This window comes from Ammospiza nelsoni, chromosome 3 (assembly GCF_027579445.1).
Source record: "Ammospiza nelsoni isolate bAmmNel1 chromosome 3, bAmmNel1.pri, whole genome shotgun sequence".
Lineage (NCBI taxonomy): Eukaryota > Metazoa > Chordata > Aves > Passeriformes > Passerellidae > Ammospiza > Ammospiza nelsoni.
Genome location: NC_080635.1, coordinates 2,613,475 through 2,757,653, shown reverse-complemented (window position 1 = coordinate 2,757,653; position 144,179 = coordinate 2,613,475). Strand labels below are relative to the sequence as shown.

General features: G+C 48.5%; 1 protein-coding gene across 4 annotated transcripts; it reads right to left on the bottom strand.

The window, feature by feature from the left end:
• Positions 1-35,052: 35,052 nt before the first annotated feature.
• Positions 35,053-105,148, bottom strand: BCL11A (BCL11 transcription factor A). 4 transcript variants are annotated; one of them, XM_059468487.1, is made up of 4 exons: positions 104,730-105,148; positions 98,793-99,122; positions 42,972-44,851; positions 35,053-35,680 (listed from the first exon to the last, which is right to left on the bottom strand). In XM_059468487.1, exons 1-4 carry the CDS (start codon positions 104,782-104,784, stop codon positions 35,579-35,581), a joined length of 2,367 nt encoding a protein of 788 aa, XP_059324470.1. In that variant the 5' UTR covers positions 104,785-105,148; the 3' UTR covers positions 35,053-35,578. The 4 variants fall into 4 exon arrangements, with proteins under 4 accessions (XP_059324470.1, XP_059324468.1, XP_059324469.1 ...); XM_059468485.1 differs by having other exon boundaries at positions 43,124-44,851; XM_059468486.1 differs by lacking the exon at positions 35,053-35,680 and adding an exon at positions 39,649-42,742 and having other exon boundaries at positions 42,856-44,851.
• Between the last annotated feature and the right edge of the window lie 39,031 nt (positions 105,149-144,179).

The window sequence follows — 144,179 nt, the reverse complement described above, 5'->3', positions numbered from 1 at the left end:
AGAGGTTATCTGCATTATTCTGGCCAAAGGAGGGAGGGAGCCAGGCAGGTTGTGTCCACTGGGATCAAGGATGAGAAAGCTACACACACTGTTAAATCAGAGAACTGCTCCCCATGCCTAAACTTTGACTTTTTCCGCTGTCCTGACCCAGCACACAGGAGCTTTCCATCTCCTGGCCCGCTGAAGAAAGAGGGAGGGGGGGGGTAAAGAAAAAAAAGAGGAGGGAAAAAGCCATTTTTTTAACTGAAGGAAAAGCCATGCCAAGCCCCACAAGCACCGCCTGGCCAGGCGCCAGGAAATGTGTAAATTTTCGTGAGCCTGGGCTATTTTGCCAGAAGTCTGCAATGTGTCTGGACACGAATGGTTCCCCTTTGTCAGCCCTGGCCTGACCGACCAGGAAGTTTAAGAGAGAGAGAAAAAACACACAAAAAAGGAGAGAGGCAGGCAGAGCCATTTCCCCAGCCCGGTAACACAATGACTCTCCTGTAATACCTTTCATTTCTGCACCAACAACCCCAGCAGTCCCACACTTGGGGCTGCCAGGGAAGGGGGACCAGAGCTCTTTAATTCTCCAAAACCCAACTTTTTTTTCAGCCCCGTGTTTGCTGATAACCTCCCCAGCACCCTCCCAGCCCCGCAGTGGTTATTAGCTGGGCTTGCTGCTATAAATACCAGCGTTAACTCCTTGTGTTCCCCCAGGACTGAGCTGGGAAGAAAAGGGGCATTTAGGCAACTTTTTCTTTTAAAGGAAAAAAGCAGACTGAGTTTCACACAGCACACATTTAATAGATTTACCCAGAGTTTGAAGTGAGGTGTCCAACCTCTCCTCCTGGCTTTGGGCTTGGGGGGGAAATATGATTTAAAAGCATTTAGGAAACAGAGATTTCACTGGGCTCAGAGAGGCAGGAGACCTGACTGGGCTTGCAGAGAGATCTGCTGCCATGGCAAGGAGGAGGAGGAGGAGGGGGAAAGGTCGCTGAGGGGACAGGGGAGGAAGGGCAGGGTCACTCAGCCCCTTTGCTCTGCCCCACTGCCCACGCCGCGCTCACCCAGCCTGGGGAGCATTCGAGGCCATTTCACAGCTGGGGGACACACCTGCAGAGGCAGCCAAGTGTGCACAGGGGAAGTTTCAGGGTGCAAATGCTGCTGTTTCTCACCCCTGTGGCCCTGGGGGGACACTCAGGTCCATGGGGCCCGAGCAGAGAGCGCGAGGGGCTCCGAGCATCCCCAGCCAGGCGAAAACACAGAGAGTTTCCATCCCCAGCACCCATCACTAACATGATGAGAACCATTAAAACTCCCCTTCCTGAGGGTAAATTCAACTAATTTTTCAGCAGATACCCTGAAGTACCAACCCAAGAATCCTAGGATGGGTTTGGTTGAAAGACACCTTAAAAGATCTTCTAGTTCCACTTCCCCTGCCACCTTCATCTAAGCAAAGTTGCTTCAAATCCTCCCAGAACTAAAAAAAAATATATATAATGCTCTTTTTGAGGGTGCTCAAAATTATCCTAGAAGTTTAGTTCTAACGATTTTTGATGCTTATAAAAAGGAACTGTAATTATTTAGATAAACATGTAGCCTCCCCACCCATCCACAGCTGACTTAATCTAAATTAAAAGGGGAAAAAAAAGCAGACTCTGGAAAAATACTGTGCGGCTTATATTGAACCATGTAAATTGATATACCCAGGAACTTTTGTGTTTGCCTACACATACAAAGAGGGGGGGCTTTCCAGAAATGTCAGGAAGCCAAGAAACCTGTTCAAGACAGGTAAAAGGATGAAGAAAAAGGAAGATGTCCAGGTGAACATATGAAAAGAATGGTACTGTTACAGACTAGTTTGAAATTTTTTTTAAAGTGTCCTACCCTAAGAACAAGGCAAAGCTTTCAAGGGATCTCAGTGGCACTGAAGGTTATGTCCAAATATTCACAGGGATGAGATGCTCTTGAGCAAGTTCTCAAAAGAAAAGGGCACAACTTTCTTATTTTTGACCATCACGTGTTCTCATCACCACTTTCCACCAGCTTTCTCTGATACATTCAGTTTAGCCAGAGAAATTAGACCTTCTAGCTATTAAAAGCATTTTTCCTCAGACACCTGTCCCAGCTCAGCAGCCAGACCAGAGACCCTTCCCTGCCTCCAAAGCTTTTCCAGCTCCTCCAAACCCCCTCTGCCAGAAAGCCACCTTTATTCCACTAACCCAAATAAAGCTTCATTTACTGAAGCTGGAAAAAATAATTGTGATTACACCAAAACTATCCCTGGTTGAGAGAGTGCAGGAGATGCAGAAGCCTGGGAGCAGCAGCTCCCCAGTGCCTGCAGTGAGGGCATCTCCTGGCATCACCACCCCAGCCTCTTCCATCCACATTCCTGCCAGGCCTGGGGGTGAGGGCACAGAAGCTGCTCTTCAGTGGCCAGAAAGAAGTCCAGGTAGACACAAAGGCTTGGTTTTAAACAAGAATTAAAGCGTTTGCTCACGTGCAGGTGAGATTGGAGAGGTTTGTGAGCATATCTGGGTGTTCCACCAGTGCTGATTCATGTTACTCACACAGGTAAAGAGAATTAGAGTGTTTGGTAAAGAGAATTAGAGTGCTTCACAGGAGAAGCAAGTCCCTCACACAAGAGAGAGAAGGGAAGGTTGAAGACAAAAAAAACTCTCAGCTTTGCTCTCAGGTTTTTCATTTAACCCCAAAAGCCAGTGGTTTACACATAAAATTTTAACAAATTAATTTCTTCCCTCACTCATGGAAACATTTTTCACTGCAAAAAGGACAAAAAAAAATTAATCCCAACTCTAGCAAGGCACTGTGTGCCCAGAGGCAGAGTTTGTGGTGGCTCCCTAGACTGGCCTGGATCAAAGCTGCCATTCATGCATGGCCCACTCCCACACGAGACCTGGGCACGCTGATCCACCCTGCTCCCTTTGGGAAGGACACCAAAATAAAGCAGCTGCCATTAGCATTCTGAGCACACAGCCCCTCGCTCAGCCCCCTTTCACAGCCCTGTGTATGCCTTGAATCACAGGCCTAACGAGACAGAGGGCTATGAATAAACTCACTATGAATAAAGTATGAATTCTCACTATGAATAAGGCCTTGGAGCAGGAGCTCAGAAGCCCAGAGCCACCCCAAAGGCTCCCAGCACAGGCAGGATAAAGGGACAGCAGGAGAGGCCTGGCAGAGCCTCAGCCACAGCCAAGGCGGCCCAGGAGCAGGGATGGCCCTGCCCAGCAAACACACACCAGGGAGGTGTTGGGGGCTCACTGCCGCCCACCTCCTGCTCACCTGCTAAAAACTTCATAGTAGACACTTTATATAGCCTAGATGAAGTATCAAACTCTGTCCATCTCAGTAATTCCTCCTGGGACACACCCAGTCCTCCACAGGCCATTACACTGCTTGTAAACTGCCTCCACCTCATTACTGCAGCAAAATGGCCTTTCCCTCCACCTGTATTATTGATAATTACTGAAAAGAAACATAAAATGTCCCATGCCAACACCCTGTTGGGTGTTCTCCTTGACTCCACCCTTCTCACAAGGCCTGGAACCTTGGAGCCATCCTTGGCACTCCAGCTTTCTTTCCCTCCTGCCTCCCATAAATCCACCTGTCACCACCTCTGGTTCTCTGACAGAGCCCATCCTCACCTCGACCCCACTGCTGCCAAAATCTCTATCCAGACCATAATAACTTCCCATCCTGACTCCAGTAAATTCTTTCCTCCTCTTTTGTGTTTGTGGCCTCTCTAAATGTAAGTAATCCAGGTCCCTGCTCCTCTCCCCTCTCCAGGAAGGGCCTTCACAGCCCTGCCAGAGCTCCATGAGGGTGGGATGGGTTCTCCCCACTGCATAAGGATGGAGCTGCTCCACCTTCCAGAGAATAGGAGCTCCTGTAGGAGCTGGAATTGTGGGGGAATGCTGTGGCTCCATTCCCCACACACTCATGGCCTTGGACCCTTGGCTGTAGCAGTCAGCTCCCTCACCACTCCCCAAATGCTAAGGGAAATAAGAATGACAATAAAATTAGAATAAAATAAAATATTCCAAATCAACTAATAAATAAATAAAGAAACCAAAGCCTGATTTCAAAACCCAGACTGAGCAAGGATGACTCTTGGCTGCCTGGCTGTGACTCCACATGGAGTCCAACAAGGCAAACCAGGACCAAAAATCATCCAGGGAGGACCAAAACACAGAGCTTGAGAAGATAAAACTTTTGGGAGCACACCTGACACCTTGGAGCTGCTCTCACAAAACACACACAGAAACAAAGCGCAAAGCGAATTAGAGGACCAATAGAGAAGCCAAAGGAGCCTAACTATCAATGTCACTGGTTGGCTCTGCAAGACAAGGACAGAAGGGAGGAGAGGCCTGGTGACATCCCCGTGGGTCCTGGTGACATCCCCAAGGAGGGACCCCTGTCCTTTGCTCCCACCTCTGGGGGCTGTGCAGTGATGAATGGCTCGTGCAGGAATCGATCCAGCTACACAAAAACCACGGGGCTGCCATTTCTTTGGGAGGGGCCACCTGGAGAAGCTGAAATCCAGAGGACCTGAAGAATTGCGCTTCTCTGTCTTTTCCTGGCATTTTTAGGTACTGATTAATGCAGAGCCCAGGGAAATCAATAACATTAACCCTTAGGAACTGTTTGCATTTATGCAGAGGACTCTGCATGCGTGATGGGCTGGGATTCACCCTCTCCAAGCAGGATGGAAAGTTGGAGAGGTCTCCTAACACCATCCCTGCGCTTTTGGGGGATGTCTTGGGAGAGAAACCACATTTTTTTCCCCCCTCTAGGATTTCAGGGGGAGAAAATAAATTTTAAAAATATAAATAAAGTAAGAAATAGAGAGGCACATGATTTTTTTTTGGGGAGGGTGTTTGGGGGTGTCTCTCAGGGAGTGCCCCAAGCGCCGGTGGCACAAAGCGCCGCAGTCTAGGGAGAGCAACCCACATTTTTTTTCCCCCTAGGATTTCAGGGGGAGAAAATAAGTTTAAAAAATATAAACAAGATAAGAAATAAAAACAGAGGCACGTGATTTGTTGTTTTTTTGGGGAGGGGGTGTTTGGGGGTGTCTCTCGGGGAGTGCCCCAAGCGCCGGTGGCACAAAGCGCCGCAGTCTGTCCCCGCCACAGCAGCAGCATCTTTCACTCGGGTGCAGACAAATTGATTTGCAAAGGGTGAGGCTGGCAGCTCAGCCTGCTTTGCATAGGCAGCGCTCCCCGGCCACACAATAAAAAGTAGCCTGGCAAACAGAGGCACGCAGCGGGAACTGGCCGGTTCAAAGTCCAGAGCCCACACCCCCTCACCCCAGTCTGGTTTGAAAGGTCACTGTGTGTCTGGGAAAATAGTCTCAGGATACGATCCTTTATTAAAGGTCACTATTTTTCAACGGCACTTAACACACACTTGCACACAAATTGAGGCTGGAGAAGAAAAAAAAAAAAAAAAAAAAAAAAGGAGGGAGAGAGAGGAAAAAAAAAACCTGGGGGCTGCCTCGCATTGTACATTGTGCTCGCAAGATTTATGTCTTGTGGTCACCAGCAGTAAACACACAGTGCTTCAGTATTAAAGTTCACATTAATCCACCTTTTTTCTCTCCCCCCTCCCCTCCCTCCTTTAAATCAGCCTCCCTCTTTGCAAGGCAAACAGTGGCGAGGCAGGACTTTAACTAATCACTTTTGTTTTTCCTCCCTGCCATAGGGTTTACCTTCCCATGTGGTTTTTTCCCCTCTGATTTTGTTTGGATGCTGGCTCTGCTTTGGTGCCTTGCTCAGAGGTTTTGGGCTGCTGATGGGAGCTTTTTGTTTTAACTCATCTCTATGCAATGCATTATTACAAACATACAATTAAAGCTATAGAAAAAATAAAAAATGATACTATTAAACAGTTTTTGTTGGGGTTTTTTTTAACCAAGTTCTGCAATCATATATCACAATGAGACATACAGTGATTAAAACCAGAAAGCTTTTTTTCCCTCCCAGACATATCTGTATTATATTTCCTTATGCAAATGCATTGAAAGTAAAATAATTCCTATTTCACACATACACCCCTCATGATAAATATTTTTACTCATAAAAAGAAAAATTTTGAAACTCTGTGTTAATAGGTGAGCTGGTTTTAATGAAGATGCCAAATTAATTTCCACAAGAACGGGAAAAATAAAAAATAAAAGCCCATCCAGTGAATTTCACCTAGGAAGCAAAGCACACAGTGCTTTGGATTTCCATTTTGCTCCATAATAATATTTTTTCAACCTATCCAAAACACAATGCTTTTTTTTTTTGCTTAAAAAGTCCATAAAATATAAATGCACAACAGTGAAAACATCCCAGGCTCATCACAACACCCCAAAACAAACAACAAAATATTTCTTTCAAGTATGGCAAGTAAAATCTAAATTATTTTGCATGGCCAGCACCAATATTTGTATAAATACTTTGATCCCTTTGTCTGTTGGGTTTCACTTTACCAAGGGGAGAATTGTAAAGGGTGAGGAGCTGCTCTGCATTGCCCTCAGAAGTGACAACTTCCAAAATTCCATCAGGCTGGCATCAGCCCAGCCAGACCCTCACTGGGGTGCCCAGGAACAGCACCAAGGGGGGAGGTAAAGGGGAAATGAGACAGAGGAGGTAGAAGTGAAACTCTGACACAGATGAACCCAGGGGCTGGGTTTCAACTAAAAAAAAAAATTAAAAAAAAGTTATTTTCAAAGGTCACTAAGCACACAGGGTTTGGTCATCTTATAAATAGGTGTTTTTTAAAAGGGTTTATAGAGTGTTTTTTTTGGTGTATATATAAATAAAAATGGATCCCACCTCTCATCTCACTGACATCAAGATGCTGCTGAGGGTCAGGAATAATAATGAGTTATCTGCTCCTGCTTCCCAATTCTCCTCCCAGGAGTGGAGAGGGGAGACTCAGGACCACCATTCCTGCAGGACTTGCCCTGGCACAGGATTTTGGAGGGTGCCTTAAACCCAAATTCTCTGCCACCCTACACACACCTTTGGAAGGGGTTAATGCAGCAGTAAAATTCAGAGCAAAATACAAGGGGTGCCCAAATGTGCAGGAAAAACAACAGAAGCTTTGTGGCAGCATCCCCAAAATTGGCTTTTCAGCCTCAAAATGGACCTCAAAAAATTGTAGGTGAGAGAAAGAGCAATGAGGACCTATTTGCCAGCAAGGTAGAAGGGTTTTTGGTAGGTTTTTCAGCTGTTCTGTTTGGTTTTGTCTGAGGGGGTTTGTGGGTTATTGTTGTTGTTTTGGTTTGGTTTTTAATTTAGCTTCACTTGGTTTGCCACAAGAATTAGGGCATCATTCCACCTCCTGAAAAGCCTGTTCCTGATTCCCAGGATGTTTCCAAGCTCAGGAAAGGTCCATAAGAATGCTGTTTCACCTATTGAGGAGACCTTTTAGCACCTGGTGGCCTCAGACAAGGATTGTCCCAAAGCAGGAGTGGAAGTTTTCTCTCCTGGGATGTCTCAGAACCACCCAAACCTCGCAGAGAGCATCACTCAGGGTGCCTGAGCATCCCAGAGCTCCTGAGGACAAACCAATGTCCAGAGCCAGCCCAAAGCCCCAGAAAGAGCAAAGTGGAGCTATTTGGAACAGCAAAGGTGCTAAAGGTGCTTCCTGACACAAAACCTCCCCACATTTCCCACCCCCCTAAATCTGCCCACAATGGCTGCAGGGGAAAGGATTAAACCAACTTCATCCCATAAAATGCACCCAACTGCACAAATTACAGAAGGGGCATCAGGTTAAAAGGGTTTTTCCTTTAAAATCCCCAAAATTCAGTCAGCATGCCCGAGTGGGAATCTCCTGGAAGAAGAGCCACGCCAGTTCCCATGGTTGTGAGCCCAGAACTTCACAGTTTCAGTAGCATTTGATTCAGAATGAAACAGCACCTGAAAGTCCCCTCTGCACAGGTCAATACTGCTTTTAACAACAAGCCAGCTCCCTGCACCCTCACCAGCGACCCACATGACCCAGCTTTCCCTTTCTTGGGCAAACAACTCCAAGGAAATCCATAAACCCCCATAATAATTATTTGCCTGATATCCCTTTCTGTTGCAAAATAAAAAAAAAAAATTTAGAAATTCCCACGTGACTCCAACCTGAATTTAGAAAGAAAATTTGGGAAGGGAGAGTGCCTGCCTCATCTCGGTTGTGGCCCCATGCTAAGAAACAGGAACTGCTGGGTCCTGCTCTCTCGTGCTGCCATCCCACAGCCCCAGGAGCCTTGTCAGGGCTGCAGCTGCTCTGGGGCTCCCCAGCACGGAAGGGATGCTCTGCTTGGGCCTCCATGCACATCAGCCCCACCCCGACTGCATTTCACAGAAATGCAGGTTTTGCTGGCACAGGTTGGTCTTCACGTGCAGTTCCCGCCTGGGTTGGTTTCCCAGACTGGGCCAGTTACCAAAACAACTCAGCCTTAGCTTTAGGCAGCAGCTCAAGGTTTTGGATTCATCACCTCACTGCTCTGTTCCTCAGTTTCCCTTCTCCCCAGCAGGGCCAGTAACAGCTCCTCACCCTCATAACATAACAAAAATTAACACACATAACAAAAATTAACATTTGCAAGTTGCCTTTGTTCCAAATCCACCCTTTTGTCCAGAGATCCCGCCTAAAGATTTTCACACTCTTTCATGCTGTTGTTTTTGTCCAGCACAACAATAATGTAAAGTATCATGTGCTGCAGTAATTTAATTTTTTTTTTTAAGTGCTTTTTGAAACAAACCTTCAAGGACATCTTTCCACATGCCAAGAAAGGGATGTCCCTTTGGAGACCCTGAGCATCCTGGGATCTGCTTGCACTGGGTGATTCATGCAAGGGGATGTGTCCACCTGCCTAAACATGAGTGCAGGGAGAGGAGATCAGCTCATTGCTCAGGCCACAGAAATGCCAGGTGGAACAGCAAGTCTTGGGAAAAAAGGGGGGAAAAAAAGGAAAAAAAAAAATGGAAAAAAAAAACGGGGAAAAAAAAACCACGGGGAAAAAAAGAAAAGCTGATGTAGGGTCTCACTCTGAATCCAGCCTCCCAAAACACATCACAGGCAGCTGCTAAATTGGCTTGAAGTTATAACAAGTCCTGTTATAAATTACTGAAACTTAAGGTTTTCCTTGCAAATTGAGCTGCTCCTGGTTCACAAGTCTCCACACACAAACTTACAATATTCACTGGCAAAGATCTGCAAGAACATCTACAATGCTCCGTTGCTCTGCTGGATGGGGGAGAATTCTTGTCTGGGGGATCTTTTGGGGTCTTTTTTTGTTTCCCATCTTTTCCATCCTTTTCAGCAATACATTTCCTCATGCCCTACTTGACTGAACACCAGATCTTGATGTGAAGCATCAGAAGCCAATCTCTGCCAGAAAGACAGATACTATAAATGGCCAAAGGTCTGATTTGGCACCGAGCAAGCCCTGAAATATTATTTTTAAATTGGCATCTATTTTCAGACACGCTTCTTACGCTGCTGAAAGAGAATTAATGTCACACTGTTGGTGCATTTTGTGAGCTCGGTGCCAGAGCCATCAAACTCCAAAGTTAATGCAAGTCTGAAGCAAATGAGCCCAGAGCCAGGAGTTCTGGTTTCTGGCAGGAGAACAAATCTGCAGTGCAAATCTGTTCAATCCCAAGGTCCACATCCCTGACCCAGCTCAGCCCCTGGCACTCACAGCAGCTCTGTGCCCTGGCTTTGCTGAGGAAACACAGGGAGAAGAGCCCTGAGAAACAGGGTGAGAACTGTGGCTGCATCAGGGACAATGCCACCCTCACCCTGCCATCCTGGCTTTGCTGTGTTAGCTGTGATCCGCCCGTGCACACCCCAGTTTGCAGCTCCAAACCCACATTTTTTAAAGGCAGAACAACCTTCCCTGAGAGCTGGCTTCTAGGGCTAGGACAAACCTCTTACCACCCCCGGCAGAGCCATTAAACCCTTCATTAATCTGCCAAAAGGGACCACTTGTGGCAAAAAGTTTTATTGCCCGTGATCAGGCCCGGGGGAGAGGCACAGCAGAGGGATGCTCAGCGGGGACAGAGAGAACTTCATCCATTAATTACAGTTTTTGGTCACTACTTCCACAAGCTGGGATTGACCTGGTGCCCTCCAGCCAGAGCATCATTCCCCTGAGCCCCCAGCTCCTGTTTGAAGCAGGGTCCCCACACAGGTCTCAGCCCTTCCTCTGGCTGTCTCTGCTCTGACACATGGCTGAACCGATATCCTTCCTGCGCTTCCTCTCCCATTGCTAAATGTCCACTAGGATTGCACAAAAGCTCCCCACAGGAAAGGTCAAGCTGAGTTTCATGCCTGAGGTCTAGGATTACATCAAATGCTCAACGTTCATCTGTCCTGAGCATCAGGCAAGCACTTCCCACTTGCAGCATTTCCACGTGGGATTGCCCAACTCCTGCCTTGAAACACCCATCTGATCATTCCCACATCCCTGTGGGGAGGAGGCTGGATCTGACCCCACCAGGAGCTCTGACAGGCAGAATTAAGATTTGCTAAAACTCTCTACAGCTCAAGCTTCCAATTCACTGCAATATTACTGACTAAAGAAATAAGGCTGGAAAAGCTTTGAACATTTCCAAGCAGCTCCAGGACTGCCTCAGATTCTCCAAACTTGGAATTGAAATCAACATTCAATAAACAAAACAAATTTAAAAAAATAAACTCTTTTTAAAAAGCACAGGCTTTTGATGAAAATGTTTAGGAGATCTGACACCAAGGGATTTAATCAAAGTCCACGCAGCAATAACACTCTAAACTTATTGATATGCTTAAGTGGCTCCTAAGTATTCTGCAAACATTAATGAGTTTATCTGCACAATCCTCTCATGGATGGAGCTCTATCTGTGGGTTAAAACTCCAGATTAAAACTTCCAGATGTCACAAAGAGGCAGGAATTAAGCCCAAGTCTCCAACCAAAGCCTCACCCATGTAAGGTGGGCTGAGCTGAGCCGGAGACAAGGTTTGAACTGCCTGACTTTCCCCCAGTGAGACCTCAGCATGTCCACATTTATCTCACTGGCTGAGGTCTCCACAAATGAGATTCCAAAGCAGAAATATTGAGTAATATTGCACCAGCAGCACCCATTTAATTTCATTCCCACACCTGCCTCCTCAGCCATCCCCAAGGAGGAGTTTCCTCCCTGGCTCCCGAGGGCTCTGCACACACAGCCCCAGGTTTGGGTTAACCTGGGCTGACTTCGCACAGCAGCAGTTAAAGTCTCTAAGGTCTTTTACAGGTAAGACCTCCAAAAAACATCTCACCAAAAATCTTTTCCTTAAAATAGTCACTGAGATGCTCCTGGGCCCAAAAGCACTGAGATGCAAAGGAAAAACTGACTGCCTCATTTCGTGCTTCCATGACAAATCAGGTTTTGACCACAGCTAAAGCTACTGTCAAGGCTGCTCCTGATGGAAAGGGAATATAATCTAAGCAAGACTATCAGGGTTTGCAATAAATAATTCCATCTCCAATGCTGTGATCAAGCCACATGGTTCACCATGTTCAACACTGAGCCCAAATCCCACCTCTCCTGCCACGGGCAGAAGTTGTCCAAGCAAAGCAAATACAACCAAATTCTGGAGAGAATAAAATTCAGCTTGGTAAGGAAAATGTGGCTGTCACCCCACTTCCCCCTCAGCCAGAAAGGGGCACCTCCAGGAGCTGCAGTTTTGGGCAGAATTCACACACAGCTGAGAGAGAAAAGGTCTCCCACAGTAGGAAAGAAGCAGCAGCGCATGGAAAAGTTCCTTTCCACAGCAGGTTGACTTGCTAGGAACAGAGGGCATAGGGCACCAAATCAGACAATTATGGGAGTAGGGGCTGATCCAGAAACACAAAACCAGTGTTGGTGTAGCATTAAAGCACCAGTGGAACCTGGAACAGCTTGCCAGATGGAGCAGGGATATCCAAGCACCAAGGCAGATGTACAGAGTCTGTCAGAGCAGGGAAGGATCTCCCAAAACAGGGGCCCAGCCCCTCAGAGTGTATCAGAGCAGAGACAGACTTCCCAAAACAGGGGCCCAGCCCCTCAGAGTCTGTCAGAGCAGGGAAGGATCTCCCAAAACAGGGGCCCAGCCCCTCTGAGATCCAGACTGTCCCCAGGGCAGTGTGCAGCCCAGCCCCTGGCAGGGACACCACAAGTCTCAGTTCCAACCCCATCTCCTCAGTATCAAAGCTGCTTCAATATCATCACAGGAAGATTCAACAGCTCTACCTACAGACACCTTCACAATTAAGGCTGGGAAAAGGAAATGAGCAACTATTGTTATCTTTTAAAATTAAATCCCACAGCTTTTAGAGCTGGCAAAGTCAAGCTGAAATGTGCAATATCTAAGAGGTGACCAGCCCTCAAAAAGAGATGTTGTTGTCAATAAACAGGAAGATTGAACTGGATGATCTTTAAAATCCCGTCCAACCCAAACCATTCTGCAGTTCTCTGAAGTCTGTGATCCACGGCACGAAAAGCTGTGGCTGCAGAGAAGTGCTGGGGCTGTTCTCCCCATGGCCAGGCATTTCAAACCTGCCTTTGCACACATGAGCAGGTGGAGCTGTTAGAAATGGTCAGCAGAGCATCACTGGTGGAGTGGCAGCAGATGCTTGTGTTGCTCAGGCACTGGAAGCAGGGATGGATGGATGCATTGACAAGGGCTGAGCATCCCACAGGTGGCTGCTGAGGAACCAGGTATGCATCACTTCAGCTAAATAAACATGAAGTCATTAAGATGCAGTTTTTTGGGGATTTTTTTAGTAGTTTGCTACTACCCTTGGCCAAATTCTGCTCTCCGAGAGCTCAGGGATGGCAGCCACACAACCCTGCACAGGGGGTGTTGTGAAAGCACCAGGAATGCAAGGACAGGGGAAAGCTGAGGGAAAAAGAAATCCCCTACACCTTTCATGTGGGAAGAGTGCATGGAAAATAGAAATGAAGATGGGCTTGTGAGATTGAGTGTCATTACTCAAACAATGGGTCTAATCCTGGAATGCACTGAGTACATCTTGTGCCTTTCCCAGCTCTGCAGCTGCTGTTGGAGCTGTGGGTTTGAGGAGGATGCACTCCACACAAAGAGGAGACACAGTTCAGGCTTGTCCAAGACTCTCCAATTCAAGCTCCCATCCCCTCAACCAATAATTTGGGTTTTGATTGAAAAATATGAGACTGAGGGAAAGCTCAGCCTCCCTCAAAAATAAAGGGAGAAGGGATTCACATAGGGGCTGCCCAGATGGGTAAGCTTTGGCTTTTCTGTAAAAATCATGCAAAAAAAATATTGTTTAAGAAGTTGTGTAAGAGCAACACCCTTGCAGCCAGCTCTGGAGGCAACAAACCCACATGGGATCTGTTCTCTCAGACAGCTAACACACACTGAGCTTCCATTAAACCACTGGAAAGGGCCACACATGACTCATATCCTACGGACACGTGTGGAAACTCAAGGCAGTGCCTTCCAGGGTTCTAGAAGATGAATCTAGGAAACAAATAACATTCCAGCCCAGGATATTCTACGATTCCATTGCTTTATTCACTCACCAAGAGAAAAGCAGCACTGAGAAGGGGAGGTTGCAATGGCTTTAACCCTCTACAGACTGCAGGATACCCAAAGCACAGCCTTGACCCACAGCACAGCTGAGGCCAGGCAGATTCCCAGACCAGCTGGGAAAAGTTCAATGTTTTGCCTTTAGTTTGGACAATATTTGCCAAGACAATCTCCCAGAAACCTTTGAAATGAGAAACAGGCATTTAAAATATTAAGGTATCTCTCCCTTCCAGCCAAAGCCCACAAGAAAACCCCACAACATTTCATTCACATCCTCCTTCCTGAGACTGCAACAGCTGCTAAAATTAGGAGAGTGGTAGCTACAAAATCCACAAAGGAGTTAAGATCTCGGTTATGAGCTTCCCAACCCATTATCACCCATTGTGTGATAAACATCTTCCTAAGTAGGCACTCTCCTTTACCCTCAAGCACCTCCTTTAATTGTATCTTCGGCTAAAAGCAAATCATCCTTCCTCTTAATACCAGGTTTGATTAAGTTAATCTCGATGTGATATCATGAAATAATATTTACTGCTCTCCAATAATTTATGTAAATAGCTTCCCCTTTCACCCCAGCCGTGGGGATGGCAGGTGATGCAGTGCTGCTGCTCCACACTCACATCTGTGCCCAAGGCTCCTGATGGATGGAGCCAGGGTGCCAGCAGAGCATGTGGTCCATCATGAGCAGGGAGCCCACCTTCCTTTTGGCCTCTAAACTCCCCAACCTGCTGCACAACTGAACAAAAGAATGCCTTCAATCTTCCCCCCCTCAGCAAGTCTTTACTCAGGTATAATTGTATTTCAGGTAGCAATGGAAGCACACATCAATATCCAGCTACCAACAGGCTGAGACATTGCTCCTTGCTGACTTGAGCCCAAACCAAGCTCCCACCACAGCTCCTCACAGATTTCAGGGCAGCCTGAAGCCAGGCAGAGGGCTGAGATAAGGAGGGTGATAGGGGAACCACACTCTCAGTGAGAAACCACCTGCAATCACCACAGGGCACTGCCATTGGGGAAACCCAAGCCAGGCTGCTCCAGCCTCAGGCAGGGCACAGCAAAAGGGGCTGACCCCAAACCACTCTAAGCTGAGGTCTCCAGGGATGCTCAAACAAGCTTTGGTAACCTCTGCACTCAGAATGTGCTTTGGCTTTCAGAAAACAAGTCCTTTGGACACCTCCAAACGAGTAGGAGGCATCTCCACTAAAACTGAGGGCTTGTGAATAGGTGACGCTGTGACAGGGACAGGGACCAGAAAGGAAAAGCAGGACAAGGGGTATCAGAGCAGCACTGAAAGGTCACTTCTGAGGCAGAGGACCATGACACTTGTCAGGCTCTGAGCTGCATTTACTATCCCACATAACTTCCAGCCCCCCCCTTCCCTGGGAACATCCCCTGCAGCACCAATCTCCACCTCCACGGCTCCCAGTGCAGAGCCCAGCTTTGCATGATTTTGAATAACATTTCAAATATCATCAAACCAGTGAGAACCACAAATGCTTCCAACCTGATCCCAACTCTAAATATGCACTAGATTTATTTTTTTTTTTTAGCTGCATTTTCTGGGCATGCATTTACAAGACAGGGCACTTTGGAGCAGGCACCTATTGCCTGGTGGGAGGGTTAGGAAATCATGCAAAGGGATAACAGTGTGTTTTTATTCCTCTTACTTCACCTACTGTAGCTCATATCCTTTGATTCCCCCTTGAGAGAGTGTTTAAGGCTTGTACAGCATGGCCAAACACCCCAAATCCTTTCTGCACAGAAAACATCACCCAGCTGCTGGAAAGGCATTTTTCCCTCCTATTGCCCCGTTTCTTGTGCAAAGTGCATCCACAGCCACTTGTAACTGAGAATTCCAGTTAGTGCCCAACACAGTGATGATGACTGTGATTGTGAGGAAGAAAGTGAGAGGGCACAGCCATCCCCTAGGAACCTGAATGAGATCATTAGTGCCAGACCATGGAAACAGCCAGCAGATGGTAACAACTTCCAGTCAACAACGTGGCACGTTTTGCAATCCCAAATCCCTTTGGAAAGCAGGGCAGGAGGAACCTTATCTCCTGAGCACTGGGGCAGAGCGGTGGGAAGAGCTGGAGAAGCTTGGCAGCAGCTCCAGGCTGGGTTTGTCCACACTTGCTCAGCCCTGCAGCCATGGGAGGGAGCAGGGAGACAGTGTCAGTTCTGCTGGATTTGGGATGCTCAGGCTCCAGGGAGGACCATGGAGCAATTCCCAATTCCCATTCCTACCCTCTCGTGCTCTGCTCTCCCCCACAGCAGCAGGACAACAATTGTCTACAATCTCTCTGTCCTGAGGAACCTTCTCAGGCCTATGGCTGGATTTTGGTAATTTCACAATAAACCCAGAGCATCTCTCTCAACTTCAGCAGCTTCCACTGCACACCAACCTAGTTCTAGCCAAGAAACTGTGTTAGGAATTCCAGCTGCTGGACTGGGAAAGGCAACACCCAGCTTGTGCAGAGGTTTGCAGTAAAGCACAGTGATCTGTCTTGGTCTCAGCTCCAGAGTATCTCTCATCATTGTTGTGAATTTCTCTCAGGACAGCTGCTTCAAAGTGGATATGCTCCATTCCTGGTGAGCACAAACAAATTAAAGTGGATCAGCTGGAAATTGACTGTTCAGAGCAAGTGTTGCCTCTATGAGAAGCCCAGTAATACTGAAACACCATTCAAACAGTACTTTGAAATGAACAGAAGAGAAAGTTTCAGAAAGGCACCTGTGTCACATTTTATTGTGTTTGGGGCTGTTATTTTCTCCCCTCCTTTCTTTTAGAGCTAATTTAAGACTCTCTGCATCTCACTTGCACATTTTTGCAGGTTCTGACTTCTGATTTCATTGCAGAGGTGGAGCAACAGCCAATAAAGCCAACAGAAAGGTTTTCCTCAGCATCGTGGGGGTTTTGACCTCAGTGCACAATCTTTATACAAATACAAACAGAGAGCTACTGCCACAAGGCACAGCCATGAGAAGGCTCCCACCAGACCTACAAGTCCCCCCAAAAAGACCTGGAGAAAGGCAAACATCCACTCCAAAAGGGGCTGTCCCAAACTGAGCTGCGGGGACACCAGGCTCAGATCACCCCTGGGGTGAATGCCAGATGTCCTCCCAGTTCCAGCTGTGGAACTCAGGGTCTTCTGCCATGCACAGAGCAATCTCTGATAATTTCTGCCTGCTGACACACAGGGAGAGGCTCCTTGCACTGCCCAGGAAAAAGGGGAGTTGCCCTTGAGAGACAACCCAAGGACAGCAGATAAAACTGTGCGCACTGAGACTTGAAACCAAATCCGATCAAATCCACGGAGCTGCTGCAAAGAACATGGACCTAGCAGGGAGTAGAGTCTCACCTGATCCCCTCCCACCTGTACCTGGCTTTCAGCTTCACCCTTCAGAGCCAAAGCTTTGGACCACTGAAGCTCAGGCTGCATTTTGGGTGGCACAGCCAGCTCAGGGAAGGTCTAACCCCAGCTCCTCCCTTGCAACACAAGCAGAGTTGCAACACTCGGGACCCCTGACATAGCCAAACCTTCTCACCCCAAGAAGGCTTGAAGCAACACCCCAAGGTGAGCAAGAAGTCTCAGGAGCTCATCCTGGACACAGAGGGTGTGTGATTTAGCACAAAGCCGGGGTGCACACATCTAACATGGTGCTGAGAGCGCAAGTCCAGGTGCAGGAGGTGTAGAAAGGCAAAGGAGATATAGACCCAGGGCAGAGGCAGGGTTTGGGTCAGAGCAGCCCTGGGGAAGGCCAGGCATGCAGGCAGGGCTGGGATCTCTCTCCACAGCCCCAAATGTGGGTGCCTCTGCATGCATCTCTGTGTGCATTGCGACACGGCCGCGCTGCCAACGCGGCCCCGCAGCCTCACGCCTTTCACACAGCACCCAATTGCTGGGCAAGCCATAAACTTCCCAAAAAAGCCATGGAGCTGCACAAAAGCCTTCTCCCAACGCGTGATTTGCACCAGCCCTGCAGTCTCAGCAAGTGATACACTGCCATAAAACCCATTCTCATGCTATTACACAACTCCCCACCAACACCCAGCGCGGCCCTGCTCGAGTTTTATTTGCCACCTTAGCCCAGCAAGGAGGGTTCATTCTGGTTGCACAAAATGCAAACGGGGAGCCCTGGGCCATTCTGCCACCCACACAGGTAATTACAGCCCTGCCAGCCAGCTCAGGGCTGGGTGCAGAGGATCCAGGCCCTCCTGTGGCCCGCAGAGACACGAAGGAAGGCCGGGTGGCACCGGCCTCACCAGTGCCTGCATCACAGGCTGGGCGAGACACGAGTTAAATTTTACAGACTGGGTGTTCACAAGCCTTAAAGGAATTCCCTGGGTTTTTTCCCCCATCTCCAGAGCTCTCTCACACACACAGATTGTGCGCTTTTTTTGCATAGATTACTTTGAAGCAAACTTGGCACAGGAGGCTTTCAAGCTTGTGTTGTCAAAGAGCTGAATGTCAGGGGGGCTGGGACTGGATGGTCTTTAAGGTCCTTTCCAATCCAAACCACTCCACAAGTCTGAGAAAGTTGCTTCAATGAGAACCATTCAGATAGCTGTAACCAGGTTTTGTGATCTGAACATTCACCAAATTCCTCTTCCCTTCCCAAGATTCTTCCAGATGGACTTTTTTCTTTTGCAACCCTACTCGGTCTAAAGGCAAAAGCAGTGCTTGGCATAGAGAAAGAAAAATAAGCATTGGCCTGCTACAAACCTAAATTTATGGCATTTCTAGGGTCTGGTTTCACGAGCAGTTTCCTTTCACTCAAGTCCTCCTTCTCCAAGTCATTGCTCTCCCAATCATTAACCCAATCTCTGAAAAAATTAGGCTTTGTTTTTTTCTGTACAGAAATCTCATTCTAAAGAAAGGCCAGCATGCCTGCACAATTTTCTTATACTGTGAATGTGGTGGGCACAGAAGAATTAAGAAAAATATAAACCTTCTAAATAAAGAAGGGCCTACTTGATTAGATACTAATTGAGAAGTACATGGCTCCTACTAATGAAAATTTATTTCTGATAGCATGGGGGATACAGACATACAGAAGCCCTTGTCAGCTTTTTTTTTTTTTTAATAGTAGCACAGTTGCATTCCACATACATTAATATTATACCCAAGAAAAGACAAGATGAAGCTATGCAGAACTTTTGTCTTGGCTCCCTGCCATGGCATCCCGAGGCTGATGTGTGCTTGCTGCCACTGGGCTTGTCCTCTCTGGCAGAGGCTTGGGGAGTGGTGGGAAGGGATGATAGCAGAAGAGGCTGTTGGCCACCCTGAGTCTATAATTGACTGACACAGCCTCCCAGGGAGTGTTCACAGCAAACTGGGTTACTTGGAGTAACCCCAAGCACAGCTTTGGGCTCCCAATGAACATTTCCCCACCCTCGTGGCTCCCTGAAGCTCCAACACAAGGGGCTGTCCCATGCCACAAACACCAAATCCACGAGGTTTGGTGCAGCAGGAAGATTTGCCAGACAGACCTGCTGGAACCCAGCATCGCCCTAAACCATCAGGAGGGGCTGCTGCTGTGGATCCCAACCCCAAAACCCCAGGCTTTGCCCTCTGACACACCCGAACCACCCCACAACTCCAGATTGTGTTGCTAATTCCAGACATGATGGCTGAGGGCTCTCTGTTGACCACATGGTTATTTCCTAGAGTTGTAGGTCCTGATTTCTAGGAAAAATCCTAAGAAACAGAGAGGAGGAAGAAGGCCATGGTCTTACAGGCCTCAGTGGGACATTCCCAGAATATTTCTACTCCTGGAGTTGGTGCCCCACAACGAGGAGGCAGGCCAACTACCTGAAGGTCCTCAAGCTTTATCCTTGATATATTTCTCTTCCCACTGCACCAGGAAAAGTGGCTTTTCCTGGGCTGGAAGTAAGCACCACAGCCTTTGCCAAAACCATTTCCATGGATTTGTACAAGCAGGCTCCCAGCACTGAGGGCAGCAGGCCCGCATTACCAGTTGCCTCCATTGCTACTGAAATCAAAGTTTTACTATTATCAAGCAATTTTTAGGCTTCTCTTCATGAGTTACAACTCAAATAACGTGGGCCTATATGGGGCAAAATTTAGGGTTTTTATGGGCTGTCTAAACAGGCATTCATGTACTAAGTTTCACCATCTAACATCCAGCTTCTCTTCAAATTTAGAATTTACCTCAAGTGAGATCAACACTCAAAATATTATTTCAGCTCCTGCACACAGGTGAGCGTGATCCAGTTTCAGCAGAGGGTGGGAAAAGCCTGACCTGCCCTTTTTTTGGATGTGCTAAAAATAATCTACAGTAAGCATAAATCCGATGGAATTAATCTGGATTTCAGTGTGAGGCTTTATGAGGTTGTTGTTAAAAGACAAAATAAAAATAAAACAAAATTAAACAAAAAACTGAAGAAAACTTCCCTCTTAGGGTAATTCCCCCAGCTCAGCAGAGCACCAAGTAATTAATCCCAATTGGAGTTAGGATCCAGCCACAACAAACAGATCCAGATTTGTTCCCCCTTTGTTGGGGGTGAAGAATTTGGGGTTTTGCTCTGACCCAGCAGAGAAGAGGGGCAGAGGTGGCTCAGATGTGGGGCTGCACCTCAGTGCCCATGAGGAGGACGAGGTGTTTGTGCAGGGAGTTTGTGCTGGTCCTCAGCCACCCCTGAGCTGCCTCGTGCACCTCTGTGTGCACACTCACACCGGGCATCAAAACACGAAAGTAACACTTTCTCAGGCCTCTGGATGTTTTACTTCATCTCAGCATCACTTACAGCCACCATAAATCAGGCAGTCCGCCCCCTCTCCTTCCCCAATGTTTTATAAACTGCAGAAAGTTGGAGTATTTTTTGGCCCAACAGCCCACATACACCATAATAAATGCCTCTCCTAATGTTGCTTTATTTTATCAATATTGCCAGACTTCTTAATGGCACTCTAAGCTCCTGACTAGCAAAATATATTGTCTGTCATATTCTGTATTTACTTTTCCTGCAAGGAACAATGATGCTCTATCAGCACCAGCCCAGTGTAACGGAGGTCAGAGCCTGTTAATTGGAAAAACACATGGTCTGACCAGCCAGCCCCAGAGCACGAGGGATAACCTGCACCCCACTCACAGCCACCCTTTTTTGGGCTGGAAATAGGCTCCACAGCCTTTGCCAAAACCATTTCCAGGGATTCATACAAGCACTGAGGGCAACAGGTCCCCATTACCAGCTGCCTCCATTGGTACTGAAATCAAAGTTTTACTACTATCAAGCAATTTTTAGGCTTCTCTTCATGAGTTACAACTCAAATAACACCGAGTGGTAACACGCCCCTGCAAGAGGGGCTCAGGTGATGCTCTGCTGCTGCCAGGTGGGGAGCAACACCTTAAGGATATTTTAGAACGTGCTATGGATGAGTTTTGGGGGAAGGCAGCAAGAAAAACCCTCCAGCCAGGGTAGCACAAGGTTGGCTTGCCTTCAGGAAACGCCTGGTTGTATGCAGCAGCTGTGGTGCGAGTAGTACAACAAATTCACTTACTGAATGACAACAGCTTTATTGGCAAGCCAATTCAATTAAAGCCACTGCAACCAACACAGCGCTCGCATAACGAACATGGAATCATGCCTGTGTTTCCCCAAGTGCCCTCGGCCCTCCCTGTCCCTCTGCATGAGAGGGAAAGGCATGAATGAATTAGGCTCAGATGATGGTAATTAATGGCTTGGCTGTCACTGAGGCATTTTGTCGGCCCCGTGGTTGAAAGCTCCACATCAGAGATGAAGCACCAGCCCTGCTCAGACAGGGCAGCCCTCCTGCCAGCACGCTGGGGCAGTGCTGCCTGGCATTGATCAGCCTGGCCTGCTATTGATAGGGAAATAATATGTTCATTTTTCATCCCCACCAAACACGGCCTCTGGGCTGCGGTGACGGGAGCGCCGGCGTGAGCTTATTAGGGAAAAAAGTGTCCCTAATGCTGGGCTAAACACAAAACAAATATTCTTATAAAATATACATAAGAATTCATTCTAGCCTTCAGTAAAATAGATAAAAACTGGAATTTTTTTCTTTTTCTGAGCACTAAAACTTTGCTTCCTAAAGCAACATCTGAGACCTCTCCCTGCACATGGCACATGCGACACTGATTTTCCAGCATCACTGAAATCACCCAGGTTTCACTGAAATCACCCAGGTTTCACTGCTTTCTGCACCATGATGAATATTTAGGTGGTGCTGCCCAGCTAAAATGACAAGGGTACAGTTTTCCCCAAAATTTCATTCAGGGAAGAAAATGAGTCTTAAGTCTCAAAATATTTCGTACAACTTCTCTCATTAACTCACTTATGAAAAAGCTTTAAAAAAAAAAAAAGAAGAAAAAAAAAGGGTACTGAAAGCTCCTGGGCAAACCCCTTGAAGCCACAGAGAGTTTTGGTGATGCTGCAGTGGGGTGAGAGCAGACCAGCACCCAGCCCTGCACATCCATGGGCACATGGCAAGCACATGTCCCACCCAGAGCAGCCACCACCACCCCTTGCTACGAGGGGTAACCAGGACTAATTAATTCTCATTTGCCTTTCTATGGAAAGAAGAAACCCTTTAGAGATGACTTCCTGCTCTCCTTCCCAGCTCCTCCCTTCCAAAAACCCAAAACTAGCTTGACAGCCCCAAAACCCACATCCCTTTTTAACCTGGAGCAGAGGCAAATTGAATTAAAGCAGTGACCAGGAAGCACAGAGTGTTCTGGGCCTTTGCTCAAGTTTCTTGTTATGAAATGGTTATGAAATAAAATCCCCTCTTTTCAGAGCACACCAGTGTAATTGCCTGACTGCTTCCTGTGTCAAAGTGACCAATACTTTCAACTCCTCGGGGAATGCAAAACTGAGGAAAACATCACTCATTTGGACATTCATTATGTGACTCGTTATTGTACATTAAACATTTTTATCCTTAAAACAATGGCCTGGCTATTACCAGCTACAAGATTCCCACTTCTCCCTTCAGCTCCAAGACCAGGGCATCACTGCAGCTCCAGGGGGGTGACACCAACACTTAGGGACCACCCCTTTTGAGTGGGAAACACCCCTGCTCTGCTTGTGCTGCAGAAAAGGAGATGCCTTTTCATTTCCAGGCAGCATTATTTCAATATTCATTAAGCAGCAGACTAATGGCACAGCCCTTAATTGCTCCAACGAGGACTGTCCAGGTCCGCAGGAGTCAGGGATGATGTTTTAATGGATAAACCTTCATCTTCCCACCCTGGCTGCTGCTGTGGCTCAGAAGCCAAAGACTGGTGCCTCAAATGGATGGGCAGAGGAAGGAGTGGCCAAAATAATTTCTGTATTATCTATTATTATCAAGGAATCTATTCTGGATTCCCTCAAATTCCTGCGAGGTAACACCACCAAGTTCACCTGGAGTCTCTGCAGGATGAGCATTCCCTCCCTCAGCACTTACAACAGGCACTGATGTCTCCAACCGATATGGTTTGGTGATTTCTTTTTCAGTTTATCAACACTTAACAACCAGCAATAAACTTCAAACTTAACAAAGCTTTAAAATATTCTGCCCACTGCAACATTGAAGTACAGCCTTTCCCAAAAACAGGAATTTCAGGTACAAGAAAGAAAGAAAAAAAATGTATTTCTGCCCAGAAAAAGAGAGCAACACAAGTTCTCACAATGAGCAGGCCAGCACAGAGCATTCCTGCAGCTCCAGAGCTGCCTTCAGAGCAGCCCCACACATTCACAACACCCAAAATATTTCTCTTGCCCAGCTGAAGGGCTCAGCTGAGCTCTCAGAACAGAGGGAGGCTTTCCAAAAAGCTCCTGCCCAGCCCACAGGGAGCTCTCCCCTCTGGCAGAGGTGGGAGAGGAGCTGTGATAGAGCAGGTGCCACTGCATGGGTGCAGGGAGAGCCTCCAGAGATACAGAACAGCCATCTGCAGAGACTGGAACCCAAGGACAGGAGTGACAATGCATAAACCTTCTTTAAAGAGCAGCAAGTACAGGAGCCACTCACCTGCCTCGTGGAGAGCAGCTCCCTGTCCTTCCCAGCAGGAAAAACCCAAGTGGTCACAAAGATGAACTCTCAGCACAGTGCATGAGCAAAATCCAGCTGGAAACACCTCACAAAAGTCTCTGTCCTCTGTGAGCACATCCTCCTCTCCTTTCTCCCATAGCAGTGCAGCTTTCCTTCGCCACAGCCAGAGCCTGCTGGACACTGACAGTAGCTAGCAATTCTAAGCACCAACCTCACACAATCCCAGAGGGAGTTTGAGCCCAAAAATGTCCTTTTGTGAGGCCCAAAAATGTCCTTTTGTGAGGCTGACAAATTGCAAAGGAGGAGCACAGGCCTCCCAGGCCCAGTCCATGAAGCAAAGGCAGTTGGGGTGCAAGCAGGGCAGAGCAGAGGGGGTGACAGAGCTCACCCCACACAGGACATTCAGACAGCACCAAAAAAACCCAAACTCGCTGTTAGCCATGCCTTTGTGAGCTGCAGGGATCCCTCAGGACAGCCAGGCAGCACCAAAATGGAGCCCAAACTCGGCTGTTGGCCCTGCTTTTGTGAGGGGCTGCAATCAGGGTAACGAGGAACACCTGGAGAGGGGCAGGGCCCACCTGAGGGCAATCAGTGATGGGCAGACACAGCTGGGAGTCATTAACACATGAACATGAACACATGGACATCCCTGGCCAGGCAGGGCAGCCCCAGGACTCTCTGAGCACACAATGGTTGGTGGGACAGGGTCTGCAAGATGTGACCTTGTCTCTCCCATCCTCTCTGTGCCCGTTCCTCAGCTGCTCCTCTCCAGCTCCCTGGGTGGCTCCTGGAGCTGTCAGAGGAGCCCATGGCCTACAGCCAGCCCTGCCCTCCCAGCTCAGCCCCCATGGGACAGTGCAGTCCCATGGTGTCACCCTTGGCTTGTCCCCATCACAGCTCCAGGACCCCTGATGTGCTCCTGATGGGGACAGCCTGCTGCAGTGCCCCTTCCCCACAGGTTTCCCAGTTAATGTCACCCAGGAGTGGTTGTGATTTGGGGACATGAGCTCTCTTTTCCTGCTGAAGGTCACTGCATTATCAGCACACCGTTCCTTGTCTTCATACCCAGCAGAGACTCCTGCAGAAAAGCTTTGCTTGAGTTAAACAGTAGGAAGGTCAGACTCCTTCAATCCAGAATTTACAGAGATCTCCAACAATTAATATTTTTGAACCATCAGCACTGTTTTTCCCTAATGAATGGGGGCTGTGGTGTGTCAGGAGCTCACAGGAGTCCGTCCCGAGGTTCATCACTGCCCACCTCCTGTGCAGCCACCAGCTCCCAACAGCACAGAATTCCAGTGCAAGGTCACCAGGATGCCCTCAGTGCTCACCTGTAATTGAACAAGACCTGTCCTGACCCCAGATAAGGGACAGGGGACATCCCACATTGGTATGGGAGGCTTTTCCTTCATCTTCCTGCCCATGCATTTCCCTCCATGCTCTGTGCAGCCCACAGACCCAGCACCTAATTATACATTAACTAAACATCCTCTCTTCTTCTAAAAGAGAAAATACACAATATATATATATATATATATGATTTAGTCAGAGTTTAAATTTGGCACTCTGGAATTGTAGAAGTTATTGACAAGGCATTGCCAAACTAAAACTCCAGGGTCTTTTAGCAGCCCTGGAAAGAGATGGGGAGAAAAAGGTAGCTTTTTCCCACCAAATTATCCCTTCAGACAAAACCTCCTTGGCCAGGAGGGAGCAGCTCACCCCTCTGGCTGCTCCACTCCCTGATTTGGCAGGAGCTGCTTTCCCAGAGCCCAGTGGTTCTCCACATCCACAGGCTGAGCATCCACAGGGCACAGCCAAAATCCCTCAGCACTGACTGCAGGTTAATCATATTTACTGCAGCCCTCTGTTCCAAGCTTCTCAGACAAAGGATAAATTCAGGAAAACTTAAAAAGAAACAGACTTTGGAGCTGCCTTGTTGTTAATGCAATTAGGATGAGGGAGAGAATCTAATTACCAAGGACTCTCACTTCTTCCCCTGCCCCAAGCTGGTTTAAAGAGGAAGCTCTCAGTGTAGTAACCTAAACTTTCTGGTTTGCTTTACTTCTGAGCACAGCAGTTGTTGAAGCAGCTTCAGTGTTTTCTCAGCTGCATTTTTGTGTCAGCGCTGAGGAGGGGATGAGATGATTTGGACATGTCAGAGGAAAGGAAAGAGGTGTAAAACAAAAAGACCCCCAAAATGGAGGAGTTAGAGATGCACCTGAGGCTGCAGAGTGGTGGAGGAAAGGTGTCAGGGAGCTGTGGAGAGAATCACCTCTGGAAAGACTTCTGGCACCAAGCAGCACCTCTGCCACAGCCTTAAAAACAGCCCAAACCAAGAAACCAGACAAAAACCATACCTGGGGGGATTCTGGCTGTGGCTGGGTGTACCAGGAGCCCCCAGACCCACTGCAGGGACTGCAGGCAGCCCCTGCACCCAGGTACAGGCAGCACCTGTGCTGCTGCAAATCAGCAATTCCTGTTTCCCTGCTCCCCATCCCCTGCCACCCATCACACACAGCGTTCCAGCTGCATCCAGCCCCATGGAACATCCAGTCCAGCCACACAGGAGCCTTCCTGAGGGATACTGGGCATCACTCCATCCTGGATGAACCTCCTGCAGCTCTGCAGAGCATTCCCAGAGCATTCCCAGCTCCTGGGAGAATTCAGCTTTCCACGGGTCCCTGGGCCTTGAAAGGTGGTGCAAACCTCAGTGAGACACAAACACATCATCTGCTCCCAAAAGCCAGAGGCTTTCCTAAAGGGACGAAACACAAGCACAAAGGGACACTAAAGGAGTTTTTTGTTGTTTTTATTTTTTTTTAATAAACCAAGGTGCTGTGTGGTGTGGAATGCTCTTCCCAAGGGCCACACACGGGCACAGAGCTGCCTTTAACCCCCCAGGGAGGTTTCCCAATCCCTTCCCAGCGCATCCCCAGCTCTGCTCTCGGCATCCCGGCCCTTACCTGTGTATTGAACATTATTTTAATATTCGAGTGACAAGGCAGCGGCTCGGGGGTGCAGGAACGCGGCTGTTCCCTGCCCTGAGTCAGTGCCAGCCCCAGGCAGGGACATCCTTCCCCATTTCTCAGCCCGGGCTGCAGAACCGCAGCCGCGGGCGGGACGGGGAGGATTTCCCTCCCTGCAGATGTTGGGCCCGCCGCGGTCCGCGGGGACAGCCGGGGACTCCCGATAAAGCACCGCGGGCCCAGGATTTATGGGGCTGCTGCTCCCAAAGACAGGAAAGGGGGGTTCAGGGGGTGCAACGCGAGCTGGAAATGGTTGTGGCAAGTTATCACCCTTGGGGTTTGTCCACGGGCTTTGTATTGTTGGATATTTATTGTTGATATATTGAGATATGTTTATTTTATATTATATATATAATATATGTATTATATATAATAATATATATTATATATTGATATAATTTAGAATATTGATATACTATATTGATATATATTTATTTTATATAATATATGTATTATACATAATAAATATATATTATATATTGATAAAATTTAGTATATTGATATATATTTATTATTTATATAATATATAATATATTCATTATATATAATATATAATATGTTGATATAATTTATTATATTGATATAGTATATTGATATATTTATTTTATATCATATATAATATATTTATTATATATAGTAAATATATAGAAGATATTGCTATATTTTAGTGTATTGATATAGCATATTGATATATTTATTTTATATAATATATATAACATATTTATTATATATAATAAATATATAGAATATATTGCTATATTTTAGTATATTGATATAGCATATCGAGTTATAGAATAAATAATAAATAATAAATAATAAATAATAAATAATAAATAACATTTTATATATTATATATTATATATTATATATTATATATTATATATTATAGATATATTTATTACATATAATGAATATGTTTTATATGTTTATATAATTTATTATATTGATATAATATATTAATTAATATTTATTTTATATAACATATATACTATATTCTATATATAATAAATATATGCTATGTATTGATATAATATATCTATATATATTTATTATATTGTTGGGATATTTATCCTTTGACTTCCCACAAAGTTCGCTTTGGAAGCCACAAGTGAAAGTCTGGTCCAGGTGATTTTTTGGCTACACGGTGCTCCAGGTGCTCCTGTGCAGATTCAGGAGGAGGTGGGGGGAAAGCACCCCTGAAACAGCTCTTTCTGTAGGTCTGTGGATCGTGCTATGCCCTGCTCCATCAGGAAAGGTTGGTGTGGTGTTGTTTTTAGGGGGTTTTTAATGGGTGTTTAATACCTGAGCCCCCTCAGCGTGCCTGGCCAGCAAAGCCCCATAAATATTCCCAGGCTAACTAACCTATGGCCCCATGCTGCTGCCCACATGGACCACTAGCCCTGTTAGCTGCTGAATTTATGATTCTTAAACAAAAGAAAAGGTACACAGGATTTATTTTCTTTCTTAAAAAAAAAAATCCCTCAAAGCAAGGAGCCTTTTACTCGGGGCCCAGTGCCTGCCACAGGCATTGCCCAGCACTGCTTTATGGTCCTTGCTGGCTGGGGGCACCAGTGCTGCTTTAAAAAGCAGCAATACTCCTTGCAAACAGGGCTTTGGAGAGAGGTATTTGATTGTCGGAAGGAGGGACAAGGAGGCAGCCTTGGGATGAGAAGTTTCCGAGCACAGCAGAGACCCTGTGCAGGCTCAGCTGCTGGGGACCAGCTGCAGACCAGGGCTTTCCCCAGCACATTGAGAACCCGGTTATTCCATGGCCTGAGCCCCAGGCAGCAGCTGAGGTGGGGGAGCAGAGCCTGACCCAAAGTCAAGCTGCAGAGCCCCCATCCCATCCCAGTTTCACATCCAGAACTGGAGAGATGCTCTACAGTGCCACAAAATATATAAAATCCCCAGGTTTCAAATGAATGCATTTACCTGGTCTCTCTGTTTTGCTCAGCCTGTGACCTCTGCACGTTATATAGGAGAGCAGTCAATGCCCCTCTGAAAAGCAATCCTCCAGGGCAGGGCTCCTTGTTTTATTTTCTACATTTGGAAGGACAATTCCAGGCTCCGGATGGCTCTGGGGGCTGAACCAGCTCTTTTGTCTTGGAGGGTGTGAAGTGAGGGTACCACATTTTCTGTGCTTTTCCTGACATTCCAACTCTAAAGCTGGATGGAGTACTTGGTGTATCTCTTTTTTATTTGTCCCAGCTGTCCCCACCTTGCACGAGGCTTTAACCTCCAGCATGTGACAAACAGCAAGGACAGGGCCAAGGGCAGCAATTGCACCATCTTCCAACCTCAGAGGGGAGGGAAAAAAATAAAATAACTTTTAAAAGCTCCAGGAAGCAAGAAATAGCTAGGAAAACCCAGCTAGGCAGATAGGGTTAAGCCTCAAATCACTCCCATTGTGAAAAGTGCCGCAAGCAAAGCACCCGAAGCCTCGAGGTCCCTCTGGCACCGAGAGTTTTCTGTGACAGCAGCGCTGGTGGCAGCGTCCTGGCAGCCCAGGAGGAGGTGCCAGGCCCAGAGCAGGCAGAGAAACCCCAGAACACAGAAAAAGGGTCAGAGCTGCGCAGAGAGCCAGCCCGCTGCTCTGGAGATGGAGCCCTGAAACACACCCAGGGCAGGCCCTGACCCTTTTTACCCCACTGAAACCCCACTGCAGTGCTGCAGGCCTGCACCAGGAGCTCCCCATCCAACCCAGAGTGAGCAGACCCTGTTTTACCCCACTGAAACCCCACTGCAGTGCTGCAGGCCTGCACCAGGAGCTCCCCATCCAACCCAGAGTGAACACATCTCCTGCTGCCCCCCTCAGCACCAGCTCCTTCCTCCCACACCCTCAGCATCCTCAGCACCCTCAGCTCTCCTTCATGACCTCGCTGACTTTCTCCTTTTTTATTTTAAGTACACAGCACAAAAAAACACACACAGGCCAACTTCAGAGATTCCCACTAGAAAAATTAAATACTCATAATGCTTTTTTAAAGTGAATTGGGCCCCTTAATTTGCATCTTATAATAAGGATGTTATCGTACTGGTTTATGGCTCAGCTCTTTAGTTTCTATCTCTCAGGGGCTAGATTTCCCCTCATGAGTTCAATAGATGGCTGTGAACTAATGTAATTTTTTAAAAGGCTTTTCTTCTGTATTAACATTACAACCTTTATGAGTGAAAGGTTTTCCTTGCCCAGGCAAGGGGTGTGTTGGGGTTCCAGAGGGGATGCTGCAGCCTGGGTTAATCCTGGGCAGGGGCTGGGAGCCTTCCTCACCTCCCCACACCCAGCCCAGCTCTCCAGCGTGCTCCAGCTCTTACACTTGGCTTAATTATGAAACATTGTCACTCGAATATTAAAATAATGTTTAATACACAGAAGGGAATAAGCCAGTCTGGAAAAATGCATAATTTCCCTGCACCTGCCCTCGCTCCTCGCATGCAATGAGCTCTGCTCTTTTCCTCCCTCTCTGCTGACTGCAGTGATGGGAATGCATTTCCAAAAAGCATTTGGAAGCCAGGGAGGCTTTCCCCACCCCTGCACCTTGCAGGGGTGCCCATCCATCCATCCATCCATCCATCCATCCATCCATCCATCCATCCATCATCCATCCATCCATCCATCCATCCATCCATCCATCCATCCATCCATCCATCCATCCTCTGCTCCGTTGCCCCAGGAGCCGGAGCAGGGCCAGGGGGATCTATCCTTCTGTCCTTCTGTCCTTCCGTGGCCTCCCAGCCCCGCCTCTGAGCAGCAGCACCCAGGTCTGGGGGAGAGGGAAAGCAGCCAGGACCTGCCCGAATCCCAGGGGACGTTTTTGAACTTGCCCGAATCCTGCCCCGGGGCGGATGCTCGGCATTCCCAAACAGCTCCGGGAGCGCTGGAACGCGAAAGTGCCAGCCCCTGCTTTAATGTACCCCGGGATCATTCATCACCTCCACACCTTGTTTTATATTGCCAGGCTCTGCTTTAAATAAGCTTTTAATTTTTTTCCTTTTTCCCCTCCCCTTTAATCACTACAGCTGCAGAAGGTGCAGGGTAGAGAGGGAAAAAAGTGAGGAAAACAGCTAAAGGGGGATTTCAGGCAACAAAAAACAACAACAAAAAAAAAAAAGCCAACTGGAGCAGCCAGGTGCAGAGCAGCTCCCAAAGGGATGTTCCTCCCCAAAGCCTCCACATGGAAAAGCCAAAGCCCAGGGGAGCGTGCCAGGCAGGGAGCAAGGAGAAGGTCTGTTGGAAGGAGAACATGAAAAATAAGTTTTATCCATAGTGGAATTAGGGGCACAGGGGGGTTTTGGGGATGCCCACCAGTGGGGGATTTCATGGACACAAGCCATGGAGCAAGGGCTGCCAGAGGCCACCCTGTGCCAAGGGGACCCTGCACCCCTGGGGTCACCCCCATCAGCTCCGTGGGCATGGGCTGCTCCATCCAAACCTCCTCACTGAGGAAAAGCTCCTGCCCAAGCCTTTGGGGGTTCAGGTGAGGCACAGAGTGCTGGGGGAGGAGGAGAGGCCCAAAGGTGCCACCTTCTCCGTGCCATTTAAACCAGGATGCTGCAAAACATGCAAATAACTTGAAAGGCAGTAGCCCCGTTTTATCAATAGCAAGTATTTATTAGCCTCCTTGATTTACAGTACGTTTCTGAAAGCCATCAGTCCATCACATTCTTCAGCACAGGGGCTGAGGTGTTATTCTTGGTCAACACAATATGGAATATAGACCCGAGTATGAGAAGCCAAACACAACCTTCATTTTGCATGCACAAATCCCGCCCACGGGGGCCCGCCAGGGAGTCCTGAATAGCCCTTAGACACATGCAGACATTGGAGGGAGCTTCTGTACATCACCACTGGGAGCCCAGAGGGTCATGGAAAGGGCCAGGGAAGAGCCACCAGGGATGGACCGAGCTCGGGAAGCGGCGCACACACCCCGAGCACAGGAAAGGTGGGAATGCACCAAAGGTGGGAATGCACCAAATGGGTTTTGTCAGGAGAAACCACCTGCCCATCGTCCCCTCCGTGCAGAATGTGGTGCTCACCCAGCACAGGCACCTCCACCCACCTGCTGCCATGCCCAGGGCCAGGATTTCCCCTGCTCCCGCCCTCGGAGCCGGCGCTCGCGGGATTGCACCACACTCACTGCGGGAGGCCAGCAGGAGAAATGGAACTGGGGCCCCCTGGTCCTGCCATCTGAACCTCATCACTGCTAAAGATTCAATAAAATCATGGCAACAACCAGCGAGCCTCCACCAGATGTGTAACTCTATCCAGGGAGGTTAAGGAGGAAGGGCCGTGTTGGGGGTTTGGGGGTTTCATTCTGTCCCTGTTCTGCCCCCTGCAACTCCACCTTGCCTTGGGAATAGCTGATTGTTGGGACTCCTGCAGAAGAGGAATCCTAAGAGGATGATTTCTGGGGGGAGAGAGCTGGGATGGAGGGGCAATGTTTGACCTGCAGCAGATACAACACACAACGGAATGATGGAGCCTGGAATGGGAGAGCTGGGTGTGAGGAGAAGCAGAGCAGAAGGAAATGAGGCACCACTCCTGTTTTTGGGGGCTGGGGGGGTCCAGCTCACTCCCCAGTGAGACTTTTCAGTGGGGTCAGGTGGAACCCCAGCAGAGCAGGGAGCCCTGGGACAGCAGTGCTGCTCAGCAGGCCCTGCCCCCCCCACTGCCAAAAATCCACAGGTAAAGGCTCCCCCCAGGCCTCACCAGCACCCAGACTGCTCAAACACACACAGGAAAGGAGATGCAAACCCAAAGGAAAGGCTAAAGATGCTAAAATACCCCAAGGAGGATGGAGCTTCCCTGCACCTTCCCCCAGAGCCCTCAGCTGTGCTGTCACCCACCGACACCACAGTGCTGCTGGAACACACTCAGTGGGACCCAACACAAAGCTGGAAAAAACCACAAGGAGCTTGGCAGTTTTGCTTGGAAACTCACTCACAAAATCTGTTTTCAGATCCCTTCTGGGGAGAGGTCTTGCATCTCATAAAAGTCCACAGCCCAGATGCATCACGAATCCAAAACATACGTTATTTTGAAAGCAAAATTTAAGCTAGACTTCACAAAAGGCTTGACCTTTGCTGCATTTTAGTGTCAGGAAAAGTGTGCTTAGAAATCAAACACAGCATAGGCACATCATCTCCAAGCCTGAAAGCAGCTTTTTAAACCCAAACCCTCAATGTTAAGCCAGGTGATTCCCAGGAATCTTGTTCATCTCATCCCCCAGGACTGGGAAGAACATTCATCTTTTCTTTATTAAGCCCCCAAAACTTTATGAGCTTTGTTTTCTTAATAAAGGCCACCCACACCTTATTTCCAATTTGGATGTGCAGACCAGCACCTGGAGAATATGCCAAAATACAAAATCCCTGGGAATATTGCCCCTCTAACAACTTCCCAGCCCTCTCCTCAGGAAACCTTGGACTCCTGTTAATTGACAGAAACTCATTATGGTGGTGATCCCAAGCCCAGACACAGCAAGGGGAGTCAGGCAAGCCCTGCTCAGACAAAAGGAGGGCCCTGATGACACCCTGAATTAAACACACAGCCCCCCAGGTCTCCCAGGGCAGTGGAGACCCTTTGGGATCTCCACCAGCCCCGGTGCTGAGGCTGTCCTGGGGCTCTGCAGGAGCCACAGCAGGGCCAGGAGCAGGGGCAGGAACCCCATGGCTCACAGGGGGCTCTCAGCACAGACATGGCACCCGTTAAGGCAACACGAATTCTGAAGATGTTTCAAAGCCCTAAGAGCTGGGGGAGAGTTTTTAACAACTGTATTAAAAATAGACATTTTAAAGACTGTTTGGCTACATCTTCAGCATTTCAGGTGTCACTTCTGTGCTTGGCAGAACACTCTCAGCCATCCTCACTTTGTTATTTCTGGGAGAAGCCCTTGCCCTCACGCTGCCTGCTGAAGGAGACACAAGCCACAGCCAGAGGAGGCAGATCCCATCACTTGTTCCACCAGGCAGAGCAGCAAAAGCACAACCAGCTGGCCCAGGAGACACCCACAAACTGAGTCTGGCCTGTGCTCACACGGAGCAAGGGTCAGACACCCCCAGAAGGAGCCAGCTCACTGGAGCCCCTCACAGAGCAGCTCCCCAGAGCCCTGGCCAGGATTGCTGTGGGTACAGACCAGGTGAGCCCTGCCCAGCAGCCCAGAGGAACGGGCAGAGCATTCCCCTGGCAGCCAGTGACTGCACAGCCCTGATCTGACACACTGCCTGCAGCAGAGAGGCAGGGCAGGCAGGAGCAGTGTCTGACCCTCCACCACTGTGCACCCACAATCAATCGGGTGCTTAATCCAACAGGACTCACCCTTCCAAGGCTCAAAACCCCCTTAGGAGCAGACACAGAGGTGGCAGCACAGGCTGGGTTAGGAAGAAACTTTAAAAACATCCCCTCATGGTAAAAAAGAGCTGAGGCTGTGCGTAGACTTTTGGGTGGTTTGCCTTCAAGGACCAGATCACCTCAGGAGAAGCAGCAATAGCTCCCTTGGTGTCCATTCCAAGTGCTCCAGGCTGCCAGTGTGGCATCCCTCAGAGATGCTCCTGCTGCCCACCCCAGGCAGATTTTAAGGTACTGAAGTGTCTGTGCTTGTGCTGTGCCCAGGGCACCAGGAGGAAATCACAGCCCGGGGTTTTAAACAACAAACAAAAGAGCAACACTGTCCATGGAAAGGCAACATCGTTTTCCCTAGGGCTGTTCCACCAGCAGAGTCACCCCAAGTGAGGGTCTCACTCACACTGTAAGCAAGGGCTGAACAGAACAGGAGTGGGGCTGAGTTAATGCACAAAGCCAAGCAATCCTCTGGCCCTTTCCCCACGGCTCCACCCCGCTGATCCCAGCCAGCCTCTCCACTCGCTGCTCCTTTCAGCAAACAAGGCCCATTCCCACCAGCCAGCACGGGCATCAGCAGCTACAGCCTGTCAGTCTCATCAGAGCCAGCACAAAGCCCTCACATAACCCATCTTCTGCTCAGCACAGAGCCTGGCCCTACCCAGGACACTCCTTGGTGCTGCTCAGTGCCGAGCAAGGGACGCAAAGCCTGGGAAACACCGGGACAACAACCTGGCAGCAGCAGCTGCCCCAGCTCAGGGCAGCTCTGCATCCCTGCTCTCTCAGCACGGCTGTCACCCCTCCCAAACCTGTGCTGGCCTCACTTCTCCTCGAGCAGACACCACAGAGCCCATGCAACACCGCAGCTGGAATTCACCAAGGAAACCCCCCCTTCAGCACCATCAAAAGCCAGAGGTGGCTCAGCAGCACTCAGAGTGCCCAGCCCTAAGCCCAACTCCTGGCCTAGCTCTATGGGAAAGGTCTGTCCTGTCCACCAGGGCCAGGCAGCCCCCAGTGCCAGCACCATCACCAGTGAAAACCCAGCACTCGCTCTTCTGCAGCAGCCGGTACGGGAACACAGAGTCACACCAGCCGTCTGGCCCTTGTTAGCATTAAAAATTAAAGACAGAGCAAACAAAACCTAAAGCTCCAACATTTATTATGGCAATTTCCCACCCACCCACAGACCTACACTGTGTTTTGCTTTATTTTTAATTCATCACATCAGATGTGCCTCCCGAGGAATGGCACGTTGCGGGGATAACCAAGAGGCTGAGTTGTCCACGAGAGCAAGACAGTCTTTTCCATGGGGAAAGGAGCCAGTCGGAGCCATCATTAAGCCCTTGACCTTGGTGGGTGGGGTTTTTTTAGTTTGTTTGTTTTTAGAAAATGAAAAAAAAAACCCCAATGAACAAAAAGAAACCCCCAAAAAACCAAAAACCCCAGCCCCAAAGAAGTGTTGTACTCTATTACAAAATATAAATACGATAGTCTTGCAGGCAGGAGGAGCCCGGGGAGCTGCTGTCGGCGGGTGACTCCTCAGGCTCTCCCGGGATGGGTGGAGGGATGGATGAGCCACAGGACAGAGGCACCTCCGCACGCCCAGACGCCGCCGGCCGCTCGCCCCAGCTTCACCTCCTCTCAGAATTTAAGTGCTCTGGAACTTCCATCCGAAAACTGCCAGACATCCGGGGCTCCCTGGGCGCCGCGCCAGCTGGGGGGGTACGCCGAACCTACAGAGAGCATGGGACAGAGGAGAGAACAGCTGTGACATGGCCCACGGTGCGAGTCATCCCCTCACCCTACTTCTGTCTGTCCCTTTTCTGTCTCTAACATCTGGGGCACCCAGCTGCCACAGAGGGACACGGCAGCACGGAGCCCTTCCTCTCTCAGGCCACGCTCCCGCATCCGGCATCCTCGGCACCACAGGGATCGTTTAGGAGGAAAAACCTCCGGGCTATACTGGGCAGGGACCAAGCCAGCCTGTCTTGCAAACCTCCTCCTAGTCCTTCCCAAACCCTCGTGGGCTTCCCCCAGGTGCTGAAGGCCCTGCTGAAGCCATTGGGACTGGTAACACGGCACACGGCGAGTGGATCACCGAGGGCTTTTCCCAGCTCCCAGCACGTGGATATCACACGGCAGCAAAGCTCCAGCTGCACTGCCCAGCCCACACCCAGCAAAGCACGGCAGGGGCACTGGAAAGCAAACATTCCCAGCAGCCATTCCCAGCTCCAGGCTGGTCACCCAGCACTGCCCTACCCACACGACAGGCCGAGGGCTACACTGAGGCAAGGCCAGCACATCATCAACACACTCCTCAAAATCCACCTCGGCCACCCAATGGGGAGCTGCTTTCCGTGGAATTTACTTCATTCATACTTAAAAGAGAGGTTTAAGGGCTCCTACATGTGAGCTGCCATCAGAACTTAGTAACCAGGTCCTTCCTAGGCCAGCTCTTCAGTGGGTATTAACTGGAATGTCTCCTCTGAAGTCAGGAGCACCGTGCCTGGTTTCCCTCCAGGGAGGGATTGCTGCTGCTCCTGTCTGAGCCCAAGTTTCCAGGCTAATGTTAAAGCTGGCTGGGACTTCCAAGGCAGCCAAGAGCAGCACAGCCATCCCAGCCACTAGCACGCCACCAATGCAAAGCTTAAGTCCTGCTGAGGGGCACAAAACCTTGGGGTTCTTTCCCCCATGCCTCCTGTCCCTCCTGCATCCCTGTGGCTCGTTGGAAAGCAGCAGCCGAGCATCTGGGCTCGAGGAGCAGCATCTCTTCAGCAGCTCTGGCAAAGAGCCCTCCGGGCAGTATCACTCTCTGCTAGTCAATACTACAATTTGTCCATGCATCCGCCAGAAGTGGGTTTCAACCTTTATTGGAGGGAAAAAGAGAAGGAGGGATCTAAGAGAGCAGCTGGTATCATTTTTCTGTTGGGTACAAACTCCGTGCTTAGATAAACCCCAAAACTGCATCTCATCAGATACGCCGCAGCCTCCTGAATGTCAAGCAAAGACATGGTATCGCTTATTCCTGTATTATCTCAGCCCTTGGAAACATAGTAATATGAAACATCTGTAGCCTAAATTCTGGATACTGTTTCAGCGCCTTCATTACAAAAATCATTCCATTTGGAGGAGATTAGACACTAAAGGGTCTATGCCATAAACCCATGGTCCCCCTCCAAACAGAGCTTGAGATTTTAATGATAAATGCTGTTGCCCAACTATCACTCATTCCTAGAGACACCTTTTTGCACAGAAACAGGGAAGGTTCCGGGCAGCTCAGATCATGCGTGCACGGGATGCCAAAGCAGCTCGAGAGCTCGTGGTGGGGCTGGCACATCCACACCCCAACCCAACAAACTCCAGTGGGTTCATCACACCCCTGACTTACTGCCCCGGCAGGAAAACACCACATCCATGCACTCCTGCTTTGGTGCGGGGCGCCAGGCCATTGCCACTAGCGAGCTATGCCCTCACCAGCCTCTGCTCAGACAACTCCTCCTACAGCGGGAGCTGCTTCTTCCTGCACACAGGCCCCTGCCCTGTGCACCACACAGCACCCACCGGGCTCCTTCCTCTCTGGGAAACCCGGAAAATTCAGCTCTGGGAAACCTGGGAATCACATGCTCCACAGAGAAGTCAACAGTTTGCTTTCCACTGTAGCAGCACAGGTCTGCCTAGCGATGCCTGCCTATGGACACATGCAGATGCCCGCCAATGTGCTTCCATATGAGATTATTTCAAAAGTAAAACACAGTGCAGGGAAAGGCAGTGGGACAACAATCACCATAAGACAAACCCAGGGTACAGCACCCGCTCCGTAACACACCCAGACTATGCTCGACCCCGGGCACAGCTAACCTCAGTCCTCTAGGAAACACCTCCACCGTGGCCTCACAACAACCAGCCATAAAAACAGGGACAGAGAGGGAGAGACCGGACTCTGTACAGGTATTTCCTGGCACAGCATCAAAAGATGTGTCACCAAGGCAGCTGCAAAGCACATCCCCGCGGGCACTGCCCCTGCAGGGAACAGCCCGTGTCCATGCCTGCCACCTCGAGCTCCCCATGCAGGGCTGGGACTGTGCCTCCCCTCTGCCAGGGATCCCTCTGGCACACTGCAGCCCCAGCCAGTGGGCACCACCCTGCTGAAGGGGACAGCAGCTCGGGGGGCACTGCCGGCACCTTTCCAGCTCTCCCGCACTCTCATCCCAATAGCCCAGACAACAAAGCCTTCCCTCCTCCTCTTCCAGGACTAAAACATTCCTTACTACATTCTTTTCAAAACTCTCTTAGAAAAAGAATATATTTTTCTTCTTTAGATAGGTATTTCTGTCTTTTTTTAAAATTCCAAACCTCCCCCTTCAGAAGGCGCCGGGCAAAATACAGGCAACAAATGATGCCATCACAAGAAGACAACAGAACAACTGGAAGGTTTTACAGAAATCAAAAAAAAAGGAAAAGAAAAAAATAGTATTAAATCCATTACACTAGGAACAGCAAGAGACAATATCACAGCGGTATGTGCTTTAATAAAGTAAAGAGATGCTGCAACATGCAGTATTTGTCAAACTGACAACATATACAGACCCCTAAGGGGGGACAGGGGGGACCTGAACTCCGGATTTTAGAGACAATGCACAGAAACCTGCAATTCCCACCAAAAAGCCAAGAAAAAAATCAAAGCCCGGGGAGAAAAGCAGGGAGCTCTGGGCTGGGAGCTTTGGGCTGGGCTTGGTGCGACCCCAGAGACCTCGGCCCCCCAAAGAAATCAGCCCACAGGTGCCAGGGGTGACTTCACCCGGTCCCCAAAAGCATCAGGGGACAGGGGAGCCCCGGGGGCTGCAGAGCTGTGGTTTGCTCACCTCTTGTGGCACAGATCTGCCCCACGGGGAGGGAGGGAGGTCCCTGCTGCAGGGCGGGTGAAGGCCGGGGTGCCACAGGGCTATCGCGGCGAGGGCTCACAGTCACTCCTGATCTAGGGGGGGAAAATCCCAAAGCGACAGGTCCAGACTGCAAACACCTTCCACTGGTGGACAGTGCCCTCCTTAGCCCAAAAATCCCTTCCTGGGCAGAGGGGCTGATCTAGGCAAGGCCAAGCTGGGCGCTGGAGCGGGCCCCCCAAAGGCCCCTGCGCGGGACGGGACCTTCCCCTAGAGCCTGCTGCTGGAGCCACCTGCAGCGTGTGCCAAATGAGGACACCAGAAGCTGACACTGTGTACTTTAAGGTTTTTTTTTTATTTTTTCAATAAAGGGACAAAATGGGTGTATGAACAGGATAATGCAGACAACTGCCAAAAAAACACAGACAGTGGTTTTTCCAATAGAACTTAACAAAGACCAGAAACAAATACAATAAAAAGCCAGGTTGTAATGACCTTTGGTCATCCAAATAATAAAAAAAAAAAAAAAAAAATTAAAAAAAATTTTAAAAAAACTCCCCCCCCAAAAAAAAAACCCCAAAGAAAAATAAAAGATCAAATTAAGTGCCTCTGTTTTGAACAGAGCACATAAGCAATAATAAATAGTGACTCCCATAGTAAAAGATAAAATTTCAAGTTACGACAAACAGCTTTCATTACAGGAATAGAAAAGGCCAATAACAAAATATTCTGCATTGCCATTTACAAAAAAGTATTGACTCAAGCGGGCTTTCTCTTTAATATGCTTTGCATATGAAATTCTTTCCAATCTAAATATAAAGCACCATTTAGTTTTTGGCAATGAAAAAAACTGCAAAACGGTTTTTTCTTTTCTTTTTTTTTTTTCCTTTTTTTTTTAGCTTTTTTTTTTCTTTCTTTCTTTTCTTTTCTTTCTTTTCTTTCTTTTACTGCATATGAAGTTAAGATGCTGGAATGTCGGGTGATAGAAGGAAAGGGACATAAAGCACACTACATAACAAACCAACGTTATTAGCTTGCAGTACTGCATACAGTATGGCAGCAGGAAAAAAGAACGAAAAAAGATATGTACACCCCTCTGTGACGGCCAGCAGCGTGACATCGGAACAGGTTTCCCCCAAAGGGCCATTATATGGCCTCGGATCTGTACAATGTCACACCTTTTTTGTCTTTTTGTCTTTTTTCTTTTTTTTGAAACATACAAATAATTTGCACTATATTATCCTGCCAAATTAAAAAAATATACTGTGGCAGCCTGTGGTTTTTTTTTTTTTTCCACTACCAAAAAAGGTACATCGATACCTTTTGAGAGAACAAGCAACAGTTAAAAATACAAGCTTCAATATAAATACTATAGTGCCTACACTAGATGAACATTTAATTCAAATACCATTCTAGAAATACAGAAAAAAGAGACCATAAATGTGTTTTAGCATAGGAATCAACATGAGTGTGCATTTTCCTATATTTAAGTACTATATAATCTTAAAACCTTTCCCCAATGCATGTTTTTATACAACCTGAAGAGCTGTGTATATCCAAGGCATAGAATTTCCACTACCATTTTAAAATGAGTAACAAGTCTTGTACACCACCAAGACAATGAACCCTAAAATACAGTTTCCCCCTAAACATAATGAAGTGTTGTGGTTTTTTTTTCTTTTTCTTCCTTAAAAAAATTTTCTTAACATTTATATTTAAAAAAAGGTTTTGTGGTGTTTGTTTTTTTTTTTTTTAAATCCTTTTCTTTTTGTACAAAAAAAAAAATCCTTGCACTGTAGGAGTGAAAGCAATCATTCATTTTATGTGAGTGTAGAGTCTGTTTCCATTCACAGCGCTGTAATGTCGCGTCCGAGAAGATAAGCTCATTAGTCAAGTAAATGGCTGGCAAAGTTTGTGGGGTTTTGTGGGTCTGTTTTATTTTTTTTTTATGCTCATCAATGTGTGTTGAATTTTCATTTTTTAAATTTTTTTTTTTTCTTTTCGGCTTTCTTGCAACTTTTCCCTTAAAAGTATAGACCTGTAAACTGGGAAAATTGTACAGTGCACTTAATTGTCCTATCTGAGCAGTCTTATTTTATACTCAACCTCTGTACCTTTGATTAAAGAAAAGATACAGACATCACAGGCAGAGTCAAGTGCTATTTGAACACCAACCGGGGCGGGCGCTAGCTTAGGAATAAAACAAGGAATCCTCTTCCACGTCAACACAAATAGCACACAGAGGATGGAAAAAAAAAAATGAAGGACAACTTTTAGGGAGCACAAACAGATACTGCTACTCTTTTGCTTTTTTTCTTCCTTTTTTTTTTTTTAATTTCCTGTTACTTCTTCCAAAGCATCACATTAAAGGCAAGTCTTATAAGAGTTCATAGTTAATCACCACTGTGTCGATATTAGCTTATACACCTGTTCTAGTTTTAAATTGCAAACAGTACCACATTGTGCTAATAAATCACAATTTATTTATTTTTTTGCTCCTCTATCTGTTACACTCGGTAAAATATTATTGCCAGTCTTTATTTTATTTTTTATACGGTATACACGAGGTCTTAAAGTTTATAATTTGATTGTCAGCTTGACAACCAAGTGGCTCCGGATTTATTTGTTTTGGTGCCAGAATCAATAAAAGATATTATTAAAAGTAAATATCTTCATAAAACGGATTTCCTTTATTGTGTGTTTAATGGTGTTGAAGGGCCTCTGCGCGTTTCACATTCTATTTAATCATGGACGGGGAGGGGGAATAAAAGTTTGGGGCAGGGCGGGCGGGGGGCAGGTTCTACATCTCGTTTTAAGCTCTCTCCACGAGCCAAGCAGGGTTTTAGACTGGTCCGATCAGTTTTAAAAAAATAATAGTAATAATAATAATAATTAATAATAACAATAAAAGGCAGAGGAGAATGATGATTAACTAGGACTGAGCGGGTCATGTCTTTCTCTTCCTTAGTTTCCTCTTCCCTCTCTTCGTTCCTAGGTGGCCGGTGGCGTGAGGGGCACGAGGCGGCTCCAGCGCGGCCGAGCTGGCGACGAGCTGCGCGTGGAGGACGAGCAGAAAGGAGCCACTGCCATCGGCCGTGGCTGACCCAAGGCACTCGGATTGCTTATTACTATTATCATCATCATTATTATCATTATTATTATTTTTGTGGGTGGGTGGGTGTGTTTGAAATCAAACGCTAAGAGAGAAATCTACCTCTTCCTGACTGGTGGCGGTCGGTTATTCCCAATTAAAGGCCGTTTTTAGTGTTCCCGAGGGGAACTCTGTCTCCAATCGTGGGTTTATTGGTTTAAGACAGCGATCTAGGCTAACACAACGCTTCTTCGGTGCTATCGGTCCTGTCCGCAGAGGGTCACCCACAGCGAGCTTTCCTTTGCACGTCACAAAACAAAACTGTACATGATATGTATTACAGGATGTATGCAGCATGGTCGGTTTTGTTTGCTCTCGGGTTTGGTTTTGTTTCACTTTTCTTTTTTTGTTTTTTTTTTTCTCCTCCTCCTTCTCCTCTCCTCTTTTTTCCTCTTTTCCTCTTTTTTTTTTCTTTTCCTTTTTTTTTTTTCCCGAACGGAATTGGAAACAGCGACGTGTTTGCTCAGCAACTAATCAGGGACAATTTAAAAACAGCCATAACATACCGTACATGCTGTCTAATCCAAAAATTTAAAAAGAAAAAGAAATTAAAAAAATAAAACCAACCAAAATAAAAAAACAACCCAAAAAAAAAAAACCCCAACATACACAACATGTAAATTATTGCACAAGAGAAAGGCTCAAAGTTTGCGTAAAATGCAATAGTATTGCCCCGATACAGATCATGCATTCAAACGGTGAGAACAAAAAGAAAATAAACAGGGTGTGCTGGTGACAAGCACTTTCCAAATATCCTTAGCTTCCATGACTTCCATCACAAGGGACTAGAAAATCTCTACGGGGATGCGGGGCGGGGGGTGGGGTGGGGGGGCGGTGTGGATGGGGGTGGGGGGTACGAATATACCTCTATTCAGTTTTTATCTCGTTATTCAAGACTCGATCACTGTGCCATTTTTTCATGTGTTTCTCCAGGGTACTGTACACGCTAAAAGGCATCTTACAAATCTCGCATTTGTAAACGTCCTTTCCCACCTGCCCGTGTGTTTTCATGTGCCGGGTGAGCTTGCTACTCTGGGCGCAGGCGTAGTTGCAAAGCTCACACTTATACGGCCTCTCGCCCGTGTGGCTCCGTCTGTGGACGGTGAGATTACTACAGTTCTTGAAGACCTTCCCACAGTACTCACAAGTGTCGCTGCGTCTGCCCTCTTTTGAGCTGGGCCTGCCAGGGCCCGGGCCACTAATATGGGGGGTGCTCCCTCCGCTTCCCGTGCCGCTGCGGCCTGAGATCCCTCCGTCCAGCTCGCCCGGCGGCGTGGAGAAGCGCAGGCTGCCGTTCTCCGAGGAGTGCTCAGAGGAGGAGGCGAAGGGCGATTGTCGGGAGTCGCCGAAGCTGAGGAAGGGGTCCTTCAGCTGCCGGGAGGCAGCGTAGCCCGCCAGCCACTGGGAGTAAACGTTCTCGGTGTTGGGCATGGCGGCGGCCGGCAGGTCGAACTCCTTCTCCAGCTTGATGCGTTTGGAGAAGGGGCTCAGGGAGCTGGGGCTACCCAGCAGCAGCTTTTTGGACAGGCCTCCCGAGGCAGACTCCCCCGGGGAGCAGCCCCGGCCGTTGACGGCCCCCTCGTCGATGCGGTCGGACTCGCCGGCCACCGAGTCTTCGTCGCAAGTGTCCCTGTGCACCTCGGGCTCGGGGAGGTGGCCCCGCTTGTGTTTCTCCCCCAGGACCTGGTGGAAGGCCTCGCTGAAGTGCTGCATGGAGCTCAAGACCATGCCCTGCATGACGTCCGGCATCGCCCGGCCCTCCTCGCCAGCCCGCGAGTTGTTCTCGTGGTGACGGGCCGCCTCCAGGCTCATCCCGAAGCCATAGTCCGGCCTGTCGCTCTCGTTCAAGTCCTCCTCCTCTTCCTCCTCCTCCTCCTCCTCTTCCTCCTCCTCCTCCTCCTCTTCCTCATCCCCATTCTCAGGGATCATGTTGGGGTCGTTCTCGCTCTTGAACTTGGCCACCACGGACTTGAGGGCGCTGCTGGCGCTGCCCACCAGGTCGCTGGTGCCCGGCTCAGGGGAGCTGGCGGTGGAGAGCCCGTCGTCCGACTTCACCGTCATGGGGGAGGACTTGTGCATGTGGGTCTTCATGTGGCGCTTCAGCTTGCTGGCCTGCGTGCAGGCGTGGTCGCAGAGGTTGCACTTGTAGGGCTTCTCCCCCGTGTGGCTCCGGCGGTGCACCACCAGGTTGCTCTGAAACTTGAAGGTCTTCCCACAGAACTCGCAGGACTTGGACTTCATGGGGGGCTGGGAGGGAGGAGGAGCAGACTGCAGAGGAGGGAGGGGTGGCGTGGCCAGGAACGGGGGCTTGCTGCCGGGCTGGAAGGGCTGCAGCAACCTTTGCATAGGGCTGGGCCGGCTCGGGGACAAGGGTGGGCTGGAGGTGTTGCCGGCCAGCTCCCGCAGCCTCCGGGAGAAATCCATAGCGGGGGGCTCCATCGCCATGGGGTTCAGTCGCAGCACCCTGTCAAAGGCACTAGGGTGATGGGTGGCCAGAGCCATTTCTTCCGCACCCAGGCGCTCAATGCGATGCGGATCCAAATGGTGCCTCGGGGGAGGGCTAAAGAGGGGTGGCGTGGGTGGGAAACGCCCTTCTCCCAGCCCCGACGCCTCCCTCGAGACCGAGCCGGGTATTCTGAGCAGGTTAAAAGGGTTATTGTCTGCAATGTGAATCCCGTGGAGAGGTGGCTGGGAAGGGCACTCTGCACCTAGTCCTGTTGGGATACCAACCCGTGGCGTCAGGGGGCTGCCGTGCTCGCTTTCTAGGTAGATCCGTAAGCCGTGTGTGTTCTGTGCGTGCTGCAAGAGGAACCAGGCGCTGTTGAAAGGCTGTTTACAAGTCGTACACGTGTAGCTGCTGGGCTCATCTTTACCTGCAAAATAACACAACAAGCAGCGTCAATCTCCGGCCGTCCAGCGGCGGGCGAGCGCTCGCCTCCCCGCCTAACCTCCTCTCCTCCTCTGGGACGATCAGCTGGGAGCCGGGCAAGGGACGTCCCAGCCCAGGGACAGGCAGGGGACATGAATAGGAAGAGGTGAGGGGCACCCACAGCAAGCACATCCACCTCCTCCCACCACGCCCAGCTCTGGGTTCAAAACTGAACCATGCTGGGCACCCGTAGAATAAAACAGGCCAAGAAAAGCGAGAGATGGTAAAGTCAATCAACGCCAGCTCCAACTCAGTTGACTGAGGCTGTAGGCACTTAGAGTACTCATAAATAAATATGTAAATAAATATATAAATAAATACAAAATAAAGTAATTCCTTTCTGAAAAGCACTCCACACTGATCAGTTCAAAGCATCACAACTGCCAGCAAGCTGGGCATCAGCACGTTTTTAGTCTCCTCCTTATTTCGAGGCTAACAATGTGTACAAAATTAAGAATCAACTTCTGCTCCTTAGCAGAGATTCACCTCTGGGGCAAGGAAAGAAATAAAAATAAAAAGGGAAGGGGGAGGAAAAAAAAAATCGAGCACAGGACAGGGACAGGAGAAGACAGAGAGAGCGGCAGCTCCGCCAGGGAAAGAGCTGGAGGCCGGCCAGGAGGCCTGGCCGAGCGCCCTGCCGGAGCCGCATTATTTCTCTCGTGCTGAAAAGAAGCTGAGGATGGTAAATGCCACTTTGGCAAGTAGTGAGCTAACTCTATTTCATGATAATTTATTTTTGGAGATAACACGGACATTATAAAAGAGCAACCAACTAATAAATAACTAAACAAAGAGCCGGCTAATAATGACAGCAGAAAGCAGCCCCTTCTAATATACGGCAAAACAAGGGGGATGAATAACTTTTTGAGGGCCGCCCATGAGGGAAGAGTGGCGTGAGATATGGCAAAGGTGAGGGTGCCTTTATTGATTACTGGGATTTTGCAAATAATTCACTTCCACCCCCATATGGATGCTTTTTGCTAAATGCCGGTAAACCGAAGCTGGAGCTAAGAGAAGGATATAAATTCATTTCCAGCCTTGTTCAGCACTTCTCACAAAGCTGTTGTTTAGTGATATTTTAAAAAATAAAAATAACGTTGAGGTTAGCTGGGAGATAAACCAGGAGCTTTCCAAGGGCATCAGCACTTGGGGCGGTACTGGCCTTCACCACATATTCCTGCCCTGACTCAACATTTACATCCAAAGGCATCTGCTCTTTAGGCATCTCTCTTGGGTAAACAGGCTGCACTGACAGTTGCCCTCATTAGGTTTCCCCTATTTGCCTAATACAAAGAAAAGGAAGATTTTAAAAAAGCAAATAAGGTGAATTAGGAAAGGGAACATCACTTTATGTGCTCCCATCTTTTTTCCCATCTCACGGGGAGGACGGGAGGAAAATGTCATGTGGGCATTTTCTGGAGATACAGGACAGAACCAGGCATCTTTAAGGTCCCTTTCAACCCAAATCATTCCGTGATCCTGAGATCCAGCATTGGCTGGCTGTACAATGCCAGCTTCCCTCCCTGCCTCCTGGCTCTGCCGCTATTCCACGTTTGGCCTGAGAAGCTGAATCAGGCAAGCAAAGAGCCTCAATCATCTACAGCAGGCATTTAACACTTTAATCACTTTAAAAGCCCTTGGAATAATATTTAATGTTTCACTCTGAAGCCTGCATTGGAATAAAATGCACTGTTGTGTTTAGTATGTGCCAGGCATGTGAGCACAGATAAATACTTAAATCTGCTGAAATTAGAGTGAAATTCAATTGGACTTTCACATTCCTGTGCTCATTTGTGAGCTTGGGGGGGAGGAAAAAAAATCATCTTGCTTCATCATATTGAAGTGGATGTTTTTAACACCACGGTGGGAGCTAACAACGAAACACTACCTTGCCTCTCTACCTTATAGATCAGGTCAGAGAAAATAGCATTTTATCTTATAATGAGGATACAACATCGAGCGTTTGCTACCACATTTTAGTATTCCCATCAACTAGATATTCTAGATCATAAGGGCAGCTCGTGTAATCATAATGTCAATGAGAAGGGCTGTTACGACTGAGACTAAAGATTACATGGAAAAAGCTGCTTTGAAACTGGTAATTATTACCAGTCCACTAATAGCAAATGATGCATTACAGTTTCACCGTATAATCTGTATTTCACTCAGCTCCTGCCAGTGCAGCCTTATTATATTACAGTGCTCACAAATTCTAAATTCCTAAGCTACAGTCATCAATAAATGTGTTACTTGCCATAATTTGCAAAATTACTTTGTTCATAACATCTTCGACTGTTATAAAGACTGGAATTGATTTCCTGTGTGGCAAAATTAGGGCTACATTGACTTAGTGGAGTGTAAAATGTAAGATTATTCTTCATGTGCTTGCCTGAAAAACAAGTTTTCAATTCACTGTCCGTGTTTGGTAATCAAGATAATAATTTACATTTTAAATCATGTTTATGTACAAAACTTCCCTAAATAACCCACCATTTTCAAGGGAGGCAAAAAAAACAACGGAGCGAAACAGTTAAAATCCACCAGCCATTTGTCCCCACCTCCTGCTCTGAAGAGACATGATTTCTAATTTGTCTATTAGTGCTTGATTAATTATGAAGGCTATTGACTGACCATATCACCACCTAGAGATACGTTCCAGTCTGATGCAGCCTTGCCAAACTGCAAAAATTATGGCACTAATCCACAGCAACAAGACAGGTCCTTAGACCGCCGCGGCAATCCCCGGGCTGGGAAGGGACTCGCCCTCCCTTGCTGCCATCCCACCACCACCATGGGCTTTTTGGGACACCATTTGGGTCCCCTCAAGAGTCAGACCCAAAGGCCATGTGCACTGATGTCTCCTTACTGTGTGGGCCAGGCCCTGTGTCCCCAGAGCCTTCCCAGCTAACACATCTGGGCATGACCATGGGCAAGGGAGGCAGGTCTCACAGCCAGGAGATGCAGAAGCTGCTGCTGGCCAAGGACAGAGCTCTTTGTGCCTCACCATCCACCTGGACAATGTGATGGGGTTTGTCATCCGTTGTGATGCCACTGGGGCTTTCAGCGGATTTCCAGCAGTCAGGAGTCACTGCTGAACCAGCCCTTGGCCACCAGCAGCAGGGCTGGAGCTCACATCCTTGGCTACCTCTCAATTCAGGAATTTGAGGCTGAAAGGGACCCCCAGCTCTCACCCTCTGACCCTCCCTGCAGTGCATGTCACTGTGACCAACAGAGGTTCTTTCAGTAAAGCACAACTGCCTCCAGCCCTGCAAAGCACAGGGCAGACCACAAAACTCCAGTGAGATCTACTCAAACCAGCTCAGCTGACAGGGAGAGCACCCACTGCTTCCCACCACAGTCACAGACGGGTACTGGGATCCACCTGAACTTCTCTAGCTCTAACCTCTACTGTTCTCTTTGTATTTTGAGGGGCTTTGTGGTTGAAACACTGAAAAGCTCTTGGTACACAATGGCCTCCTCACACACACCACGGTGTTCTTTGTGAAATTGAGGCACACTTCAAAATCCAGATGCTTATCTGTCCTGAGCCACCCCTCCACTACCCAAGGACCAGCCTAGCCCTCATCATCCTGGCATCATGCTGGGCAGGACCTGATTTCCCTCTCAGCTTTCCACACGGCTGATACCTTCCAGGGTACTGCACCCAGCTCTGTAAGCACAGCCCTGATTCCACCTTCCAGCCCAGGGCCACACGAGGCTGGACCTGGTGCCTTCTCAACACATCCTTCCTGACAGTTTCCAGACCAGCCCAGGAACCTATCCTTCTTGCTCTGCACCTGCCTTTGTTTTACCCACAAAGCCAATCAACCAGAGCTGCATATTCATTTCTAATCACCAGCAAAGCACTAAGCACCACTGAGACCCCCACCAGTATGTGCTGAGCTCCCCAGCTAAAGCCCCGCATCCCCCAATCTGTTGGCCAGCTCTGCATCACCTGTGCCAGCAGAACCACCCAGTGCTCTGCTCTGTCTTCCCATAAGCAATGTCACAGTGCAGTCTATTTCATCCACATTTATCAACCAAAGTTGTCATCTAGAAGAATGAAATCAGGTTTTATTTGACAAGATCCATATTCCATAAATCTAGGCGGAGTGGCACAAATTATATTTCTATCCTTTAATTCTTTATCAATTGAATCTTATGTTGGTTCTTCTGTTATTTTGCCCAGAAGAGATAAGCAAAGTGTTGCCAACTCTCCCACCTTACCCTGACCAGCTCTTGACAGCATTTTCCCAGTTCATAAACTTTCTTAAAACCAGCATCACAGGTTTACTTTTCAGGGTTCCTTGGGTGCAACTTTTCAGGGCCTTTTTATTTGAAAATACTTCTCTCCTTGAAGGAGAAATTTGTTATTTCTGCTCATATCCTCCATGGCTACCAATAAGCTAGGAAAAAATACCATCACTCACATTATGATACAGAAACGTAACACAGCCACTCTCCAGGTCTACAGCAGAAATATTTATCAAAAATTTCTACCTTACTGCTTCTTCCATTTATCCCTTCCTTCTTCTCCAGGATCCTGAGAAGCTCCCTCTCTCCTCTCCCCACTGGTGCCAGGCACAAGTTTTCCTCAGCCTCTCCAGCTCTCCCGACCCATTCTCTATCCACCATGGTTTCTCACTGCCATTGATTCCTATCCATTTTCCATTTTTTTTAATTGTTGTATATTGATTTTTCTAATATCTAATTGCTGTTCTCATCTCACCACTGAAGCGAGTGAAGTGGGTTTTGGACTGGGGCCAAAGTTGCCCTCTCCTTCCTGGACAGCTCATCAACTCTTTACAAATAGCTTCCAATTACCATTCGCATTTTTGTGTGTACATTTTCCTCCCATCAATTTTACTGCTCATTTTCTTCCTACTTTGGAAATTACCCCTGTAGGAGAATTACATGGGGATACCATGACCCAAATACAGAACTGGGGCCAAGATGACACCTGACTGGCCTCACTCACTGAAGCATCAACCACCATTACGTTTTTATTCCTTCTCTACATCCCACATGGCAAAAGACCAGTGATGAGGCACAGCATTTCACTACAGCACAAATGTCCAGTGTTTCTCAAGTTATTGGCTCAAAAAAAACCAAAAAAGGCAGCAGAACAGCTCTTGCCTGCCATGCCCCCAGAAGAAGTGACTTAACCAGTGACACACGAGTGACAGATTTAGCTTCTGATCCGCAAAATGTTAACAAATGAGCGGGATGGATATTGGCATTTGAGTGCCTTTAAGGGCAGTTGGCACAATTACTCAGTAAAATATGAAGAGATGGCTGCTTTCAGCATTAAGGGGCTTTTTTTATATTAAGGAAAAGCTGGTGCTTCTGTGCTGTGCTCACAGATACACCCGGCACGCTCCGAGAGTCCGAGCCTGAGCAAGCCAACACCTCCAGGCACAATAGAGCTGGCTCAGAGCAAGAACCACAGCCATCCCCACAGCCACCAGCAGCAAAGCCAGACAAGATGCTGGGGAGAAGACCAGCTGGGAGGAGAAGCTGTCAGCTAGATGCCACTGCTGAGAGGGAAAAAAAAAAAAATGAAAAAAGCCTTTCTGGAGCTAGGCATGCAAGTTCAGGCACTGCCAAGTGAGTAATGGAATAATCTGCATGTGTGTGCCAATGTGCTTTGGAAGAGCTTCCTTAGTTTCTCAAAAGTCAGGGCTAGATCCAGGAAAGCTGCTCGCTGGACACAGCATCCCTTGGTGCACCTAACCAGGCCCATGGCACAGGATGCTGTGTGGGGAAGGAGCCCCTGCTTTAGGAGCAGGATATTAAACACAAGGTGTGTTCTACCCCAGGGCACTGCAGGAGCTGCACACAAACACACAGCATTAGAGGCACCCCAGTTTTCCCAGTGTTTTCCCAAACAAACCATCAGCAGTGGGTGCAATGGTGGGTGCAAGGTGGGTGCAAGGATTCCATTCACAGCGGCAAATTTGCTCCCTCAGAGAAATCCCCGTGCCAGAGAAATCTCCAAGCAGACCTGGATGTGGCCCTGGCTACCTGGCCCAGCCCCTGTTCTCCACAGCATCCCTCCCTGGTGGCTCTGCTCCTGTGTTCTCCCTGACCTTCTCAAGACACCTGCAAAGCCAAGGCTACCTGCACCCACAGGGCACATGAACACCTTCCTCTATCCAACAGCAAGGACAGAAGTTAAAGCATCCCCCTCTCTTCTGCTCGCCACCAAACAATCGTGGGAGGAACAGCCCGAGCCAAGCCCAGGAACTTCTTTATTCAGCTTTAATGTCAACTGACTGCTTGATTTTTGGACTGATAAATTCGGAGTTGTTATGGTATTTAAAGGGGGGGAAAGAAAAAAAATTGAGTTAATTGTTACCACTTGTACTTGATTCAGTTCTCCATCTGGCTTGTCAAATATCTCTTCTTTTTTTTTTCCCCTCCTCTCTCTCTCATTTGGAAATCCACACTGCTGAGTTTCCTTTCAACTGCAAGCTAGTGAGGTGAAACAGTTGGGACAGAGGAAGGGAGATAAGCGGGTCCTGCTCCATTCCTGCAGCAGCCACTTCTCCCTCAGTAAGGAAGAGCTGCTCTGGCATGACTCACCTTTTCCTGGTGGCACCGGCTCACAAGGGAAGCTGTAACAACTGTCCAAACGTATTTTTTCCTTCTTGCACTAATTCCTCCTCCCGATCCTCTGGATTGCAAAAGGCCCATGATTAACCTGGTCTGTCATTAACCAGTCCCAAGCAGCTGCTGGCACTGGGAGCATCAGCACTGTCACTGCTGCTCTCATAATACCTGGATAACACTAAATAACAGCAGGAGTTGCAGTTGTGTACAACAGGGTACTACCTCTCTAACCTTTTCTCTTTATCATGAGAGGAGCCAGATTCAGAAACACTGAAAAAGGAAAATATCCCCAAAAAATCTGAAGGAAGTGATGTAGTGCTGCTTGTAAAACAAGCAATACCATGGCTGTTCTGCCTTTGAAAATTAAAATTCTGCAAACTGAGTCCACGCATTTATGCAAAGGCCTGGTGGAGTCTTGGGACTAGCTTAGTCATTAAATAGTCAAAAAATCCAGGAGAAATTTTGCTTTGCAGGACCCTCAATGCCCCATCTGCTATCTCTACCAGATTTTCTTTACTGTAACTCATTGATAAAAGGTATTCCTGAAATTGGTATTCAATACTGATATTGATATATCAATATTGCTGTTTATATTCCTGAAAATAATTATTCTGCCTGCAAATTCAGACTTCCTGAAACCATATTAATAAAACTGGGAAAACACTTTCCAAACCAAGTATGAGTAACACCATTTGTCATTACGCCTTCTTTCAAAAAACCTCTTTAAGACCCAGGCCAAACATTAATGCCGTGACTCCTCAAACTTCAAAAAGAAACCCAAGCCCCAGCAATAATCAAACAGCAGCCCCAGCAATAATCAAACAAATCTTTGCCAGTCAAAGATTTAGACAGGAGTTAGGAACTCCAAGAATTCCCCATTTTCTCTCAAAGCCCAACTTTCCTTGTGTTTTACAGCACTGCTCAAGTTCCCATAAAGCAGAAGCTTTTTGGGACTGAGGAAAGAGCAGGTGGGACCAGGGAGACCAGTTCCTGCCTGGAGAAGAAATGGGTATTTCATGGGTTTGGTTGTAGCCTCAACATTACTCATTCTTCTTACCAGAACCAAAGTCCACATACTTAGATTCCCACCCCAAAAAATGCTGCTCATTAGCAACAAGCAACAAAACACATGGCTTGTCGGAGCCTCAATGGGGCGCTGGGGTCCCGTGGCCTGACCTCAGCGTCTGTCACCGTTTTCAAGGCAATGATGACTTGGCCACCAAGAAAACCTGCTTCCAGCTCCAACTTGGCAAGTAAGGTATCAGCCTGCGACTGATTTTGTGCTTTTTTAAAACCTAAGGGGGGTGGAAATCTGTCGCGCCTTGATTAGCGAGGAACAGAAGAAACCTGCCACGGGAAAACAATGCTGTGCCTGAAATTCAGCTCTGAGGGAGTTCTAGAAGAGAGCCCTCAAGCAAAGACCAGCTGGTCACATGCACACGTGCACCCCATGCATTAATGCTATGGGGAGGAGAAAGAGAGGCAATGCAGACCTCAGCACCACATGGGAAGCAGCTCCAGTAACAACAAACACCAGTGCTGGGACCTACAGGGTGAACTACGCAGTGTTTTCAGCCCTGCAGGAGGATCTATCCACTGAGACCACCACACATCTCTAAAAACACCCTTAGTGAAGTAAGCAACATCCCAGGTGCCATTCTTGGCAGCGTTCAAGGCCTGCTTAGATAGGCACTGAGCAACCTGGTCTAGTGGAAAGTGATTCTGCCCATGGCAGAGGGCTTGGAACTGGACAGTCCTTAGGGTCCCTTCAACCCAAACCATCCTGTGTTTCTGCGATGCACAGTCTTCCCCACATGCCTGTCCCTGACTGCCTCTTCCACGCACCAGCATAGGGATTGTGAAAGATTTAAACAGGAGTGGCATCACTGGAGTGACACCCTCTGTATCAGCTCCTCTGGACTTACCTGGCACCAGGTGTGTCCCCTGCTGGAAGGTCCCCCTGGACCCACCAAGGACTGAGCCTCGTCTAAGCCCTGCCACAAGAAGGGCATCAAAGCCTTTCCACAGCCTCACCTGATTACCCAGCAAACGGTACCTGGCTCCAACAGTCCATAATTATGCATTTACCCAGTGGCTGCTGGGGACAATCAAGTCAATAATTCACTTTTTAAATGCAGTGTTGTAATTATACAGCTACAAAGAGCTTCCAAATCATTTCATTCACTCATACACCTACACAATGAATTGTTCCCCTTTCTCCCAGGCCGGCGGCATCCGAGTGAAAGGCAGAGCACACTTCACAAAGTTTCTTGCCCAGGAGGGGAAGGAGATGCTCTAGCACAACATCTGGGGTCACCCCTGTTGGTGTGGGGTGTTTCTCCCTGTCTGTACTGGTTTTGGCACAGCTCAGTGGTGCAGCCAGCGCCCAGCACAGGCGAGGGTGAGCGCTGGATGCTGCTCTGCAATGCTCATCGTGCACTCAGTATCTCTTACACAGAGACTCCCAGGCCAACACCAGGACACTGCTTTCCTGGGAACACTGCTCATGCCTGCTGACCTGATTAGTGCTGCAGGACCTTGCTGGAGGCTGCAGCAGCTCTGCTGCACGGGGCACTCCTGGAGAGCTGCAATGTGCTTCCAAACGGCTGAGCCCCATCCCAGGGACAAAGTGGGGCTGGCACCTTCCCACTGCTGCTCACCAGCAGGGACACTGCTGCCACCAAGTCTGGGCCATCAAGTCCCCTCATCAGCCATGGCCTCGCTGTATTTTTGCTGGATTTTCCAATCTCAGTGTCTCTATTTCATGCACCCGGCCCTGCAAAGCCACGTGTATTTACACCATCACCTTGAAGAGATATTGTGGTGGTCCCTGATAGCCCCTCCTGGCCCTTCTCATGAGCCAGACATCACCAATGTTCCCTTCCCCAGCCCACAGCACCCAGCTCCCACCCATGCCTCGGGAAGGGTGTTGGTGGAGCTGACAATCCCCGGCCCTGAGGCAAGTCAGTGGCTGAGGACCTCCCTGGAAGCTTTATTCCACCAACTCCTTCCCAAAACAGATCCTCTTCAGACTCTCCTATTTCCCAGCCTTCTCCTTTGGCTCACTTTCCTCTCACTTCCAAATGAATGATATTTAGCCAGCAGCAAACCATCCTGACAAAGTGGGTCAGGGGAACTGCAGGTTCCCCCAAATGACACCTCCATCTGCAAATCATCTGCCAGGAAGGCAAAGGTTTATTCTGTCCCTGAGCAAGTTCAATGTCACCATGGAGTTGCAAGCACAGCAAGTGTTGAACCAGATTCTACAACGTTTAGTTTCATAACTTGCACAAACAAGTATTAGTAGAATCAATAAATTATATATATATTTTTTCCCCTCTCTGCTTTGCAAATAGGACCAAAAGGTGTCGTAAAGTTGTCGGGTCTTCTCCAGTTTATCCTGTCTCCTCTCCATCGCTGAGATATCCTTGAAGTTGAAAATGATATAATACTCCAGATATCTGGAGTTTGGAAGGATGTAAGACTTGCAAGAATTGCTACAGCTTTATTGCATTCTCGGGGCACAGAGAGTATTTACCACACATACATCAAGTCAAGGAATGCAAAAAGGGCACGCAGAAATTTGGCGCTCCGAGCTCAGGAGCTGAAACTCCCAGGAAGGCAGATACAGAGTGGATTTCCTTATTTATAGATTTGCAGATGAAATCCAACAAAACCAGCCCTCCCCCCTCCAAAAAAAAAGGCAAAAAAAAAAAACAACAAAAAAAAAAGAAAGCCAAAAAACACAAAAAAAACCCCAACCAACCCCACCTCCTTCTTTTATGTCAGTGAGGCTGATTCAATTTCCAGGCTTGCAAGGTCTCCTCTCGCCGAGTATTACCCGACCCCAATAACACGCGCCGTTCCAAGGTTAAGATCCGTTTCCTTACAATAATGCAGAAAGCTGTTGTTTCAGTCGTGGCTGCAGAATTCAGCTTTGAAGGACAGGTTAGTACCACACTACATTTAACTGAATTCAGTTCATCTGATTATACAGTGCCTTGCTTTCTGGAATATGTAATCATCTCTTTCTGATGACATTTTAAATATCCAACTAGACAAATAATTGCAGCAATAATTGATAGCTGAGTCAAGCTGGAAGATTATTGATTGGCACAGTACCCGCTGAAACAAATGTTCATCTTTCAAACATTACAGTAAAGATGCTTAAATCTAACTTTTGCTGATAAATGATAAAAATTTGATTTACTGATAAAACCACCAGAATAGAAGATGCACTTCAGGATTTGATTACCTGAGGAAATTTTTTCAAAGAAAAATTAGGCTGTGGGATTTATATTCTATTTCACATGAATAATTGCCAAGATATGGATAAGCCGTTGGAACATAAACACACGTGGAGGCGTCTATAAGAGTTGCTGATTAACTCTGTACCTTCCTGAACGGAATTTATCTGTTCCCAATCACTGTTTAGGTGGGAGTTTATCCTGCTGCCTCGCCAAGGATGCATCAACGGGTCTCATTACCAGCAGCAGGAGTTACGTGTCAGAAAAGATCCCCCAGTCGTTTTCCCAGCAGCTCGAAGCCCTCAGTTTAAATGTGCATAACCTAACTCTGCTGTGAATGCAACTGAAAGGAGGGCTCAATCTCATTGTCTATGGTGTAAATCAGAAGCATCACCACCCAAATCTGTGACACCACAGAACAGCAGCAAGGGGAAAGTCAAAACCAGGGGCATTTCCAAACTGGCTCCCTATCTTAAAGCTGAAATAAAACCACTTTTCAGCTGCTATTACACCGGGCCTGCTTAAACACGGGTTTCCTTCTAATTAGGAAATTCCAGACCCTGCAGCACTACCTATATGTCAGGGGGGAGAGAGAGGGGAAATTTCTGAAACTTACTGATTAGAAAGCAGAGCGAGTGGCCACAGCAGAGACTCGCACGCGGGGAAAGGCAGGCAATGAGCTGCCTAGTTAGGCTAGAGGAGCTGTCGCAAGGCAGAAGCCTGAAATTAAGGAAGAGCGCCAGAATATTTGAGCAGGGAACAAAGAGCATAAATTCCAGAGTAAGAGATGAAAAATGCACTGAAACGTTTTGAAACGGAGCCATTAGGAGCTGATTGAGTCTCAGAGCTACTGTTAAAAATCAGCCGCTTGTTAGATGCGCCGATCAGCTGAGCCCTGACACTTAAGGCGTACGAGGGGGCTTGTCGAGTGGCTTGGCTCTAATTTAGAGATCCTCAGTTAATTAGAAAGCCCTCAGATTTTCTGCAAATGCAGGTTGCTATCGACAGCCCGTGCTTTTGATGCTTTCTGGGTGACAGCTGCCGGACTGACCTTTCCCGGGCTGGCAGGGCTGCCCAGACCCTTGCCATGCCGGGGAATTCAATCACGGCCGCCGGCGCTACCGGGAAGTTACAAGTAAGGTTATCCTGCTCCTAGATGTCATTTCCTTCTCTGAAACAAGCCCTGCTGAAATCTGCATCTGCTTAATGCTATAAATAGCTCCAGTGTTGAATTATTAGTATTTTTCCTCCCGACAGTGGACGTCACAGCCAGTCCAGAACTTCAGGGTGGGAGTTTATCAAAGGTGGCACCAGCAGGGTTTGGGAGAAGGGAATTGCTTTTGGGGGACAATCTGCTTGCATCCATCCACAACTGCAGGAGAGAAACCTCCTTTATGAGATTTCATTTCCCCAATGCCTGTGGCTGCAGAGGATGGAGCCCCTGCCCAGGGGATGGCACGTCCCGAGCTTCCCTTAGCACCCAGCATGCCCCGTTCCATGGGGACGCCTTTCCCAGCCACATGCAAGGTCTGGTGATGCTCTCCAGAGTGGAAACCACTGACAACACCTCATGCAGGGCAAACAGCAACACAGGCAATGACTGAACAAAACAAGGCTTGTTTGGAAATGCATAGAAACGCGTGGAAGTTACAGTGACAACCCAAAGGCAAGATGACAGACCCGCAGTCACACGGGGAGTTGGCGGCAGACGCTAGAAAATTAACTCTCAGGAACTGTCTAGCATTGGCAGGGAAATGAATGAGATGATCTAAGAGATATTTTCCACCTCTAATAGGATTTGATGATGATTTTGCATAGGCTTTTGTGCTAGCCTGGCATTTGATAAAGGCATGGTGTCTCTTTTCAACCCACATGCAAGGGAGAGATTAATAAGTTGCAAACTCGGCCCACCTCGGCTATAAATGGTTCCTGTGCCCATAGGGGGAAAAAATCCAAGCTATGACTGAAAAAAGCCCCAGTGAACTGTGTGCAGTTAGTGCTTTCACACCCAAATCTTCAGTTATTAAGAGATTTGGAAAGGAGAGAAAAATTGTCCTGCAGCATCCAAAAAGCCATCAATTTTGTAGCCAGATGGGCAACAATTCACAGACGGTGTCCAGCTAAGAAGCACTGGATTGAGACCTTTCCAGGGAGAGCCTTCTTGGGCCTGTGGGAGGCATGGAGGGATGAGATGGCTCCAGCATATCCTGCAGGAGAAGGGGCAGAGAAGTTGCACTCATGGGGGAAGTCCTGGCATGGACATTTTTGCCTCAGACTAGCAGAGACCTGGGGACTGGCCTTGGAGTGTGCATTAAGATGGCATTGACGGTAAAGAACCAAATGAAAGCCAGAGTTTTTAAGCATCCAAAACAGATTGCAGAGAAGCCTAGTTTTCAGCAATAAAAGCATTTTCTTACCGGAAAATACAATTAAATGTTTTAACTGCCAGCACTCAGACACCAATACAGCCTTTAAAAAAGCCCCATACCCTCACCTGATCAAGCAAACAACCTCCCATGCAGGCTACATGGTCATATGATAATGTCCTTCCTTATTCCAGGGACTGTTCCACTCTTATTTTTCAGCAGAAAAATTTGTGGACCCAGGCCATGGTCTTTAGCATCCCTGGGACTAAACAAAGCCAAAGGTGCTGTCTAACCTTGTGCTGGGCCAAATGAATGTGGCTGAATGAGCCACTCTCCTGCTCTTCATTCGTGAGTCCTCCTCTTCCTCTTCACAAGTAGGATGGGATCTCCATCACCCATCTGCTGATGCTACCACAGGCAGCCCACAGGGGCTGCTGTACTTTCAGGCGCACAGGAGAACACTGTGACCTGCCAGCAGCACCTCTGCATCCACACAGCCAGGACATGGGAGCCACATGCTGGCATCACTTCCCTTGCTGCCAGCACACAGAGCAGCCCTGCTTTTTGGGAAAACCAGCCCACAGGGCCAAAGATGGACAACCAGATCCATCATGCATGGCTGACCACAGGCTCTTGTCTGCAGCCAGAGCTCCAGGCTCAGGGCTGGTGCTGTTTGCACTGCAGCCAGGTCCAGCAGCCGCCACGGGGGATCAGAACCCCTCAAGAGCACAGCACGGCACCCAGAGATAACAAAATGACAGTTCCTGCCCCGGGGCTGGCAGCTATCACCACCACTATTGTAACCTGGTGAGAGGGGCTGCCAGTTTAAACAGGCACTGACTGCCCCCACGCCAACACTCCCCGCTCCTCAGGTTTAAGAGCACTGAATATTTCAGCAGGTGAGCAGCAGAAGTAGCAATCCTCCCATCTGCTGCCACACCTCAGAGCACTTCCGAAAAGCCACAGAGGCCCATTCGTGGTTGGAGTAAAAGAAATTGGCATAATGTAATTTTTCAGCAGTAAGCAATAATATTAAAAGTATTAACAGCAAGATGTTGCATTTAAGTCCAAGGAACTCCACGTGCTTTGCAATGGTCATTAATGCCATGAAGGCTGTAGAGGGAGTAGAAGTTGCTCATTCCATCCACTGACTTCTGGGTGCTCATTTTCCTGAGGATGGGAGCACTTTCCAACAAGCACACAGCTCATACTTGCCACCTCTGTCTGTGCCTGACACCCTGCACTTCCCAAAAAAGGGTGCTGGATGTGGTGGGGATGGGCAGCAGCTCCACAGAAGATGTGCAAGTCCCTGAGTCATCACTTTACCTGAACATGTTATCAGAAAACACCCCATCCGGGGGCAGGCTGGGAGATGGCCATATACACAACAGGTCTGAAATTGCCATCAGCTTCACCTCGATCCCTTTCTGATGTCCTTGGCCACCCAGTTAAGATCTGACAGCATTTAAAGATGACAGTGCCTGAGGTAATGGGACAATGCCATAACAGGATTACAGGAAATGTGAAAGAAAGGACATACGTACGTAATGTCATTTAGGTAATGTCATCTATGAACAGTTTTGCTGCAATTTTTGCTGACAAAGAAGTCGGTCTCACTTATACAATTCCTTTAAACTCTATTATTGCTGTAAATAAGTTTACTTCTTCCTGAAAGAAAGCTTTTTAGATGCATAGTCACAAATATTTTGTCCAACTTTCTGCTCTGAGGCGGGGTACCCCGGGGGGAAGAAGTCACAAAGCAGCACGAGCAGGAGCAGCAAGATCGAAGGACTCCCCACCACTCTGCCGACCCCGCCGCAGAGCACCCAGACTTCATAAGATCCTCCCAATTAATTTCCACCCAGCCATTTCCTCCCCGCGCCCTTTTTTCCATCAGTATTCCCTTTCAGTCCCACCGCAGCTGCCCCCGAAACAGCTTCCTCATTGTCCCCCACCAGAAGTGGTGTATGTGTGCCAAGCAACTGACCGCAAACAAAAGCTTGTTTGACCAACGCTTGTTCCGAAACAAAACCCCGGCTGGAGAAGGAAATCCCGCAAAGGAGGGGGGATTGATGCTGGGACAATTTGGAAGGCGAGCCCAGGGCGACTCACATTCTTGCCAGACAATGGTGTCTGGCCTCTCCATTCACCGCCTGCCTCGCACCCCTCCCCAAGAAGTCCCCCCTAAAAGCCATGTTTATTATATAGTCTGATAAGCAGGGGAGATGCCGTTAAATTGAGCCCGCGACACTCTCGCGCTGCCCGCGGCGGCTCGGGGACACGGGGCACACAATAGCACTCCAAGGGGACTTGGAGAAGGGTTTCTGGAACTGAACTTATTGCTAGGCAATGCTGCAAAGAGTTGGTTCCTTCCAGATGGGACGGTGAAAGTTCATGGCCAAGGGTGTGTCTGTGAGTTCCCCCTGTGTTACCCTGCACTGGGGAATATTGGCTTGCTCTTGTTTCTTCTCATCTCCCCAGCCTTGCCTTAGGTGACTCCTTCCCCTGAGCAGCTGTTGAGAGATGGCCGAGCCTTTGCCCCCTGCACATCTGCCTGCCACTGGCATGTGAAAATGCTGATTAGAGGAAACACCCTGGCTGGGCAGGCTGCCCCCTCCCTTGATAAGTACGGTTGGAAACCACAGGAGTTGCACAGGCCGGCGCGGGGGCCGCGTGCAGGCCTGACCATCTTATCCGTTAATAAACAGACACTGGGGTCCTGCTGGCGTTGAGCAACGCCGACATCTGCCCGCTGAGGCAACGCCTGGGGCAGCAGCTGGCTCTGCGGGCTTTGCTGCGGGCTCCCCGTGGGCTTTTGTGGGGCAGCATCCCACCACCTGTCTGTCTGTCTGTCCACTTGGACACGTGTCGCTGCTGGAAGATGCTCAGAGTGAAGAGAGATACGTTAAAAATCCTCACCAAGTTGTAATCATCAGCCCTTGAATGGCACGTTCCAGACTGCTGGTCACCCAGCTGTCACCAGAACACACCTGACCAGCCCCTGAGATTGAGAAACCAATGGATGCAGCTCCAGCCCTTCCCCTGCACCTGCACTCCAGTCCCCACCCATGCAGAAGGAACGCTTTTGCTGTGATTGAAGGCCATCTTCTAAAGCAGGTTTGCCATTCAGTGCTGAGGCCGCTCACAGCGTTCGGTCGGTTCCTGGATGTTTGCAGGCAGCTGCACACGGCTTTGATTTCTGCCCCGCAGAAGTGCAGGTGCTGTAAGATGCCATCTGCGGGACAGTCTGCAGGGAACAGCCACAGAGCTGAGGGGTGACCTTGGTACTGCTTAGAGAGTGCCAAATTTACAGCCCCAACCCTGAGGCAAACTGCTGGGCCCTCATTTTTGGAGTAGGATGTGCACATCAGGACCCTGCCTACCTTCCAGCTTTGCTGCTGCTTAAGCTCTCAGCTTCACAGAGATCCTGCCACCACTGAGCTTCCACAGCCTTGGATGACACCAAAATAGGAGCCATGGAAGGCATCCATCCTCTTGATGCAGCTCCTTACCCCCTTCAGTAGGACTCAGGGGTGATCAGGATCAGATCAGGCCACAAACAGCTGCAGTGCATGGGCCCCTTCCACCACACAACCCACATTTTTAAGCTGTTTGAAGCAATTCTGCACTTACTTTCCCATCTCCTCTAAAGCTAAGCTTCTAAAGGCCCTCCAAAGCTCCGTGTCCCTGCAGGCACTTCTGGACTCATGGTGAGGATGCCCCATGCCACTGTGTCCACCCAGAGAGCTACTGGCACTGGAGCAAACAGCAAGGGGGACAGGTGACCACTACAGAACCTGCCTGCTCCAGCTATGCTGCCTGTGAGACACCAAACAGACTCTCCAGCTATACACTGAGCCATACACTACACAGACTCCTTTTTGGAGTTGTGACATTAATAATGCTGCCTAAAGTTGCCCTGAGCACTTACTGTTTCCATCTGCCTCCTCTGAAGCTGGGATGCTGCAGTGGCAGAGCACATCTCTGCTGGAAACTAAAGGAGAGGCTGCCAGGGAAACACATGCAGCCCTTCCAAGCCCAACAGGCATTTTTAGTGCCTACTACTTTCAGAAAACCAGCCCTAATTGTTCTTATCCTGATGAAGCCCCCCTGAGCACAGCACTGCCCCACAAGAGCTCAAATAACAGCATGGAAGGAGGGGTGTGCCCCACTGCACCCGCTGCAGCCGGGCCCAGCAGCAATGCAGCAGCCAAGTGAGAGCACTCAGACACAAGGTTTGCAGGTACAAGCTCAGGAATGGGGCTACTCCTTTTAGAACATGGGCAGAAAACCAGGGTTAATGCCCCTATTATCTGGCTAACCACACTGCTGTGCTGGGCATGGCCTGCCCATTGATACTGGCCAAGTGATGCTGCAGCACTGGGGCACACAGCAGTTCCAGTGAATCAACCAGCCACCATGGAAAACCTGGCTTTATTCCTTACCACAAGCATCAGGAGGTGAATTTTTCCTCCCCGAGTCACTTGGTCCTTCCCCTGCATGCAGCTCACCTATCCAAGCCAGAGCATTGCAGCAGCAGAGGAGCTCACCACAGCCAGGGATGTGCAGGGAGCAGCACCATGGCTCTGCTCTCCCTGCACAGCACCACATCCCAGGTGATGGGCTGACACAGGCTGCTGAACCTGACACTGCTCCAGGAGGCCAGAGCTGAGGCACACATGACTCATTTATAAATTATATACTAAAATTATATACTACTTCTTTTTGTATTCAAATACTGTCGAGCAGAAATTCCGCAGCAATTTGCTTTGTGCCTTTGATCATGGGATTGCTACTCTTTCCTTGGGGAAAAACATGCCCTAAAAACAAACAAATGCTGCACTGGAAGCAAAGAGCCCACTCCTTTGAAACCTCTGGAGAGACACTTAGAGCTGTTAGAAGACACACACTCATCCCCAAAAACCAAGGCTATCCCAAACTGTGATGCTGAAGGACACCAGGAGGCCCTCAGCAACCCCAGACTGTGGTTTCACAACCTTGCAAATATTTTCCTAACTCCTAATCTTACCATTAAGTGGAACAGGACAGGCAATCACTATCAGCATGTGAAAACACAGGGCTTTCTCTGCCAGGGCTGGGGCAGCTACTGATGTATTTCAACCCTGCTCCAGGACAGCCACTGCTCTCCACTGACAGCGTTCAATTTATTCCTGTCACTTTGGTGAAGCCTCCAGCTTTCCCTACCACTGACTCAAACTCTTGTTGCTTTTGTAGATCTGGAATAATCCCTTTGGCCTCATGGCAGCAAGCAGTGTGAACCCTGCCTGCATATATCCGATCTGAAGTGGAATTGAATTTCGTTGTCAAATTCTATTCCAGAGCGCCAGTAGGATCCTGAAATGCCGTGGCTCCTAGAAAGCTTTAAGAAAAAACACAAATCCAGTGCAAAACTCGATCAAAACATCAGCAATGCCTGGATATCTACCTATGTGGATATTTGGACTAATTTCCAGCGGAAAAGGCACAAGGTGAGTTTTCCTCCACATCTATCCAAATCCATCTACATCTGCACATTAGCTACTAAAACCTCTTAACCTCTCCTTCTGGGTGACAACTGTCATTTTCCTACATGGGGCCTGATGTGACATTTGCATCAACAGAAAGCCTCCAACCACCAGCTGCAGACTTGGGATCAGACCCTCTGTGAGTGACCCTGGGGAGGAGCAGCATTCCAGGACAAGGTGGGAGTTTGCAGCCTGGCATGGAAATACCTCTCTCAAACGGAGGGTTTAGTCTCGACTCATCACCCTTTGCTCTGAGCTGCTTCAGCCCGCAGTCTCAATCCACCCTGTGCCACAGAATGGCATGAATTCCATGCTAAGCCTGAACTGACAGAGCCAGGCCCTCAGCCGGGTGCTCAGGGGCTCAGCACCTTCCCTGCTCCCGTCGGGGCCGTGGCGCAGCTCCAGCGGCTCCGGGAGGCAGCGCAGCTCGCCCGTGTCCGCTGGCAAAACCAACGGCAGCCTCGTAAGAAGCGCGCCTCGGAAAGCCTGGAAACCTGACAGCTTTTTGTGCTGTAATAATGCAATCCAAAAGACTATCGGGATTGTATAAATATTTGTACAGACACTTATCGCTGGAGCAGTCAGATACTCGGGCCCCCTGCATCAGCTGATCGGCTTAAAGTCCTCGCCGCCTCTGCTGAACCAAAACCCAGCATCGCCATCCCCACAGCGGAACATAAAGCCTCTGTTTATATAAATAGTCTCCAGCCCCTACCCTCCCTACTTGCTGGGCGGTTTTCAGCAAAATAAAAAGTGGGATCGGATTCCCAGCCCACTAAAAAAGAACAGGAGCGGGATGTATGTTTTAGCCAAGGAATTAATTCATTATTATTAATACAATGAGTGCTCGCTAGGAAATGTTTGTACTTTGCCACCGTAATTAAATATTCTCACTCATGCAGCTCTCAGCCTTCAGAAATTAGTATTGCATTTTATAGTCCAGTTTGGGGCTCTTTTAATAAGAAAATACTTTCACACTGAATTTTTCATTTTCTGCTGGCACGGGAAGGCAGACGAAGGTCTCTGAACATCCATGCCCATTTGCCTTTCTGAACAATTTCAAATACTTTTTTTTCAGTGGCACAGAGTTTTCAAAATGAAAAGTCCTCTGTCCTTTTTGCTCCAGGACAAGCTCAATCTGGGTGAATAAAATGGGCCCCATCACTGTGGGTGCCTCGCTCTGCACTTCTGCTGCTGCTATTCCCATCCCTGTGAGCTAAACCATCAGTCTCTTTATGAGCAGGTACCTATGCAAGGCTTGTGCGGAAAACTCATTCAAGAAAGGACTCTCCACAGCACAAGGACTGCAACACCTCACCCAAGTGAAGGGCTGGTTTCTAATCCCTTTAACTCAAGGTCTGTTTGCTCCAACCAGCTGCTCAGGGAAAACAGGCAGCAGAATCCAGCCCTCTGTCTCGGTGAAATGGGTCAAAGACACGTAGGATTACTACTAATTTGGAAAGAAAGCACCCAAGACATAATGTAATTCCACCAGCAGATTTTATCGCTCTTACTCACAATGAGCAAATAGCAGGGGAATCACTGAGCAGAGAGCTCAGAAGGAAACCAGACCCAGCTCCTTCCTGCCGGAGCCAACCAGAGCCACGGCCACAGGCAGGCAGCCCCAGCTCCCCACCTGGGAGCCAGCCACCAGAGCAGGTGAGCCTCACCTGCCTCGCCCTGCCCACAAAAGAATAAAGCACTGGAGCTCGGGTTCAGGGATTTAATTTCTCCTCTTTGCCCTCGATGGACGCGTGCGATCGCTCCGTTTTGCCATCGCTGATTTAGCTAATGCTCGGCTCCAGCAGGAAACATCTTAACTCTGAAGATCTGATGATTGCCCCAGCAATCAGTTGTTCAAATAGTTGAAAATTAAGACTATTGCACACGAAGTAAATTAAGTAATTTTCCACCCTCCTAGGGTCTCCCAAGTCTATCAGATTTCCCACAACTGGTATGTCATGATGCCTCATTACTGTAAAGAAAATACAGCTCTGTGAGTCCTTTAAGTGGCCTACCCTCAAAGACTCGGGGAAAAAAGATCTTAAAAACACAGGTCCCACTGCAAATGTAACAAAAACCATCAGCAGAGCTACTTTATCAACTCCTGTGCTCAAGTCTCAAAGCCTGGGCTACATAAAACCCCAAAAGAGTGTTTGCAGCTGTTCTCTACCACACCAACTCTGACACCTGAGACAAAAACTGAGACAAAACCAACTCTGGTTTTGTTTGCAAGGACAGCAGCAGAATCAGGGCTGAGAAAGATGCCCTCCAATCCAAAAAGACTACAATCTGATCCTAAAACAGGTACCACTTCAGCATCCTTATTACAGCAGTCTGACATCTTGGTCTCCTTCCTAAAACAAGGCAGCTTTTAGGCCATGACTGATTATTTTTAAATAAGCATTTTGAACTGAGCCTGCAAACACTCCCACTGCAATGCCATGGGATGCTCTGTTAGCTTTAGTCATTAAAACAAGCCTTCAGCATGGGGATGGTGCTGTGCTGCTTCCCTGGATCCCTTCCACCCTGGCTGCAGCATCACGGAGAGGTTTTGTTCCCAAGCCCAAACAAGCTGGAATCATTCCCAAGCATTCAGAAACCTTGAGCCCAGCAATAAGCACTCAGAATTACAGTAATCACCTGGTGGAGGCCACTCTAACTTCAGTTTTATGTTGTGACTTTCATTGAAAGTCCTCTGATGTGGAGTATGCATTTTTTTTTGCAGCACAAACTAAGACCTAGTTGGTCTTAAGCCAGAGATGAGCCTTTGTAAGATGAAAATATAGAAATCAGTCACTTATTTTCAGCTAAAAGGAGAGGAGATGAGAAAACCCCATTGGTAAGAGCTTTTTAAGACATTTAGTCACAAGTTACCAAAAGAGGGGACAAATAGCCACCCCATATTCAAGTGCAGATCAGGCCCTCAAAGAATCTTCACTTAATAGCCTGGTGGGGAAAGAAAAGAGGAAAGAAAGCAAATGCTATTAACACAGTTAAATATTTCAGTACGTGCACCAAAGCCTGTCCAGCAATAGCTCTGTGCTGTGTTTTTTCAGCAGAACCTGACCCACGAGGGTCCATCAAGACATACAGGGAATCCTCCTTTGATCCAAAAAATGGAGAAGAAACTGGAGCTTTTGCCAAAACACCAGCCACGACTGCGAGAATTGCCAGATTCACCGGAGGCACCTCAACTTGAGGAACTCACATTTCAATGTTACTCATGCTTTGGCAAGGGGCTGAAAGCACATGTCAACCCTTGAAGGCCAGGGGGAAAACACCTCAGTTGACCATCCCAACCCAGGGAGGAGAGGCTTCAAGCTCCCACACACAAGTGTGTGCACAAACCAGATGGAAAGATCCCTGTGCTGAGCCTGAAGCATTTTTCCTGGCTTGTATGGGACACAAGAGCCTGAGAAATGCCAGGGGCCTGCTTGCCACCAGCATAATTCCAAACACTTCCCACTGCCCAGGTGTTTAGGCCTTGCATATCCCCTCTCTTCCTCCTCCATCTCTCCTGGCATGCAGGCACCCAAAAGGAAATCACCCACCATGAATGCTGCACCAGCTGTGACTTTCCTCTGGTTACCCCTTATCTACTCCTGAACCCTGATAAAAATCCACCTATGACCTCCTGCTCCTTCTTATTTAGATTACTTTTTGCTTTTGAAACCTCGGTCAGCTCTCAAGACCCTAGAAGAGACGTGCAAAAAGCCCAGCCCCACTCCCACTAGAAATGCCATGATTTCACCATTTTGCTTGGAAATGGGTGCAAAAAGCAATGGTGTCACCAAAGAGTGCCAGAGCAGTTCCTCCCATCCCCTCCCAACCACTGCTATTCTTGGGCACCGTCAAACCGAAGGAATTTTCCCTTTCCCTCTCCTGACAATGCATTATTTGTACATGTTTACGCTGAGGATTAAATCCTCATCCGGGCTGGAGAGCGTGGCTCATTCACAGCTTCAGCTCTTCAATGGAGCCTCCCCTGAGCTGCCTTTCCAGGGCTCCTCTGCAGCTCCCTGCACAGGGAAGGCAGCCCACGGCCAGAACCCACAGGTACAATCCAGCACAGCAGCTGGCAAGCTTGGGAACTTGCTCCGTGCACGACCACAGGGTTTCGGCTGGACAAACACCTTCTCCAGCCACAGTGGCTAACACAGGGCTCACCCCTCATCTCTCCATTGGCACTCACTCCTTCATCTCCCCATCAGGACTCAGAGGGGATGGAGTATCCTGATCCCATCACCCTGGATCAGCCCAGGCATCCTCCTAACCAGGTAACTCCCCACAGAAAGGGGCACCCGCAGAGGTTCCCAACAGCCAGGATGGGGCCCAAATCCCAAGCAATGGCAAGCACAGTACTCATAGTGAAATACCCCACTTCTCCCTCAAAAACACTCAATGGAGTTTCATTTCCCTGCCAGCAGGCTTGAATAACATTTTAAATGCCAAGATTTATATGCAGACACTTATAAATGTATTCCATTATAGCCTTTACAAAACTACATTTCAACCTAAACATTCAATTAATGTAATTAAATTGCTACCTGGCGGTATTATCTAATTTCACTTCGGATCTGTGCTATTGAAAAGCATGTGTCTTTTAGCACTCCGACTGGCAAGACATGTGATAAACAGACCTATAAACATGTTGGCTCAACCGAGCTGTTTAAAAATAAATTAGCAAACTATAAAAATAAACAGTAACATACATATGTACTCAATTATGAACTAACTCTAATTTTTGTTCTGAAATACTGTCTTTGACCTTAGTCATAAACAAGCACTATTAAAAAAACATAATATCTCAACAGACAGAAGGGCAGGGATTAAATGCTCATCGCACGCGGCAGAATGCAAAATAAGGGATGAAAAGAAAGAAGAGAAGAAAGAAAAAGCTGGGGGGGGAGCTCACTCTTTATTAAATGCAGCAACCTATACCCACCGCAAGCGTTTATGTTGATTAAAGCTGCTTGGACTCAAGACAAAAAAGTGAAAACCTACTGAAGTGCATATGGAGGAAAACCTTGTAAGGTTCAGCGGGAGGGAAACAGCGTTTTAGCCTGCGTGGGAGGGAGGGAGGGCAGTGCGGGTCCCACAGAGCCACCCATGGCCTTCAGCTGTCCAGGTGCAAACCCTGCTACTGCCTTGCAAGAACCCAAGAACATATGGCAGAAAGGTGGGAGCGCCCTCGCGCCCGCCGCACCGCAGACGAGGGGGAAAAACAAACAAACAGATTTTCTGAAGGCTGCACAGCAGCGTCCAGACCATGTTTTTGCCATTAATCCAGAGCTCCCGTAAGAAAAGAACGAGGCACTGTGCTACAACTGCCAGCACTATTCTGTTTTCTCCTGGAAGGAAGAAGGAAGGAAGTGCTGATACTCAAAAGGCACATTTCACACCCAGGGCCGAGATTTTCAAGCTTTCAGGCTACACAGAGGGCACCACTGACTCTCCCCATAGCAGAACCCAAGCCCACATGGGCAAAACCTCACAACAAACCCAGAATCAACAGCAGAAGTAGTTGAGCAACTACTAAGCTCATCCATGGAGAACCAACCTAGGACACCGACTGCCATCAGGCTGTCTCCCCAAAAACTCCTGTACAGATAAACAAGAGGAGGCAACTCATGTTTGTCAAGACAACACCAACTGGGATGGTCAAAGAGGGAGACAAGAATGGCTGTGATGGGTCTCAAGGGCGAGTCAGGAAGACCAAACAGCTTAAATCACTTCCAGCCATCACATTTAGCACATGCTGCTGCTGGGTGGGATGGAGCCAATGACCTCTCCCCTCCACAGTCCTCAACACTATGAAAAAACCCAAAAGGATTTCTGGGGCAAATATTTCTGGTTTCTGGTGACCCTCTTTTTTTTTTTTTTTTTTTCCCTGTTTTCTTCCTTTTCTTTTTGTTGTTGTTGTCGTTGTTTTAGTTCTTCCCATAAATGTCTACCATTCCCCTAAGCAACATCCGGATGCTGGCGCCCAGGAATGACCATGAAGGATCAGTCAAATGTGACCCAGCAAAAGCACCAGCAGAGCCCAGAGCTGCTCTTAGTGTGGTGACTTTTCCACGATCCAGCAGCAGGAATATCCCACACACCTGGACTGACCAGCCCTCAAAGTTACACTCCTGTTTCACTCCACACCACAGCTATCTATCCCCTCACTCTTCCTCCAGAGCTGGGTGTCTCAAACACATAGTAAGAGCAAAATTAGAATAACAACAGGTCCTGTCCAGACTTTCTGGTCCTTTCCTCTTTCTCTGGCAAAAAAACTGAAACCCAGCTGTGTCCCAAGGCCACCTCCCCAGCCCAGAGCATACGATGAGCACAAAGTAATGACAATAAAAAACTGCAATTAAAGCAACAAACCAGTTTTGAAAAATGCCATTTTCTGCCCATCCTCCCTGCTTTGTTACCAATAAAAAACACTTACAGCCACTATTCATGCAGACATAAAGTGCTAATGGCTACCTGTTAACATGTTTCATCACGCCAACATTTTTGCTCTGATTTTGACAGTTCCCTTTTTGTTATTTTAAGCTAAGGGAGTGCTAATCTGGGCTGGAACTGAAGGCTGCAAGAATTACAATCTACATCAACTGCACAGTCACTGACATCATTTCCCTCCACTCTGCACCATTTCATGGACACAGTTTTCTTGCAGCCAAGCTCTTTTCCAGACTGTAAGAAGTTGGAAATGCAGGAGCACAGTTGACTGGGAAGATTGTAAAACGTTGCTGAGAAGTCCTGTGAATTCTCCTCCTACCCCTGGTGTGGTTTAGGGCCAATGGGAGGGGAGAGAGCAATGTGAATACTGAAATCCAATGTACTGGAAAAGTCATTTTTAATGTCTTACAGAGAAAAAATTAAGTGGCCAATCCTGCATGATTTTAGGGATGAATCTTCGGGATTAGAACAGTTGCTGGTGTAAACTGGCCTGGCAGGTCCCACCTGATTTACACCTCAAGGGTGACTACAGGTGATTCACTGACTCTTCTGCATGTGGAAAGAACAAAACTCCTCAGTTATCATCACCCCAGCAGTCACTGACACCACTGGACATCAGGACAGGTACCTGGTGTCCTCCACACACAAAGATGTGCTGCACACCTTTGTCTGCCTCAGGTGAACACACATTGAAAATACACCTACCGACACCCACAGCAGGTGAAAATCTGCTGGAGTGAAAGGAGAGCCTGGTCCTTTGATTACCAACAGCTCAGGTCAGAGCCACAATCTGATTTTCCACGGGGCTGGAGAGGGACAGAAGCTCTGTGGTCCCCAGAGCTGTGGCAGCCCTGCTGAGATCCCCAGTGGTTTTGAGTGCACACACAGGGACGTTTCCTTTCCCCAGCTTTGCAATTGTTTGTTAGAGCAAATTAAGAGTCCTAACAAGACTTACTGGAGGCCACTGCAAGGAGGTGAAGAAACACAACTTATCTGATGCAATCAGCAATATAATGCAACCTCCCAAGCCCCAGTTCAGGCAAAATACACGCAAGTAACCAGAAGGGATGGGCACAACCTTGAGGGAAGAGCTGGGGATGCTCCAGCCCAACCCACAATGCTGGAGAGGGAAGACAAGACAGCACAGCAGGGAATAGGAAATTCCCTGCCTGCTTTGTGTCTTCTGCGGCTTCCAAGGGCTCCCTCTCTGTACAGGCCAGGAAGAGCACACCAGATCTGCGGCCTGACTTGAGATGGCCAGTTTTCTATCTTTTTTGAGAAAACTTGCTCCACAGTACAAGGAGGTGAGGGAGACCTTTATTTGCTGGGCTGAAGGGTAAACATGGGCAGGCTTCCCCACCTAAGCCCTGCCAGCTGATTGCTGCGAGGGCAGTGTCACAACAGGTTGAGGTTGCCTCATCTGCAGACCCCGTACGCTCCAGGATCCTGACGAGGACGGGCAAGCATGGATGCCCACAGGAATCATTACCCAGAGGGTGTTCACTTACAGCAAATCCCAGTGTGGAGCCCCAAGCCTTGCTGTGCACACCTGGCAAGAGGGATGGGAGGGCAGTGCTGCCCACACAGGGAGGCTTCCAGGACAAACTGGGCTGGGAGGCTGAAAGGCAGGAGAGCAGATAGTATTTTCGAGGGAGTATGAGATAAGAGGAGGTGGAGTTTCCCGATAAAGAGGATTTCCCTGCTCAAATATCAAAGGATTCACACTAAGAAAAGGGGGGAGAAGGGGAATTACATCAGTCTGAGGCACACTTTCTCTTTTAAACTCTGACCTTCTATTGTCTGTCTTCTTGACTAGGATTTAAAAGCCCTTTGTTGGGCTGTGTTGCATGGTGTGATCTAGAAAGCCGTCACAGACGAGGCACCGTGGGCTCCCCGTGCCTGCACCGGACTTTCAGGAGGCGTTGAGCCAGCTCAGATAAGTCAGCACTTTCTATCAACACCCCTGCAAAGCCAAGTCCCAGCTCGTGACGCCTCTTCCAGCATGGCCAACAGTCTGGTGGAGCTGGGCTTCACCCCAGAGCAGCTTCCAGACACAAGGTGGGCTTGCTCATCATTCCAGCCCACCCTCACTTCCCCCCAGGTCCCCTCCAGGCTCTCCTGGCAGCGTCCTTCCCATCCCAAACACAAACAAATGGGTGAGGAGCAGATGACAGAAGCAGAACAGATGCCTAAAATGGTTTAGAGTGATCTACGAGCATCTTTTGGTTATAATGCTCCATTAATGTGACATTTATGTGGGGTAATATAATACTGCTCACTTAGGAGCACCTACACCAGCCAGTTAGGTTTTCTGGTGTGTGCAAGCATAACCAGGAGGGTTTCAGCATGTCCAGGGACCCTACAGATGGAGTTACAGGGCACAGGAGGCACCACTGCCTGAAGGGGACGTGTTGGGTCTATCCCTGAGGGAGCAGAGGTCGGTGGATATTAGGAATTGCTGGAGATACGTCTCAAGAGGCAGAATAGGAGAGCCACAAATGGGGAAAAACCTGGTTTGGACCTATGGAGCCAAAGAGTCCCTCTCTGAGGAACGGGAAATGCGATACGCGAGCAAGGCCTGACCCAGTCCCAAAGGCTCCAGGCAAGCCGCAGCACAGCTCGAGCATCCATTTGATTTTACAGCACTCTGTAGCTAAATGCACCCTTAATGTCACCCAGGCCTAACAGGGCTCCTGTTCTGTTGCCCTGATTTATAAACACAGTGGCAATGGGCTGGAGAAGGGACGGCCTCCCAACCGCAAGCCTTCGTTATTCCCCACAAATGACTTGTTTGCAGCTTTTGAACTGCCTAATTTGTTTTGCCCCTACATTTTGGTCATTCATCTCATCTTTTCCTAATGGTGCTCTGAACACTGACACTTTGGGAAACGTCTCAAATGCTGTAACCCTCGCATGGCCCCGCCGAGGTGAAAGGACCAAGGGCAACTGCTGAATCTTCCCACAACAAGAGAGGGATCATCCATCTCCTCTTCCCTCCACCCCGGGCACTGTTCTCATCTCAGCGTGTTGGAGTCGAACAAAAAACGAGGCCATTTCAGCACCTCTGGATGTCGAAGGCCACAGACTGTACCCAGTGACCTGGAAGGTCCTCCCCAGACATTTGCTCCTACGGCTCTGCCTCTAAGAAAAAACATCTGAGAAATCACAAGGCTGGTTGTGTTCAGACTCCAGCAATGCCATTCAGAAAAGAAGGGGGAAAATCAACTGGCACAGTCTGCATTTTGGGCAAATGGGGAAAGAATTAAATCAGAATTTGGAGTCTGATCAAAAACCCAATTCAACAAAATTCCACGATTTTGGCACTGTGTTTCAACACCTAGGTGCAGGCTGGGTAGAAAATGAACAATCCAAGCCTTTTCACTTTGCATGCCCAGCAAAAGCAGTCAACAGGTTTCAGCATTTAGGAATAAATGCAGAAAGTATCAACAGTGCGTTGTCACTAGCCTTTTGCCAGACACCAGGAAATCCAGAAGAATCATCTAAAGTCACAGGCAAAAAGCTGAGGACATCAAGTGTCACCACAGGACAGGCAGAACAAACACAGAGCAAACTCCTACCAACAGATTAAATTCATGTCACGGTATTTTACCCACATTTTGCACTACTCAGATACCTTGAAATACGTGCACGCACCCAGAGCCACGACAGCAGACCTTTAAAGATGTGAGAGCCGCAGATTAAAACATGTTGGAACGCTTACCGTGTCCAGTGCCAAAAATGTGTCTCTAAGCTGTAGGAAGAAATGGGTGTGGAGCCGCTCAGGGAGCGATCATCACACTCTCACAGCAGGGCACAAGGTCCCCCCTCTTGTTTCTCCCTTGTAAGAGAAACAGCAACTGAAACGTGACTGAGGAGCTGTCTCGCCTCCCCAAATTTTTTTCAGAAGTGCACTGAGCCAGATGGAAAAATGAGGTGGGAATCAGAGAAATCCCGTGTGATTTGTGAAGACTAAAGCCACTTTGCCACAAACCAACATGAACAACTGATCTTGGTGCTTGGCTGAGCACGGTGCTTGCTGCTTCTTTTTGGGGACTTCAGTCACCTCCTGAGTAGCACTGAAGCACTGCAAGCACAGATACAAAAACATACATAAAGCTCAAAAGTATTTTCCTGGAATTGAAGCTCAATTTACAGCTCCCGAGACTGAAGGGTGTGTTTGAGCAGCCCTTTGTTGCAAGGGTTTTGTCAAGGTATGTTCTGACTTGTCCCCTGCATGGTTGTGCAGTAATTCCTGATACTGATAGTCAATTACTTTGTCCACGTCACTCAAACACTGACTTTTTTCTGCTTTTTCTCCCTCTCAGCACAGCTAATCCAGGAAAGACAAGCCAGAGTGAAACCAGCACTTCAAAAGGCATTAACTCCTGGCCAGTCCGGGCTGCCCTCCAGCCCTGCCAGGCACAGGTAGGAAAGCGACCTGCAGAGCAAAGAGCCCTCCTTATCCTTATCTCTCTTAAAATACCACTGGGCCCAGGCTCCAGAACTTCCTTCCCCACTGGGTAAGCACTTACCCAGGTAATCTCATTACAGCCATTGTTCTCCAAAGGTTAATAAATACTTACCATGATGAGTAAAGGCTCCGCAATCTGACCCCAAAGCAGCAGAAGCGATTGCTCAGGGCCAAATTTTCATACTCTTTATTATGCTGAACACCATATTCCTCTGCTAACAGAGCAGCCTTAGCACCAAAATAAATGTGACTGCTTGCAAATAAGGTGTTGGCCCCACTTCTGGCCTCAAGTTTTTATGTTGCCATCATTGTGATGGCTCTGAAAATTAGCAGATGCTGCCAGTTCCTAATAAATATATGACTAAATTATTCTGAAACAACAGCAAAAACAAATTAGAGAAAGAATAAAATTCAAGGAGATGCCTCTCTCTCCGATTTTCAACATGTAGAAGAAAATAATTACAGGCTTTTGTTAATTTAAGGAAACACTTTTTCTCCCATCAGACGTGAGGTGTGAATTATGCAAGCATGATTTGAATTTGACTGGGTTGACATACTGCAGCCCCAACAACAAATTTAAATTTGAGAGTTATGGAATGGAAAACCAGGTTTCCAAGAGCTTCTTAGCAAGAGCAGCAGCCACCACCTTCCCTAGGGCCAAGGCCAACACCCATCAGGATGGACACCCCCATCAAGATGGAAAGCAGCACAGTCAGCACTCCACAAAATCCACCTCCTAACTCCCGAAATACCACGGACAAGGAGGGCTCTCCATCCCAACAACACACATTTCAAAGCAATGCTACCCGCTGGCTGCTCTGCTGGGATGGTTAAAACACGTTATCTACTTGTTGCAAAACTTTTACCGGCGAAGCATTTAGGTGAGGTGTACCTCTAGATGTGCCCAGAAACCCATATGAAACCTTCACTTTGCCACAACACTGAACAAAACTCTAAATAAGACAAGATAAGCAGGCAACTCTCTTTCAGGGGAGGCTGTAAAATCGTAGTGCAGTCATTGGTAAGTTAAACTTAATCCCCTTCACAGGAGCTCCATTTTCCTAATAAGTGCAAGATGTAAACCAGATTTTCCATTTCATTTCCAAACAGAAAATTCAGAGGGGAAAACAGAATGGAAATTAAATAAAAGAAAAAAAAAGTTTTAGATTTGGTTAAATGACCAAAAGTTTCCAATTTATTTTTTTTTGCCAGCCAAAGCTGTACCTAAATTCACCCAGTCACGCTTTCCAGCAAATATTTTACCTGCCCAAAAAAGGCTCTCATTTTTCAGGAGAACACACCACTACATGCTGAAATCAAGACAGAATCCTCACCATGCACCACCCCAAACTGAATTATTTGTGACTCTCCCAAAGCCCCCAGGGAATGAGGGAAAGCAGCAGGACCAAAACTTGGCTGGACTCGCTGAATGTACCCCTGGGCTGCTCAAGGAGGTTTTAACATGCCAAGGGCTGCAAGGGGCAAGCAGCCTCCCACACCAAGGCTTGCACAGCACCCTCACCACAGCTCTGCACCTTCTCCTGCCACTGCCCCCAAGCTCATTTTGGAAGGTGGCCAGTGTAATGTGATTATCAGTCTGGTATGGATCAAAGCCAAAAGCCAGGCTGGGCAGAGAAACCCCAGAGGTGTTTGTGCTTTGCCCTTTACCCGTGAAAACCTCTGGAGCCTCTGAGCCCACACCTCCTTGCATAGCGACACCCATAGAGCACCTGTGCATGCTCCCCTGAAATGCACCCTGCACACAAACCACAGCCACAGAGACTCTCCCATGCCAGGAGGCAAATATATGGGAAGAAGGGTGATGAGGATTCAAGGGAAAGCAGGCCAGCCTGCCAGAGCTGCACACCAGGCAATGCTGAGCTACCACAGGGAAAACTGAACTTGCTTATGCCAGTCATTGACCCCAAAGCCATAAGAAAAGGCACCAATGAATCGAAGACAGAGGCTGAGTTTTAATCCAGCCATTACTTTTTTTAACATCTGCTATTTCTTTGTGGAGCGGCTGCTCACCCCAGCTCCGGGCTAACCTTGCTGCCCTGCCCCACCAATCCCACCCCCTCAGGTTTTTGGGGTGATGACTGGTGTGATGCCTCACGTCAGGAGAACAAGGCACCAGCTGCCCCAGAACCTCATCAGACAGCTAAAGAGAAAAATGTCTCCTGACACAAACAACTTTGGTGACTCCTGGCCTGCCCACTACCCTTCTCTTCTTGAGGAAAGTTATTGAGGAAGCAGTTTTGGAGCAGGGCCAGCTGTGTCTTGATCTTGAGAGGCGTCTTTGATCCCTCTCAATCTAACTTTAAAGACAGAGTGGTATTAGATCCAATGTCTAAGAATGCCCTTCAAGCAGCAGTTGAAGACCTCTGGGAGAGGGCTTCGACCAGACTTTTCCATTCAGAGCTGGTTCAGAAAAACTCAGTCTCTGACACTGACCCTGTTTTAAACTCCTTTCCCCCCACCACCTCCACTTGAAATGACCATCCCTTGTGCCACTCACCCACAGCAACAACTGGTGATTAAGTCAGTTCCATCTCTGACTAATTTCTTGACCTGATCTGCTTTTAGGGCAGAAAAAACTTGTGCAGAATCTTCTCAAAGGCCTGCTGCTTTTTAGCCAGAAATGAGTAAGACAAAAACATGCCCAGGAGCAAAAGGAATGGATTGCACCAACAGACTCATCAATAAGTAAATAATATTTATCATGAGCTCTGTACTACAGCATTTGGACAGACACAAGATGAGCACCAGTTTGGTGCCTGTGCTTGCCAGCTGGTCAAATCCAAACGCTCTCCATCTCAACATGCTTTGACTAATAGGGACATGGCCCAGCTCTGAGCTGGGAATTCAGGTGTCCATGCTCCAAGGGATGGTGTTTTAGGTACCAAAACGTGTCCCCTGCACGTTGAGACCCTCCAAGCGCAGGCAGAGGAGAAGACCAGCTAGGCCTGTCCACCCTCACCACTGCCAGATTACATTTCCACAGCAGCTGCTCCCTTTGTCTACACCCAGTAAAGCCAAACCAGCCTAAAAATTAATTTAATCTGCTGTAAACCCAAGTGTCAAGCACTTAGATGGCAGCTAAAAGCGCCACTCTCAGATAAGCGGGTGACACGGGCTAATAATAGGCTGCCATGAGGGGAGCGGGAGCGGCCATTTTGTGTGAGCAGAGGAACCCACGCCTGGGAACGGCCCGGGCTGGCCAGTCCCGGGCCCACCCTGCTCTCCTGTGATCAGCTGCACTAACACCACCCTGACCTCTCTTTCCAGCTCAGAGGCAACAACATTCCTGGCTTTTGTCAGAGGGGAGAACAGAATGGCACCTTTTGTAAGCATAGCTCTTCCCTTTTCATCTCCCAGGGGCTCTGCACCAGACCTGCTCACCGGGGAGGATGGTTAACCCTTGCTGGGCAGTGGACGGGTGCCAGGGTCCCTGCAGGCTCCTCTTCTCCCACATCCCTCCACTTGCAGGGAAAACACCAAACAAAAGCCCTTTCTGGTGAAGGATGCAGGTGTGCAACAGGGCTCCTCTCTGCCTGACACTGCCATAGGCAGGAAGTACCTGGAGGCCACTTCAAGCCCCTAAGCTGCATCAAGAGGTCACCAAAACCCATGCTGAGCACTCCCCCCTCACTCTGCCCTTGAGAACTGTCGTGAACACACCCATTGACCAGGAAACTGTGCAACTCAGGGGACCTTCTTTTGTCCAAATTAAAGGAGAGCAGCTTAGAAACAAAGCAGAGTATGTTTTCCAGAGCAGCACTCAGGAACTTTTCCAGGTATGTGGCACAAGGTGCTGGTGTGGATGCGTATTTGGGTTTGCATGCGAGGCTCTTCCCAAAAGAGGAGGGTGCATACTCAGAGATGCTCACTTCCCACTGCCCACAAGCTGGAGCAGGGCTCGCTCAGGACCTGGAAAAGACCAACCCACATCCACTTTGGGATTCCTGAGGGAGTAGGACACCTCATCCGCCCCCACACCCCTCCCTCTCTCCTTCTTCTCAACAAGGGCTACAAGGAGCACAGGGAGCTTTCTCCCGGGGCGTGCAAGGGTCTTGGATGCACAGCTGACTGCACGTGTCAGTTATGCTCCAAATGGGTTGTCACAGGTCAAGGTTCTGCAGGCAGCAAGAGCAAATGCTATTTTTAGACAGGATAAGGTCACGGTGCTTTTAGAGACAGTGAGGTCTACAATAAAACCTATTGATCAGTCTCTGGAACTAGCGCTCCGGAGAGACGCCTAAATTGAAACAAAAATTGCCTGCCCGTTTTCTCTATAGCCTCGGTGGGTAAAAGCTTGTTGGAGTCTTTCAGGAGATAAAATAACTAAGAAGAACCTGCATACAGACCACAGTTGTCCATTTAAGTGGATGCACAGTGGGGGGAAAAAGGGAAAGTGAGACCTATGGGAGAGAACAGTGGGAAGCTCCAAGCATCCTTCTGCCATAGTGACAAGCCAGCTGCCCCAAGGGTGAAAGCCATCCTTCCTGTGCCCTGACTCCAGTCTTACAGCCCAGGTGTAAAGGCAAACCTGACTTGTAAGAGAATTAATGCTTTACTTGCATCATGGAAGGTAAGGAAGCCTCTGGAGGCATTAATCACTGGGGTCCCTGACAGCACATGCACATTCACCATCCCTGGAAGTTTTCAAGGCCGAGTTGAATCAGGCTCTGAGCAACCTGGTCTAGTGGAAGGTGACCCTGCCAGTGGCAGGGGCGTGGAACCAGATGAGTTTTGAAGTCCCTTCCAACCCAAACCATTCTGTGATTCTCTCTGGCCATTTGTGTTTTGGCAATGAATTTCACCCAGCTGACTCGTGGAGGCCCAAAGATGAAAAACAGACCAGTATTTCAGCCAGGCAAATTATTTAACTGGATGATTCACCCATATCCAAGGTTTTCACAACAAATTCCAAGTGTTTATCCAGGTCACAGATAAACCAAAACTTAACCAAAAACACCACAAAGCACTGGACTATTACACCCTCAAGTTTAGCTCCAAGTCTACTACAGGCACATAAATCCCTCTGTGTCACAAAAGGATCTTTATTGTATTGGAGGCTTGGAATCACAGGGACGAGCATGAAACCGTGGAGTATCTTCATTCATCACCTGCCCCACTGCCACAGCCTCACTCACAAAGCAAGCATGCCACAGTAAACATAAACCATACATCACACCCTGACATGGGTGACCCCATCAGGGAGCCCCAGACAGAGCACCCCACCAGACATCAGCCATATAACCCCCGATGCACTTGCAGGATGTAATAATAATAAGAAGAAGAAGAATAAAAATAATAACTACAGGTAAATACTACCAAGCTGTGAAAAGCTAGTGTGGGACAAGTAGTTTACTTTCTGCTCCAGACAATAACACCATGAGCAGAGACATACATTCAGCTGCTCAGGTAAAAGCAGATCACGTGGGAATTAAAGCACTCACAAGCCTGCAGCATGGCTCTCTCACCATCCGACTGCCAGGTTAGGCTGCAGTTTAAGTTTCTGCATAATAGAGATGCCAAGATGTAAAATCTCAAGCAGTATTATCTGTACAGTGACTGTGCTGCAGAGGAATCATAATAAAAAACATGTTTCAAAGCAGTACAGTAAATGTGACTGTGGGGGGAAAAAAAAAGAAAAGAAAACAACAACAAAAAAAGACAGGCTGATCTTTCAAAAAAATATACTGCTGCTAGAAAAGCCAAGGTAATTATTTTTGTATTTAAGAAATCAGGCTTGGATTCTGTTAGGTTTCTTTATATAAAGGTCCTAAGGCTCCTACCAACACTTTTACAATTTTCTTCTTAGAGCCCTGTGACTCTAGGACAAAGTTTGAGATAAAACTATTGTAATAAATAAGGACAAAGTTATTTGGGAATTAAGGACACTGCTGCAGCCCCTCATCTTCTTAACTGATTAGATGAATGGAGCTTTAGTGGAATATATGTCTGAGAAAATTCAAAGCTAATTTCTGTTTGTAATTACTGATAGCACACGAGTATCCTTTCCAGAAAGCCTCCTCTATCACCCAGAGAGCAGATGCAAATACGGGTATAAACAGGGAGTGCAATGGAATGCAGCCTGTGGCACTGCTCACATTAGCTGCCATGCAGTCAGACTCCCATCCCATATATGTTTTTGGGCACACACACTCACACATGTGTGCTCCTCTGGTGACTTCTGACAGGCACCACTTGTATTCAGGCTCGACTCTGCCACCTTCTCCAAGTTTTTATCCTGGACTCCAGTGGCTGGTAGACAAAGCCCTCTGTTAATGTGAGCATAAATAACCACAAGGGGTTGAGCCCAAGCTCCTTCACACTGCTGTGCCTACCCAGTGACTCTCCTGGCTGTAGGGAAGGCCTTAGTGATTTACCCCTGGGGTAACTCTGAGCAGGATATGCCCCCACAAACACTTTCTCTGTGTCTGTCTCTGCCCTTGGGTTTTGCAAGTGCACAGAAGCAGGGAGGGGATCACAAACATCCCTGCTGCTGCCCAAGAGGAGCTTCTATAACCTACCCAGCTGCTGCTGGGCACAAAAATGAGAATTTGGACAGGCTGGAGCAGCAGAGAGAGGCTCCCTCAGTTTGTTTAGCTGCAAGATGCTTCTGGATTTCTGGGGCTTCCAGTACAAGGCAGCTTCAGGATCAGCACCTCCATGAGACAGAGGCCAGGGCACGATGCTGTGCTTCCCAGAGCCACCTTCATCCCTCCCCCAGGAGGGCACAAGGCACTGAAAGACCCAGCTCTTTCCACAGCAGGAAGGAAAAGGAGGGAAATAAACCCCCAAACTTTTAATTTTTGTCTTTTCCATTTATTTTTGAATTAGCATTCAGCGTCTGCCGCCGTGACACAGATAGCTAAAAATGTGTGTGCGGATATGTCATCCATGAACAAAGTGGCTCGTGTTTGTTCTTTATTATTTAGGAAATGCACATTAATTACTGCAGATTTTCTCCTATACATCTACTGTATCTCAGACAGAATTGCTGAGAAGGTCTGCAGAATAAAAATGTATGGGGTAATTAAATGGATATTTATAATTAGAACTTAATAATTTGCATCAGGGACAAATGAGCTCTGATTTCAATCTGTAGTGCATTTAGATTAGCCTGAAGATAGTGTAATTTGATGTTTTATAGTCCTCCTCTCAGATTATGAAACAATACAGTGTCTTTTAGGCAGCCGTGTTTGTGTCAGGAGCGCGTTAGGAAGCAGCCGCAATGAAAATGTTTGACAACGTGAAAGCAGCCATAAATTACACGACAACTGAGCAAAAGTCGTGATGGAACAAATAAAGAGCTGACCCCTGATGCATCTGATTCCGCACCACGCCCGGCCCGCTCGCGCTCATCCCGTACCGAGGAAATGTGAATTACCCCAGCCCACAGCACTGATTTGGAGTCGGTGCTTCAATCGGTTTGAAGCAGAAACACTACACCGCTCCTCACGCAGCGGCTGCTCGGCCGGAGCCTCTTCGGCGCAGCTCTGTTACAGCCCCATTGTTCCTCCCACTGTACAAAATCTATCCCGGGCTCTCCACACACGGGTACTTGACCCAGAGGTCACCACCACGTCTCCTGGACATACAGCCCACCTTTGCTCCAAACACAGGGAGCCCCTGCAGGTCCCGCTGCCTCCTCACAGATGTGCAGGTGAATGTCACCCAGGGGATGGTGGCACTGCATGGCCACAGCCAAGCACGTGCCCCCCAGACCACACGGCTGCATCTGCCTGGGGACAGAGATAAAGCAAGGTGGGGACTCCTAACCAAGGTCTTGGTAAAGAGCAGGTCGGTTTGGAGATGCAACCACATCCTTTTTCTCTTCCCAGCTTTGCTCAGCCACGGGCAGGGAGGAAGAGCAGTGAGGCTGGGCTCTCATTCCTGCTGTACTGCAGCTCTCAGGCCTTACCCTGAGCGAGCCACCTGCCCTGTGCCTCAGCACTTGCCCCTCTCGCCCTGGCAGTGCCAGGGTGTGCTCATTAACACCAGGTCCCCAGTAATGGATGCTGCAGCAGAGGTAAACACCTCGATCAGCAGATAACAGGGAGTCCTGTGCAGGCATTACACACACAGGAGCTGGGCATGTGCATAGGCAAAATCCTGGGAAAAAACACAGGGGTGCCAAGTCGCTGGGAAGCTCACCATCAAACCAGTTACAGTCTGACACAAGACACGAGGAGCGAGGGAAGAACCAGCGTAAGGAAGGAGATTTGCAGACCCAGAGCCGTGGCACTGGAGCCGTATCCCACAGCCTCTTCCCAGCCTTTGTACCTTCCTCCCACGAGCAGAGCTCAGTGCACCGCACATCACCAGCTGCTAGCTAAGAACTGAAGGGGAATGAGAGGAGACAAGGCTGGAACCATGGCAGTCTTTGACATTCCCAGCCTCCTCGAAAACTAGGGCTTGGATTCTCACATGGAAGAAAGTGGTCAGCCAAAGCTTTAACTAACAGAGGCCATCCCTACACATGCCCACTTTCCAAGAGGGACAGCTACATGACAAAGCCTCTAGTGCCAAGCAAATCTCGTCATTCCCAGCAAGGCATGGTGCTGGGAACACATCGAAGGGACAGAGGACAGGCAGGTGACCCAACCCACTCCGACCTACCCTTCACACCTCTGAAAACGCTGCCCTTTGCAGCGGGGGGAGTTTCCCAGCTATGCCCTTCCCGAGCACTTTGAAATCCACCGTCCATCAGCATGACGGGAAACAAGGCGCTGAGCTCTTCCTTTGAGGAGTTTCTTGTTTGACCAGAGTACACGTTATTCAAATCAGCCAGAGTGAAACGCAGTTAAGCTGCTGTTTGTTCCAGCACGATGAGACTGGCCTGTTAAAAAGCAAAAATGTCAGGATGTTACAGGCTCAGCCTCCTGCCAAGACTGGTACGTAGCTGAACAACTGTCAGAAACGGCATAATCAGAAACAACAAAAAAATGAAAACACCCAAAACAGCCACAAATTCAGATTGTGTTTCCAAGTCACAGGCACTCTGGGGCCACCTAGACCAGGAATCCTTGGGAAGAAGCTCCGACCTGGAGCATCCCTACAGCCTCATGTACTACATGCCCACCACATCCACCTCTTGCAAAGCAAGGAACTTTAAGTAAAAAACACGGGAACCCAGTAAAGGTCTCAGATTTTGTCTTTATTCTCACCACCAAGGCATTTTGTCTATATTCTCACCTCCTGACTAAGCACCTCGACGTCGGGCACGGCCCAGCAATGTTCTGTGAGGGCTCCATAAAGGCTGGAAGCACAGCCACCCTCACACCCAGCACAGCTCTGCACTAGGGGATCAATTTGATTGTGTTTCCCATAGTAATTTGAATGGGTGGGAGCCACCATGAAAAGGTTGCTGTCATGCACAAGCTGTGGACCTGCACTGGGTCTGCCCCCAGGGTCTGCTCTCCCCAGCCAGGCAGATGCTTCTCACCCCCCAATTTAACTCCTGCTATCTCTGAAATCTCTCAGACGCACGCACTATAGCTTAGTTTGCCTCAGAACAGCAACCCCCTATTTTTTTTTTCCTGTCCTGGGCCCTCAGGTTACTGGCACAGCGACAACTCTTCTTTTTCCCAACAGCGAGCCAGGAAAGATGATAGAACCTGCGTTCGTGGCCAAGGGACTGGTCTCAACTGGTTCAGAGGGAAAAAATGGAGCTGTGTCTTTCCCCCCCTCCCCTCTCCCTCTTCTTGCCTTTAGCCAAAAGACCTGGGAGCATTTGATGTGCAGTCAGCAGGTATTAAAAAAAAAAAGAAAATTATTGAAAAGGCTGGCCGGCCCCGGAGCTGTGACACTCTCTCATCAAACTCTGGACTTCAGCCAAGTTCATCTGTTAATGGAGAGCCACAGCCAGGGCCTTTCCCCCGCCACCACCCCCTCGCTCCCTCCTCTACCTCTTCCTCCCTCCTAAAAAACTAGACATCGATTATGTCTGTGCTTTTCCCTTTCTATTCAAGATAAACAAAGTGCTTCAAGTTCAGGGCACACCCTGGGACCCTTGACAAAGCAATCTATCATCCTGTCTGCTAAACCAGTCTGGCCACACCACCGCCGAGGAGACTAATGCTTCCAGTGTACAATTTTCCCTTTGTGCTGCTGCCCTATTACTAGTAACCTCTTTTCTTCCCTACCTTCCCAGGAGCAGATGTGCTTGACCACTTTGCCTAAGCCCCTCCTGGCAAAGGCATTTTTTGCTGAAAGCAACCTCAAGAATTAAAAAACAAAAAAGAAGCAAGCCCCCGCCTGCCCCCTCCTCTCCCCGACTCCTGTCTCCATCCCCATGTCCACCAAAGAAATCCAGCACAGAGCTTGATTTTTCCTTCCCCACCGAAGATTTCTTTTTAGGGAGTGAGTTCAGGTTTAAATCATATCCACTAATTCATTCTGACTTGCAATTAAATGCAAATACACTTTTATAGCCAGCATGGAGTGTATTAATTTTAACAGCAAATGACAAAATAAGAATACAGTCCCTCCAATACCAATAATGAATCGCGCTATAAATCACGTTAGTGGTCACATTCATTAAAGCTTGCAAAGCTCTTGGAGATCCACGGGCGCAGTGTGGCAGCATGGGCTCGCCCAGAGCCCAGCTGGGGGGCACAGAGAACACCCCACCAAGCGCAGGGCACCCAAATCCCCTCCCGGTCCCCGCCTGCAGTGCCACAGGGAGCTGCAGCTCCCAGGTGAGCGGGCCGAGGAGACTCACAGCCCAACACCGAGGGTGGCCCTCACCACAGGGCTGAGGCCTGGGTGAAGGGAAGGGCTGGGAGCACCCGGGCTGGGTGCTCTAAAACACAGGGCACTTACAGAAATTAATAGGAAACCACAAATCACCACTGAAGTGCACTTCCCAACAGCTAGGCTGGCCTGCTCCGAATGCTCCCGGCTCCAACAGCGCTTACCCCTTCCTTGCCCAGGTTACAGAGCGCTCCATTTGCTCGCCAGCACCAGGATCCTCGGCACCGCTCATTAGCCAACATGGGGGAAAGTGAGGGCTTTCTGCCTCCTTTGTTTTGGTAGGACAGCTGTGTGCCATTCCCACCCCCTCCCACCCATCCCCTCCTAAAGAAATAATTAAATCCAATTAGGACCAGAAAGTAATTTATATTTTGGTTCTGTGTAAGATGGGAAGGTGGGGGAAGGAGAAAAAAAAAAATCCCATAAAACACGTTGTGATAAAATTTCATTTCTCTGCTACTTATTTGTCTGCTTTTGCTTTTGAGGACAGCTCAGGCTGCACTTTCCCTCTTTAAACTGGTGCGTGAGAGGCAGACGAGGTGGAAGAGAGAAAACTTGTTCCCATTCCCTGCTCCGTACCAAGGCAGCTCTGCAGGGCAGCCCATCCTGCTCCTGCTCTGCTCCTCCCCTCGCCCTGCTGGGGGCTCCTCTGCCGCGGTTTACTGATTTACAGAACCTTGCTATGTGAATGGCAAAAATTCCTTGGCATAAGTATATGTTTGCTGATCACATTTCAGATCATGTGTTGTTCATTATTATGACTTGCTCAGAAACAGTTTTGCTACAGTTATGTGGGTTTGCCTTGGATATTTTTTTCCTCTTTTAGTACATTGAAAACATTGTGGCGGGGGGGGGGGAAAGCAAATGAGAAAATGTTTTTGTGTCTACACCACCTCAAAAGTGTATTTTAAAAAATTGTGGAAAGGAATATAAAATATTTCAGGACTGGGAAGCAAGTGTGAAAGGAAGTAAGATTAACAAATAATTTCTTAAAGACCAATGTGATGTCAAATTTTCAAGTGGAATATTTTCCTTTGGATGGGGATGGAATTATAGGTGGATTTGATATTTTTACACTTCCGAAATCCCTAAAAATATACCCAGCCCAACTGATGCATTGATTTTAATTTGGTGCATAATTTAAGCAGCCAGAAGAGTAGATCTTTTTGCCAAGCAAGACACCAGTGCTAGGACCTTCTGTAGCACTGGACAGCAAGTCCAGGACACACTGATTTTTAAAAATACTACCCCCTTGCCTTCTGCAGAGAACTTTTTCCTGAGTTCTCATTTTGGCAATCAGAACAGCAAATAAGTCATCACTCCAGAAAAAAAAAAAGTTTCCAAACAACGCCACTGTTTTGCTTTCACCTGTGTTGTAAAACTCCAATTAATTCCAGAGTTTGCTCTGAACTCCTGCAGCAATTTACCTCCATCTTTGCCCGTGGCAGATGGTCCACGTGGGTTTCATGTGGGTGACCACGAAGGTCACCTGGGCGCTCTCCTCTCCGCACAAAACACGAACGTTTACTTTTTTGCCATTTTCATATAGTAAATTATCCATTAGATTTCAACATATCTTACTAAAGCAATTACATCAAGAAAATGATAGCGCGTGTGGAATCAATTATGCATGCACTTGGCCAGGGACCAAAGGCTATGAAGTCGGAGAGGGCAGAATCGTTCAACACACACAAATAAAAAGCCCCTGGATCTCGCAGATGGACCCCATCAGTTCATCTTACTGCCGAAAAAGTTCATGCACTTAATAATTTATTTGTGTTCTGGATACTGTTTCCCAGCTGAATATTAACAACTTTGAACTGCACCACGCTTTTAGCGTGGTATGGGTGGAAGTCATGGAGGGCAGCAGCAGGTCTCCTCTGAGGTTAAAATTATACTTCTGTTCCTTCCAGAACGGTCCTTTTCCCTCTCCGTTTATTTTCTTTCATTAAGCAGTTCCTTTAATCAGGGTATCTGTTTCACCCCTCCGATTCATCTCCCTACCCAGTGACAAACTCTCCAACCAAAGCTGAGCATCATTACCAAGGCTGGACAGCCGAAGGGATGAAGCACCGGCAAGGGCCCGATCCCACAGCCAGGAATTGAGGGGCTGCCAGCCTGAGGGACAGGGACAGGGACAGGGACAGGGGGCAGGGACCAGGCCAAGCCCCAGCCAGGCAGGAGGGATGGCAGACGGGCTCTGGCACTGCCTGGGCACGGATGCCCGGCCAGGTTATGAGAGCTGAGCAGGCTCCCAGCCAGGCTGCTCCCAGTTTCCCCTGCCAGGGCTGCATGATTAACACCTTGCCCGGACAGGCAGCAGAAAAAGACCCTTCCTTGTGATGAGGCAACTGGGAGGCTGGAGTGGGAGAGGAGCAGCGCCAGCAGCAGGATTTGGTGCCACAAACAGGGCACTCCCTGCCCTTTGTGCAGTGTCCCCAAAGGCAGGGCCACCACCCCAGTGCCAGCAGCAGCTCTGCAGCCCCGTGTCCCCAAAGGCAGGGCCACCACCCCAGTGCCAGCAGCAGCTCTGCAGCCCCGTGTCCCCAAAGGCAGGGCCACCACCCCAGTGCCAGCAGCACTGCAGCCCCAGGATGGGCCCTGGGGCGCTGCTTTCACCACTGGTCATGCACAGAGGGGACCAGACACTGCCACATCCTGCCCTGCTGTCACCTCTCCCTCCGGCCCTGGCATCTCCAGAGCAGGGAAAATAATTCTTTTCTTTCTACACATGTAGGATTATTTTTTAAAGGAATGTCTCCCCCAAATGGGAACAATTTCCTTCTACACTTCCAACCAAGTGTACTTAACATTAAAAGAGAACTGATAGAACATATTTAATTACTCAAGGTTAGACTCCTAATTCCTCAATTCACTAAAGGAAACTTGGCAAGAGGATGCATCATTTTGCTGCTTTCTACTGGAGCATCTGAGGGAGAAGAGCCACTGAGGCAGCTAATACACAAAACATGATCAAAAGTGATTAACAACAGCTTCATATGCAAATTGCATTAATGAAGGAGTGCAAAGTCATCATGTAAATTAAATATGTCAAATCTCTTGGTGAACTTTCAATCTTGAGAAGAAAAAACACCGCTTTAATTTTTTTACATCATCAATTTTCCAAGATTGAAAATCTAAGAATCTTGGTGCTATAAAACAATTTTCACCTTTTTTTTCTCCTTCAGCAGCCTGACAGGCTGGCCTGATGTGTGCCGAATGCACATGTTAATAGGCCAATCAAAAATGCAAAACAATTCGCAATTACTGCAAGGACCTAATGGTCATTAGAATTTACAACTAGGTAATGAACTAAAGTCTGCCCACACCATGCATATTCATAAAGCAATTTAGCCTTTGAAGATTAAAGAAGTGCTTAAAATTCAAATGAGCTTTAGCAAATTATCAGTAAGATTCATCCAAAAAGCAAAAGGGTTTTTCTTCCTGTGATTTCCTTATTTTTTTAATGCAAAATTGTTATATCTTCCAGACGGAGCTTCAACTAAACACAGGGCTCCGAGTCAAGCCAAAGGGGCTGGAGACAAACAGAGGCAGAAAACATTGTTATGGACTTTGTTCAGAAAACTAAGCCCTTAAGAGCCAAACCTATCTCTAAACATGGTAATTTATCAAAAGCAGCACAGACTTGCTCATAGGCAGTATTGTGTGCCGCTCTCCGAGAGCAGATTAACAAGATTTCCACCACCCTCCAAAAAAGCCTTTTTCCCCTCAAGTCACATCTTCCATGTAAACAGCAAACGTGTTATAAAAACATTATTTTCATCAAAGTGCAGCAGCATTAATTTTAGGGACGGGCTGCGTTTACAGGGAGGGATGCAGAGAGCTCGGCACCGGAGCGCGGCACGGCAAAGCCGCGGAGCTCCGGAGCGGGGCTGCGGCCGCCGAGCCCGCGGAGCCTGCGGGGGCACCGCTCACCGCTCCCAGCCTGGCTCTGCTCTCAGCCTGATCCAGCCGTGCCACAGGGCACAGAGCAGGGCACACACCGCTGCCAGCCAGCCCACGAGGAGCTGGGCAGCGGGGGAAGCGCTGGCTGCCTCCCGGCACCCCGGCTTGGAAGGGCGGGTGAATGGTCAAACAATTCCTATTGGAAGGGCGGGTGAATGGTCAAATAATTCCTATTCCCACCTCACCAGCCTTCCCCGACCTCGTGGCTTACGCTACCTGCAGCCCTGCAGAGCAAACCAGATGATGCCCGGAGCTGTGCTAATAATGCCTCGCTTTTTTTACATTTATTGGGCACAACAGGACCCAGCGCCGTGCAACAGCAAACATCTGGATGGGCCACGAGTCCCCAGTTTTCAGCAATTCCCCCCCAACACCAACATTACTTCACACAAAAAGAGTCCAGGGAAGGCCAGTATGGGATGTGACAGCATAAATCAGAATTAGATTCAAAACAAAAGTTTAGAAACTACTGCCGGGCCGCCGAGCTGTTGAAGGCCACGGTCTCCCAAACTGCCTTCAAGCCATGTCCCCCATTAGGAGATTTTTCCCCCTCACTTTTTTCGCTATTTCCAGAGACATAAAAACCACACTGCTGGGCTCTGAGCATTCCCTAAAATAAAGCAATTAACTTATTTCCAGGCTCCAGCAAGCGATGGTGACAGCCTCCCCCCCGGCAGAAAGTGGGAGCCGTGGTCCCTGACCCCCGGCCAACACAAAAGAGGCAGCCCCAGCACAATGCCTGCTGTCAGCAACTGAATTATTTTTATACAGGAATTTTTATCTCTATGGTACAAACAAGTATGTGTCTGTGCTGACTTGTTAAGCAATCCACTTGTATGTAGAATAAGATTTTTTTTTCCCTGCTACCAGTCACACAGCTCTAAGATCAGAAGAAATACATACTCTTTGAAGCTCCTCAAATGTTTTAGTTAAAAGGACAGCAGTTATTTTCTAAGATCCAAGAGTATCTTTATCAGAATTTAATTTTTCCTTATTGATTTTTTCTAACGTAACACAAATTTAACATAGGACAGTTTATAGTTTATTACAAAATAATACAGCCTCTATCTCTTTTTCCAAATGCATCCCACTGTGTTCCAGCTCCTCAAAGAGAACAAGGCTTCTGGACTAGTGTTTCTCATTGCACAACAAGTCTTCCCTAAACATGAAAATCAGCACCAGTAGCAGAGAAACACGGCCACCCTCACTCAGTAAATGCTCCGTGCGCTCGCCATGCCCTGCCCGAAGAACCACAGTTCTGCTCATCTATTCTCTTACTCCACAAAGAACAAACTCAGTAGCTAAAATGCAACAAAACCCAGATGATTCATTCAATATCTGAAAAAAAAACCCCAGCTGTGACGCTGAAGCAAAGTAATGCTGGGTGACAAATTAATTGTTGCGAATATTGGGGGGGTTACAACACAACACATTTGTATTTTTGCATTTTCTATTTCCCTACCTGATAAATCAATTAAGCAAGCAATTAATGCAAAATTAAACTCCTCACTTCCTAAAGGAACGAGGAACTGTGATGCATAATTTTAAAGAGGTAATAGCTGTAGTAATAGCAGCAATAATAACAATAGTAATAATAATATTATTATCCACAACAACAATAATAACACCACTAAAGGCAGGGCTCTTCTTTGAGCCTTTGTTGCTCAGCAGTAATTCCATTGTTTATTTAGGCAGAGGTTTTTCTATCTGCAGCTAAGATCAAATTGTAGGTGTAATTGTGCGGCATTTAGGCAAAGCAGGGGAGGGTGGAAGCAGAAAGCCCTGGGCTCTGACTGACCAAAGCTCCCCACGTCTCCCTCCACCAGCACAGCCACTGCAGGGGAACCCTGCACCCTCTGCAGCACCCTGACAACGCCTACCTGGAAGGGCAGGGAGGAAGGAACAGCTTCTCCTGGCAGCTATTTCCCAGGGATACTCCTGCCTTGCCGGCAATGCAGTTATTTGGCTTTTGCTCCTGCCCCACACTCTTGGTGTCTCAGCTATTTAGTGTGAAACACAAAAAATCCGAGCTGTAGCTGAGTTCTGTACCTGCCAGATGGGGAAGTGATAGGATTTTTTCCTTAAAAGCAACCTGTTCAGGTAAAAAGTTCCAGTAGAATTGCAGCAGGCAAGCGGGGAGAGGTCTCCGGGGAAAGCAGAGAGAAGAAACACTTTGGTGCACTGTCTGCAAACCCAGAATTCAGCAGCTTTTTTTGGCAGCCAATTTGTTTCAAGTGTTTTGTTTCAGGGAACGTATGTATTTTTCTTTGTGCATTTTGTGGATTTACTACAACCGCTCCTGACAGCTGTTGATTCAGTTAAATGAGCACATTATTAAAAATCCTCGAACACAACCGCACAGAAAAGCAGACACCTTCGGATGGAGCTGAAGATTCAAACACACAAGAAGATGCAAATGAAACCTCTGCAAGGAGGGTGCACAGCCTGAGCCGTGCCCAAGCCAGAGGGCAAAAGGGGCTCCAGCCCCTGTTTGTGGTGGCTCTGTTTTCTTTGTTTCAACCAGACCCAGATGCTAAAAAAAGAATGAAAAGCAATGCCAACAATCCCGAGAATAAAAAATAAATGTTTGCTAATACTTGAAAAAATTACATCCCCCAGTGGGCTGAAGTTAATGTGCTTCAAATAATTCAGCACCGTGCCCCGTACTTTGTCTTCTTTTCTTACTTACTATCCAATTTTGCAGAGGAAGGACACCTATTCAGAACAAGGAGGGAGAGGAGAGGATGTTTTCATTTTGCTTTAGATCAAAGGCAAACAAGAATGCAAACTGTGGCATATTGAATTTTTTTTTCCACCGCTGTCACTCACACTGGGCTATCGAAGTTTTATACAATCCCCCAGCCCGGCTGCATATTAAGCTGGCTGTGTACAGCTTTATTATAGCGTGGTGCTGAGGAAACATTAATATTCCTGTGTTGCATCTGACAGGACATTTACATGCGCCCATCTGAGCTCACACCTGAGAGCTGCTCCAAGGTACAGTAGCTGTGCTCCGATTGTAAAGGCAAATGAAGAACACAAATTCCCTGCTGGGATCGGGGCTGACCTCGCCACACCCCACACCGCAAACCTTTCCCTCGTCAACCCCAGGCAATGCCACCTCCGAATGAGGAATGAGACACCAAGTTACCAGCCTCGGCGATGGAAGAGCAAAAAAAAAACCTCGCTGAAATATTTTAAAGATGCACAGCGAGTGCAGCTGGCCAATAAAGGTTGGAAAACAAACTGGCTGAACCCCGTGCGGGATGCGCTGCATACTAAACCCGATTAGAGAGACGGGGAGGATGTTTATGGGCTTTAAAATGCGTTTGGCACCAACACGGGAAGGTCTGAATAATGTGAGCACTTGGTCTGCTCATCCATAAGGGTCCACAGCCACCAGTGCAGTTCCTGCAAGAGTTTGAGCCACATCTGGCGGAGCAAAGCACACCCAAGATGGGGCCCCCTCCAGAGCAAACTGTGTTTCATGGAACTTCATTATCAGATCATCCCAACCGCTTGGGTGGTTTGTGGGTCCATTAATGTGCCTGTTGTTCTTAAAAGTATGCCATAAATCACAGCAGTCCATGCACTGGTGTCTACCTACGTGGGCCCAAACCTGCTATGCCCGACGTCACCAGGCGTCAGGCTGGAGCTGCTGTCTATGTACACAGAGAGACAAAGTTATGTTCATTAGCCCAAGGGAAAAACTACAAAAAAATCCACCCAATGGTTAATTTTAGGACCATGCTACCAGTATGAACATACAAATACATAAGACTTAACATGCTGAAATACACAGACTTGATGTGTTTTACGGACTTGTGCAGTACCCCAGTAGCTGACACATAAAACCAAGCGCTCCCGGATGGAAGCTGCGTTCAAATGCCTGCCACCGGGACAAGACAACTTCCTTGGACTCACAACATCCCCGGCAGCACCGTGACCCGAACAAAATCACAACAAGCAGAAAGGTAACGAGAGATCCGCAGCGATTAGCTAAAAAAAATACACAACAAAACACAAGTGGCACTGTGCCAGGCCATGTCCAGCTTGATGCTAAATGCCTTTTACTGCACAAAGCTGGTACTAGTGGGTATAAAAACAGACCGAAGCCTGAAGGGAATTTTGTCCAAAAAAAATTTTGTCCAAATGAGGATGCACACAGGCAAACAACTGGAGGCTCCCGTTGCCTGACAGTGCCTCACAAGCCTCTTTAATTGTTTTTATTATTTGAATGAAACAGGAGCGAGCTTGTGGGCTGAGGGCTGCATATACAAAACGGGGTGATGCTAATAGGCCTCCTCCTCTTTAATAGAGGCATTACCAAATTATGGGAATGTTTAGGGAAGACTTCCCTTCTCCCATTGGGCTAATTAGAAGGTGTTTAATTCACTCCCTGCCTCAGTTTCCGTGGCCCAGCACTCGTTGCCGGGACTGTCGGTGCAGAGCCTTGTGTTTATTACGCGCATGATTTCCAAAGCTTTCAGCACGTGGTGCCAACGTGCACCTTTCAAGATCTACATGGAGCTTAACGTGTGCCAGGCTGCCTCTTGAACCACCAGCATCATTTTGGATACAGTGATGCCTCTGCTCATGGACAGCTCCACAATTCAGTGTCTCATGCAATAGGAGAGAATGAACACAAAATATGTTTCTCATCCTCTCAGAAGATCTGGTTTGCAGGAAACAAAAAAGCCCAGCAGAAATATTCAGGGCACCACAACACTGTGATGCTCCCCTGGAAGGCAGAGGAAAACTTTCTACCCTGCTTCTGTGCTTCGAGTGAACTCATATTTGTGTTTCCAATAAAGAGCCATTTTTACATTAACTGTCTGGAACAGCAGGGAATAGGAAAACTAACACAATCTTTACCTCGTACAAAGGATGATACTGGTGTCACGTGCTTGCTTCTTCAAAAAACGTTATTTATAAAAGGCAACGGGGAAAGCAGGGAAACTATTGACTCTTCTCTGTATCCCTGAACAAGCAGCATTACAGCAACTTTTTGATCCCCTACATTTTTTACATTTTTCCCCCCCGAGAAGTAAATTTCACAGCCGCACAGGCCACCGCCTTTAATTAAGCTTTCAAAAGTCTTCTGACAATGCCAACAATTGCAAGACACTTCTAGAGCTCAATCATGCAATCATCGTGACACTTCTATTTACAATTTGTCTTAGAAAGAGTTTCTCTGACATTGTACTTTGACAAAACAGCCAAGCTGCCGGTTCACAACCTTTCTCTGTCTTATTTACAAATACAGCTTGTACGCAGCGCTCCAAACCTCGGGAGCGGGAGCCTTTGGGTAGCACCCTCACTATTTTTTCCTGTCTGCAATATTTCACCCAGCCTGCTCTCTCTCTTTCTTTGTATGGGGAAAGCAGATAGAATTTGACTTCAAAATCTTCCCATATTCCTTCTTTCCCCCCCTCTCTATTTTTAAGCTTTCATCTTATTGTCCAGATACAATGCCAACTATTCAGTGCAGACAGCAGTATTTTTTTGTCTCCAGAACAAAACAAAACAAGGAATCGACAATCACAACCTACAGAGTTACAATGGCAACTACTAACAACAGCTCCAAAAAAATTCTGCTTAAAGACATTACTTCCCAAGACTGTAATAATCAAACAATACTCAGTCTCAAATTTAGTACCAAATGACGTTCACCTTCCCCCGAGTGCAGCAGACAGAGGGATTTCTTACATTATTTTCCCACGTGTTTAATTTGAATGTCACAAGCAGCTTGAGAATATCGGATTCGAGCAGTAAAAATGACCTCCCCTCCTCCCCCCTCTTTGTACAGTAAATAGAGCATCCACGGATCCACGCTCGGCATCATACAGACTCCAAAGTGTTCCCCCAACTGCATCCAAGTAACATTTAGGATCCTCCTTCACCCCAGCCCCAACCTTTCATTAATTCCCTCGGATTCACACATCCAGCAAACAAACCGCCAAAACCTGACACGGGTGGGCGATAAATATTTCCTCAGCCTTTTCAATAAGTGAGCAGCGATTTTACATCCACTGATCTCCAGATACTTCAGTTAATATTTCCCCCTATTGTAAAATACGAGAGCGGATAACTAAAGCCCTGCCGTCGCCCTCACTGCAAATCACGGGCTGCCGGTATCTGGTGGTGAGGCTTTGACATACATATTGATGAAAGCTGCCTCGTTGGACCCACACAACACATCCTATTAATTTTCAGTTAAATTTATGGCATTTCAGCTCCGGCGCTGGATCAGCATCACTCAAATTTTTATAGCAAGGCAGAGCTGAGCACAGGCAGACACCCACATGGAGGAGCCAGGTATGGACACATGCCTGCACCTGAATGGATCCCACAGCTGCTGCACAGGTTGCACACACACACACACAAGCTCCTGTCCTCATCCCTGTCGCTGGAAAATGGCAAGATAAAGAGCAGCTTAAGGACAGTTAAAACAGACATTTCTCCCTGCATCTGAATGAGTCGCTGCCTCCTTGCTGTTACGTAGATCTTTAACCTTTAGTTACGGTTCTCTTTTACTGTAACACCCCAACTTACTGACCAGAAAACTGCAGGCAGGGAAAAAACTGCACTCAGAGCTCACCCATAGCACCTCTGCATCCAGGCCTAACTTGGAACACTTCTTCCATCCTCAAAACTAATTGGGAACATTTTTATATTGCTACAGAATATGTATTTTATGGTCTCTTAGCAGAAAGAATCACTTCCCCAACTTCTGTGTATTTTTCCAAAGGCAGGCTCTATCTTTTTTTTTCCCTTAATTACACACTCAAATCTTGCATTTTGCATTCTTGCACAGAAATCAGATATAAATAGCTGAATTGGAAGAGTTTGAGGTTCTTTGCAGGGGCCTTCCTGAAGCCTGAACTTCACAGTTCAGGCTCCAAGACCTTCACTGGAAATTTTACTGCCGGAGTCCTCAAACTACTAGCTACAAGCAATGGGTCACTCCAGCTGTCACCACACTTCTTTGTGACACAAGGGAGCTGAACTCCAACTGAAAAGGGAGATGAAAACAAGAAGGGGAGGAACAGCACAAGACCCCATAACTCCTGCTGCACCTTCTCCCTTTCCCAAAGCCAGGCTGCATTTCCAACCAACGGGAAGAACCAAGGGACCCCAGCATTGCTCAGCTCCAACCCAGCCAGAGAGGTGCAGAGAACCTGTGATGTTGGACATCCCATCTGTACAGGCATGGCTGAGCACCAGAAACCTTGGGGCAGAAGAGTCCTGACAGCCACAACTCCATCCCTACTCCGGACACACTCACGGCTTGCTCCGTGGAACCCTCCTGCACGGCGCCAAGCCTGCTCCCAGTCCAAGCCCACCTACGTGTACAAGGGAGCAGGATCAGGCCCTGCCACTGTGCCCCCTCCTCAGCCACTGCCTGTGCTCAGAGCAGCGTTTACAGCCAGGTGAAACCACAGCCCTTTCTGACTGAACAGCCCCGTGACGGCACGCCAGCCCAAATCCTCCTCGCTTGGCGTCACCCGCGCCACGCCAAAGCCACGCTTGGCTCGCTGAGCCTCCCGCACCAAGCCAGTGCCAGAGCAAACCCTCAGCACAGGAGGTTCCCCTCTGCAGAACTCCTCAGCATGGCCATCCCTCCAGCCCAGGGACCGAGCTGGGACCACGGGGACGACAGCATGTTTAATTCTTGCTTGACAGATACTGTGTTTTGTCTTTTGAGCGGAGCGGCGCCCTACGTAAATACAGCGTTACATCATACCACCGCTCCTCCATATTTGGTGATTTAGTATGGCTCCAGAGCTTGGAAGACTACAAATCCCTTCCGCCAGGCTCCTGCTTCATTAATCACACCCTACACTTCTGCTCGCCTTCCGTCAGATCGCAGGCAGCACATGGAAATGGGCACTGCCCTCCACCACTCCGGGAAAGAAACCTCACCTTTAGTATCCGTGTCTGGGAAGTGCAATATGGGGAATTACTGGGAGGGGGTTTCAAGTCTCACTCAAAACACAGCTTAGCAGTAGCTGTGTTTCCTCTTACATGTAGAGATATTCACGTTTCAGGGGAAGACCGATTACTCTGCAGAAACAGCACACACTTGTTCACATGACGTCTGCGTGTGCACGCACATGGCTCTGCACACAGACACGTGCGCAGACAGACACCCATGCACCGGCAGGATCTGCTGCCACCACAAAACCTCCAGAGCTGCAGCTCCCCAGCACAGTTTGGCGGCCGTCTTGGAGGCCAGGCAAGGCTGCGGGAGGATCCTGCTGAACCTCCCAGCGCCTGCTGCCCTATTATGGTTTAACTTTGTGGCCAAAGGGAGCCCCAGACAAGCTCCAGCACATCATGTGATGATGTACTGCGCCTCCGACAGCCCCAAGCGGTCCTGTGGGCTCCCCGAAGAGAGGCACAGGCAGTGCCACATCCCCACCATCACTGGAGGGGGAGTTTGCAGCTGGTCCAGGCACTCATTGGGGTTGATAGGCTGCGGTCTCGCCTTTTTCGACTGGCAGCGTTGGCGTGGCTTGAAGGGATCTGAAACGCTCGCTGCAAATGGGCAGTACTTTTGTTTACTAGTAGGGTTTTAAAAGCAGAGCGTGCCTTGTTACACTCCCAGAGCTCTGGGATTTTCTTTCACATGCTACACTTTTATTTTTTTAACCTCATTTATGAAAGTATCTGCATGGCCAATGGCTTTCTGATTTTATAAAAAGGAAAAAAAATTATGCTATGAAATAGAATTATTTACCTTTTTTTCTTTTTTTAAATTACATTTCATATTGTTTGTTGCACAAAACAGAACTCTGCCTTGGACATTTGTACGGCTGACATGTGGTTGTGTAAACCGCAAACAAAATCAAGATACATCTGTCAAAACCACATCAGAGACAAGAGAGAGCACAGCGAAGCATTTATCATTTGGCTGAGGAGGCAGGCTGCAGAGAGCAGCCTTTCCTGTCAAACCAACCTTTTGAAATTTCCAACATGCCCTTAAACTTTTCGAATAAGCATGTCTGTGCGCTTCAGCAACTGCCCTCTCTACTCTGGCCTGGCCAGTCGAAAATGGCATCTTAAAGTCAAGGTCGGTGGTGTCACTTTGCCATGGGGCTGTGTTTAATTACAGTCCATACGCTGACAGCCAATATGGAACCAAGGCTGGCGGATGCTCGGTTAACTCTTTCACCCCTGACTTTGCCCAAGACTCAAAAAGCAGCCTCGGAACCCTCCTCCCGCGGGCAGGCACCGGGAGACGGTGACTACAATGCAGGCAAATCACCGGAGTGGCTGGAACAATGCGGCAGGAACACCGGCTGGCACGGCACGTGCCTGTTGCTCCCGCCGCCGCGCGGGCACCGGGACACGCCGCTAACCCAGCAGGGAGGGCACGGGCACCCGGCCCTCACAGCACACACTGCCAACGCGCTACGGTGCGACTGACACGGAAATACACTCGCAAACGCTTCCCCTTGCTTTAATTTACCTGCTATATGTTCCTGTTTAGGGCAAATTCCTCTAGATGACGTTGATAAACAATCGTCATCCTCTGGCGTAACCTGGATGCCAACCTCCACGGGATTGGATGCTTTTTTCAGCTCACTTGGTGAGGGTGAAGGTGGCTTATCCACAGCCTTCTCTAGGCAGAGACTGCCATTGCATTGTTTCCGTTTGTGCTCAATAAAAATAAGAATGTCCCCCAACGGAAAGTTCATCTGACACTGGCCACAAGTGAGGAGGTCGTGGTCCCCTTCCGGAGCTCCCAATGTGCCATGTTCAGGTTCGTCATCAGTGAGAATGGCTTCAAGAGGTTCGGCTGCAGTTTGGGAAACAAAAGGAGAACGGTTAGAGCTGTCGGGAAAGGCAGCGGGTGCGGGGGAGGAACGCGCCGAGGCCCCTCTTCATGAATATTACACCCCGCTCTGGATGGAGCCCGCCCGCTCCCCCCAGCCAAACCAGGCAACACAGCACGGCACCGGGGACAGGGATTCAACAGTCACAGGGAAGAGATTCTGCAGGAGCAGCCCTAGCACGCACAACTCAGAGGGAGAGCACCGCAACTGTCTCAGTGCTCCTACACGAGGGCACATTTCTGACTCCTTGAACGATTCGGTGCTAAAATCAAATGGATAAGCTAAGAGAACGCACTGGGAAACTCCTGTGGTACTACGACAAGAAGGGAATGTGGTGTTTTATTGCTGGATGTATTATTTATGTACATGAATTCAAGGCTAAAAGCACTGCACACACTCTCACACACATGGGTGTGTATCTTCCACCAGCCAGACAAGACCCAGTTTCTAAAATTCAGAAATACAGCGCAGACAGAAGGTGTTTCAACACACACACAGACACAGCACACTCCCTGTACAGGCCGTGCAGGTAACGTGTGCATGTGTGTGAAAGAGAAGGGGGAGAGCCAGCCTGCATGGGCACACACGCCCAGGCACCCACACGCAGGGCACATCCAGCCCTCAGAACACACGTGCACACGTAAACGCGCGGATTCGTGTCACTGTCCCCATCGGCTCGTCTGCGGCTTCCAATTTTAAAAAACCCTACAGGCAGTGGTTATACACCAAGTGGGGGGGCAGTGGGGGAAGGGGGAGGGTATCAGGCAAATAAATAAATAAGTATCTGTGGCAGAAAACCGAAATGATAAAAAGCAAGTGCAGCAGAAATGCCTGCGGGGTGGGGGGAGGCACCGCTCACTTCTGAGCTACTCCTCAGGATCCAAATAAACAGCAAATTCACCACCCAGCCCACTCAGAGATATTAGCTGGATGGGGTATTTTTTAGTACTTAAGGAAATAAGGAGATCAGTCATTTAGCATTTTCTAATCCTGAAATAAGGGAATACCTAAATTATCTCGAACATGTTAGCACCCATGGCCTTCAGCATCTAAAATTCAGCCTGGCCAAGCAACTGCCACATTTCCTCGCAACAGTGAGAAGCGCCTTCTTTAAACTCAAAATACCTTGCCTAATGTTGTCAAAGTTGACAAATTTTCTGAATGAGCTCCAAAAAGCTTCATTATGAGGCTATTTCTGCTCACAGAATCGTCAGTGGATGCTTTAACGAGGCAGACTCACTCTCTTTTCTGTTGGCTTTTTTTTTTTTACATTACATTTGCAGAAAAATACCTTGGCAGTCTCTGTGCAGCCTCCACCGCCATCGCCGTTCACGAGGGGGGGAAAAAAATAAATACGAGCAGCAGCATGTTGGTGTTCGTCTGTCTGCGCAACACAACACGCACGCTAACAGCAGCGAGCAGGAGGAGAGGGTACTACAAACACAGCCCACCCCAAAACACTGCCAGGTAACGCAGGAGACACGGAATACAACTCCTAAACAGTTAATCAGCCTGACCTTCTTTAGCTGGCTGCCAATTTCACATTTAATGAACTTAAAGCCACAGAGAATCAAAAAATAGATTTTAATTTGACTGCACAATATTGGAACTGATTTTGATAAAGTGCAAAAATCCAGTGAACTCAGGTTAAATTTATTTCAACCCTACCTAGGCTGAATATTGAGGAGGAAGATCTGGAGTAGCTCCCAGTTGTGCTGCGTAAAATAATATTGAAAGAGCACACTACCTCGCTGTACCTCAGCTCCAACTAGGACACGGGGATCCAGCCCACCATTTCTTGCCTCTAGTACTACTTCTAATTTAACGTAAGGTCAACCACAGGAATATGAAGGTTACATTCGTATTAATAAAAACAATGTCTTAATCGCTGGGGCTTTCTGCTAAACTTGCAGAGCGGCAGGAGAGGAGGCACACGCAGCGTGCGCCTCACGCTGCTCCTCTCGGGAAGCCGTGAGGAGGAGCGGGCGCTGTTTCCGCGGGATTGCCGGGCACGGCGCTTTTCCTCCCCGAGCCGCTCCCTGCCTTCGGACCCAGGGAGTAAATTATGGCAGGAGACTAATCCCGCCGGCAGCTCGGCAGACAAAGGTATTTTTGCGAGCCCAACTTCGAGCTCACCGACCCTCCGCAGCAAAGAGACACAAAACCACCCGTGCTCCCCTCGCAACTGGCTGAGCGAGGAGCTCTGCATAATCATCACTCAATTATAATGTTTTCCCGCGGCCTGATTCCTTTCTGACGCTGTCACTATTATTTAGCAGGGGAAGGTAACCCGCTGCTTCGACACCAGACAGTTAAAAGTGGCACGGAACAAAAATAGACTTTGCTAAAAGTCTGTACGGACTGGGCTGATTTACAATCAAAAGCAGGAAATGAAGTGGTAATTCAGAGGTTGCTGATTACACCTCCACATTTCACCTAATTAATTTTATAGGAGGCAAAGTTCTTGAAAATAACAAGATGATCAAATGTACAGATATAAAACCTGTAACCTCAACATTTTCTATGCTCTTAACGTAAATTATTGCTAATTAACAAGAATTATATACTAATGTATGAAATACGGCTGGCACTGTGTTAGCTGCAAAACATTTGGCTCCTGATGGAGGCAGAGCCAGCAAAAAAAATATGTTTTTTATTATTACTGCTACTTTTAGAACATAATATAAAATACCGGGATTACAAAGAAAACACCAGAATACATTTCACCTGGTCTTGCCTCCGATTTGCAGGATGCATCTTTTAATTCTGGGGCAATCAAAATTCCCTGCCTGGGTCCCTAATCATCCGTCTCTATTTTTCATGCAAATTGCCCCTCCACCAACATGTCTTTTCAGCTTTCCCCCTTCGCCCTCCTACTCCCCCCTTTTTCCCCCTGTTCCCAGCCACCAAAACAAGCGCACCGGCAAAGGAGGGATGGATTTTGGAGTGCCGGGAGAAAGGAGGTACTGGGGTGATGGGGCGGGCAGGGGGGTGCCACAGCGCGGTGAGGGGAAATGCCCGCGGGGCAATGCGGGATGCGCTGCCGGGGCATTTTCCCGCACCGCACCGTGGGAAGGATGGAGAAGGGTTCTTTAATCCCAAGTTTGCGTGCTCGGATCGTGCGGTGCGAGGAAAGGGGGACTTGGGGGTACAATGGGAGCCGCCAACACGTTACGGGGAGGGAGGGGAAACCCGGGCAGGGGGAAGGCGAGCATCCCCCGCCGCCTCCCGGAGCAAGCAAACTCCGCGCAAAATTAAGAACAAAGAAGAAGAGGGAGGGGGCGTGGGGGGGTGGAGGGGAGGGAGCTGGGCGCCCTCCCCCTCCCGCCGGCCGGGCGGCAGCAGAGGAGCCGGCCAGGTTCAAGTTCGCGGGGCTGCCCGGTTGTTTGATCTCGCTGTGCCTCCTAGCGACCGAAGCGGGCACGGATCCCGCCCGCCGCCTCCGCCGCCCCGGCCCCGGCCCCGCCGCCGCATCCCCGGCGCGCCGCTCCCCCGGCCCGGCCTCCCTTTCCCCGCCGGCCCCCGGCCCACCCACGCCCCCTCCCCACGGCCGGGCCGGCTCTGCCCGCGGGGACCCCGGGCGCGGCCCGGCTCCGCTGCCGCCCCGCACGTGGGCGCGCTCCGCGCTGCTCGGCCGGGAGCCGCCGGGGCATCCCGCCCGCCGCCGCTGCCCCGGGGCCCGGCCGGAGCCCCCAGCCCTGCTCCGCTCCCGCCGCCATCCCCGTTCCCCGCACCCACTCCCACGGCCGCCCGGGAATAGCACCCCCGTGCACCCCCCATTTCTGGGGGGGGGCCCATCCCCATATGCCAGAGATGCTGCACCCCATCCCTAGCCAGGCAATGAAAAACAAAAAAAAATTTTAAAACTGCTCCCCGAAAAGTATCGGTGGAAAGAGACGGCGGGGGAGGGGCTGAGCCCCCGACACACCCCGCGTTTCAGGGCAAACTTTGGGCAGGCAGAGCCGGCGGCCGGCCCTGCCCGCGGCCGCCTGCAAAGAGGCAGCGCCGCTTCCCTCGCTCCATGTGCGAGCCGCAGTGTCTGGGCGGCCCTGGGGGAAGAGAAATCGCGGCGCAAAGTTTGGGGGGCTTTGCGAAGGGCCGAGGGAGCTGGGGATGGCTGGCAGGAAGAAACGGCCCTGGGTTTTCTGCCATCCCTGGGAGGGAACAAAACCCGCCGGGAGTAATGGGAGAGAGAGAAAGGAAGAAATAAAGAAAAGGGGGAAAAGGAGTGAGGAAAAGCATGCAGCATTTCCCCTTCCCCCAGGCTCACCCCGAGGAAAAGAGGATTTTTTTTTTCTCCCTTCCTTCCCACCCCCCTCGCCCCAAACCTTTCCAGCTCGAGTTGCCTTTTGTTGTGCAAAGAGCGCTCCCGCTTATCTTGCATCTAGCCCTGGTGTGTGTGGTGGCGGCTGGAGGGAGGGACGGACGGAGGGAGCCGGAGAGTTTTTGTTGCGAACGGTGTGGTGGGGCTCGGGGTTTGTTTTTTCTCTCCCGGGGAGAGCGGATTTGGTTTGGGGTTGAAATGCGGCGGCGAGGAAGGGCCGTTCGCGGGTGTGAGGGTGCGAGTGTGTGTGTCTGTGTGTGTTGAGTGTGTGTGTGTGCGTGTGTGTGAGCGCGCGTGTGTGCTCAGCCCGGGCTCGCTCTCGCCTGTGTTTGTTGGCAGGAGGCTCCCCGCACACGCGGTGCTTGTAAACATTCAGACACGAGATTTTTCCCAATCAAAATCCACTTCCACTTTTTTTTTTTTTTTTTGAAAATCTTCCAAAAAATAGTAAGCGAGCGGGAGAACGCGAGGCGAGGGCGAGGAGGGAATCCCAGCCGGCGCGGCGGGGCTCGGCTCGGCTCCCTGGCCGCCCGGTGCCGTCCCCCGCCCCAGCCCCAGCCGGAGCGGCGGCGGGGCGGGCGCGGGGCGAGGTCGGGGCGGCGGAGCCCCGCACGGCGCCGGCCCGGGGCGGCGGGGAGCGGCGGGACGGCCACCCCGCGCCCCGCGGCGGAAACAAAAGGGAGGCGGCCCGGCCGGGCTCGGCTGCGGCCCCCCCGGAGGGCGCCGCGGGGCGAGGGGGCGAGCCCGCCGGCAGCGCGGGGGGCTCCGGCCGCCGGACTTTCTCCGCGCTCCGCTCGCCCGCGCATCCCGCCCGCCCCGCCGCCGCCGTGTCCGGCGTGCAGCCCGCCGTTCCCGCAGGAATTTCTTCCCACTTTCGGCCGGCTGTGCCCCCGGCAGCCCTGCACCTCGCCCGCGCCTCTCCCGGTGCCGGGCGAGAGCTGCCGCTCTTGCCGCCAAAGAGCGCGGAGAGCGGGAGGCGAGAGGCGAGCGCGGAGCGGGGCAGCGGAGTGCGCGCCGGAGGGCGAGGGGCACGGGCAGAAAGAGAAGAAAAGTCATCAAGGTGATTAAATTAGAGAGGGAGAAATTACCCGGAATGCCGAGAATCCCGAGCCGGCGCTGAGTTCATTTTTTCCCCGACTCGCTCACTCCCGCTCACTTTTAATTTTTTTTTTCCCCTGCTCTCCCTCGAATTAAAAATTAAATCCGTGAAGAGGAAATTAAATAAATTGCTCTCCGGGTTACTTACGTGAAAATTCCCGTTTGCTTAAGTGCTGGGGTTTGCCTTGCTTGCGGCGCGACATGGTGGGTTGGTGGCTTCGGTGGCTTGTGAGTCGCTCGGTTCACATCGGGAGAGACGGGTTAGAGAGGAAGGAGACTCCAGAGAAAATATCTTCATCAATGTCTTTTGACATCCAAAATAAATTAGAAATAATACAAAGATGGCGCAGGGAAGATGAATTGTGGGATAGCAGTCATGGCTTTTTTTTTTTTTTTTTTTTTTTTTTTTTTTTTTTTTTTTGTGCAAGGAAAAAAAAGAGAGAGAGGGAGAGGGAGAGAGAGAGAGGGAGAGAGAGAGAAGGAGAGAGAGAGATGAAAAAAATGGCAAAAGCCCCCCTGAGCTGCAAGTTCAAGTGCGGACGTGACGTCCCTGCGAACTTGAACGTCAGGAGCCTGGATGGACAGAGACATACAAAACATGGGCAGGGCAAGCCGGGGAGAGGGGAGGAGGGAAGGCGAAGGCAACACCAATGGACACTCATCAGGGGCTGGACATGAAAAAGAGAGCAGGACAAGCCAATGGACAGTGATCGCAGGGGGGAGAGGGGAGGGGGCGCGGCGGGGGGGGGCGCACCGGCCGCCCGGCGCACGCTGCCCAATGGAGCCGGGGGGCCGGGGGCGGAGGGGGCGGCGGCCGCGAGTGGCCGCCGAGCCGCGGGAGCGACAGGGGACCCCGGAGAGGGGCGAGGGGGGGAAATTGAACACGCACACGGGGAGAGGGAAGGGAGGAAAAGGAGCGGGAGAAAGCGAGCAGGCAGGCAGGCAGGCAGCGGCAGCTCTCGCACGCACACCCCCGCTGGAAAAGCAAACACATCGGTGAAGGCAGAGCCGGGCAGAGAGGGCTGCGGGGCAGGCTGGCCGCGGGCTGTGCCGAGGAGGTGGGGGAGCTGGGGGAAGCCAGGTAGGACCGGAGACCACCCAAAAAGCAAGCGGGGGGGGGGGGGGGCATCCGGCTCCCGGCTTCCCCGCTCGCCCCCCCCCATCCTCCTCGAAGCCGCCGAGTCCCCTCCTCCCGGGAGCTGCGGCCCGGCCCCGGGGGACGGCGGCGGCGGCGGCCCCGCGGGGAGCCGGGGGGCGGCGGGGGCTCGGGCCGGGCCGGGGGAAACTTCGGCGGCGAGCGGCGGCCCTTGCCCCGGGGCGGGCGGGGGAGCGGCGAGCGGAGTTTGGCGGGCAGGGGAGGAGAAGCCGCGGGAGCCGGGCGCGGGGGGGGCGGAGGGCGGCGGGACCTCGCGGCTTTGCCGCGGGCTGGCAGCCCCGGAGCCCCCCTCCGAGCCCTGCCCGCAGCCGCAGGCTCCGAACGAAAGCGAAACGCGGGGCTGCCGGCGGCGGGGCGGCGCGGGCAGCGGGCTGGCAACGGGGGAGGGCGGGAGAAGGGGGGAGGCGAGGCGACGGCAGGCACCGAGAAGTGGCTGGAGTTGGGAGGATGCGGCGGCGGCAGCGGCTGCAACTTCGCCGAAAGGACCCGGAGCGGGGCGGACGCTGCCGGCGCCGGGAGGGATCAGGTTGCGGTAGAAATAAGCTCTGGAGGCGAGCGGGTGTGCGGAGCAAAGTGCGGCTGCCAAGGGACTGCGAGGGGCGCAGCGTGCTCGGCACGGCGGCGGACAGCCCGAGCGGAGCCCGGGGGGACGAGGAGCTGCCCGTCGCCCTTAGGGACACTCGGCATTAGGGCAGCGGGGCCGGGGCTCGGCGGGACCTGTTGGCGGAGCTGCCGGGGCCGAGCCGCTCCGCCGAGCGATGGTTTCAGCTTCCCGCCAGCCGCCCCCGGCCCCGCCCGCCGCCGCTCGGCCCCCGCTCCCCTCCGGTGTCCGCCCGCGCGGGGATGCGCCCGGGCAGCGCTGCGGGACCCGGCGCAGGTGGCACCAGCGGCCGCTCCGCGCTCACGCCGCTCGCAGGCAGGGCTGGCCGTGCCAGGCGTGCACATGTCCCTGCCAGGCGTGCACACGGGCGCGTGTGCCTGAACCGGAGATGTAGATATATATATGGGGCTTGATTTATATCTAATGGCACGTATAAAGCTTTTGAAGGTGGCTGCAATGTAAAAAGTAATGACTTTATTACCCCTGAAAGGTTCTGCGGTTCGCAGTTAACGCTCCTCTGAATTACAATTCATTACGCTCTCCAAAGCCAACCTGCATCAGAACACCTACCTGTGCTTATTCCCAATCACAGGCATCGTTCATTGATTTTCTTTTCTAAAAATCATAGCAAATTAAGCACTTGGTGACAACTAAATCTGTTTCATTATCGTGCCGTGTTTGAGATTCCAGAGGTGACTTCCCAGATCGCATCTCAAAACCTACAGTCAGGAGCTAATTTTACAGATGCTTTCATGAATGGCAGCGAGGATGTTCTTACCATCAGCATGCCCTTAATTCCAGCGCCGTAAAAATGCCTCGATTTAAATGGAAACTCGCTGCCTTAAAAATAATATTTCATCCTGGCTGGATAATTATTAATATTAGCATTTGATCGCAAAAGTGCTGGCTCCCCCTCGTTCTTGTACCCCCCCACCCCACCCCACAGCGCTTCGCATTGTCATGTGATTGGAGGGAGATAACAAATCTCAAGAAAGAAAAGGAGTGAGAAGACATTTTTAACACGGCATGACCGCAGATTAATAATGCAGGTGGGTTTTTATTTCATTGTATTTTTAGGGGAAGGGAACGAGGCTGTTTAACGAGCAGCCGTGGACACAAAGTGACTGTATTTACAATCCTTGATGTGGCTTTCGGTGAGTAATAAATTATGACAATATTAAAATTATTTTCTGGCAGCCCAGTTAACTGCTCTGGGGACCGTAAAGCCCCTACTGATTCCATTTATGCCTTGTAATTGCGGTCCACGGTCTCGCTCTAAACCTTTTGGTGTATAGTGTGTGTAAACTTTTAGCTAATAGACTTTTTTTTGAATGGAGGGACTTTTCCCGGTACTTCCTGCCGTATACATTTTGTCTCTGATCTCTGTATTTAATGGCCAAGTCCTGGTTTATGCTTTATAATGTGTTGACAAGTTTTCTAACAGACTTTCTGCAATAATGCACATATATTCACGTCGGTTAGAAACTCCACAGTATTTTTAGAGTCGAGTAGATCTATATCCTAATGCACTGAGAGGGAGTGTAAATCATAGAGGATTTCATAGCCCTTTCAGTAGTTTTCTGTATGAAGTATGAGCAGCGTGGCCTCCAGACGTAACCTTTTAGAAAAAAAGACAGTGCTTTTATTTTATGGTGTAAAGTGCTTTTAGCTTCAGGGCTCTGAACGTGAATGTGGTCAACAAACAGCTCCAGCCAGGGAGCTTGCTACAGCCTGCGCCGGGCGCTGCGGGGAGGGATGCGGGCTGAGCATCCCCCGGACACGGCACCCCGCCGGTGCCCTGGGCTCGGACACCGCGGGAAGGGGCTGGGATGCTCCGGAGAGGCTGGGGATGGCAGCGGGGCCGGCCCCGGGGGCACAGCCGGGGCTGGAGAGCTGTGGAGCAAGGGCGATGCATCCCATCGCTGCAACCCACAAGCTGCGCCTCCTGCATCGCTGCTTCCACCCCCAGCACTCCCCTGACACACCGAGCATCCCCAGCCCTGTCTGCACCTCCTGCATCGCTGCTTCCACCCCCCAGCACCCCCCTGACACACCGAGCATCCCCAGCCCTGTCTGCACCTCCTGCATCGCTGCTTCCACCCCCCAGCACCCCCCTGACACACCGAGCATCCCCAGCCCTGTCTGCACCTCCTGCATCGCTGCTTCCACCCCCAGCACCCCCCTGACACACCGAGCATCCCCAGCCCTGTCTGCACCTCCTGCATCGCTGCTTCCACCCCCAGCACTCCCCTGACACACCGAGCATCCCCAGCCCTGTCTGCACCTCCTGCTCGCTCTCCCCTGGCTGGGCTGTGCTATCGAACCCACTGCAAGTGGCTGGTGAACACAGAGAGAAATGCCCAAGTGCTGGCTGCTAACACCTAGAAACCCTGGCAGATTGGGAGGGCAGGTGAAACAAACCCAGGCCAGCACAGGAGATGACCCAGTGATGGTGTTCTGTGCGCTGACACAAACCTGTGTCACCTCCTGCCCTGCACACCCTTTGTCCAAGCAGGGCATGCCTCGCATGGTGCTGCAGCGTTGGGAGCTGCTGTCACCCTGGCCATGGCATCGGCTGCTCCTTGGCTGCGGGCTCCCAGCCCCAGAGCAAAGTCAGCTGGGGAAATGTGGCCCTACACCTCAGCAAGTTCTGAGGTACACGCTGAAATCAGAGCCACGGTGGGTCTCAGGCTGCCTCCAAGGGGAAGCTATCCTTAGAGAAGGGTCTGTCTCACTAGCTGAGTGCCCGTCCCGCCCCACGCTGTCCCACGTGAACCAGAGCCCTGAGACACCAGCTCTGCCCTGGAGCAGCTGAGAGCAGGGGTGGGCTGGAACCTGCAGCAGCAGGACACAGTGCCCAGGTGAGAACATTCACGCTGTAAGAATCAAAGATTTAAATCTGCCAAAATGTATCTGTCCCTTTCCTCATACCTCAGCTCTCTGCCTGAGAAACACCGTGGTCCTCCCTACATCCAAGCACCTGAGATTCTTAGAGGTTGGGAGGGACAATTCTGTAGGAAGGGACATAAAACCAACACTGAGAAGTGTGGCCTTCCTCCATGTCACAGGCAGGCTCCCAGGGCTGGGAGCTGAAGGTGCAAAAGAGCGTGGCACAGCTCATGCCACGTTCTGCTGTCCCTGCCTGTCTGCTGCCTCAGTGACAGACTTGGCAGTGCCTGAGTTCAGCAACTTTGGTGGGCAAATGTTCCTGCTTCGAAGCTCCAGCTGTCACTCACTCGCTCGGAGCAGGAGTCTCACTTGCCAACACCACAGAACATTAGGACCAAGCGCAATTGCAGAGCTGTGGCGGCTCCCGGCGCGGGGCTGCGTTATGTAAGGGCGGCAGATCGCACGGGTGCTTTCCCACACCGCCTCGATAGCCTCCACCGGGCGGAGGCACCGTGGGTGGAACTCTTATCACACCAGCCCGACTCCCCTGGATGAGCAGAGAGAGCACTTGCACGTTCTAGAAATAGTGCGTGCATTGGTATTCCCGCAGGAGAAACGTGGGCGCGCTGCTTTGCCTCCTTTTCTCCTCTCCTTTTTCTTTTTTTTTTTTTTCTCTCTTTCCCCTTTTTAATAAAGGCTCAAAATAAACTCTGATTTTGCAAGCTCTTACTAGCAGGCACAGCACGCAGAGCAGCGAGTCCGTGCAGGATCACAGACATCTGAGCGCCAGGTGACAGAAAGATTTCGTTATCGGCTCGCCCTAGGCAGGACCTGGAATAAAACCCTCAACTTGGGGAGACTTTTTTTCCATGGGTTGTTCAGCAAGGCCTGGGATTTCAGCCTGCCTCTGCTTGCACAGCACCTAGCACGATGGAGCCCTGAACCTTGACTGCGCTTTCTGGGGATCACTGTGAAATAAATAGCACCAAGTGCTCAGGGAACTGACTTTGAAGTGGCAAAAACCCTCCCTTGAAGCACACAGAGTTTTGCTTGCGTGGGGGCAGGCAGAGGAAGGTATTACTAAAAATCTCACTTTCAATCAAATGTTTGATTTCAGCCTATATGGGTTTAGTTTGCACTACTTACTTAGTTGTCATATTCTAGGTTTAATATTTATGTGTCTTTTTATAAGTAAACATGTGACCTGCCCTGAGCGTTTCTATGCTACATTTCAGGCCAACGTGATTAAACTATGTGCATTTAAAACCTCCCAGAACCTGACCTATAATGCAAATCCATACAGTCTTAATTATTGCAGCCCCAGCAGCCACGGCACGGGTGAGGTGGCTGAGCTTTTGTTACTGGAGAGGCACAGTAGTTCTGGTCTGTCAGTGCTCCTGCTACAATCCCCATCTTGAAGAGGTTATAACTTGGGCTATGTAAATTTGATTGAGCTGAAACTTGGGACTCCAACTGTCAGTCCATATAGGGAATTATCTTATGAATAATTGGCTAACCCATTGCTTGATTCACAGACCTTCATAAAATGATTTTTTAATGGGTTTTAATGTTTTTTTCTTTTACTGACATCTAGGGTATGAATTTGGTACTTCTAGCTCTTGTGAAGCTCCCTACTCAATGGAATATGTATGGATACCCCAGGTAAATCTCAGCTACCCTGAGGATTTCACAGGGCACACCTGCCACCCTGACCCACCTGCCTGTTCCTACACACTGGGAAGAGGCCAGGAATAAGAAATGACACCTTAGTCATCTCCAAAGAGGGTCCTAAATGTGTAAGATAAAGAGAACATAAATAAATATCTTTGCTAACAGTTTCTTGGAATCTTTTAATCTTCCTGGGCTTTATCTTTCCCCCAGAAATGTGTGGAAATGAATCCTGCCTGTGTGCTGGCATCACTTAGAAAGGGATGAGCCACTCAAGCTTTGCATATTGAGCCCGAGTTTAAATATTGGTTTGTGTTACAAAGGATTTGGCTGATAAATGCCCCCTACTTTTCCCTAGCTTTAAACTTGCAAAAGTCAGTTTTTATCGCCTCAAATCACACTAAGACAAAGAGTGCATGTTTAGTTTAGATGCAGACTCGAGATCTTCCTTGACCCTACAGCAAACAAAGCCCAGCCCAGGGCCAGAAAGAAGAGCCATGAGCTGTGGGTGGATTGCTCTCCCAGAGCTGGATCTCAGAGTTTCCATGCCCCTTCCCCACAGGGTTAAGGAGCAGGGACACCTGAACTCAAGAGCAGCATCTCCATTGTTTCAGGAAGAGTTTTGACCCAGCCTGGCTGCAGCCTGGGGCTGTCACACTGCAGGGCTGTGTCAGAGCTCTGTGAGAAGCCAGGTGCTCCTGGGCAAGATGTCCCACACATCCAAATCCCCCACCTGTGTTCCTCTCAGGCTCAGGTTGGTCCTTTTGAGACGCTGCTGAGATCCCAAGCTAGGTCACTGTGTCCAAGCCTGTGAGCAGTAGGAAGGCAGGCCATTGACACAAACAGCTTCTTCAATTCCTGTTCTGACTTGAGCTGCTAAGTGCACTTCTGTGCAAGCTTAGATCCAAGGGGATCAAACTCTCCCGATGAGGAAATCTGGAAAGCCCTACTCTGCATGTGGCAGCAGGGAAAGGCAAACATTTTGTCTTCAAAAATAAATCCAGCTATACCTCAAACCAGTTTTCAAAAGTAGAATAACAAAAATAACTCACTAATCTGAGAAACCCGACATCAGCAATCAAAAAGAAATTATTTCTATTGAGAAATTAATTTTTCTACACAAGATGAAGAAAGATTTAGTTGTTTACTTATCTGCTGCTGAACACAGTCCCTCCTTCCTAGCACACTTGGTGTGAGGGACAGTAGAAAGGACAGTGCAATAAAAAAGGATTTTCCTCCCCTAACTCTGCTTGATATAGCCCCTGCCAGAGGAATCTACTTGGCCTTGGGTACTGCAAAATTCTTAAGCACATATTTATCTTTGGGCACATCAGCTGTACTTACATGCTCAAAGTAAGCATGTACTCAAGCATGCTGTTAGATTGGTGCCTTAACATCTTCTGTAAATAACTCACAGTGCTTTTTAGAGCTTCAACTTTTAGTCACACAGAATGCATTGAACTGAAATTTAACATACACAATCATCATTCTCTATATTCATTTTATATTACTATTTCAGGTGACATTTAGGTTTAGCTTTTAGCTCCAGCCAAGAAGAAATGTGCCTGCTTTGCAGAACATGACATAGTTTGTGTGAGGATCTTTTCTGGATGAAAAATAATTAATAGTTGAGAGAGCAGAGTCCTTTCTCTGTGTTTAAAAATAAGGACAACTTTGCCGTGGGTTTTCTCCTTTGCCATATTTATTCTACGCAAAATTTCAGCTTAATTGTTAAAATGCTTACAATAATATTTTAATGCAACTCTGTGTAGTCAGAAGAATAAATTATTATACAGCCCAAAGCTGCACAGAAAGACCCAGCACCGAGGGGGAGCAGGAGTGGTGGTGAATAACCTGTGATAAGAGCCCACTTCTTTGAGCAGTTTGGATAGTTTTGCCACCATTTGTTATTGTCAGCACGCATAATTCTGTCAGTGCAGTGTGAATCCTGGCTGCAGTGAAAAGAATGCCTTCTCCCACCAGTGTGAATGAGATTTCACTCAATTAAAATAACGTGCAAGTATATTGTATGGCATTACATAGAAAGCTGATGTGCATTAGGTATGAATGCTGGGGTTGGGGGGAGTTATTGTACTAATGCTATTGTTCACTGAGCAACTATTCCCCAGCATTTAAAAAAGCGGGGGAAATTAAATACAGAAATCAGAAATAAGTACAATGTTTGATATTACCATACTGAAATTAATGTATTCACAATTTAGACTGTAATTTGCCCTATCCTATTTAGTTTCACAGCATCTGAGAGCCGGCAGAGAGAGAGAGAGAGACAAGTAGATGTAAACACAAGGAGAGAGAGCTCCATGCTCTGTCTGTGCTGACACACACACCTCCCTCAGACATTTGGGTGCCATGGCTATCCACCGGGTAAACCCAGGCCATACAGAGCCCCGGGCTGTGGGGAGAAGCTTGGTCCAGGTGTGGCTGGAGCAATGGCACAGAGCAGATGGGATCCACGGGCATCTCCTGCTGAACAGTGCCGAGCATCCCCTCAGCACGGGGCTGAGATGGGCTGGGGGCTCCTGGCACCCTGCTTGGCGCCGCCCAGAAATGAAGGGATCTGAACACTTAGGGACATACAAGGACACAGCCATGGCCATTCCCACGAGGAAGGCCAAAAGTGCCACACAATGTGTGTGTCCCAGGCAAGTGCCTCACAAGAGGTGTGTGCCAGGCAAGTGCCTCACAATAGGTGTGTCCTAGGCAGCCACTGCACTCAGAGCCAATAAAAGTGAAACTAATCTCTATTAGCTCTTACATTCAATGGCATACTGTACATTGCTTATGAGAGGGACTCAAAAATACCTGTACCATGGCACTGTACTTTTAAAGTGTCTGTTCAATGCCTTTCCCAATCTCCAAGGATTGCCTCCTCCTTAGACTCACGCATTCAGCGAATATGACGAGGCTAATTACTTTTCCCTGAAGTGACCACTGCTCTTCTCTAGCACGGACCTCACATTTTCAGCCTCAGAACTTAAAATAACAGAAAAGAAACACACAACTGCTTTCAAATCCTAAGACAAAAATCAGTTTGGCAAACAAATTCCCCGCCACGGGCTTTACCAGGCTTTACTCTTCCATCAAAGAGCCCGTGCACGTAGAAGCCTCTTCGCCACTTTGGAGAGGGGGCTCGGTATTTTCCTGTCACCTTTCCTTCCTGCGAAGCAATCAGGGAGAGCGGCAGGAGGCTCCATCAATATGCAGATTGCTGCCAGATCCCTGGATCCGCTGGTTCCGCCTCGGGAAGCGGCTCCGCCGCCGCCGCGGGGGCACCGGGGGCAGCACCGGCATCCTAAACCCCGTGGCATCCTAAACCCCACGGCATCCCCAGCCCCACACGGCATCCCCAACCCCACGGCATCCCCAGCCCCACACGGCATCCCCAACCCCACGGCATCCCCAGCCCCACACGGCATCCCCAACCCCACGGCATCCCCAGCCCCACACGGCATCCCCAACCCCACGGCATCCCCAGCCCCACACGGCATCCCCAACCCCACGGCATCCCAAACCCCACGGCATCCCAAACCCCACGGCATCCCCAGCCCCACGGCATCCCAAACCCCACGGCATCCCAAACCTCATGGAATCCCCAGCCCCACACGGCATCCCCAACCCCACGGCATCCCAAACCCCACGGCATCCCCAGCCCCATACGGCATCCCAAACCCCACGGCATCCCCAGCCCCATACGGCATCCCAAACCCCACGGCATCCCAAACCCCACACGGCATCCCAAACCCCACGGCATCCCAAACCTCATGGAATCCCCAGCCCCACACGGCATCCCCAGCCCCACGGCATCCCAAACCCCACGGCATCCCCAGCACCACACAGCATCCCAAACCCCACGGCATCCCCAGCACCACACAGCATCCCCAGCACCACACAGCATCCCAAACCCCACGGCATCCCAAACCTCATGGAATCCCCAGCCCCACACGGCATCCCAAACCCCACGGCATCCCAAACCCCACGGCATCCCAAACCTCATGGAATCCCCAGCCCCACACGGCATCCCCAGCCCCACGGCCCTGAGTGGCACGGCAGACTTGCTCAGGAAAATCTGTGGATGCTCCCATGTGGGTCCGCATCCAAAGCGCACATCCAGGTCCTCTCTTTTCCAACTTAGGGGTGGGAAGGAAGCCACTGGTTTCTAAACTAAAATGAAACTATAATTCACTTTGCAAAAGTACATGAGCCCGTTTTTAAAAATCACAAAGAAACAGATCTCAGGTGGGTTCTGGGTTTGCTCTGCTGGCGGATTCAAAGCAGCACTGCTCATCACACCAGCCTTCTGCAGGGCATTCATCAAAACCATGGGAGTATTTTTAAAACCCCACCAAAGTAAACCATACAGCTAATTTATAAGCATTCAGATGTGCAGTAACTCTAGCACAAATATCCCTATCAGTATGGTGGTGGCCCCATATAATACAATAAGACACAATTCAGACCTGTGACTGTCTATTGAATGCATAATATGCGTTTTTAAAATTGCCTGGAAACATATTCATATTGTAAAATCTAATGGTTCAGGTGGAGCTTTTACTCTTGATCAAATAATAAAATTGTTAGAGACCACTCTGTCATCCCATTGCTCACCAGCCTCCGTGAGGACTGTTTTACATTCCCGTTTAAATAGGACAGGAGAGCAAAAAAGGAAAACATAAACCACAGAAGAGTTACTACAGACATTAACTTTTAAGCCAGAAAAGCAAAAGAGCTGAGAAAGAAGCTCCATTCCGGGGGAATTGTCTTTGTCACTCTGCATCCACCGAGGTTTCCTGCAGCCAAAGCCTCTGGACGGCGAATGAGGATAAGGCTGCACTCACTAAGTCCCAGCAGCTGTCTGGGGCAAGGTGTCCTTGTTTGGCCTCCAAAATAGCTCCTTCCTGTGGATTCAGGTCTGCCAGGGAAGGGGACTGATGTGGACAGACGGACAGAGCCTGTGGACAGCCGAGACTCCCCGTGGGATGGAGTGGGTGGCGATGGCCTTGTCCGTGAAAAAGGAATCTGAAGTGCAGACTGGCGATAGTAATGGTGATTACCATGAAAGCGTGGAGCTTTTCATTACTGAAAACTTCAAATAACTCTCCTGAACTATATTTGAGACATTTTTTTTCATGTTAACTCCGGGTTTGATTGCTGAAAAAGGTTGACTGCTAGAAAAGGAAAACCAGTGCAGTGCACAGCAGTGGGGAATCGAAGCCCTTCTTTACCAGAACCCCTGCCATATACGTACTGTCGCTCACCTTCCAGACACTCAGTACAGCCATTCAATCTATTGAATCAAGAGACTGTTTGATCTTATCTGCATCTGTGAGCTGACTGTCAACCTGCTTAGGCTGCATATTAAATCATCTATAGTAGCTGTATCAAGCTGGGATGATCTGTTAATTCTAAATTTATTAACCCTTAGAGTGCAGTCATCATGTTTAATCTAGTGTAGCCAGCATTTATTTTACAAGACCAAATCCTTCCTTAAGACATGGCTGTGCTGTAGGTTAAGGAATTGGTAACGTGGCGGGGCTGGTAAGTGGGAACAGCCCCCCTTTGATCTCTGGAAGCCAGCTGCCAGCACCACTGCTCCAAACACGAATGTGTGTGCTCATGTCGTGCTCCCGTGTCCGGGATGGCGGAGCTGCACGTGTGTGGACCTAATGGCATTACCTGGGAGTTTTGCCTGAGATGAGCCAGAAAATGAGCGGCCTCAAACAAAGTTTGAACCCTGTGCCTGCAGGAGGAGTTAAAATCAAAAATCAAAGTGACGGCAACACTGCAGCACGAGCTGAGGGTGGGTCCTGCGAGGAGCTGCCACCAAAGCTCTCCCACTTCTCGTAGCTGCTGTCCCAAGCAATGAACAAATGTCCTGGGAGTGCGAGGAGCACGGCCAGGGCAGGACAGGCGGGAATGCGCGCGTTCCTGCCCGCGCACGGACAGACCCAGCCCGGCAATTTCATAGGGACACATCCATCCGCATCAATATGTTAATCTGTTCGTTACACACACGCGTCTCTCCCTGCCCTGCTCTCCTGTTATCTATTATCTTTGCACATCCACGATGGTATCAACATATTCACAGCTTTTATTTCAGTCGCAAACTGCTAGGCATGCTTCCTTTTTTGGTAATCATGTGCCCGGTATCTCTCTAATGTAGCCTAATAACAATTTTAGCATTCAGATGAAGCGATTTCATTCTGTGACTGCCTTTTCTATTAGATTTGATTCTGAGAAGCCCCAGTGGGTGCCTCGGAGGCAGAGATCTATCTGTGAGGCTGCAACCGATTCAATAGCAGCCTGAGCTAACCTTGACCTTTCCCTAGACCCTGCTCCATCTGGTGCCAGCCTGGTCCCCCCCTTCTCCTCCTCCTTGCTTCACAGTCAGCATTGATCAAGGCGGAATCGAGCGTCTCTCTCTCCCTCCAAGGGCTGGGCAGTCGTGGAAAGGACAGCACATTTCAATATATGGAAATGATCGAGCCTCTTATGCAATCATAAATCTACATACAGCCTCGTGATTTGATATTTCATTCACCTCCAAAGATTCTCACCCTCCCTCCCACCAGCAGGGATTTATAAACTATAAGACAACAGCTTTCCCCAACACCTGGATATTACAAAGCTTGCTGTTTATCGGGAGCGAACGCCTGGCAATTTCATCCGATTCGCTCGGTGGTTTATTTATTACCACTCCGTTGTTTTCCCTGCGTGCGCGGGGTACTTTATTTCTTTCCGGGGGCTTTGCCCGCTCTCCCCCGGCCCCTCGGGGCGGCGGCAGCGGCTCGGACGGGCTGGCGGACGGGAAGGAAGGGGCGGGCGGGCTCGGCTCCAGCCCCGCATCGCGCTGCTCTCCGGAGCGCTTCGGGAGCTGGGAACGAGCCGGGGCCCCGCTGTAAACCAGCGCCCGCCACTTCGTCACCTTCCCACTCCTGCTCCGTTCTCTCGCCGCTCCCCCGGTGCCCCCGGAGCCGCCGGGATGCCCTGCTCGCTCCTGAGTCCCTCCCAGCAGAGCCAGCGTGGCTCTCGCCGCTCCGGGATGCTCCGAGCTGCTCCATCCCTCCTCCCCCTGCTCCTCTTCCTCGCACTTACGATCAGTAATTTTATTTTTCTTCCGAAGAATTCTGACGTAACCCCAGTTTCTCACCGCATACCAGCCCCGAGATTACATAACCGATTATGTAAAATTATAATTGCGGGATAATGTATGCAGACTCTAATTATTACCTACAGTTTCCCGTGTAGCTGTAGCCAGGCGCACAGCACATATGTTAAGAGTCGGTTCTGCAATATTTGCATAGCCAACACTTCTGGCTGGAGACGCGGTGTGGAAAGGGAATGGATGGATATTTGACAGTACATATGTATGAGGGAGATGCCTTACTTAATAGGAAAAGGTATCTGGAAATGTATTCCTCTCTGTTTTGAGGAATTTGTTTTGCTTTATCTCCACGGGTAGTAAAAAATAATAGGAAGAAACTGTGAATTACATTGAAAAAAAATATATATTCAATTTGTCAGTTTAATATTACACTTCCTCTCTGCAATACTACAAAGATTTAGAACATTTCCAAAACTTTCAGCTCTAATCCGTGCCTCGGGTTTCTTTGGAGGACCTGCCACCACATGCCAGCTAAAAATGAGTGTCAATTAATAATAAAACTCACTCTTCCTTATTCCTGCACGCATATAATTTAACAGGTTTTGAGAAAACCACAGATGTAATGGTGAGAATTTTCCAGTGTGTGCAATATTAACAGCTTTCATTCTAAAGCACCAAAACTTCCTGGAACAGAACTGCTCAGTGTTTTCTCACCTTTCCCGATGGCCATCTCTACCTATTATTATACACCTAAAATGCAAAGACTATTCAGCTCCTTAAAAAGTGGGGCTTGTTCTACAAGAACATAGTTGGTACAAACAATCTCAGACCAAGGCGGTTCAGGTGAGTGCACTATTTTTATTATTTGTGGCCTGCAAAATTAGAAATAATTTAAAACAAGAAGTAGGAGAGGTTTCAGTTTGTGTTTTCCACCACAGTGAGACGTGACTGGAAAATTTTTGCCCCTACAATGCAACAGGATTCCTGAAGTCTCTGATTTCTGAGCTACCTGAGCACCCACATAACCTCTGCAGAAGCGCCTGAGCACGGCTTGTTGTTGAAAAGCATATTGTACTTATTAGTAAAATGCGAAATGGCTTAAAAAACAGTTTGAGCTATGAATTGCCATCTGCTCAATGGGGAGAAACAGAAAGTAACTGAATATATTTTCTCACCTTTTTTTATAGTAACATAAACAACACTCCAGAACACTATAAACTTGTAGCTGCACCGAAGGCGTTGGTGCAGTTCTTTGTGCTTCAGGTCAGGACTTTGTCCACAATGTTACACGCTGTTTCTTTTCACTCCCTGCACATGTCCCAAGGTATTTTTTTCCCCCTGTTAGTTAAGAAGGCATTTTTAAATTTAGGGATTAAAAGTTTGATGCCTCTGCCCTGATACAGGGCCAGCCTGAGGCCTGAGCCACTCCAGCCAAAGGGAGGCAGGCCAGAAGGTCTTGGCTTGGAGTGAGTTTCCCAAGGAGCATGAGGACAAGAGAGCTGCGAATTGTTAAGTTCCATCCCAAAGGAGGAGCACATGTAAGACAGTAACTCTGCAATGCAGAAATTGTCTTCACCTGCCTGCCTGGTGCTTTCTTCTCTCTGAAAGCCTGGCTTGTCGAAAGCATCACTTAATAATAATAATCCAAGGAGCAGCTTTTCTGCTCCCTTGGAACTTGGCAGGAGCAGAAATACGCAGTAAGGGAAAAGAGGAATCCAAAACTTAACAGGAAAGGGAAATACAATGGTGTAAAGTGGCCTGCAGCCCTCACAATTTAATTTCCACCAAATGCCCCAAGAAGAGCTGGGCACAGCAAAAGCCTCGAGATTGAAATGCAAAGCGTGTGAGCTGCTTGCAATAGCTGCACCACAGCACACGCCTAGGTGTGCTACACCTCACACACACATCACCCCCAGGATTAGGATTCCAGTCACCTGTCCTCTGCTGCTAATAAAAATGAAATATATTAGGGGAAGTTTGAATACGGTGGCCTGACAGCATGTCGTGTCTCACACGTGGAAAACCACGACAAGGCACAATCAAAGAGCAGCTCCCATTTTTGTGGCACGGGATTTTTCTGTTTCAGAGAGCAAAATGTGTGCTTGGAGACCAGGAGAGCCCGAAACCTTAAACCCCTGCAGCCCCTGAGAGTGCAGTGCGAGGTCAGATCAGCACTCACTGCTACAAGGAACAAAATCTATGTTTTTATGAGACATCCAGATTTGCTTTTTGCTCTCTTCTTGAGTGTGCAGAACATCAGCAGAGCTCGAGAAGCAGAGCTGTGCTTTGAGTCTCCTTCCCCTGCCACAGCAGAACACCACCCTGGGGTGGGAGTTGTCAATACTGTCATGTTTCAGGTTTGCCAGGGTTCCCACTGTAAGTCTAAGCCATCCTAGCCTAAGATCCAGATCCTGCAAAGGGTTTTGGAAAACAGCCAGCCAGGTAGATGAGCACATCTCCAGAGAGCTGACATGGCTGGCAGCTTTTTCAGCCCACCCCGGGCTCAGTTTTTCAGGAAAGCAAGAAGCCAGAGAGATTTTAGGGTGGAAAGTGATAAGCAGTGCCCCAAATGAGATGCAAACAAAGGACAGGGACTTCCAGGCACAACAGGTTATTTTGTTCTGTGTGAATGGCTTCCATTATTGACACAAGGATGGACATTACCAGTTCAATCCCTATTGGAAATTGTGTCCCTTCCCTGACTGAGGGGATAAAACCAATTCAAAGAGGTAAATCACAGCTCCAGGTGCTGGAGATAGAAATATTGTAAAGCCTGTTCAGTGTGGCTTCAAAAATTGTCCCAGAAGGAATGCTTTGAGAGGCTGTGAACAGCCAAATCCCCGGCACCCTCTGGGAAAGGCCCTATGGAGTTACACCAATGTGTCTCAAATCTGTCCCCTCAAGAGGTGACCGTGGTGCTGGTTTCTCTGGAGTGCCCTTGTCCTGCTGAACTGTCAGGCTGCTGGTGGAGGAAGGCAGAGGAGGAAGGAGTGAGTGTGGCACTGCTTGTGCCATGATCTGCAGATAGCGTGAGGACTTTGCTCCTCGGGACTGTCCATCTGGCGCCATTCCTGAGCAATAAAAGCTCACCCACAAAGCATTTCAAAGCAAACAGTTGCTGTAATGAATACCTCAGTACTCCTAATACAATACCACAAAGAGCAGCTACTATAAAATACCCACTCAGTGAAGAGAACCCAGGCTGAGAGCCCAGCTCCCTCAGAGAGCAGGAGACAGCACCCACAGGGGCTGAGTTTATGTCACAGGAGGGTCACTTCCTCTGCCACTCACTCTCCAGTCATTCCCCGTGGCTAATCCAAGCACACCTGCACACCTTCCAGCACAAAAGGTGTTCCTGCAACCCTTGGACCTAATGAAAAGGTGAGCTGGCCGCCAGAAACGGGTGTGTGTGCATGGGGCCATGGGGTCAGGCATCACATGTTCTTAAAAAAAAAACTCAAAAAAGATTCTATAATTTACCACTTTTTTGTGGTTGTTTTGTTTTGTTTGTGTGTGATCTCTGCACAGATTCTCTCCCTGCCCTCTTCAAACTTAGAAAAGCAGGGCCACTGGAACAGCCTCAAGAGCCAAATGCTATCTCTGATTCATCAGCACACATCGTGCACAAGAGCAAGAGGTTTCGTAAGATACCTGGAACAAAAAGTCTTTATCATTTTAGATCAGAATTTGTTTACCAGGGACATTATTTAACCTAAGGAAGACAGGCAGAAATCTGAAAATCTGCCTTTAATTCACTCTGTTATGATCTGTATTATTGTTCTTGCAGTTCTCTTTTTAGGTGATTTTACTGTACACAGGCTTGAGCAACACAGGATGAGCTACTTTGTGGAGAGTTGAATCCTAAGGTCTGAATTCCTGATTTTAATTTTGTTGCTTCCCAACCAGATTCACCCATTTTTTCCCTTTTGAAATGGACTACTTCACAAATGTAAAATAAGCACTGAAACCAGATGTACATTGTATTGTACCCAAGGAATATTTACAGTACCTGAGAAGGAGCACTGTGTGAAGGGTTTTTTTGTTTAGTTTGGTTGTTAGCATAGTACATCAATTATTTTGTGCTATTTTATATCATTTTACCTTTATGCTTTGGCATACAATAAAACCAGTATCTGTTCATATTCTCATATCCCTACATGTAAAAATAAGATGTCTCACATTTTTAAAAATTAAGTGTACCTTCCACTAATCTTATATGTCTTCTTTTTTCTTTCATGAAAGCAAGAGCTGTTTGCTGTGTGTGACTGTTTCAGTGAGCTAAATATCTATTGAAAACTCAAATCATTCACTGGCCTCATTTTCTCTAGTTGCTGCATTCAGATTAATCAACCTGTTTCCTACTTAAAATGAAAAGAGAATTCAGAAACGTTTAGCATCAAGTGAAAAAAGCAGCAAGAAAATGACTAACAGATACCGGGACATGGCATATTTATTTTGTCCTGTCAATTATTTTTAAAGAATCCCTTGCTTATGGAGGAAGATTTTTTAAAAACCTGGACTATTAAATAAAGATGTCCACAAACACCAGTTTCTTCATTTTTCCTCATTTTGGAGAAAGTGAGCAGTGGAGTGGTTTGGGGTTTTTCACTCTGTATTATCACACTTTTGCCGGTGCTGAGGAGAGCTCACGTTTCAAGGGTCACAGAATAAACCTGCATAAAGCATTTATGGCACTGCAGCGAGGCATTTATGGGGGCGAGCACTCGTGGGCACTTAGAGCATTAGGAAAACACCAATATCAGATGTTCCCCTGCACACTTCAAAGCTGCAGCCGAGTGCAAAGTTCCGGAGGTGCCAGCTCCTGCAGGGTCAGCGCCGGCTCCGAGGAGGGCCGGACCTGGAGGTAATTTCAATGTGTTCCCATCCAGTCATGAGCACACAATCACCTATTCAAAGTGTCTGGCTTGGAGTGCAGACAGATGGAGAGCACGGGGGTTAGTACAGCCAGGCCTTGGACTGACCTTTGCAGAGAGAATTAAATCAGTCTGACCTTGTTGTGAAGCCTAAATTATATCCATAGACCCCCAAATAATGCATCTTTAATGCATCGCTGCCCTCTTTTTATCAGCCTCTTTACCTCGAGGGTATCTTGTTTGCTAACTACTGATGTTAAATTGCAGCTATTTATGCTTACATTTGTGACCTCGGTGGACATCTTGTCACATTTTTCATGTGCACTTGAAAAAGTAGAGAAATGTTTATATAGAGAGAATTATATAAAAGCGAGGTCTCGTTTCCCTGCGACACAAAATAAACATTAATAGGAAAAGAAACCTGGTTCAACTGTGGGGCGCTGTATTCATTGTGTAAGTCTAACACAATAGTCATTGTATGATCCTGAGCTTCAATATCATCCATAACCTATCATCTGGACAGCCTGCAAAACAGAACGGTGCCACGTAATAGGATTTCCAGTATCTTACAAACACCTTTTCTTCTCAGATATTTTTAATATTTCACGAGTTTTTTAAAATTCAAAATAGTGCTAAGAACAGAATAACCCCTGTGACACCTGTCAGTTTTGGTAATACAGACCTCTGGACAGAAACAATACCGAGTCCACAGGCTGGAATCTCGACTGGAAACCAGCTCGGTTCAGAGCAGGAAGCGTTTAATTGGTGCTTCTGTTGACTGTAACAGCAGAGGAGCCCAGTGGAAGTTCAGGAGAATTGCATCCTTTTCCGCTGCCTAAAAGGCTCCGTTTTGTGCTTTTCTGTTGTGCTTTCCCTCGGACAAAAGATGCTTCAGAACGAAAATCTTAGTCCAAGATGTTGCTTTCCAAGTACCATTATTCCAAAGTGCATCGAGTTCCCTTTCGGCTTCTATTAATCAAAATAAAACTCTGATTTAAGCTGTGAAAGGAACGAGGTTTTGTTCCTCTGCTGTTAGTTTGGGATCTTGGGTCTGCCATTGGCTGTCTTTGCAATTTGGGCAAGTCCCCGGAGCTGTGACAGGGAATCCTGTGGGGATCTCCCCACGGAAAGCTGAGATTCCCCCATGCACAGGACCGGCACCACCCCACCTGTGTGCAGGAGCACTCTGCCCAGGGTGGCTCACCCAGCTCACCCACTGCACCTTGCTGACCTCCTCATCCCGCTCTCCAAGGCACACAGAAATGTTTGCTCCCTTTTGCCAGAGGGTTTTTGCTGGTTTAGCGAAGTGCACGGAAGGAGAGAGGGGAGAGGAGCAGCAGCAGCACAGAGCACACAGCTGCAGGGTGGGGAAGAGCAACCAGTGCAGCCCTGATGTAAATCAGCTGCACAACCACACCATTAGATTAAACTGCTGATCAAGGTTAACTTTGGTCTAATCCTTGGCACCGAAGCAGCTGAAATGCTGGGAGATGCTGCTTGCTCCCAGCTTTATTCCTTACACTGAGAAAAGCCCAAACCATCAGAACTCTATTTGCATCACTAAAGAGCTGCCCTCCAGGGCGGGCCACAATGATAACGCTCCTCAGATACACTGGTGTGAGCACCGTTTGCATGCTGAAATAAAAATTAATGTTTCACCTATTCCTTATGAGATTAGACTATTTATTTTCGAAATAGATAAAACAGGGCACACTCCATCCCAAACTGCCCCTATTACCTCCTCAAGAAGCTCATTCCTTATCCCAAAGGCGATTTGGGATCAAGTCAGGCACTCAGCAGATCCCACACTGCGGATCCCACCCTGAGTGCTCTGTCTGTGCTGAGTGAAACCTGGGCACAGAGAGTAACAACTGTTGGTCAGAAGCACCAGCCCTGGGCACAGGAGCAGCCACAGCTGCACGCAATGCAAACGATGTGGGGTTATTTTAATTGGGGTTCTTTGGCTCACAGGTCTCAGGTGCTCCTGAGAACCACGTAGGGATGATCTACTGGAAAAGCAGAGGTCAGTGCAGCCCACAGAGCTGGGCTGCTGGCGTTTTCTGCCCTGAAAATGGAAGTTTTGCATTGCCAAAAGCACACACCAGAGCACCAGCGCCAGGCTCAACATCCTGCTGCAGACTCTGATGTTTTGAGGCTCTTCCAGATAAATAAAGGTTCCTGTATTCCAAGGGACAGGAGCAGCAGCTGACTACAACAACAACCAGCGGGGTCTGTCGAGTCCCCCGAAAGCAGGGTCAGTGCTGCAGCCCAAGAGCTCCCTTCTGCCAGCTCAGCCTCTCCCCGCCTCCTCAACTCCAACAGTTCCAAGGTCACCCAGCCTCATCCCAAGCTCTCACAGCTGAGGCAGCAAAATTCAGTCTTGCCAGCCCTGCTGAGGAGTCTTGCTCCAGCTCTGACCCCAGTACTCTTAGTTCTTCTTCCTCTTCTGTGTGGTTCCCTTGTGGCTGCCTGCAAGGTGTGTGGAGCGGGGAACAGAGCCCCCAGGAGTTGTGTGTGCCTATCTGTGTTTGTCCAGTCCTGGAAGAGACAATCACAGGATGGAATGGACATGGAGGAGAAACAGACAACAAAAAATGCCCGTGTCTTCAAAATCATTTAAACCTCCAAGGCTGCATACTCCAAAACATCAAGTGTGATCTAAGCAGCCATACAGAATATAATGAGTACAAACTACTACCTGCCTGCTTTGTCTACACAAAGCCAAAAAAGGCAGTGATAATCCCTCTATTTGATTCCATTATCTGATTCCTGTGTTACCTTATTTCTCAGGACTACAGCTCAGCGTACCACAACATGCCTGTCAAGATGTGGATTTACAGGTTACACTGTAGTAGAACCTGCTGGTTTTCAGCTCCAATCGACATCTGCTTGTCGGTACATGCCTGACAGAGTTGCAGTCCAGATTAGGAAACATTTGTTTATGCCCCAAAATCCCCAACATATTTTTCCAGCTATGTTCCCAGTGCTGAGCTCCATGCCACTCCAGCTCTCTGGTAGTCAGCTCTCACACTGCTTCCTGGTATAAAATTGATTAGAAGCAGCGTGAAATGTTATCAAGCTGACCCTCGGGAGGCTCGGCCCAAAAATAACAGATGGGAAAAGTGGCCTTTTGATTAAACTTCCAAGTGCCAAAAACTGCACATTTCCCCTCACCGTGCATGTGCACACACGTTGCAACTCAAGAGAAGCCCATGCAAGCTGCAAAGAGCTTTAGACCAGGCCTATTCTTATCAAGGCTGGTGCTGCTGAAGTCAGCAGGACAGCGGCCATCGGCTCCAGCAGTGGCAGGAAAAGGGTCCTTTGTTCCACTTTTTATTTCACATCTCTCCCTTCCTGGCGTGGCTCAGCTGATCCCGGGGAGAGGATGCGAAAGTAACCAGAGCAGGCCCGGGCTGGCTGCCCGTGACACAAGAGCTGCTCGAGGGGGTGGTGGTGCTGCTGGCAGCTGCTTGGGAAAGCCATGCACACTTTCAGGCATTCCCTAAAGCCCAGGCCAAGGAGCTCTCAGCGTGGTTCTGGGTAAACACACTCAGTACCTTCCCAAGGTCAAAAAATGACCAAAAATCTCTTGTGGTAAAATCCAGGTCCCACTGCAAGGAGACAAAGGAGCTACAAAGGGTTTTGGTGGGAAGAAAAAGGACAAAGAAAGCAGCACATCTCCATGCACGCCTGTACTGATATGAACCTCTGATAATACAAATCTGATTTGCATATTCATATATTTATATGCCTGACTGTTCCCATTTCAAAGAGTCTTATTGCCTAAATTGCTGCAGAATAGCCAGATGTAAAAGAATGAGGGCAGGATGGGATAGCAGACCTTGGAACCTGAATTTCCAGGCCTCTGTAGCTTTGCCACGATCTCGTTTGCATAGGTTTTTCACTCTGCTCCAGAAGTGCCAGCCTACTTTGAGCCACTCATACATGGAGCATCTATGGTGGAGATTAGCAGCAGAACAGCTTGACTAGGGATTAAAACACAAATGTTTGTGTCTCCAGGCCCAACATTTAGAGCTCACCCCTCACCCATGTAAAATTTGCCTTATCTAGTGACAGGCCAGGAGCTCTGCCGTTTTGAGAACAGCACATCAAAACTGATCGCTGCTTTCCTGGTCAGATAGGTGCTCTCCAGACCAGGACCTGCCTCCGTGGGGCACAGCAGGACCCTGTGGTGGCTTTTTTGCATGTCAACAGAGCCACAATCAGTTTACAACTGGTTTTGAGACCTGCAGATGAATGACAAGAGCCAGGCATTGTAACAGGTAATGATTACTATTATTCTGAGAACGGGGCTTGAGAGGAGCTGGCAGGAGCTAACAGGATGAGGAACATACACATTCATCCTCACTTCTCTTCCTCTCTTTTCAGGGGATTCAAGGACCTTTGTGTCCCAACTCCCGCTGTAGTTCCCCAAAATTTGAGGGCAGCCCCACTGCAGCACAATCACTTCTTTCTACAACCATTTTCTCTCTTTCCTCACCGTGTTCAAACATGGAGTTCGTAACGTGTACCAAAAAAAAAAAAAAGTTTTCAAACCACTTATTTAGTAGTTCTCGAGGATTACCAAGTCTATTGTGGTGAGGGTATTTGGGAAGCAATGGAAAGAAAGAAGAAAAGTCACATGTGCTGTGTCTTGAGCAAGGAGCTGGGATTCAGTCAGGGCAGCAGGGAGCACCTGTGTGGAGCCTGCACACCCACAGCAGTTTAAGGCAATATTGTGGTCACCAGGCGGAGAGCCCAGGCACACACCGGTTTAAGATCAGATTTGTGAGAGGCAGAAATCGGTATCCCATTCTAGGCCTGTTGTTTAACATTCTATGTATGCAAGGTAGAGAACGAAAGAATAAGAATTATCTTTAAATCCCTGCTAAATCATGCCCTGCTTTCTCAAGGCAACCTCGAGCTTTAGTAGTTCAGACAGATTCTCTAGCTGACAATTAATATTAATGGGTAGATTTCACAATGTGGCATTATCACACTGTGCGATGGGTGGGCATACCATCTGGGTTTTGGCAGGTATTAAATGTAATCAAAGGGATTACTTGGCTCAGGAAGAAATAGAAAACCTTGGGTTTGTTTAGGCTTTTTCTTCTTTTGTTTGGATGCAGCTCTAGGTGCACTTGGCTGTTTTCGCCTCGTCCTTTTGTTTCTTGTGATGAAGGCTTCCGAGTTTAGCGGGGAGCGAGCGCCGGATCACCAGCGCATTGTGTCGGTGGGAGCGGGGAGCGATTCGCTTGAGAGCTCCCTCTTCCCCATGCATTGTTGTGTTGGGATCGATTGGCACCTCGTTTAGGGCTCCGCCGCTGCCCTTTAGAAGGTTAAGCTGCGAATTTAAACAGTGAAGGAATTAAAGGCAAAATTTATTTAGATGATCAACCAGTCGGACTCATCTCAAGATAAAAGCTGAAGAAATCAGGTGTGTGAACAGATGCACGCAGAGGACTTTGTCCTCGTCTTCCCACAAAGCAAATACCAAGTGCCAACTTTCCGGGGAGATGGGGGAAGGAAATTCCCCTCCTTCTCTTTTCCTCCTCCCAGCCCGGTCACAAACAGGCCCCCGAGCATCAGCAACACTAAAGGGAGGAGATTAAGTTTTAAACTTTGGGGAAGCTATCGATTTGGCAGCCTTTCTCCTCTGCTGTCTGTGCCCCAGCTGATTGTAACTAAGTAATCCTCATCAATCTGTGGTAATGCAGGACCATGTTTATTGCTGTAGTAGTTAAGTTGTTGTTAATTTTACACTAAACGGTTGTTATGATGATGAATGAGTAGCTCGGGCTGCCACCCAGGGGACTTCAGCCCGTGCAGCCGACAAAAGGGAGATGGCAGAGAGAAGATCAGGGAAAAGCCAGGGCGCCCACCCGAGAAGTTTCTCCGGGACCTTAAAAAAAAAAAAAAAAAAAAAAAAAAAAAAGAAAAGAAAAAAGAAAAAGACAGAAGCTGATCTTCAGGTTTGCATTTGAACATTTGAATTTGGACGCTGTGGGGTAAAAGGTGCTGCTTAAGTGTAATTGCAATTCTTTTACATACTGCCTGGGATCAAAGAGGGGAACGAAAGCACGAGTGATTTCCCTCCCCGGCCGGGCAAATCAACTGATGGGATCCTGCCCAAAAGCATCGCGCTCATTAGCTCTTGGGAAAAAAAAACCCCATCTATAAATTCACTCCCTCCCGGGGCTTTCCTGCCGCGGGAATGTTCGATAATGTGAACTGGAGCAGCGGGCAGCGCCTTCCCGTGCCGAGTCCCGTGTGCCCCTCGCCAGCCGTGGGGCTCCCCTGTCCCTGCCCGCGTCCCCCGTCCCTGCCCATGTCCCGTCCCGTGTCCCGGTGCCGGCCCGGGCGGGGCCGGGCCAGCGCTGCCGCCTTTGTCCCGCCGCCACCGGCGCGTCCGCGGGCGGGCGGCGCCCCCGTGCGGCCCCGGCGCGGCTCTGCCGCTCCCGCCGGGCCCGGGCGCTGCTGGGCCGGCCCCGGAGCGCCGCAACTGCACCTCCGGATGGGCTCTGCTCGCCCGGGGGTGCCGCCGGGGGTGTCCGAGCTCGGCGGGGCTCGGAAGAAGTGCCCGGAGTTACAACAGCCCGAGCTAAGGTGCGCACGGAACTGTCGGAGCAAGTCCGGAGGAGGGCAACAAAGATGATTTAAGGGCTGGAGTATCTCTCTTACAGGGAAAAGCTGATGGAGTTGGGCCTGTTCGGCCTCAAGAAGAGACAATTTTAGGGGATTTTGTCAATATGTATAAATATCTAAAAGGAGGGTGCTGAGAAGATGGAGCCAGACTCTTCTTGGTGGTGCCAACCAACAGAACAAGAAGCAGCAACAGCCACAAATTAATGCCCAGGAAGTTCCCCCTAAACATGAGTAAAAACTGTACTGTTCCACCCAAACATGAGCAAAAGCTTTACTGTGCGGGTGACCAAGCACAGGAACAGATTTCCCAAAGCAGGCACGGAGTCCCCCTCACCGGAGATGTTCCTCAACTGTCTGGACACAATCCTGTGCTGCATGATCTGGGATGACATTCCTTGAGAAGGGAGCTTGGATCAGATGCCTCACTGAGGTCCCTCCCAATGAGCAGTTCTGGGATTTTGTGCCTCCCTCCATCATTGACCCGAGGCCTGCAGGAGGAGAGGCCCCAACACCACAGGAGAGTTACAAATGGATGCAGCCACATCTCTGGGTCACAGCTCCGTGTGTCAGTGGGACAGCAGGGGAACCTCACTCACAAATGAAGAATTATATCTTGTTCTCCTAGATAATCCAGGCTTTTACTTCCAAACAACAGCCAAACATGGGAAATAGTAAGGATGTAATCAGAAGGTAGTAATCAGTATTGTCTTCCCTCCCCACACTCTAGAGATGGAAAAATGGGACTGCCCAAGCTCAACAAGAGCAAACCTGAAGGGCTAAAGTTCAAGAGAGATGTCAGCTATTTTAGATTATTCTAAAAAGTTCCACAAAGTCAGTAAAGGATAAAGTACCATCTGTATATCTATTGCAAAAAACTACCGTGTGACATTCAGTGTTCAGGCAGCAGGAAAGCAGCTCAGGTCGGAGGGGGCTAGAAGACAGGATTTCAACTTGCTCTGGCCTTGTCCCAACTCCAGACAATCCTAGGCTTGCTCAGTAAAGCTCCTTTGGCTTTCAGCAGAGATCAGAGCTGGGCAGAGAATGGTTCAGGTCACATTTCAACACGGACACCTGCCCCGGAGCCTGACTTACCTGGGTGAAGGCCAGATGTGGATGAGTCACCCAACGAGTCCTCAAGAGCCATTCTCAAGATGTTCAAGTCTTTGTTTCCTTGTCACACAAAGGAACTGGTGAAGCACCACCAGCACGTCAAACAATAGCACCATTAACTGTAAAACCTTTGGCAGTGCTGCTTTTCCATGGTCATTAGCATCTCCACAGTCTCAGCCTATCCCTCTCCAGCCTCTTTGCAACTCAAACAGAACAATTACATGAGTGCTGCAAGGGCTGGGAGACTCCTTAAGCCATATCTGCTTATCATATGCTTTCCACACCTATAGTTAACACTAATTTGGACACATAACTCAAAACTTCACCGTGGTAACCCTTTCCACATGCTCGGATGTACCCATGACAGACAGGATTCTCTCAAGAAAGCCAACACAATAAAGTTCTAGGTGACTCTGGAAGCTCAACAGCCCATCACCAATCCCTTGCACAGCCATGATGAGCAGGTGAGATCCATCCATGAGGGATTAAGAGATGCCTCTTACATCACCACAAGTACCAGATGAGTAAAACACTCCATCTCAATTTCAGTGCCACAGTCCAGCCAGCACCAACAAAACCTCACCATAAATTCAGATTGCAAACAGCAGATTATCTTGTATAGAATAAAACAACAATATTCACTGCTGGTAAAACAAAGACAGCTAGACAGGGTGGTGATTCTGAAGGTTTGATTTGTCAGAACTAAGAAATAAAACTGTGCTGAGTACCTATTGTCCAGGAGAACAGCAGGAAACACTTGTGCTTGTGTTGTTTCAGACACTGAGTTTGTCCTGAACCTCCCTGTGGTGCTGAATGCCTCACAAAAGGCAGCAGGTCCCCTTGGGCCCTGCCACAGGGTCTGGCCACCTGCCTGGCTGCACCTGGCAGCTTTATCTGGGAGCAGGAGAGGACATGGGACAGGCAACCTTGGAACTCCTGCTCCCCAGTCAGAAATACAGCCTCGTCTCGTCAGGTGCCCGGCAAAACGACAGCTCCTGCCACAAACTGCTCGTGATCCAATGTGTTCCCAAGGCAGTGGCCAATGTTTGCTTCCTGTTATGATTAGCAGCAATTGGACTATTGGAAACAGACAAGTGCATCAGCACTCCTTAAAATTAATGGGCAATAAACAGAATAAATGGATGCCAGTTCCTCCTCATTGACATGGCTGTACCTGTTCTGTGCACGCTGTTCCTGCCTTCTGTTCCAAGGGGAACACAGCTCCTGTGCCATGCCAGGTCTTGTGGTACCCTAAACCACAAGGGGACACAGCAATAATCTATGAATATGCTCAGTTATCCAGCACTGGTGTTACTGCAGGCTGCATGGGCTGGAGCACACAATATTCAAGTCTTCCCATGGATCTGCCACTGCTTTTCAGCATTTCTTTCAGCAATTCACTCAGCCAATGCATTTATTTCCTCCTCCCCAAGTGACATGTTCCATGTATGAAGCCAAAGGACCCAATCCCTGGCTACCCTTGTGCAGGACAGGGTTATCCTCTGTGGATAATGCATGTGGATCCATGTTCCCACACGAGACTGAGTCTTTTGCCAAGGTCTCATGTCAGTGGCTGGTGGGAGGAAGAGGCTGCTGGGTGGTCCTACCCCTAAATTATTTGCTGGCTGCTTCCCTAGGGACCATGGCAACTCTGGCACTGACAAGAGAATCCCTAAGGACAGCACTGGGTTGGGTCACAGCCAGCCACTTGCAGGAGAAAAAGGGAGATGTCCTCGTGTTGGCATGGGGATGAGGTGCCATCCCTCTTCTGTAGGGGCCAGAATCCTCTCTAGTCTCAACAATCTACACTCTAAATTAAGGGCTACTATCCAGGAGAAGAAAGGAAAATAAAAGGAAGCAATGCAAAGAGACCAGGCATTTATTCCTGGCTCACTTGCTCTTAATGGAGATAACAATACCTCACTCCTTGACAGCAAAGCAGGGAGACTTCATGCATGGAAGTTTGCCAAGGAAATTGAGATCTTGGTACAATAGGCACTTTCGACATGCACAACTCCTGGCTTATTAAAGCAAAACAAAAGCTGCTCACCTTGAGGAGTGTTTGGAAATCAGGAGCCACGGTTTCCCGTGGCACAGCACTCCACAGAATTATTAAAGCTCGCACACATCCGACCAGCAAATACCTAACACCAAGGTGGAAAACAGCGAAGAAGACACAGGACTGCTCCATCTCTTCCACAGAATTTCCCAGGAATTCTCCAGGGCCCCACTCTGCTCCCTTTGAGCAAGGTCTGAGTTTCAAACCAGGCACTGCATCGTGACCTTATCATATCCCTACATCCAGTACAAACGTACGTGGGAGGGAAGGGCCACACATAAGTGGCCTATTTAGAAAGGTCCCAGAATACTTTTTGTGCAATTTTCCCCTCAGTTCCCCATCCCTGCCTCCCTCCCTGCTGCAGTGGCAGGTAACCTGAGCAAGAGCAGCGTGTGAATTGATTTGGAGGCGATCAGCACATCGGTGTTCAGCTCTGGCCATTGATTGCCTCGGCATCGATTCGCACACCATTCCCACTCACCTGCCAGCTCAGATGGAGAAGGAACAATGAAGTGAAAAGAAAATTATGTATTTGTAGTAGACACTTTCACCTCTCTCCACACTCTCCCTCGGGAGAAGTTAAGAGACCTGGACTGATTTCAGTGCTACTTTTAGCAAGTGTTAGAAGTCAGTACAAAAAAGGGGACAACAGGGATGACCCTCTTCCTCCGCTCCCTTTGACAAGAACACCCTACAGCATGCAAGAAACTAATATTTGTGCCTATCACAGAGGCAGAGATACAGCAAGGCAGAATTTTGGCTGATAAACAAACCTTTTACTGTACTGTGGTCTTGTACAGTTTTCTAGTTTTCTATTTGCTTACACCTCATCTAAAAGGGGGACTAGAGCACTCCGACACACAATCATTTCAACACACAAGTATTTCACATACCTACACCAGTGGCAAGGATATTTCTCTCGTGTCACACGTAAAATTCTCTAATGCTGGATAACTCCAACTTAAACATATCCCATTTCTATTGTCCTTTCTTTTCTTCCTTTCTTCTTCAAACACAAAATGAATTTAACTGATTCACCACCTTCCTTCCCCAAACCCTACACAGATTCTGACAACATTTTTACAAAAATCACTCCAGAAAACTCCCATTATGGGCAATAATCAGTGACTCTCGGAAGACCTGGTTTCATATATCCCTTGTGAAAATGGGTGTTGTGCTCCTAAATCAACTGGAATGCACCACGTGTCACACTGAGCTGGGCAAGGAGACCCAATGCCAGGGGACAGAAACAGTGAAAGCAAAAAGATGCATAAATGAGGGAAAGCACTGTGCTGGGCTGTTACACAAGGTGCTTCAAAAGCAAGCTCAGACTTAGAAAATTCCTAATCTGCAAACTGCTGAAAGTGGGAAATTATAACCCAGCCAGTGTCACACTCGTCACATTTTATCTTCTCTCCCTCGTGCATCTACTACTGGTCACTGTCAGACAAAAACATTGTGTTAGAAGGGAGTTTGGTTTGACATTGGAGAGACATTCCTACACTCGTGTCTATTGGGAAATTTAATTTTCACAACATGTGTCAAATAGGTGTTATTTTTCCTTCCTAAAGAGTTTGCAGAAACAGGCAGAGTAATTAAAGGTTGCTCTTGCAGATACCATCACTATTATAGTTATTACACAATACAGTCATATTATTACAGTCACCACAGAGTTGTGTTCCTCTGGTTTTGCTTTTATCAGCTGGAGACACTTGCTTTCTAATTTCAGGTACATTGCAGGCTTCTAGTGAATTTAGGTCCAAATAGCCATTTATTTAAGGGTGCTGGGTAACCTTTGCTTTGTCATCCTGTCTTCAGAAGAACTGAGCTTACCTTTAAGCACTGCCAAAAAAAAACCCCAAAAAACAACTTGGCACCGTAAATTGACCATCAGTTTACAGGGTCTTTTGGGTGACAGAACCTGAAGAATGAAGAGAAACTCAAAACACTGCAGAGCAATTCAGGGTTATGGAAAGGCCCTGCCCTCAGGAACCCAACCCATTTATGAATATTTCTCTCTCCCATTTACAGAGATTTAGATAATATAGAGAATTTAAATTGTAAGCTGAGGTATCAATACCTACATACAGCTGTCCCCATTTAATGAAGCAACTCCCATCCTTTTGGGCTCTTCTAAAGTATTTGGTTTCAGAGAATAAAACATTCATCATCTATTTCCAAGCAACACATCACAATAACCCTTCTCTCTGTCCACCTTCCCCCTTCAGGCACCTCTTGATCCCTTCCTCCCCATGCAGATTATGAAGGTCATGTTCCTTTTGTCTGGGCCTTCTGCCCCAGCCATTTTACTCTTGTGCTTTGAAATCCTCCAACATCCTCCTCCGTGTCATCACGCCATCTTCAGATGCCTTGTTCTGAGCTTCCAGCTTCTCCTCTCTGCTTATTCATCCTCATTTCCCAATGTTCAGCCCCAGCACTACCAAACCCCCATCAGCCTCACACACAGGAAACTCCACACGGCACCCAAGGGTCCCCTCTCACCTTTGCCCCCTCCATAAAGTGATCCTGAAAGCCCTGTTCTTCCTCCACAACATAATGCAGGACTCGTTGCTTTTGTGACATCCGTGAGAAGCTGATAATGAAAATGTTATTGACTATTTAGGTACAGTCAGTCCATATTACAAAGTTTATTAACTGCAGGTGAAGCAAACAGCAACTGGACACAGTGGCAGGCAATTCTGAAGGTTTAATTTTTCAGAGCTGAGAAACAAAACTCTGCTAAGTATCTATGGTCTGAAAAATCAAGCTTTTCAAGAAAAATACACCTGGATACCAAAGACAGCTGAGATGACCCCACAAAGGTACAAGTGATTTTGAAAGTCTGTTACAGAAACTACTTTTAAAAGAGGAAGAAATAAAAGAAACACTCAGTTCAGGTACAACCTTTACTCCATTGCTTATGTGTAATTTATGCTTACTGGGCTGAGTTGCAGGCACATGCAGTAGGAATGAATAAATCCTGAAAGTCAGCTTATCAAAAATAGATTGCCAAGTCATGATTTCAGCTTTCCTCAGTTCCAGTGGATTGCCAAGTATCCCCGGAGTCTTTACTGAAATTTTGAGAAGAACCTTGTGAAGAATAACTGACCTGAAGACAAGGAAGACTTTAGAGGAGGCTGGAAGCCAAGGAGCATTTTGAAGATGGATTCTGATAGAAAATCCCTGAAGGCAGCTGGCTCAAGAGGTGAAGTGTGGCCAGCATTTTTCTCCACAACAGGATGCTGCTGCGTGCACCAACTGGCACACCACTTCCTTTATCCTGACAGCTGCTGGATGCTGATATGGACACATATTTAACATTTTCCTCAGTCCAGCACACTTCTACTAGGCCTTGCTGCTCGAGGTTCAGCAGAGGTACATACCTAGAACTGTTAAAACTCCTCTCTGAATGCAGGTTCAGAAGAACAAGCCCAGCCCTGCTGTGAACACAGAGATGTTAAGAACATGCAGTCACACCACACTTGTAATTGTGGGACTTCTCCACTGACACACTGTGGAGGGAAGCAGCACATCAAGCACTGATGCAAGGGTCAAATTAGTAATAGCTGCATAAACTTCCTCCATGGCTCATACTAGACCTGGTATTTTGGTGTATTTTGGGTGCTCTACAGAACAGTTATTTATAGAGTCAAGGTTCCAAGAAGTGCCCTGTATCATAAGCTTTTGTTTCCTGCCTGAGAAAAGAGGTAGTCCTTCCAAAATGAAAAAGTAACTCTGGCATTCTGAGCTTGAACCCTGGAACAGAAAATAGTTCATTTACAAAGAATCAATCCCATCACACACAGTTGCTTTGAACTCTGTTCATAATACAGCTGAGTGTAAAATACATCAATTCTATCAAACAGAAAAAAGCAAACATGGCTGGGTGAGTCATGATGGGCTATGAAACAGAGGGAGCTTGTGCTGTCCCTCGGGATAAATAAATTGTCATCGATCTCCCCCTCCATTCTGGTGATCTCCAGAGGGAAGCAGACTGTGATGGGCTAGTAAACTCTAAAAACAGGACCTTCTTGCACACCCCTTGCCTTGAGAAGGGAAGAGACTTTGAGAAATCTTGTCTCCTCACTCATAGTAAAGACACACAGTTCTGGTGGCCACCTCTGTGAATCTCATATCAAACTGACTTGGACCACGCCAGGACGTCAGAAAGAAATTCCCAACTCCTGGTGCTTCTGTACTGGCTTGTTTCTCAGTGCTCTTTGGAGAACTCCTCTGCAGATAATCCAGTGGAAAAACAGCTTGGAGCAGATAATTGCAGGGGCTGGGAGGGAAGGGATGGCTTTGCAGGGAGAGGAAGCGAGCTCTCCCTTTTCCCTTCACAGTGCCACTGCCCCACACAGCAAGCTCTCTCTCTCCCCACTGATCTGTGCAGACCCATTGCTCCGCCTTCAGCCCTGTCCACACACAACAGGCAGTGCCTTAGTTGTGTTCACAGTGCCTTAGCTTAGCCTGTGAACACAACTGGGCCAGTGACAGATTCTCACAGCCCAGCTGAGGACAGGGCTGCTCTGAACTCTTCATCCACCCCTCTGCCCACAGAGGAGCTCAGATGTTCCCTTGCTCACACATGACACACAGAATCAGCTGGGTGAGCTCAAACCAGCAGCTTGAACTGGTTGAACCAGGCTGGTACTTCTGCTTGACACAGCACAGAGAATGTTGGTGCTGGTGTGGATCAGCAGCTGGGGCATTATTGCCCTTGGCCTGCAGAGAGGAGCCCAAAGAGGGCATCTCACCATGGCCCTGCATTTCTGAGGGACATTAACCCTTTTCAGCTATTCCTGTGAAGGAATAAAGATGAGCAATGTGGAAAAGGGCACTTTTTCACCAACATTATGTCTCTAAATATAGTGTGATTTTTAATCAAAGTAATTTAAATTTCTAAGCTCTCTCACACTTATGCACATCCACCAGCCTTTGAGATGAGCTAACTAACAGAAATCACAAAATCTTACTTTAACAGCTTACTTTATACTGTAGGTAATTAGCATTCACTATTCTTTTTGAATTACAACTTCAAATACAATTTCTTTGTATCTTCTTCAGTTTCAGGTAAACTTTTGTGGGGTACAGTCCAGTTCAATGGAGGTTCATGCAAATACTGAGTATTTCATGCACAGGGAAGAGGCCATAGATTATTTGTGCACTGTTCTACCTCCTGAAGTCCTCATAACATTAATTATGAATTATTCACTTTGTGAAATCTGTGTCACAGGAGTTACATGCTGTTGCTTCTTAAATTGATTGGTGTAGCCCTGACAAGGATCTAATTGAAATCAGTCTGTTGCTTAAGGTTATCTGGATGTTTTGTGTGCTGTGCCAAACCATGGCTTGTGAGCTCACCTTGCATGAGACATACCAATCATATTAAATAAACCTAGCCTTGCATCTTAAACCTACCAGCCAGACCCATATTCTTCATCTGCAAATCCAAGCAACAAAAGTCAGAGACACATACTACTCATTATCCTGTTTTCTAAGTATTATTTGAGGAGAATCAAGGTTTTCCAAGCTGGACACCAGAAATGGGTATTCAAATTTATCATAATGCAACTGACATAGAAAATTATTTCTTGGATGTAAGAAAGGGTTTATGTAAGCAAAGACTTTGGAAGTTGATTTAGAAGTCCTGCATGGAAGCAGCTCTGGAAGCAAATGAAAAACCTTCAACCCCTCACAGATCTCCCTTTTTTCCATTCACCTTCCACCATCTTCTAAACCACAGTCAGGGAATGGGTTGAGATCTTAGAATAGACAGGGCTGTAAATCCCCCAAAATTCTGAGTAATTATTGACTGAAAGGGAGCAACTTTTCAGATTACAGAACCAGACTCAGGTTTGTCTTTGCTGAACACCGTCGCTTGATCTCGACGAGACTGGAGGTCAGTAGAGTCAAATATATGGAGCCAGGAGAAGGATGAAGAAAAAGAAGACAAACCTAATCTCTAATCCAATCTAGGAATGGCACTGGCAGAGGTAAAAGTCACATCAAGGTCTTCTCTCAATAAGATGAAAAAAGCAGTGGTGACCACCACTGAAAAGTGCAGGAGAATCAAAAGGCTGAGACATCCTAAATCCAAGTCCACACACCACTGATGTGCTAAATTCAAAGCCAGGAGCTCCATTCTTCCTACTTGGTATATTTTGTGAGCCTGAACAGCATATTCCAACTCTATGGTGTCAGAACTTTTTTCCCGTTGTTTGTCTGTGAAAGAGAATCTTCAGTTCATGCCCAGAGTTTTAACCAAGGCAGTGAAACCTACCCAAGCTAGAATTTCAAATAATAGCCAAGAAATGAAAACTCTGTCACCTACCTTGGGCTGTTGGCACTAAAACATAACACTGGCAGGAGGAGGTCAGCATCAGCTGTTCTGCTGACAGCATTGTAACAGATAAAACAGGACAGTGGTGAATAGCAAAGAGTACATTTGGAGCTGCAGCAAGGAAAGAAGGAGAAGAAAGGGAGGGAAATGTGCCCTTTTAGCACCACTGTGAATTTTCCTGCAGAATGGGGCTGTAACAAGGCTCTAAACAGAGAAGAAATGGGTCCATCACTAAAACAGCAAGCGCACTGAGATGCCTTTGCAAACTCCTTCCACCAACATCAGCAGCAGTGCCCTTGCAGACTGGGGGATTGTTTGACCTGCACACATTACCTACAGATCAAAGCAAAAAACCACAACTAGATCTTCTCCACCAGATTCCTCTTAACTCACTCATTTAGGCAGATCTCTGCATTATTTAACCCTTGATAATCTCAGAAGCCAAATAAAACAGACACCATTTCAGGAAAACAAACCAAAATACCTACATTTTCAAGTCTGAATTTGAGGCTTGTTTGGTGAAAATTGTAACATGGTTTTGCTGTTAATGACACTTGTGACTGGAATGAGGTATGTGCATCACACAAATTCCATCGTGCTCTGCCACTGAGAGGTCTGTACATGCTCAGACTGAGTGAGGAATGTTTCACATCTGCATAGCTGAGCAGAAAAACTCAAGGAACTCTAGAACTGTTTGAAGCAACTAAGGAAATAGGCTGATACTGACTTCTGCAGGCTGGATTTTTTTCCTAAATTTGAGTCTCTTGGCAAACCCAACAAGAAAAATAGAAAGACACTGCATTAAACTTAGTTCTATTTTCTGTTGTTAGAATTCAAACTGAAAAAGTACTGGTAAAAATAAAGAGCTGATCTCAGCACTCCAGAAATTCAGACGTGGGGGAAAGGAGTGCAGAAGGGGTGAAATGGAGGTCAGAGGACAGTGTTGGAAAAGCACCCGTGAAAAGCAGAAGTGTCAGACTGCTTCTAACCCACCAGCTGAAAGTGAGACCTGTAACAAAAGCTCTGAGAGAGCCAACCTTTGAAACCAGACCTGCAGATAACAAGATAAACTCCTAAATCACAATCTAACAACTGTAGCACTTCAAAATGCATATTAAGGCTGTCTTTGCAGCCAGTGTTTTACTGTGGATAGACAGTAATGAAGACACTGGTGCTCTCCACACTCCCCCTTCACCCCTGTAAGGCCCTGGCTGCCAGGCTCATGCTCTTCCCCCATGGAACCTACAGCCAGGATGTAACCTCAGTCCAGAGCAAACCAGAGTGAAATATCAGCTTGTTGAAAATTCTTCTCAGTGCTCAGCCATCCATCAGCAAGCCTGTCTCCCTTCAGCCAAAAGCACAAAACTTCCCATTTTCTCCCTTATCTTCCATCTTGTGGTATTTCTTTGCTAAGACAGCTTGGCAGATGGCAGTGACATGTCCTGGTGTCCCCAGCCTCCTCCTGTTTGCTGCCTCTTTCTATAAACTGTGGCACCATTTCTGATCACCCTCTGGTTCCTGCTGTCATTCAGGGCAGTCTCCCCAGCACCACTGCAGTGGCACCAGCAGAGATAAGCTGTATCAGCACTATAACCAGGAGTGGATAACAGTAGGATAGTTTTATGGCTGGAGAGCTCCATAAACAGCATATGTCCTAACTGCATAGTAGAGATGGACTTTAATGGGTTCACCTTCACCCCACATAACTGCTCGATTACACCACCAGGAACAGCGAGATAATCATTATTGCATGGTCATAACAGCCCAGTTTGTTTTAGTTTTGTTTTTACAGATACACTGGAATAATTCATTTGCACAACAGGACTTTGAATTCGATTCATGCAATGTATAACAGGGCTCAAATCAAAGAATAGTTCATGTCTGCCAGCTTCCTCTATAACCAGAGACCACTATGTTCCTGTGCTTCTGGAAAACTTGTCTTTTACCTCCCATTTCCAAACAGGTGTAACTGTCACTTAAAGAACGTTAATTAAGATAGATCCATTGTGATTTCAGAGTACTTTTTGTCTAAGCTTGATAAATTTATCACAGACAGCCTTAACAATACATAACGAGTTATATCTGCACTTTCTGCAAGTCCATGCAATTAATTTTCTATTTGTGAAAGGAAATGGAAAATGAAATATTGTGCCCTTTCTAATGCAGAGGCAGATGTAATGAATGGCTTTGGCAAATAGTTGTCAAAGTATGTTAACTAACATCTACAAATCTTTTCCTTCCCCAACAATAGTTTCAGGGCCCAGGATAATTCACTTCCCTTTTTTGTCATACTGATATGACATACTGAATCCACTGTATCTACATGAAAGAAACATAATTGAATTCAAGTTGTAAACCAATTGTCTCCATCTTTTAGCCACTGGCTCGAGAGATCCCAAGCACAGATTAGAATCCACAGAGCTGATCTCTTCAGTATTCCTGTTGGAGAAGAGAAATCTGGAAGGCAAACACTTGAACAGAAGACTGGCCAGTTTTGGAAGAGCCTGCTGACACACACTGATCACTCTGCCTGCAAAGGGAGCAATCACTGCATCCTGCACCTCTTGTCTGCACCCTTCCTTTGTGTGTGATGGGCATTCACACTCTTGGCATCTGGACTTTAGAATTGGCTTCAATACCTTTAAATTCTTACCTGTACCATGAGAAAATAGCCATAATACTCTTGCAAGTAGGGCATTCCACCCCGTTTCCAGACTTTCAGGCAATTTACTGCAGCTCTCCATTATTCCATTAATGCAAATAGTGATATCCATGGGGCAAGCCTAAAGAGCTTGTCCTCTGTTGTCCCCCAAAGGTGGGGAATTATTCACCAAAACCTACAAGAGTTTAATCTTTTCGTTTGCCAGCTTAAGGCTTCAAAAGGTTAAGAAGCCCTAAGATGAAGATTACCAGTAATTCCTTGAGTTGGGCCCTTTGGGACACTCAGACAGCCTTCCATGGCATGCCCACACACCATTCTACCCCTACTATCAGATTTCTCTTTTGTTTGTGAACTGGGGAAACAGAGCATGGTTTCAAAACTTCAGGTTCTTTCATCCTTTTACATAACTAAGTCCAGTTAAGTTGTCCAAGCAGCTTTGACTCTGGCTTTTTCTACCTTTGGAGCCCTTGCAATTTTCCTAATACTCTTAAAACAATTGCTTTTAACTTTTGGACATGTGTGATGTTAGTGTGATGCAAACCAGCCAATGTCAAGTGGTTGGTAAAGCCTGAAATAGTTTAGGAGCCAAGGATAACAAAAATGCACAAAAAAAAGCAACACCAAATTGCTTGTAGGACAACAATGACAGCACTGAGCTACAAGAAGTTCCACAGCATTACACAAATGAAGACAACAACACTGCACCCACAAAAGCAAAACTGAAATGACCCAGCAGGACAACAATCATAGCATTCAATCTGCAAGCAGACTAAGGGGAAAGAACACCTGGAAGAAAAACTCCTAGCACAGAAGCCATTGTTTCACCTGCAGTCATGAACACAACTGCACTCACCATGGGAGAAGTTTATCCTCTTACAGATCCTTCAAAGCATTCTGATTTTGTAATGCCCAGCCTGAGGCATGGAACTGCCTGGGTACAAAGCTGTTCCACAGGCACAGAGGCACAACTCGATAGGGCAGGGCCCAGAACAGAGCAGGCATGAAATGTACAGGCATTGGTGGCACTCCAGTATCTCCTGCCTGTCTTTCCCACCATCAGCAGCATCCAGCAAGTTTCCTTCCAGCATCAGAGCAATGCAGCGTTCACATCCATGTCCTCAAGCATGGAAACAAGTAGAGAGGGAGAGTCCCTGGAGTAATCAGCTACCTACTGACTCAAGTGCTCCCTTAGGAAATTCACATTCCTCATCTGCTCAGTTTGAGCAGACTTCATTCCTCCATACTTCAGGTGACACCTCAGCCTCCCCTCTGGATTCCCACTTCCACATTGTGCAAGTAAGATCAACAGTAAGGCTCCGTAGAGATCAAAGTTTGGGTCCCTAAAAAGCTTAGGGAGCAAATCAGCCAGGTATTTGCAAGTATAAATGGAGTACAAGCATCTTCAGAGACATCACCAGCCATACACATGCACACACACAAAGCCCCAGCTCAAAGGACTGACTGACATCTGTCTGGCATTACCAAAATGTTTCTGAAGTAGTTGATGCTTCCCAGGCATGTTACACCTGAAAAGTAGAACAGGCTAGCCAGCAGAGCCTCTGCTTCACCAAGCATCCTCACATGAAAGAAAAATTATGGCAGCAATGAAATAAATGCTGAAGGCATCACTGCTAAAGGCACAGAAGCCAGAAGCTGGATAAGCAGCATGAGACTACTGAAAAGGCAGGTAATTGTTTTGTGTGCTCCTGATTCCTTCCCAGAGCCAGGTAACTGCACTTCTGCACAGACACAGCAGTTGTGCAAAGCCTTTGAGGAAACACTCATGAAGAAACACCACCTGAGTGGGCCAGAGCAGCCCCAATACTCACTCAGCCTGCCTCAAAGGAATATTCAATGTCCTCAGCAAAGGAACCAGCAGGATTTCTGAGACTCAGAATCAAAACTGTTCTGGGGTATGGGCACAGGAGACAGGAGAGGTGGCAGAGCACAGCTGTATCTTCAGGTGTTTGCTAGAAAGCACAAATGTGGGGAAAAGTTACACTCATTGAAGCTGGAAACAGCTACAGAACTACACACAGCCTATCCTTGGTTTTATTGCACGAGCTACAAGCTGAATCTGAAGAGCAACTCATAAGACACCACTGCTAAAGATGCAGCTGTGCTCAGAGGTTATTGGGGCTTGTTGACACCATCATTTGAGCCCTTCAGATGCAGACAAACTGCTGCTATGACAAGAGACAAAACTGCAATACAGACACTGTGATTCAATGCAGCACAGCCTTCACAAGGAACTGGTGAACAAGGACAACCTCAGGGTGCTGCCACATGAAAAGGCGTGTTCAGTGAAGCAGAATGTGGGCTCCATCCCAATGAGCTACACAGCACTGACGTCAGAAAACGCATCCACCTAAAGTGAGTTTCATAAGTGTTTGATCCATCTTTCTCTCAGGATGGCCACTCAAAAAGACAGCAACTCAGAATGTGAATTGAGCAGGCATGAAGTCATA

Bases quoted from the DNA above. Each gene is read 5' to 3' on its own strand.
- BCL11A (XM_059468486.1), bottom strand. From the start codon at position 104,784: ATGTCGCGCCGCAAGCAAGGCAAACCCCAGCACTTAAGCAAACGGGAA. The intron at 44,852-98,792 runs GTAAATTAAAGC...GTTATTTTGCAG, and splicing joins TAAACAGGAACATATAGCAG to GTAAAGATGAGCCCAGCAGC. The intron at 42,743-42,855 runs AACTGAATAGAG...ATGGAAGTCATG, and splicing joins GTCTTGAATAACGAGATAAA to GAAGCTAAGGATATTTGGAA.